Source organism: Spea bombifrons, chromosome 5 (genome assembly GCF_027358695.1).
Source record: "Spea bombifrons isolate aSpeBom1 chromosome 5, aSpeBom1.2.pri, whole genome shotgun sequence".
Lineage (NCBI taxonomy): Eukaryota > Metazoa > Chordata > Amphibia > Anura > Pelobatidae > Spea > Spea bombifrons.
In genome coordinates, this window is record NC_071091.1 from 69,842,474 (window position 1) to 69,986,652 (window position 144,179).

Here is a 144,179-nt window from a genome sequence, read left to right on the forward strand (position 1 = left end):
CATCTAACCTGTATTTGTAAGCTGTGTGAAAGGGCAGTGTATGTGTGTGTAAAGGCAGTGTACGTGTAGGTGTGTGTGTGTGTGTGTAAAGGAGTGTGTACGTGTATGTGTGTGTGTAAAGGCAGTGTACGTGTACGTGTGTGTGTAAAGGCAGTGTACGTGTACGTGTGTGTGTGTAAAGGCAGTGTAAGTGTACGTGTGTGTGTGTAAAGGCAGTGTACGTGTGTGTGTAAAGGCAGCGCTGCTGCTGTTGACTACTCTTCCAATGATACTCAGTCAGCATTATGGTAGACACCTGACTGGCTGAGAATCATAGGAATTGTAGTTCACAGCTAGCATCTGCAGCTTTACTGTTGACTGCAATGCCCATGATGCTTAGCTAGCATCATGGAAGCCGTACGTCTGGCTGAGCCTCATGTGAACTCTAGTTAACAGCAAATGATATGACAGGTGTTAGTTGTAAATTAAAACTCCCACGATGCTTGGTCTGGCTGAACATCATGGGAATTGTAACTCACAGCTAACATCTACTGTTAACTGTACTTCCCATGATGCTCAGCCAGCATCATGGTAGTAGTATGTCTGGCTGAGCCTCATGGGAATTCAATGTGTTGGTTATTTTTAATATGCGTGACTGTGCTGACAAAAATGAAGCGTGTTTTAAGTGGCGATGCAAGTGCAACATTGCAAAGTGCAGTTGCTCGTATTGGCGAGTTCAGCAAGAGCGATAACAAAAAAACTAAAAGAAAGAGTCCCTCTTTCACGTTTTGAAATGTTGGCAGGTACGACACAGGCACAAGTATTATGAGTGAAGAAAAAAAGTATAAAACATAAAATAATGTTTGAAATTTCCCTATATATATATATATCTATATCTATATCAGAGACCGATAAATGTGAAAACAGCCACAAGGTTATAAACCATACTTACAAACTGCGTTCCAATAGACGGGCTATCATACCAGAACTTCTTTCTGCAAAATAAACAACACAAGATACAAGGCATGAAAGAACTAATGGCACAAGCCAACGTAAGATGAAGGCCTCATGAAAGTATCAGTTCGACTACACGTCTGTCGACAGGTTTGATGTCCATTTGAGGGAACATAGATCACTGTTCTCCATTGGCAAATATGTTAGCAGACTCACACTGCCAGCTGAAATAAGTATATAAATTGCTGCTGAGGGTCTCATTTTTTAACAGACCCTTTAAGATTATGTGGGTAGTATGTTAGAATATTCCAGCAAGCATTTTAAGTCACTTAATTATGTATAATTATATATTATAATGTAGAATTATTATCAGATGTATTAGACTCATCTCAAGAAACATTTTGCCGAAGGTGTCTATATATCATGTATATAAAACAATATCCACAGTATGTATATTATATATAGAAAGATCCTCGCATAAATATAATTTCAAACAATATTCCGCTCGCATTCCACAAAAAGTGAAATCTTCCAATTAAGTACAAGTAAGTGCCGATGAAGGCTTTGTTTCAAAACGCTGGGAGACATCTGTTTAGGTGGCACATTGAGCTAGAAAATGTAAATTTGATAAATCGTTACGATGATGTCTACATATGATTAAATTTAATAAACTATTCTTTATAGTATAAAATAGTGTGCACTCTGGATATTTTATTCAATTTTCTGTAACGCTGTGCTTTAGAGATTGGGGTTATTCATAAACTTTTTACAGTTCTATATAGTAATAATACTTTATTGCATGGCAGTGTATAAATATCAAAAGCAGGGGGAGGACACCTGCGGTGGGATAGTCTCTAAACATGAAACCGGCGATCGATTGCTGTGCCTGTTTAACTCCTTGGGTACCTGAGGGCACGTAATGTATTCAGAGCATTAATGTAACAATGAAGCTGACACGCCCGGTAACACAACCCGTTCAACCAACTACAACACCATTACTTAAAGCTCACTTGGTTTTGGAGGCGAATTTATTCAGCATGTTCTTGGCAAGCGCTGCCGGAGAGAGGTGCAGGGATCGCCGCTGCATTACAGAGGGCATGTGAATCGGAGAGTCCGCAGGAAAACAGGAGGCCGAAATCAGCTTCCATACGCATCTTCTTCCCGTCCAGGCCCGATCCTCACCGGCTCTGAGGACCCTTAGAACGGCTGTAGCAGAAAGCGCCATGAAAAACCCAAACTCCACAGCTTGTCTGTAACTGTCGGAGAGTTCTGCGATCGGCATCCGCGCCTAGCCAGACATCAATAGTGGCAAGAGATGTAGGAGCAATGATAGCCAGTAGGGGTCACCCGTGTGCACACGTGTAGTAGTTGGGGGCGTCACTGATTGGCGGAGGTAACATGAAATGGAATGTGGCAGCCGGATCATACAGAGCAATATACGCGTCTTTTATGTGACTGGGGCGCATGCCTGGCCATGAGAGTAGTTCATACTAACTAAATATAAATGAGACTTTACATCTGTTTTCATAAATATGACATCATTTTTATACCCTACATAAGCTGTTGTTCTGTGTCCCATCACTCTCAGCCAATATTTCTAAAACTGCAAGTCAAACTTTTCTTTTATTAAAACGTTTTCCCTTTCATTTACACCGTGTAATCTGGGAAAGTGTTATATTGCGTTACATACATTTATTAACAAACTATAAACCCCCTCTTCACCTGGAATGGTTTCAGCAAGTTTACCATATGGTCAAGCCAGGGCCAGCCATTTGGCACACTAGGCAAATGATGGGTGGACTGCTTATCCGGTTTTGTGGCCATTGTCTCAATACCTGTGGCTGCACACTGGGTGAGGCTTCCGTGACACTATACTACACTATACTAACAATATTTTCATCAAAATAAGTGCTTAAAAGAGAAAGAAAGCTATATATGTCACAATTACCCCTTAGGTAAAGAAACCTTTTATCTGAGTGAAAGAAAGTGTGTTAGGCAAATATAACAGCTAGCCAGTTTGTTTTTGAGGACATAGAATGGCTAAAGCAAACCAGGTTCGAGTACCTACTCAGTTTCTGCACGTGGCCATCTCTATGGCTATGGGTGTTTTATGATGGCAAAGTTCCCCAAGATAGGGATATTTTGGGATTTTTCCTCGAGAAGATCAAATGAATGCACACAGGAACAGGATTACATAAAGTAAATAACAAACTAGCAACAATCAATTTTAGGTAATAAACAGTAAAACATTTATCAGATTTATCATAAATAATTTATCAGATTATCACATAATAATGGGGGGGGCATAGCTGTCAGTTCTACTGTCTCAGTTGAAAGAGCATCAATAAGTGATCTTTGCTTGAGTTAAAATATCCTAAGCAAAATTTGGGTGGGGTGCCTTAATATAGGCGACTGCCTTGCGTTCTTCTAGGAAAGTAGCATGCTCTAGATTTGTGAAATGTTAAGGCGTAGAAAAAATACGCCTTTCATATGTACAGTATTTTGTGTTACAGGTAAAAATTAGCCTAACGGCAAAGACAGCATACTAAATGTTGATATGACTCTAAATACAGACTAGATGTATAAACAGGGACCTATAGGCTATTTTACAGAACCAATAGTAGATTTGAAGAGCCAGTGGGGCAAATAATACACGTAATTAAGTTTATCTTGAAAACGAAAACAAGAATAGAGGTTCGCTTTAGCTGGGAATCCAACCAGCTCTACTTTTAGCCAATTGGATGTCAGTCTGTGGAAGAGCTTAAGAATGTAAAGGAAATGCAATGCTCCTAAGTGGGTCTATCCTCTATTTTTTGGTCTCTGTGATTTGGGAGCCTGAGTATTCCCTGTTGGATTTCCCCATGATTATGTGTTTCAATGGAAAGTATTGGCATATACATGGAACTCAGTCTCTGTGCTGCTATCTCCATCTGTATCCAGATACGGCCCCCTGCACATGTTGTTATATATCGTGGTATGTTTCACTATGTGACAGAGATTAGAGGGTGCGGTAAATGTGATTTGAGACACGTAGACTCGATCAGGCCTAAGGCAGCACAAACCCTAATTATATGATTGCAGTGGGTGTTGGGAGCTAATGAATCTTTATAGATCTTTCTCCATACACTCAAAAAAGGAAAATAGGAGCTCCATAGTTCAACTCGCCATGTTGAGAGCTGAGTGTAAACAGGTATTCCAGTGCTTTTCCTCAGACACAATCAAATATTCAACCCTCTCTCCTCCTTCAAATATCACTGATAGACTGGAACACTTTAGATATTTTATTTTTGTTTAGCACCATTCGAGTCTAATGTGCATTGTCCACACAGATACACGTGCGCACACACGCAGACCCTTGGACTTGGTTTCTAGAATGTGATTAAACAGCTCCATAATCATTTCATGCTGTCAGGCAGATGGAAAGTTGCACTCAGACCACACCTTTTTGTTTTACTACCCAGTATATGATACGTTACTTGCTATGTGAATAATGTGATGTGGCTGCAGTTCCACCTCAAGAGGTTATTCTTAACATGTTAAACCGGTTCTGCAACTCATTAATAGATCTTCGTCAAATACACCTAGCATTCTGTAGCAGAAGCCAGGCAAGGACAGAGGCAATGGTATGTACTTCTGCTCTTTATACATTGTTAGTGCTAATTGTAGAATACAATAAGCAAACTAACAGTTGTTTAGGCTAAAACCACTTGGTGTATTAAAGGTGGTATTAGAACCCCTAGATCCTGTCTTGCCATGTTAAGGTATTTCCATCACAAATGCATGAATTTATGCTATTGTCTTAAAAGAAACCCACTATTGTGGGTTATTGGGAGATATCTGATAGCAACCCCCCTACCTTGTTAAATTGCTTCCCAATGGACCTTCATTTATGTAAATATTAACGTCTTTGAATTTTAATGTTCCATTGGTTTATTCTCATCTGGATAATTTTTAGCACATGATGTAAAGTCATTAAATGGATTCATTAAATATTCTGACTGGATTAAAATACCAAGAAGCCAGGCAGAATTATGCTTTATTTTCATGTTAGTTTTTGATTCTGTTACATACCTCAGGTTTCCATTGTCTCATTCCAGAACAGAAGTGAGTATGATGTCATGAGCATACTTACACACTATATGTGGGTGAGCCAAGACATCACAAGGAATTCTGCCCCAAGAACCACCTCATCTACTATCCTTACCCACATAGTGACCAATTCAGATGAACAGGACATTTGTTGAGACAGCCAACAGTTGGGGCATACACAAAACGTCAGAACAGTTCTGAGAAACAGTAGACTACTTTAATTTCTTGCTTTCTTGCTCTAAAACAAGCTGTATTTCACAAGCTGAGACACCCTACTCACTAACTTCCATGCCATCAATGAGTGAGCACTGTTGGAATAGTGTACACATGGGTGTATTGACATGCAGCAACCATCACCATTGGTTTTACCTTAGGGAAAGTTAGCAAAATCCAAATGTAAATCTGTAACTACAAGTATAGTTTTTCAAGCAGACAGGGCCCTCTTTATATATAAAAGGGGTCTGAAGTTTATGCCCTCATCATGTTGGTGCAGTTTTGCTCCAGAGATAGTAAATATGGATTAACGAACACTTTGCCCTTTCTTTTGAATCAGAAATGGATGCCCTTCCATTTGCTTTGCTATCACACATTGGAGGATCCCGTGGACTCCCAGAACAATATGAAACAATTGTCAAGAAACACTTCCAAATAGTGTATCTCAAGGAGTTTCTCAACAATAAGAATAAGTATTCTCCAAAGATACAAGCCATCCTTTTGTGGTGGCATTTGCCTGTCGTTGACAAGGAACTCCTGGATTCTCTTCCAAACGTAAAAGTAATTGGGAGTTCTGGAGTAGGGGTTGATCATTTAGATCTATGGCTTATATCAAGCTACGGAATTAAAGTCACCAACACACCTCACGTGGGAAACGACGCGACAGCAGACATGGCAATGGCTCTTATGTTGGCATCAGCTAAACAGTTAATTGAAGGTACGTAAGGATAGAGTATGATAGTATATGGTGGACCCTATCACTGATAGATTTTAATCTACTCTATTTTATAGAGGATTATGGATTAGCTTGTAGCAGGAATAAGGTTAAAATTACATGCATGGTGCAAGATGATAAAAGCCATCTCCATTAGACTAAATGGAAAATAATAGACATTGTTTTATAGCCCACCAGGTTTCCTGTTCACCAGAAACCACAAATTCTAATTTGAATTGGACTGTTGATGATATCACAGAGGCCACACTGGGTATCATTGGAATGGGAGGTGTTGGTTACAGCATTGCTCTACGAGCTAAAGCTTTCAGAATGAGGATTCTGTATCACAACAGGACACGAAGGTGAGATGACTAGAATGACATCACAACCAGCATTGTAACTTACTATACAGACAACTGATTTATTATGACTGCAATGTAATCTACATTGGTTACCGTTCCAAATCACAACCCACTAGATTGCATTATTTTACAATATGATTTAATGTATTTAATGATAAGAAAAATTGAGGAAAGTATGTCATGGGTGAATTTATGATTCAGTGACACATTTACAGATAAACAGAACAAGAAGTAGATTATAAACTCATTTCAGCTAATAGTTATGTCTTGTCTACCCTTTGTACAGTGCTGTAGAATCTGATGGCACTATGTTAAATAATAAGTAATAATAACAAGAAATATAGAAACATTTTAAAATTAAATTCATATTAACTTGAGTGTTTGGTGCGTTAGGATGAAGCTTCAGTTTGTATGTAAAGTGATCCAAACTACCACTAGGACGTAATAAAAAGTCCCAGGAGTTTTGCACTGGCGGCAATATTCTCCACCTAGTGCAGGGGAAATCAGGCTGCCGGATGACACCTTGGAGTATCCCCTGTCAGAAGACGCAAGCATTGCTGGCTCCATGCTGAATGATGAAGTGTAACAAAGTCTTACCTAAATCTGAAAAATTCTGTTCGTTAATGTATTGATTCTACATAAACCATGGACTATACATAAAAAAATATATATTAAAAAAAGGGAAGGAAAATACCCTAAATATACATTTATAAACATTATCTATCCATCTATAGTACATCTATTATTTCAGTAAAACATAATTATTTAAATTGTATGGACTGTATGAGATGGCTTGTGCCCTCTCCTTCCAACCCAAGAGACAACTCTTGTAATGCAATTATTATATCCATGTCTCAGTCTTAGCTGGGCTCCTTCATATCTGTCTTGCTCCTTTACAATCCATAATCAGTGCTGCTGCAGATTTATATTCCTTACCTAGCTCTAAGGCCTCTTCACTTCAGGAATCAATTTAGCATCATGACTCTCTTCACAGCAGTTTCTCTACCTATGCCTCATTTTTCTACCTCTCATGCTCATATACATGGGCTGACCAATCTTTTGGAATGACCAACCCCTGTTTATCAGACTCTCAACTTCAAAATCATTTAGCTCCCCTCTACCCAGCCTCAATCCTGCTGTTCTACCATACTATCTCACCCTTCAGACAATCTTTTTGTGTGTCTAGCAATATAATTTATTTAAACCATTGTTAAACTGAAATACAGTTGTGTTGTCCACCTCAAACGTTTGCAACCACAACTCTTGCGCAATGTCCCTCTACGCCTTCTGGATTGTAAACTTCTTTGAGCGCCTTTTATTTTTAATTAGGGCTGCAACAACTAATCGATAAAATCGATAATAATCGATAATGAAATTCGTTGGCAACGAATTTCATTATCGATTAGTTGAATCGATTATTATCGATTATAAAATGAGGGTTTTTTCAGAGCAAACGCTCTGAAAAATCCCCCTCGTTATATAATCCGTTTAGTCTGACTCACCGTCTCACAGCAGCAGCTCCTACTTACTCCCCCTCCCTGTAATCACTGTGACAACTGGCCCCGCCCCTTCCTTCTCCAGGCCAGAACCACATGGCTGTGACACTCATCTAACTGTAAGTATACGTGTATATATATATATATATATATATATAGATATATATATATATATATATATAGATATATATAGATATATATAATATGTGTATGTGTGTATATATATCTATATAGATATATAGATATATATATATATATATATATATGTATATGTATATATTTGGGCTACTGAAAGTTAGGGGAGGTGGGGGTTAATTTAGGGGCAGTTATGGTTAGTGGGGTGTTTAGGGTTAATTTAGGGGCAGTTATGGTTAATTGGGTGTTTAGGGTTAATTTAGGGGCAGTTATGGTTAATGGTGTGTTTAGGGTTAATTTAGGGGATGCTGTGGTTGATGGGGTCTTTAGGGTTAATTTAGGGGATGCTGTGGTTAAGGGGGTGTTAAGGGTTAATTTAGGGGCAGTTATGGTTAATGGGGAGTTTAGGGTTAATTTAGGGGAATCTAAATCCTGGGGGCAGTGAAGTGACATATCTGGGGGTATAAGGCATATACAGTATATAAGGCATATGTGGGGAGGGCAGTGTGGCATGTCTGGGGAGGACGGAGTGGTGTATCAGGGTGTATAAGGCATATCTGGGGGTAGAGAAGTGGCATGTCTGGGAGGCAGGGTGGCATGTCTGGGGAGGATGAAGTGGGGTATCAGGGGATATAAGGCGTATCAGGCACAGTGGCAGATGTGGGAGGCAGCGTGGAGTGGCAGATGTGGGAGGCAGCGTGGAGTGGCAGATGTGGGAGGCAGCGTGGCAGATGTGGGAGGCATTGTGGAGTGGCAGATGTGGGAGGCAGCATGGTGTGGCATATGTGGGGAGGGCAGGGTGGCATGTCTGGGGAGGATGGAGTGGTGTTTCAGGGGGTATAAGGCGTATCAGGCACAGTGGCATGTGGGGGGTAGAGTGGAGTGGCAGATGTGGGAGGCAGCGTGGAGTGGCAGATGTGGGAGGCAGCGTGGTGTGGTATATGTGGGAGGCAGCGTGGAGTGCTGTGGTAGGCAGCATGGCATGTCTGGGAGGCAGCGTAGCAAGCCTGGGCTCAAATGTGCATATATTGGGGGGCTGGTTGGGAAATAAAGACAAGAAATTTATTATCAAAGTTTTTTTATTCTGCTGTTTGTATTTAACATCATTTGTTTAGTAAATTATTTTAAATAAATGAAAAATTTACATTCATTTTTTTATCCGATTAATCGATTAATCGAAAAAATAATCGGCCAACTAATCGATTATTAAAATAATCGTTAGTTGCAGCCCTATTTTTAATTCCAAATTGTTTTGTGATGCAGTAGTTGTAATGTCATTTTTACCCCTTATACAGCACTGTGGAACATTATGGCAGTGTATAAATCAATACAAATAATAAATGGAATATGCACATTAAATGCAGATTAAATGTGTATTCTAATAGACGCCCAGAAGAAGAAGCGGCGGTTGGTGCCATGTACTGCAGTAAAATGGCAGACTTGCTTCAGCAGGCTGATTTTGTGATGTTGGCTATGAAGCTCACACCAGAGACCGACAAACTAATCGGTAAAGAGGAGCTACAACTGATGAAGCCCACGGCCATTCTCATTAACATCAGCAGAGGTATGGAATTTTGTTTCAATTCAAGGAGGTTCCAATACACGCAACATGCATTTAGAAATATACTGTAGCCTACAAAAAACCAACTTACAGCTACAATGTAAAGCATACTCTTATACAATATGATCTATGTTATAACATCTAACATGTTGTGGTTACAGTAGATTCCATTTTATCCTCTAAAGGTATTGTGCAAAACAAATCTGAGACGCTCAACCAAGCTTAATAGCCTGTCCTACGGTGCATCCCTGCTTGGGAGCATCTAAAGCTTTAGCTCTCTTTACTTAGGTACTTTAAAGGTAAAATAAGTACCTTAAATATGTATGTGTGTGAATTTTGTATAAAACACTATTTATTACAGGCCAAGTTGTGGATCACAACGCTTTGGTGGAATCTCTTAGAAACAGAACCATCAAGGCTGCTGCTCTAGATGTCACGTATCCAGAACCTCTTCCGCGGTACGAATTCTGAAACCTACACATAAATTTTCTTCCTTTCCACGGAAGTTGCAAATTTGACCCTTAAGTGCCTTTTGATGTTTTTTCTCTTGACAGTTTTTAAGATATTAGTGATAATTATATGAAATTTTGCCCTAACTAGTAAAGACTTTTAGGATATTTGGTGTCTGCTGTTCATCTATTCATATAGACTGCATGTTAAAACCCTTAACAGAAGCTGCCCTTTTCTTGTCTAGAATGCTTAAATTAGCTTATGTGCTATTATAGAAAAAATGACTTTTTAAAGTTTAATCTGTTCAATACACAAGTATTTCACCGATAAAATAGCACCAACAATTTACACAGCCCTTCTTACCAACCTGAGGTAAAGCAGGCCCTACTCACAAGCTTACAATCTAGAGGAAATGTAGTAAGGTGCAAGGTATAGAGAAAGAGGGACAGATAGTGCCATAGATGTGAAAATGTATTAGCGGTAGATAATTTATGGAGGTTTTAACTGATAATATTGTATCCTCTGAAGAAATGGGTTTTGAGGTATTTCTTGAAAAGTAAAATGTTACACTCAGAAACAAAAAATCTTCATTGGTGGTGTATGTGGTTTACTCCTTTTAATATAAACGTTTTACTTATGATTTTAATAGAAATCATCCTTTGTTGACCATGAAGAATGTCATTGTGACACCCCATATCGGAAATTCCACTGAGAAAACAAGAAGAAAAGTTGCAGAAAAACTTGTATCGAATGCATCTGCTTTATTAAAGGGTTTGCCTATCACAGATATAGTGACAATGCCATAATTTTGGGTTTCTGCATTGCTTGTGTGACATTTAAAAAATGGCTCTACCGAATCGAACAAATATATCTGTAGTTATTAAATGAAACAGAATTCTTGCATTGACTATATTGAAATATTTTTAACAAATAAATATTTTATTGAATGTATTATATGTCTTAATATACAGAAACATTCGCCTTTGGCACAAAACAAGTGGAAGTATACAAAGGGTCACCAACACTTTAGTCAGTATGCTTACCTTAAAAATCACTAAACTAAGAATTCAAAGCAAACACTGTAAATATAACTATAATACTAGCAATATCCAATCAAATGAACTCAGAACTATTAACACCCATGCTTGTTATCAATATGTTTTATGCAATAGTTGATTATTAATACCGCTGCCAAGTAGCTCAGAAGTGTCTAATTTTTTGTCACCAGTCCAGTAGTTCACATACAGTTAGGTCTGGAAATATTTTGACACAGAGACAAGTCTTGTTATTTTGGCTGTTTACCAAAATAAATTGAAATCCCTCAGCTTTAATTTGAGGGTACTCACATCCAAATTTAAGGAAGGGTTTAGCTCTTTAATATGTAGCCCCCAAAAGCAATTGGACAATTGACTTAAACTCTGTTTCATGGACAGGTGTGGGCTATTCCTTCTTTATTTCTTTATCAATTAAGTAGGTAAAAAGAGCTGATTTCTAGGTGTGGCATTCGTATTTGGAAGCTGTTGCTGTGAACCCACAACATTCAAAGGAGCTTTCAATGCAAGTGAAACAAGCCATCCTTAGGCTGCAAAATAGAAAAAAAACATCAGAGATATACCAGGAACATCAGGAGTGGCCCAACCAACATTTTGGTACATTCTGAGAAAAAAAGAACACACTAGGGAGCTCTGTAACACAACAAGACCTGCATGTCCATGGAAGACAATATTGGTGGATGATCGTGTGATTCTTTCTGTAGTAAGGAAAAAACCCCTTCACAACATCCAGCCAAGAGAACAACACTCTTCAGGAGTTAGGGATATCCGTATCCAAGTCTACCATAAAGAGAAGATTTCATGAGGGCAAATACAGAGGGTTCACCACAAGGTGCAAACCATTCATTAGCCTCAAGAATAGAAAGTCCAGATTAGACTAGCCAGCACAGTTCTGGAACTGCATTCTTTGGACAGATAAAACCGAGATCAACCTGTACCAGAATGATAGGAAGAAAAAAGTGTGGAGAAGGCATGGAGAACGGCTTGTGATCTGAAGCACACCACATCACCTTTAAATCAAAGTGGAGGCAGTGTGGTGGCGTGTGCATGCACGGCTTCCAATAGCACTGAGTGTTTATTGATGATGTGACAGATATATTGTCTGCTCAGATTCAGCCTGATTCATCGAAGTTGGTTGGATGGCAGTTCACTTTACAGATGGACAATAAACCAAAACATACTGCGAATATTCTGCAATGGCCGAGTCAATCACCTGATCACAACCCGATCGAGCATGCGTTTCAGACGAAAGGCAGAAAGACCCACAAACAACTGAAGACACCCCCAGTAAAGGCCTGGCAAAGCACCACAAGAAGGAAACCAAACATTTGGTGATGTCCATGCGTTCCAGACTTCAAGCATTGCCTGCAAAGGATTCTCCACAAAGCACATTATATTTTTGATTGTGTTGATTTGAGGCCCTGAAATAAGGGGACTGTGTATGAAAATGGTTGCAATTTATAAACGTTTTCATGCAATATTTTTCTTCAATCCCTTGAATTAAAGCTGAAAGTCTGCACTTAAACTTTTTTTGTTTTATTTTAAAGCCATTTTTGTGACGTGCAGAGCCAAAATTATGAACATTGTGTCAGTTTCCAAATATTTTTAGACCTAACTGCATTTGAAAGAGATGATAAGTGGATGATACATAAAATTTTTATGCAATGTTAAGTGCAAATATCTAATGTTGAGATTTAACTTATAAGCTCAACTGCAACCCATCTAATACCATACAAGGAAAATCAAAGAAAATAGCTTACCCTTACAAAAACACCATCATGTAGGTTTCTGGTTCAATGATGTTCTTAACAGGTTTCAGGTAAGTTTGTTCTCCTGGATAGAAGACTGTTAAAGTGTTCTGCATTAAATAATAAAGTGGGGAGTCAAAGGTGGTCCTTTATTCATATTGTCCTATACAATACAACATAGCAATCTTCCGTTGTAAAAAGCTCAACTTGTAGTCCTTCCATGCTAGCACTGGAAGAGTTTAACCAGAATGAATATCTTTGTGAAATACTTGACTGATACTATGGACCATTTTTGTGAGCAGCCTTTGTACCTCTCAAACTTTGCTCAGAATGATGAATAAACATTTTGCTGGTGCAAATACTGGCCATAGAGGTCTGTCTTGTGAGCTCTGACCCGATGGTAACACACCACTTATAAAGCCCCCTCCCAAAATGCAGTCACCTCAAATCTGTGTCTGAGTTCCAGTCTTTAGAATCTCTGGTAACTGGGGAAACATGGCACTCTGTACCAGGGGAAAGAAGTAGTCCCAACAGACCCCTTGTACCCACCTCCATGAAAACAGAACCCCTTCCAAGGCCAGGGCCCATAGTCTGTAGGGAGGAGGCCGCCCCTAGGCCCCTCCAGGAGCCCAGGGCACGGTGAGACACAGACAAGGAAGGATCTGACAAATACAGATATTAACTGGAACATATGGGTTGTTTAATATTTTTGAACACTGGATTAAAAGAAAGTAAAGACATAGGTTTACATTCAGTGATAGTTTTACAGTAACAAATGAAGAACTGATTTATCCCAAATGTCTTCAGTAAATTAGCCATTACGTAGCATCTGAAGCTTTTCAATTACTGGGTAATGACCTCATTAGAAACCTGACGACCGGCAACAGCATCAAGCATACTTTGAACCATGGTCTCCATCATAATACGCCGGGTAGAGCGAGTAGCACTACCTATGTGAGGTGTTAAAATCACATTGCTCAGTTTAAGCAGCTGGTGGTCTCTATAAAGAAAAAGTAAAATGTTTAAAACGTTATTTAAACATTATAAACGTAGCATATATCTCCAGTACTCCTGTGACGTAACAGTACTAAGCTCTTACCTAGGTAATGGTTCTGGATATGTGACATCAAGTGCTGCAGCTCTGATGTCTCCATTTTGTAAGGCTTCAACCAAAGCCATCTGATCAACAACTAATCCTGTGAGCAGAAAAATGCATTATAAAATCAGCTGCTTCTCACACAATTATTTCCTTTTCAATTCTTACAATTTTAATTCTTACCTTAGAAAACCGGGCCTAACGCACCAAGTGATGCTTGCTGCAAAGGTAAAACCTAAATATTCATGGTCAATGGGAAAAGTCCTCTAAGAAGACAACCAATGATATGGGGAATTATACATCTTAACATTAAAGATTAAAGGTTTTACAGCTGTAAGAAATTGTGGCAAATAGGTTCACATAGATCCCACTACTGTGCAAATTCCCATTCCTAAGAAAGCTCGCGATCATGCTCAAACTTCCCTACTTTCTGCAAAATTTTTAACTAGGATTTACTAAAGGAGGCAGTGAAAGACAGACATCAGGGAACAAAATAAAATCTTTTTTTATACCCCCCCCAGAAATTTCAAAAAGACAGCTTCTATGGCAAACCACTACAAACCTCTGCTGATGTTTATAAGGGTTGCTGAAGGTTTCATTAGCTGAAGCTCTTTTTTTCCAATAAGTTTTTGTGTGTCCTGGGTTAAGGGGACAGCCAGCAAAACAAAATCCGGTTGCTGGAGCAAATCACCTAGACTTTTACAGTAGGAGGCACCCACTGCCCTCTCCTCTTCCAGCCTGTAACACAAAATAAATGCACCCAAATCTACCAAGAACATTGCTTCAGTCTTCTTTCTTGCCAGACTAGCCATTTGTTGGGGGTGAACTTCTTTTGTAACTACTATCTTAATACACAAGACATGCATGGGAACTCATTAGGAAATTGGAAATCCTTAGTTTTAAGAAGGCTATTTATGGCCTCCACGTAACATACCAGCTAGTTGCACAAACTTGTATAATTCACAAAATAAGTTCACAGTGGACATCCTCCAGAGCCGATTCATTTAAATCCATGATAGGAAACCTCTAATGCCTGGTAAAGGTGAAACTGAATCTCATGTTAGGCAAGAGTTTTTAAATGCCTTCATTTGTAATACAGTCCTAAAAAAACCCTATAGCATGCTGGAAATAATGCAAAACTACATGTGTGCTGGGGCCTATGAAAACACGCAAAATGCAGGTAAAGCAATTACATGTACTTCAGGCAATCTTCAGAGTAATAGGCCTAATGGCAAATCCAAGTCACTATGCAAGGATACTTGGTTTTCTTGTGTTTGTTTACTTGTGATCTACATACACTGGGGTTTGTTCACTAAAGAATGTGTTGACAAGGTTTTACTATACATTAAGAAGAACCAACCCCATTGAGCTTCTACTGCAGAAAGACCTTGGCTGGCACTGTGTATAATATAGTTATTGCAGTGAGATTTCACTAAAGCCCTCTTTACACATTGAATCATGCACTATTCAGGGCCGGCCCTTCATGCTGCAATCTCCCCTTTTAGTGAATAAATCACAATGCTAACATATATTTGGTAATTACTTTGCTTATCTATGTGATGAACCCAACAACCACTTTTGCTGTGGGAAAAGCAAATGTAAAATGATTTTCCCTAATGAATGATCATAGAAGATCATATCTTCTGTATATAAGTGAATATTTCTACAATATCTGAAATGTTTTTATATATGTTTTACCTCTGGTTCCTGTTGTGATAAAGAATTTTCATTTCAAAAGCTTTAGCCCTTTCGGCAATCTTATATCCAATCCGCCCCATTCCGATAATGCCAAGAGTGGCCCCTGTGACTTCCTCTGAAACCCAGTTAAGTGTGAAATGCTCGGTTTGTGGAGACACCGCAATCTGGTATCCTAAGCACATAAACAGTACAGTTAGTGCAGTTCAAAAAGTCTAGGACAATTTTCACTTTTTCTTTTAAATGACTGATGCGTAAAGGGCATCAGTTCCCTTTGTACAAAACCAGGGGTCCGATCAAACCCCTCCAGTGTCCTGCCGCACAATCTCCCCAACCAGCTTATTTACTCTATGGAGGCTATGCGGCTCAGCACAGGCTCCGTAGATTTCATTAAAAGGGGCTGCAAGGGGCTGTAAACCAGTACAAGCCCCTAAGCACTCTGAATACTGTTTAACATTATACTTTTCATTGTCACTGTAAAGAAAAGATATATTTTACATATGGGCCCAAGATATTTTTATCCTCAGAAGCACAAAATGTAAGGGTGCTTATCATAATGAAAACAATGCCACTAACGAACTCAAGCCGGTGGGTAACACATTAAGCAATGGACAGAACCCAACTACCTGTACATTGGAAATAACACCATGCATTATTTCTACTCACAAATAAAATAAATGACAAAATAATCTATTCTTTAGAATTTGATATTACCCTGTAGGACATTTCTGGCGGATGCAAGGAGCAGCATCATTGCTGTATCAGCAGTGGCATTACTAACAGCATCAGGCGTGTTGGCCAGCTTCACCCCTAAGCTAGAAATTAACTGTAGGTCTAAGTGGTCAACGCCTACTCCTGAATTTACAATAACTTTAAGCTTAGGGAGGCTTTTAAGAAGTTTGTAATCGATTTCAGGTTTGGCTCCCCAAACAAAGATACATAATATTTTTTCTGCCAATTCCTCCTTGTTCTCCTGGAATTCTTTCATAGTAATTAAGGAAAATCGCATCTTCAGAAAGTCCACATGTTCCTCCATAACACCACGATGTCCTCCAATCTCTTGTATCAGCACCCCGGGAAAGCTTTTAGTGGATGCCATTATATGCAGAGAACTAAATATTGAGAAAATAAAATGAGTGATAATAGAGAGGTGGTGATCTATGGCAGAAATATGGTGCATGGTTTGTTTTATCATTATAAACAATATAACAGCTCAACAGTCCTAAAGTGTTCGGCCAGTAGGACTAAAACAATACACTTGATTTGCTATTTAGTGTAAGCTGAAACATTTAGGAAAAAGAATGATTATGTAGAAGGAAGGAATTAAGTTATACAGTTCTTCTAGGTTTGCATCTTCACGGTAAATTATAAACAATGTTGTATGCTTACAAACTATGCAAAAAGGAACAATCAATGTTTGCAAAGCCTTTCCCTAACAGCAAGTGATTTTCAAGGTTAGATTTCACTTTATTGTGTGCAGATAGCCAGCACTTTTGTTTACGCTGCATAAATGAAATCACCACACATCTTCCTGTGAGAGCTCTGTTTTCATCAGGAGAGAGTTAGGTTAGCAGATTATATGCTTCACTTGAGCTTCAAAGTCCAGTTCCTCAGTAAATATTGGCTAATTCCTTAAACTCTAAACACACCTAACACTTTCATAATAAACTTACACTAATTTTTGATGTTGGTTAGTATAAAATGCTGAATCCAAAACACGCTAATATGACAGAACACTGTGGTTGTGACATCACACAATGAAGCACTACTGCCTCAGAATACATCTTGAGCTATAAAACACAGCATAACAGTTGAGTTTCATTCATCTGACCTGGCTTTGGTGAAACAACATTAACAATTAAACTTAATTATACTATGGATAGATATAATCCATGTATGCCACACCGACACCCAAACATACGCACGCATACCAGGTAGTGATGTCCGGATCATGAACGAATCGTTCATTTGATCCGATTCTTTTTAGTGATCCGGATGAATCGGTTCAGTAGACTGAACGATTCATTTGTAGCGGTTCAGTCTGTGAATCATGCAGCTGTAACCTGATCCTAGAGCTGTGAGTCATCTGCAGAGCACCCAGACACAGACTCTGGGGTCAGGTTACAGCTCATTAATTCACAGAGGAAGGATGACTCATAGAGTCAGAAAGTCGTTCAAAGATTCGAATGATCCGAAGATTCGAATGATTCAAATGATTCGAATCTTACAGGGATCCGGATCTTACAACGATCTGAATCTTACAGAGATTCGAATCATTCAGAGAATATTACTGATACCATACTTTTATAAATAAATACATTAATAATGTTCACACTGCCCCCAGGATTTAGATTCCCCTGAGTTTGCCCCCCTTTACCTATAACTGCACCTACAGTTAACTTTATTAAATTAACCCTCAGTCATCAGCATAAAATTAACCCTTATACCCCATCAACCATAACTGCCCCTGAAATTAACCGTAAAGATCCCATTAACCATAACGGCCCCTGAAATTAACCCTAAAGACCCCATTAACCATAACGGCCCCTGAAATTAACCCTAAATACTCCATTAACCATAACTGCCAAAGCCGGGTTTGTGTGTTGTTCTGTTGATCTATACCTGCAATGCTATGTTTCCATACATTATTTATGTATACCTGCAAATACAGGGTTTTTATGTCTTATTCACTTGATGTAAAAATATTTTTTTGTGTGTGGAGGGTGTGATTGCATGCTAAGAAGTGTGGAGCCGGGCCCAAGGAATTGCTTTCCTGTGGTCCAATTTTTTCAATATAAAATATATTGGCAACAGGGTCTGATATTTACATATATCGTCAGCAGGGGCTAATATATATATATTTTCAGCTGTTGCTAATATATATATATATATATATATATATATAGTAGAGTAGAGGTTGTAGCCGTATTAGTCCAGTGGTGTCAATATCAAATAACAGATCGAATAAGTATCTTGTGATAATACCTTTTTTATTGGACTAACAGAATTTTAGAATGACAAGCTTTCGGGAGCTCTTCTCCCTTTCTCAAGTCTAAAGCATATCTGAGCAAAACGACACATAGAATTAAATGTAGTGTGGCAGGAGAGGGGGGGGGTGCTTACTACCCAGATCTGATAAGGGAGGGTGAGATGTTGTAAAAGTATGTGTCCCTCCAGAGGGTCATAAATGTGCTGAGTAGGGAATTTGGAGGGGGGGTTTTAGCACTGCTGAAGATAAATTAAAAAAAAAAACAAAAAACAAAAAAACATAAGATGGTAGTGCTCACATATAGGGAATAGGAATGCAGTGATGAATATAAGAATGGGATGGGAATGTATATGTGTACACATGTTGTCATATATACAGGTACATATAGATGAACATGGTGCACTAAAAATACAGTACATATAGCAGGTGGGGGGGGGTTATGTAAAACCTGTGTAGTGGGACAGGAAACCCAAATCGACATTGAGTCCTCTATTCTTGCTGTTGAATAGTTGAATCATTCTGACTTCAAATGTTTGTCTTTCTTTGGTATTACTGAAGTCCCCTTTCAGTACTTTGATTTTTAGGTCCTTGACAGAATGGTCATTTTGCGTGAAATGGTGTCCCACAGGGGTGCAGTAGGAATTTTCCTTGTGGTGTTTAATGGAATGTCTGTGCATGTTCATTCTTCCATTTAATTGTTGGCTGGTTTCTCCAATGTAGCATCCTAGGTCGCATTTAGTGCATTGTATCATATACACTACATTGCTAGATGTGCAAGTATATGATCCTTTAATACTGTAGGTCTTGCTGTTGTGGGTGGCTATGTTGTCTGTGCATATGTGTTGGCACAGTTTGCAGCGGGGCCTTTTGCACGGTGTGGTCCCTTTTTCTTTATAATTCTGTCGATGGGTAGTTTCCGGTTAATTAATTTTTGTTGCAGGTTTGGGGGTTGTCTGAAGGCCAAAATGGGGGTTTCAGGGAAGATGTTTTTTAGTGTCTCATCTTCTGCTAGCATTGGCTGTAGGTCTTTGATGACTTTCCGGATTTCTTCAAGCGCTGGGTTATAGGTGACTACAAGTGGTACACGTGTAGAGATTCTTTTTTCTCTATATTGTAGCAGGTGTGTGCGTGGAACTTTGAGAGCAGAGTTGATTTGTTTGTTGATAGTTTTTGATTGGTAGCCTTTCTGTTTCATAGATTTGGAGAGGTTGTTTAGATGCAGGGTGCGGTCGTTGGGGTCAGAGCATATTCGATGGTACCTGGTTGCTTGGCTGTAGATGATGCCCCGCTTAGTATGGGAGGGGTGAAAGCTGGATTTGTGGAGATAGCTGCATCTGTCTGTGGGTTTTCTGTAAAGAGAGGTGTGGGTTGTTCCATTGTTACATCTTACTGTAGTGACCAGAAAGTTTACAGATTTTGTGGAGTACTCCATTTTTAGTTTAATTGACCGGTGAAATGAGTTAAAAGAGGCATGGAATTGTTGCAGTTTTTCCTCGCTTTCGGTCCAAATGATGAAGATGTCGTCGATGTATCTGTAATATTTGTGTGGTTTGGTGTCTTGTGTTTCAAGGAATCTCTGTTCTAGGTCAGCCATGAAAAGGTTGGCATATTGAGGTGCCATCTTCGTCCCCATAGCCGTCCCCATGATTTGTAGGTAGATTTCATTGTTGAAAGCAAAATAGTTATGTGTGAGGATGAATTTTATCAGTTCTGTGATGATTTGGGGGTTGTATTTTTGGTTGTCAGTGCCTGAGAGAAAATGTGAACAGGCTTTAATGCCATCGTTATGTGGAATGTTGCTGTACAGGGATTCCACATCCATGGTTACTAGGATGGTGTTAGCAGGGAGGTTGGTGATTTGATTGAGTTTGTTGAGGAAGTCAGTGGTGTCTTTTATGAAGCTGTTTGTGTTGATGACAAGAGGCTTAAGGGTGTTTTCGACCAGTCCTGAGATCTGTTCTGTGAGTGTGTCCATACCTGTAATTATAGGTCTGCCTGGATTACCTGCTTTGTGGATTTTGGGAAGCATGTAGAATGTACCCATGCAGGGGTTGGTTGGTATAAGTGATTCCAGTTCTGGCTGTAGCCCCTTAGGGAAGGATTTGATGAGCTCCTTGAGTTGTAAGGTGTATTCTTTGGTGGGGTCAGTGCACAATTTTTTGTAATATATGCCATCTGACAATTGTCTGTCTCCCTCTTTTATGTAGTCCTGGGTGTTCATAATCACTATTGCTCCTCCCTTATCTGCAGGTTTGATGGTGATAGAGGGATTATTTTTCAAGTTGCTGATGGCATTTTGTTCCTGCGCCGAGAGGTTGTGAAAAGTTTTTTTCTGTTTTTTTTTGGTCGCCGGAGAAGCAGTTCTAAGGCGGAAGCTTTCAATGTAACTGTCTAGTTTTGCATTTCGTCCTGGTGCTGGAGTGAAAAGGCTGTTCTTTTTCCTGTTGTAGTCCATTGTATTAGTGTTTTCTTTGTCGTGAAAAAACTCCTTAAGTCGCATCCTTCTAAAAAATTCTTCCAAATGAGAGTAGAGCTCAATGTGGTCGAGTTTTGTGGTAGGACAGAATGATAGTCCTTTAGAAAGAACTGAGACCTCTGAGTTTGATGGTTCATAGTCAGAAATGTTCACAATCCCTAAGTTTTCTTGTCCTTTCTCTTTTTCTGGCAGATGTTTGCGGTCCTGGTGAAGTCTGGCAAGTTTATTATTTTTCTTCTTAAGAAGGTCCTGTTGTTTTGTTTCACGAAAATATTCAACTTCATTTTCTAGTTGTCTGGCCAGATGTGTATTATTGTCCCATAGTTCTTGAAGTAGACATTGCTTCTCACGTTGTATCTTATGTTTCATGCTGTAGAGCTGGTGGATGAGATGGTTTCTTAGTCTTTCACTTGTTCGTTTGCATAGATTTTCAGCGAATGGTGAGTTGTATGTAGTAGCAAGTGGGTTTTTGATTTTTAGTCCTTTAGGAATCAGTTGTCTTTTCTTGCAGTTGGATAGAAAATATATGTCACTGTTGAGCTGTGTCTCTCTTTTTTTTTTTTTTTTTTGTAAATCAAAAGTTTATTGGTTTTTTGAGAACATTTTATACACAAAGTGAGAAGGGGAAACAAAAACAGAATGGGGAAGGGAAGGAAGACAAAAACAAAATCAAAATCAAATATGGACAGCGCATGACCACAGGAGCACATCACTACACCCTGACGCAGCAAGGCGAAACACAGTGACACATCCCAAGCAGTAGAAACATGACAGGAAACAGAGACCCCAACAAAGGAATCCCAGGACCCCAGCCTAATTACGGCAGCAGAAGTTCGGTGGAGGGGTCCATAAAGAACTGGGACCAGTAGAACCAGGTCCGTCTATGGCGCTCACCCTGTCTATCAGAACGGGCCACCAGCTCCTCCAAAGCGCGCACTCTTTCCACCCGTAGAATCCATTCCCTAAACGAGGGAGGGGTAACAGAAGCCCAATGTAAGGGAATCAAGGCTTTAGCCTCGTCTAGCAAGTGTCGGAGCACGGACTTCTTATACACCGTAACAGGCGTGGTGATATGATGGAGCAAATAACTGGCAGGATGAAAAGGGGGCGGAGAGTCAGTGAAACGCGGGAGGACAGCCTCGATAGCCTTCCAGAAAGGAACAATAAGGGGGCACTCCCACCAGATATGAAGGATCGACCCCACTGACAAGCCACACCTCCAGCACAGCTCCGAGTGGTCAGGGAACATGCTATGCAGGCGAGAGGGCATACGGTACCAGCGCGTAAGTAACTTATAGGAGAGCTCCTGAGACCTGGTACTAAGGAAGCAACCATGCGTTAAGGAGAAAATCTTCCCCCACTGCGCCGCTGAGAGGGACACCCCGAGATCCGATTCCCATTTCCCCACATAGGCCGGCAAATCCCCATCCCCCACACTCAAGAGCAGCTGATAAAGCAGGGAGATCCCATGAGAAGGAAGAACATCCCTCAAGTGCAGTGATTCAAAAGGCGTGGGGTCCCTGATAAGGTTGGGTTTCTGAGGGATAGACATAACATAAGCCCTGAGTTGCAAATATTGCAGAGTCTGCAGCGCAGTCGGTGCAGCGCCCCCAACAATGGCAGACAGGGAACGGAGTCGCGTCCCTTCCATATAGGACCCCAATGTCGATCGCCCGGAGCCGATACCAGAAACGAGCCTCCCGACACACCCGGGGGAAAATCAGGATTATACTTCAACGGCGTCTGCGGCGACGGATAGGTAAGTAACCGGGAGGTACGGGAAACAGAATGGAGAACCGCCAGAGTAGCCAAAAGGAAGGGGTGACCCCCCGTTTGCCTCCTAGCCACAGACGGCTCAAGCCACAAAAGCACCTGTATCGGCACCGAAGCAGCGTCGGCCTCCAGAGCCACCCACAACTTATGGGCAGGGCGGTAGGTCCACTCCAGGGAACGCAACAGATGGCAAGCAAAGTAATAATTGCGAACACAGGGAAGGCCCAGACCTCCCGCAGCTTTAGGTTTCTGCAACAAGGCCAGAGCCAACCTCGGAGCCCGCCCCGCCCAGATAAAGGAGAGAAACAACGCCCGCAAGGAGGAAAAGAAAGCACGCGGCAAAGCAATCGGTAAGGCTTGTAGCAAATACAGCACCCTGGGGAGGATATTCATTTTAAGAGCGTTCACCCTACCCACCCAGGAAACATACAGAGAACCCCAAGACCGAAGATCCTTCTGGATCGCATCAAGCAGAGGGGGAAAGTTAAATTTATAGAAGAGGGAGACATCATCCGCCAACCAGACCCCTAAGTGCCGCAATTTACTCACACACCACCGGAAAGGGAAGGAGGAAGCCAACGCCTCCACGTCAGGCGCAGGAAGGGAGATGTTCAAAATTTCAGATTTGGACAAGTTAATTTTCAAATTAGAAAGACAGCCGTACTCCCTGAACTCATCCATCAGCACAGGTAAGGACACACGCGGGTTCACAAGGGTAAATAACATATCATCCGCAAAAGCCACCACCTTATGATGCACGCCCCCTCCCACCACACCGGTAACGTCCGGATTAACTCGAACAGCCTCCAAAAGAGGCTCCAGGGAGAGGACAAAGAGCATAGGGGACAACGGGCAACCCTGCCTAGTGCCATTAGATATAGGGAACTGGTCCGAGAGGGCCCCATTAATACGCAGCCTAGCCGACGGGCAAGTATATAGCGCGGAAACCCAGCCCAGCATATGCGGGCCAAGGCCCACCGCCCCCAACACCTCAAGCATAAAAGTCCAATCAAGCCGATCGAAGGCCTTCTCGGCATCCGTAGATAACAAAATAGCCTTGGCGTCCAACCGCTTAATCAAGTGGATCAAGTTCACCGCCCTCAAGGTCCCATCCCTACACTCCCTGCCAGGCACAAACCCTGACTGGTCAGGATGTATCAAACCAGGGAGGAAGCGCCCAAGACGCACAGCGAGAACCTTGGTGAATAGCTTCAGATCCACATTGAGAAGGGAAATAGGTCTATAACTCCCACAAAGCTCCGGGTCCCGACCGTCTTTCGGGATCACAGAGATCGTAGCGGCCAGAGTGTGGGGGTGGAAGCCCGCACCGTCCAGAATGGAGTTAAACACAGCGACTAACCGGGGACCAAGAACATCAAAAAAAACCTTATAATAACTCAAAGACAAACCATCCGGGCCTGGGCACTTCCCCGGCTTAGAGGACTTGAGCGCGTAAGCCAATTCCTCACTGGAGATCGGGGCCTCCAGGAGCTCTGAGTCGGCAGGGGACAAACGGCGCGGCAAATAACGCGAGAGATACTGGCGAATAGCTAGTCTATGGCTCTCAAGCGCCTCAGGGGCGTCGTGCGTGGGGGAACGATTATACAGGGAGGAATAGAAAGCAACAAATTCCTTCGCTATAGCTGACGGGAGACCACCCGGGGAGCGAATCCTGGGTATATAGGACAGTTGCCTCCTCCGACGCAAGGCGCGAGCCAAGTACTTCCCAGGCTTATCTCCATGCTCGTAAAAGATGGCCTTATGCCTATCATAATGCCGCTGGAATTGACTATGAAGGATATCGGCGAGTTCCGCCCGAAGCACAAGCAAACGGTTAAAGTCGCTATCACGTAAAGAATCCTTATGAACTGTCTCCAAGGCCGCTATCTGCACAGTAAGATCACTAAGCTTCCGAGCATAGGCCCTCTTCCTCTCAGCACCCATCTGGACAAACCGGCCACGCACCACACATTTGTGAGCCTCCCAAACCATGGGAAGGGGCACATCCGGGGTGACATTGGTCAAAAAATAGTCGCGGAGAGCCGTGGCAATCGAGTCCCGTACCCCCTCATCGGACAGCAAAGACTCATTCAACCGAAGTCTGAGTAGGACGGGTCAACGGGGATGCAAGGGTCAGCGTCAGAGGGGCATGGTCCGACCATGTAATGGAACCATAGCTGGCCGCCTTCAAAAGGGACAAATGGTAGTGCGTGAGAAAAAGGCAATCAATACGGGAGTAACGTTTATGAGGGACGGAGTAAAAACTATAGTCTTTGTCCGTCGGGTGAAGGGCCCTCCAACAGTCGACTAACTGGTCAGCAGTGAGTAAAGCATGAATTCTCCGCAAAACCCCAGGGGGGGTCTGGGACGCACCCGTGGAGGAGTCCAGTTTAGGGTGGAGAGCCACATTGAGGCCGCCGCCAAAAAGCAATAAACCTTCCTGAAAGGTACGGAGCACCCGCAACGTCTTAGAGAGCCACGTATGTTGTTTCACATTAGGGACGTAAACATTAGCGAAGGTATAGGCCTGACCGGCCACCCGCCCCTTGACAAAAATAAATCTACCGCCCGGATCAGCCAGGTGCTCGACATCAGTGAGCGGAAAGTGTCTTGAAAACAAAATCGCCACCCCCTTCGACTTTGACTGAGGGTTATTACTGAGGAAGGACACAGGATAATCCCGTGACATCAAACTAGGGTGGGCCGAGCCCCGAAAATGAGTCTCCTGCACAAAGGCCACCGAGATACGGTGACGCTTCAAATCACGAAGCAGGGCCGACCGCTTCTCCGGCACATTAAGGCCCTTAACATTAAGGGACAGGACGGCGAGATCAGCTGGCCTATAAGCCATGACGGTGTCCACAGAAGACAAGGGGGGAAGGGGAGAAACACTAGGAAAGGGAGGCAAGGAAGAGGGAAGGGAGCAGGTACAAACCGACCCACAAACGAACAAACAAACAAACAAGAGGAAGGGAAAAGAAGGGAGAACAAAACCCTTCCTCCCAAAAAAGGTACCAAGGGCGTCAGCTGGAAAAGAAAACACTGTAGGTCCAAGAACAGTAGAACCACAGTGCACTACCAGCACGGCACGACGCCTACGGTCAGAGGCGAAGGAAAGGCCGAAAAAGAAGAAGCCGGACAAAATCAAACAAAACAAAAACAACAACAAACATGAGACCACTCTCCGGTCCCCGGCCTGTAAAGTAGCATGACACAGCAACCGCCCCGCCAGGATAAAGAAACGGGACCAAGCGTACCCACGAAGCAGAGAGAAGGGGACCACGCAGCACGCCGCCCCTCACCAGGACTGCTCAACAGAGGACCTCGATAGTGTAGCGCAAATAAAATAAAAACGATAAACAAACCCCCCCCCAAAAGTGCCGAACCCCCCCCCACAAAGAACCACTCTCACGCAGAAAAGGAAGTGTTGCCCGCAAGGAGAAAGGAGCGAACAGCCACGACTCGCAGCACCCCCCCACAGTAAACCGAGCAGAAGGCAAGTGACAGGCCTTCATCATCCGAGTGGTACATGAGCGCAACAAAAAAGAAAAAGGAAAACAAACCCCCCGCCATCCAACCCCCTCCCAAAAGAGCCGAACCCCCCAACCAATACTCGGAAATGCAAGCGAAAGTGTCGTCTAGAAGTAAAAAATAAGAAGTGAGCAAGCGCAGGACGCTTCACTCCCACTGAGACGGCTTATCAAAGGGCTAGAGGTAGCAGCAAATTATCAGCGCAAAAGAAAAACATAAAGGCAAAACATAACCCCCCCGACCCAACCCCCACCCAAAAGAGCCGAACCCCATCCCCTTTCGCAAGAAACCACACCCAGAGCCAGCATATGAACACTCAAGGCATAAGCCCAGGGCCCCAATCACTGACAGACATGAGAGCCTGACGGCAGCGGATGCAGCACTGAAAATAAACACTCTAAACCCCCCACCCCCCCCACGACCCGCACAAAAAGTTAAAGAAAACAAACATAACCCACAAAATATAAATAAAAATAAACTTGCGCGGCGATACGGTTATAAACTCTGTACAATGACAGAGGTGGCCAGGATCAGGATAGCGTCCCCAAATGCGGCAGGAGGGCCCAGGAAGACCCAGCCAGAGCCACCACACAGGTCCCGAGAAGGTGAGTCAGGGGCCCAAGGCCAACACGTACGTCCAACAGCGGAGAAACAGCAGGGACGCACCACCCGAAGTTCATTCCTCCGGGTCCGTAGCCTCCGGAAGCCGCAAAGGCAATCTGCCGCGACGGGCCGCGTGGCCCGGCGACCGCTCCCTCCGACGAGAAGCTCCTCCAGGACGAGCCGCACGATCCATCGGCATGGCGGGCAGGTTCCAATCCGGAATCTGAAGAGCAGGTAGGCGGAGGTCCCTTAAGAAAGCAGGCAGCTCCCGGTGACAGCGAAGCGAGAGAACAGATCCCCCCGATCGCACATTAAGGCTAAAGGGGTAGCCCCAATAATACGGGATTCCACGGCCTCGGAGCTCAGCTGTAAGGGGTCGCAGCACTCTCCGATTCTGCAGGGTGATATCGGACAGATCCTGGAAGAGGGTGATCGCAGTACCGTCGAAAGTCCAGGAGCCCACCTCTCTCGCACGTCGCATAAGCTGCTCCTTCAGCTGGTAGTCGGTCACGCAGCAAATAACATCTCGCGGGGGCGCCGACGAGGGACCCCGAGGTCTCAGAGCCCTGTGGGCTCGATCCAGGGAGAGCACAGTCTCAGGAGGCCGCCCCAAGAGGCTGTTGAACAAGCGGACCACCAGGCCCCGAACATCCTCAGGGGAGTCAGAAGCAACCTCCGGAAGGCCCCGGATCCTAATGTTGTGCCGTCGGCCTCTGTTATCGAGGTCCTCCAGACGCCTCCTGTAGTCAGCCAGGTAAGAGTCGTGGCGAGCGGAGGATAGCTACAGGGCAGATGTCCTCTGGGCCTGCTGAGCCGATTCAGACTCCCGGAGCGTGAGGCGACGGTCCACAGCATCCAAGTCCGCCCGAAGGCCTGCCACGGCATCGGTCACGATCTGTTTAAGCTCCGAAAGCAGCGTGCTGAAGTCCTCCCGCCACAGAGCAGAGGAAAAAAGCTGGCGAACCTCCGCGGAACAGGTAGGTGAACCCGGCACTCCGGAAACAGCTTCCTCTCGCCTGTCTCCAGAATCGCGGGAACTCGCGGGCGATGCAGCCTCGTGGTCTTCAGGCGCCTGTGAGGCCAGCGCCGCAGGGGTACGAAAGTACTCCCTAAGGGAAGCCACCGACGACCCGGCACCCTCCCCAGGTACCGACGGGGCAGAGGACTGCCGTCTATTACGCACCATGGTGGCTATTGTTGGCTAATAAAAGCTAATATCACCGGGGGACCGAAGGAGCTCAGGTCTCAAGCAGCCATCTTCTCCAACGGTCGGCCACGCCCCGTGTCTCTCTTTTAGTCGTTTTGTAGATTTGCTTTATTAAGCGGCTGTATGCGGTATCTTCCATAGTAGTAGAGTAGAGGTTGTAGCCGTATTAGTCCAGTGGTGTCAATATCAAATAACAGATGGAATAAGTATCTTGTGATAATACCTTTTTTATTGGACTAACAGAATTTTAGAATGACAAGCTTTCGGGAGCTCTTCTCCCTTTCTCAAGTCTAAAGCATATCTGAGCAAAACGACACATAGAATTTATGACCCTCTGGAGGGACACATACTTTTACAACATCTCACCCTCCCTTATCAGATCTGGGTAGTAAGCACCCCCCCCCCTCTCCTGCCACACTACATTTAATTCTATGTGTCGTTTTGCTCAGATATGCTTTAGACTTGAGAAAACAGGAGGAAAGTATAGTTAAAATGATACCATTTATTGGCTAACTGAGAGTTTGATTGCGAGCTTTCGAGACCAAGTTGTTAGGTCCCTTCCTCAGGCATTAATGAAGCTAACACAGACTAGAAGAGCTCCCGAAAGCTTGTCATTCTAAAATTCTGTTAGTCCAATAAAAAAGGTATTATCACAAGATACTTATTCCATCTGTTATTTGATATATACCGTATTTGCTCGATTATAAGACGACCCCCCAAAATCTGGATATTAACTTAGGAAAAAAAGAAAAAGCATGAATATAAGACGACCCCAAAGGAAAAAAGTTTTACCAGTAAATGTTAATTCATGTAAACTATTTTTTTAATAAAAGCTATGATTGAGAAAAATATTTTTTTTGTTTTTATTTCTTGTATTTTCCAACCTGTCCCCCAGGTACGCACATCTGCCCCCAGGCTTGCCACTCCAATATGGCACTGTGGCCCATGATATGCCTTTTAACCCTCTATATGCCACTGTGCCCCATGGTATGCCTTTTGACCCCCTCTGTGCCACTCTGCCTCCAGAAATGCCTTATACCCCTATATCCCATTCTGGCATTTAGGGGGTTAAAATGCATATTATGGGGCAGAGTGGCATATAGGGAAGGTATAAGGCATTTCAGGAGGCAGAGTGGCATTAAGGGAGTTAAAAGGCATTGTATAGAGCACTCTGCCTCCAGAAATGCCTTATACCCCTATATGCCACTCTGGCATTTAGGGGGTTAAAAGGCATATTATGGGGCAGAATGGCATATAGGGAGGTATAAGGCATTTCAGGAGGCAGAGTGCTCTATTAAATGCCCCCTTAACGCCACTCCAGAAATGCCCTATGCCCCCATTTAACACACACACACCCTATACCCCCATTTAACTAACACACACACACACACTCTCTCTCCCCCCCTCTCACCCCTCTCTCCCCCCTCAGCCCTCTCTTACCGGTGCTTTCAGCCGGGGCAGCGGGTTGACGTCGCCTTCCGCTGCAGCCGCAAGGAGGTGGAGTTGGCAGCGGGGGTTTGTATGCGTCCGTCGCGTATACTTTCCCCAGCTGTCAGAGATCAGAGTTCCCCGCACCGGTGCGGAACTCTGGTCTCTGACAGTCGGGGAAGGTCTACGCGAAGGACGCAGACAACCCCCGCTGCTAGCCACACCTCCTTCCGGCTGCAGCGGACGTTGTCTACGCGGATCGCGTGGACAACGCTGCCCCGGGGGGGGGGGTTTGAGACAGGAGGATCCAGGTCCCCTGCAGCAGTGCGGGGGATCTGGATCTTAGTCTCCTAATCAGACCTCTATTTGAGGTCTGATTAGAAGACGACCCCGATTAGAAGACGAGGGGTATTTTTCAGAGCATTTGCTCTGAAAAAAACCTCGTCTTATAATCGAGCAAATACGGTATATATATATATATATTGTCAGCAGGGGCTAATAGTAATATACCGTATTTGCTCGATTATAAGACGAGGTTTTTTCCAGAGCAAATGCTCTGAAAAATACCCCTCTCGTCTTATAATCGAGGTCGTATTCTAATCAGACCTCATTCTGCTGGGGCCGTGCTGCTTACCGGGCTTTGGTCGCGAGCAGCGTCTATGCTACTAGCAGCAGGAGAACAGGAAGCTAGCACAGTCCTCACATAACTCTACCTCCCCCCTCCTTCCTCTGGGGGCGGGGCCAGAGAAGTTGCTCGCACAGCTGGGCCCCTGCAGAAGTCTGCGAGTGGGAGATCTGCAGTTCAGGTAAGGGGGTCGGGGAGGGTTTTTGAGTATGTGTGATTAATGGAATGAATGAGTATTTAAATGTTTGTGAATGAGAGTGTGTGTGATAGCATGGATGTGTTAGGGGTGGTGGTGATGGTAGCATGACATAGGGAGGCTGTAATCACACTACTATCACCCCCAGGTTCCAGCATGTACTGGCTGCCTTGGCTTGATAGGAGTGTGATTGCTGTTATCATATATATATACCTCCAGAAATGCATTTTTAACCCCCCTATATGCCACTCAGCCCCATGATATGCCTTTTAACCCCCTATATGCCAGAGTGGCATATAGGGGTATAAGGCATATCATGGGGCAAAGGGGCATATAGGGGGTTAAAAGGCATATCATGGGGCACAGTGGCATATAGGAGGGTATAAGGCATTTCTGGAGGCAGAGTGGCATATAGAGGGTTAAAAGGCACATCATGGGGCAGAGTGGCAAATAGGGGGGTATAAGGCATTTCTGGGGGCAGAGTGGCAAGCCTGGGGGCAGATGTGCATAACGGGGGGGGGCAGGTTGGCAAATAAAAGGAAATAAAATATATATATTTTTGTCAATCATAGCTTTTATTAAATAAGAAAAAATAGTTTACATGAATTAATATTTACTAGTAAAACTTTTTTCCTATAGGGTAGTCTTATATTCAGGCTTTTTTGTTTTTTTCCTAAATTAATATTTTGATTTTGGGGGGGTCGTCTTATAATCAGGGTCGTCTTATAATCGAGCAAATACGGTATATCATCAGCAGGGGCTAATATATTGCAAAAACACAAGAAAAGAAAACACACACCACTAGTGTAAATGAATAAATAATACTTTCCCTAATTAGGCAGCAGCACCCAAATAAGCGTTCCTCCAACACTTAATAATCTATACAACTCTTCCAAATGGGGTGCATATCCACATAGGAGAAAAAATAGATTTTTGAAAAAAATAGTGTGACTCTGTATGCAAGTGAGGCTTAACAGTATTGCAAGTAAGTAGTGCACTCACATTTCCAAGGACATAAATGCGCTCATCATAAAATATTCTTTAATTCTTTGTAGCTAAAAAAATATAAAAACACAGCCGCAATGGCACAGTATCACTTGGTCATGTGGATAAAGTAAAATATTGCACTTACAACCAGTGGCGTCGCTACAGGGGGGCAATTGCCCCCCCTTGGTTAATCCTTGCCCCCCCTGTTGCCCCCCTGCCGAATTTGGAATAAAGTCGCAATGCGACTTTAAATCCCGTCTTTTTTTTTAATTTATTTTTTTTAATACGGAGGAGAGAGACGGTGCGGCCCGCGTAAGATCGGCAGCCAAGGCAACCGATCTTACGCGGGCCGCACCTCGAGCCCTGCTACTTACCTGTGGGAGGGTCTTCTGTACTGTATACAGGAAGCGGAAGCCAGCAGAGAATGCAGAGGGAGGCCGCGCCCCCTGCTGAAGTCTGTGAGCGGCGTCGAGGAGCTGCAGTGGAAGTAAGGGGGTGGGGAGGATGTTTGAATGAGTGGGGAGGGTGTTTGAATGAGTATGAGTGTAAGTGCTGGAACCTAGGCATGATGGGACTGTTATTGCTGTTAGCAATCACACTCCCATCATGCCAAGTCAGCCAGTACATGCTGAAACCTGGCTAGCTGCCCCTTGTGTATTGATGCTGCCAGCAGTATGGGGTCTGTACCAGCATGTAGTGGCTGACTTTGCATGATAGGATATACAGTCCCATCATGCCTAGGTTCCAGGATTTACTGGATGGATGTGTAAGTGCTGGAACCTAGGCATGATGGGACTTTGATTGCTGTTAGCAGTCACACTCCTATCATGCCAAGTCAGCCAGTACATGCTGAAACCTAGCTAGCTGCCCCCCTTGTGTATTGATGCTGCCAGCAGTGTGGGGTCTGCACATCACTTACAGCTACCTTGTACCAGCATGTAGTGGCTGACTTGGCATGATAGGAGTGTGATTGCTAACAGCAAGCACAGTCCCATCATGCCTAGGTTCCAGCATTTACTGGTTGGATGTGTAAGTGCTGGAACCTAGGTATGATGGGACTTTGATTGCTGTTAGCAGTCACACTCCTATCATGCCAAGTCAGCCAGTACAAGCTGAAACCTAGCTAGCTGCCCCCTTGTGTATTGATGCTGCCAGCAGTATGGGGTCTGTACCAGCATGTAGTGGCTGACTTTGCATGATAGGAGTGTGATTGCTAACAGCAATCACAGTCCCATCATGCCTAGGTTCCAGCATTTACTGGACGGATGTGTAAGTGCTGGAACCTAGGCATGATGGGACTTTGATTGCTGTTAGCAATCACACTCCTATCATGCCAAGTCAGCCAGTACAAGCTGAAACCTAGCTAGCTGCCCCCCTTGTGTATTGATGCTGCCAGCAGTATGGGGTCTACACATCACTTACAGCCACCCTGTACCATCATGTACTGGCTGACCTGGCATGATAGGAGTGTGATTACTAACAGCAATCACAGCAAGCACAGTCCCATCATGCCTAGGTACCAGCATTTACTGGTTGCCTAGGTATGATAGGAGTGTGATTGCTGTGTGGGCAGTGTGGACGCAACCTGTGATCTATGCCTGTAATTCTGGGGGTTTTAAATATACCTTTTAATGCTGTGTTTTTATATGAATTCCAATTGATCTATACCTGCAAAGCTGGGTTTCTGTGTTATTATGTAGAGCCATATCTATATATTTCCATACATTATTTATGTATACCTGCAAATACAGTGTTTGTATGTCTTATTCAGCTGATTAATACCTGCAATGCTGTTTCCATGTATTTATTTGATCTATACCTGCGATGCTACGTTTCATATATTATTATTGTATACCTGCAAATACAGGATTTGTATGTCTGATTCTGTTTATTTGATATATACCTTCAGTGCTGAGATCACAAGTGAATATCAGTTGATCTATACATGTAAAGCTTGGTTTGTGTGTTAATGTGTTGATCTATATCTGCTATCGGCAACTGGGGCTAATATTAATATATATGGGCAGCAGGGGCATCAATACACAAGGGGCAAAAACACTAAGGGGGGTATAAACGACAATGCAGTGTGAAAAATCCATCCTGATGTAGATGTCTGTGACATAGATTGTGTCCTGCTGTTTGTGTGTTTTTGGTTATCAGTGTAGCAGAGCCTGTCCTCCGGTGTGTGTGTATCGGTGTTGGTGTGGCAGAGCCTGTCCTGGTGTGTGTTTGGGTGTTGGTGTGGCAGAGCCTGTCCTGGTGTGTGTGTTTGGTTGTCAGTGTGGCAGAGCCTGTCCTAGGGTGTGTGTTTAGGTGCCGGTGTGACAGAGCCTGTCCTAGTGTGTGTGTGTGTGTTTGGTTGTCGGTGTGGCAGAGCCTGTCCTGATGTGTGTGTCTGGGTGTCGGTGTGACAGAGCCTGTGTTGGTGTGTGTGTTTGGTCATCTGTTTATATCCTTACAATAGGACATATTTAATTTATACTTATCCAGAGATAAAATGCCCTCCTGAAGTTGTAGTGACTTCAGGGGACAAAACGTTCAAGGCCCTGAAATCATTTAGTGGAAAAGTTATTTATTGTTATAATATTTATTTCAATGATTAGTCGCACTCAATTGTGGCTTCAGGCTTCCCATGTTGAATGACCAAGTATTATTTTAGCCCAATAACAAAAGTATAATTCCATAGCACATTACTTTTGGAAATTATGAATGCCCCCCCAGTTTGACTGTGGTATCTTGTGTGCCCCCCCTATATATTGTTTCTAGAGTCGCCACTGCTTACAACAGACGAAATGTGCAAGGTAATCAGCTTTTAACCCAGGCACAGGAAAGTCCACCGTCCAGCAGCAGGAACTTCCCAATATATCCCTCATGAGATGAATCAGAATTTTCTTTTGCAGCTTGCCCGAAGATCTAACATAGACCACCTTCCTTATGACTCAACAAATCATACTGGCAAACCACTGGACTTACACGATTACCTTGTACACGCTTTTGTACATTTCGTCTGTTGTAAGCGCAATATTTTACCTTATCCACATGACCAAGTGATACTGTGCCATTGCTGCTGTGTTTTTTATATTTTTTAGCTACAAAGAATTAAAGAATATTTTATGATGAGCGCATTTATGTCCTTGGAAATGTGAGTGCACTACTTACTTGCAATACTGTTAAGCCTCATTTGCATACAGAGTCGCACTATTTTTTCCCCCTATGTGGATGTGCACCCCATTTGAAAGAGTTGTATGGCTAATATATTGCAGCAGGGGGCAAATATTAATATATATATTGGCAGTAGGGTCTAATATTAAAGAGTGAAAACTAACTGCCAGTTCAGCTGTTGTTTTTTTTTTAAAATCATATTTCAATCACAGTCTTTACTTCAAAGAAATAAGTACATTATATATATATATATATATATATATATATATATATATATATATAGTGCATATGTAGCGTTTTATAATTGCCCCCCTACTTTGTCCTTGTCCCCCCCCATTTTCATAAATATAAAAGCTGGAGACGCCACTGGCCACCGAGCTGATGTTTTACTAGCAGGTCAATCAACATATTTCTAACAGCAACAGTCTGTGTACCTCGCTTTCCCTCCATTCTCCCTAAAGTCTGACGACTTTCCTTGTATCATTAATAGCATCCATTACTTTGATTTAAGGCCCTCAGGTGCATATAACACCAGGAGAGGCGCCAACAGCTGCAATTTTACAATCAACCAACATTGCAAAGGTAACAACTTTAAACCAATCCACACGCAGCCCTGTAACGCTAACTACTTACTGTATGTCACCCTCCACAAACCATAGAAATGAATGCTTTGTAGGGATAGAAAGCCGCCGGGCGGCCATCATTGATATTGGCAAAATGGATTTCTACATGCCGTGTTTTCTATTTCATAGATTGTAACTGCATCCTCGCCTATTTGTCGGAAGGGGCGCAGCGGACCACCGTTTTGTTATGGAAATACTTTTAGTTTGCTTTAGGTTAGTACAAGGAGGGCTTGCCCTCATCAATCATGGTGGAAGCTGAGCGTGCGTGCGTGCGTGCGTGCGCGAACTTTCCAGCAGTTTCTGTGTACGCTGTCCTAACGTTCTAAAACAGTGGGTTACGAGAGTGGCCGTGCGGCTGTTTGGATCGGTTTTTTGTTAAAGGGTAAGTGGGCGCTGAATAGGTGCCGCGGGGCAACGTTACGGGCAGAACACCAACAGGGTGTGCAAGCAACTAGGGACGTGGTCTCCGTTTATAGCTAACCGTATTCCCTCAGCTGTACAGAAACAGTGTACTCTTTGGAAAGGCTGCACACGGTCAGGGCTACGATTTACAATTCCTACAGATCTGATCTAAAAGGAAACAAAGTTTGCTTTAGATACAGCATGCGATCACCTACTAGGTGTGTTTACTATGCAGCACGCCTGATTTAAGAATATTCGGTTTGTAAGTGGGGAGGTAAAAATCTAATACAGTGTAAGCTCAAAGGAGCAGAGCCCCCCTTCTTTATGTTCTATGTGATCTGGTGAAGCTCCAAAAATCAGTTAATGTCAAATGATGATCATGTCAGATATTATGAATATATAGATATTATCTATACAGGTTTTAGCCTTTTGATGTTGAGACCTGTTGGAATTTTTGTTATATTTCTATTTCTTTTGTATTTTTGTTCGCATAAAGTGCTTTTTCTAACACAGCACCCAGTATTTAAATCACGCCTGGCTTTTGCTGTTTGTTTCTTATTTTGTAGGTTGAAAACACATCTGTCAAGATGTCTTATATGCTTCCTCATTTACACAATGGCTGGCAGGTCGACCAGGCCATTCTGTCCGAAGAAGACCGTGCTCTTGTTATTCGTTTTGGACACGACTGGGATCCAACTTGCATGAAGATGGATGAAGTTCTATACAGCATTGCTGAGAAGGTGACTACGGTGTATTAAATGTAATGTAGCATGTTTTACAAACGCTCGCCATACTAGACCAAGAAGACTGAGCTCTTAACAATATTAAGCACTGCTTTCCATACTTATTTTAAAGCAAGTAAGTACATTTAGGGATCTGTTTACTAATGGCCTTGGTGGCCCAAGAGTCGCTTTGAACTGATCCCACGGCCTTCTTTATCTATGACGGTAATAGAGGCCAAATATATCTAAAACCTATTTTTTTTTGTAGTTTTCTTGTTTATGATTTACTACATATTTGTATTTATTCTCCTAGGTGAAGAACTTTGCTGTTATTTATCTTGTGGATATCACAGAAGTGCCCGATTTCAACAAAATGTATGAGTTGTATGACCCGTGTACTGTGATGTTCTTCTTCAGGTATGTCTCTCCACATTCTGTAGTCTGCTTACACTAATGAGTAATATGATTTCACGTTTTCACAATACTGTAGAACAAGACTGTATAACTCATAGCCAATATGCCAGATCTATCCAACACAGTTACTTTTTTTATTTCTACCCCAATAAGTGAATATGCACAAACCCCCCCACCCCCAACTGCCTTATGTAATGTGCATTAATGCTGGTAGGGTGCAGGTTTGGTTAAAAACATGTGTACAAATAAGAAATAATGCATATATTAAGGTTGTGTAATACTATTGGGGATTATATGCTAAGTGCAATTCTAGTGCAGCAAAGAAATCTGGAACACTTCATTGCTATGCTGTGGTGATTGTGCAACTTCTTGCTTCTTTAGTTGAAGGTTCCTTTTATTTGGCCAACATAGAAAAAAAGATGGAATTTTACATAAGCTTTCTGGAACACCAAAGGTCTCTTCAGATGCTTTGCTTTAGAACTGTCTGTTAATCATTGTATGTCTGATATTACTAATCACGCGCAGTGTTACCCCAAATCTCACTGCTGCTGTACTACCAGTACTGCTGATTCGGGGCAAGTCAGTAAGACGCATTTCTTTTATTTACACATTTTGTGTTCCCGGAATTTTCAAACGCTGTACACGTATCACTATATATTCTTGTATATTTATTTCTCCCCTGCAGGAACAAACACATTATGATTGATTTAGGAACGGGTAATAACAACAAGATAAACTGGGCAATGGAAGACAAGCAGGAGATGATCGATATTGTAGAAACAGTTTACAGAGGTGCTCGAAAAGGCAGAGGTCTAGTGGTGTCTCCGAAAGACTACTCTACCAAGTACAGATACTGATACCTCTGCCTTTGAACAAAGACCTAGTACTTGAACTATAAACTCATCTTGACCTCATGGGTGGTATCATATTTAAATGTATGAACCTTGTTTTTTTTTTTTTTTTATGATACCTTCAAACAGGCCATATTATTATTAGCTTTACAAGCTTTCTATCTACTGTGACAAGGTTACATTTTGTTTTAAAATACTACATTTGTGTTAACATGTATGTTCAATAAATGTTTCTTTTTGATTATTATTATTATTATTATTATTATCTTTTATTTATATAGCGCCAACAGTTTACGCAGCGCTTAATACAATACATAAATTCAAGGGATATGACAAGACAAGAATTGACAGACTAAGACAAACCGATACATTTGGTGGAGAGAGCCCTGCTCGCAAGCTTACAATCTAGAGGGAAAATGGGGTGATAAACATAAGGCACAGAGAAAGGGTGAGAGGTAGTGTGGGGGTATCAATGACAAGGATGTTCTAGCAGCTAAGATCGTATGCTTCTCTGAAGAAGTGGGTTTTTAGATGTTTCTTGAATGTCGGGAGGGAGGGTGAATTCTGAAGGTTCCTTGGGAGCAGATTCCAGAGATATGGGGCAGCTCGAGTGAAATCTTGTAGACGGGAAAAGGAAGAGGTGATGAGTGAGGAGGAGAGCCTTAGCCCATGGGAGGAACGTAGGGATCGAGTAGGAGAGTATTTGCTAATGAGGTCAGAAATGTACGGAGGAGCAGTATTGTGGATGGCCTTATATGTCAGTACCAGGATCTTAAATTTAATTCTAAAGGTAATTGGGAGCCAGTGGAGGGATTCACAGAGGGGGGAAGCAGAAGAGGAGCGACGTGCAAGAAAGATGAGCCTAGCAGCGGCATTAAGGATAGACTGTAGTGGAGAGAGTCGAGACAGTGGAGCGCCAACCAGAAGAGTGTTGCAGTAGTCAAGACGGGAAATGATAAGTGAATGAACCAGAGTTTTTGTGGATTCTTGGGTGAGGAATGGGCGGATACGAGAGATGTTTTTTAGGTGCAGGCGGCAGGATCTGGCGAGGGACTGAATGTGAGGGATGAAGGAGAGGTTTGAGTCAAGGATGACCCCAAGGCATCGGGCCTGGTTAGTAGGAGAGATAGTTGTGTTGTTAATGGTGATAGAGAATTCAGGTAGTGGAGTGGAGATGGAGGGAGGGAAGATAATGAGTTCCGTTTTAGAAAGATTAAGTTTCAGGTAGTGTTGTGACATCCATGAAGAAATAGCAGACAAGCAGCTGGTGATCCGGGACATGAGAGATGGAGAGAGATCAGGAGAAGACAGGTAGATTTGGGTATCATCTGCATATAGATGATACTGGAGGCCAAATGAGTTGATTAGTTTGCCAAGAGAGGAAGTATAAAGAGAGAACAGCAGAGGACCAAGGACTGAACCTTGGGGGACACCAACCGAAAGAGGAAGGGGCGATGATGTGTTGCCTGAGAAGTTGACAGAGAAGGAACGGTTAGACAGATATGAGGAGATCCAGGAGAGAGCTGTATCTCGAATGCCCATAGAAGCAAGTGAGTCAAGAAGAAGGTGGTGATCAACAGTATCGAAAGCAGCAGAGAGATCCAGTAGAATTAGAATAGAGTAGTGACCTTTAGCTTTGGCAGAGAGCAAGTCATTGGAGACTTTTGTTAGAGCTGTTTCAGTAGAGTGAAGGGGTTTGAAACCAGACTGTAGAGGGTCAAGGAGGGAATTAGAGGAGAGGAAGTTAGTGAGGCGATTGTACACAATCCGTTCAAGCAACTTAGAGGTAAAAGGAAGCAGAGAGATAGGGCGGTAGTTAGTCAAACAGATGGGGTCTGAGGAAGGATTCTTTAGAATTGGTGTGATTAGCGCATGCTTGAAGGCAGATGGTACCGATCCAGATGATAGAGAAAGATTAAATAGGTGGGTAAGTGATGGACCAAGGGATGGACATAGAGACTTTGTGAGGTGTGAAGGGATGGGGTCAAGGGGACAGGTTGTTGGGTGAGAGGAAGAAAGAAGAGTGGCTATCTCTTCTTCGGTTGTAGGGGAAAAGGCAGTTAGTATAGTAGGAGTAGAGAGGGTGGTGGTGAGTGGTGTAGGAGGGAGTTGTAAGGAAGAGAGGTCTTTTCTAATAGTCTCGATCTTCTCTTTGAAGTAGGTAGCAAGATCTTGGGCAGTGAGAGAGGTTTGTGGTGTGGGTGTGGAGGGACAGAGAAGGGAGTTGAAAGTAGAAAAAAGGCGTCGTGGGTTGGAAGAAAGAGAGGATATGAGAGTGGAGAAGTAGAGCTGTTTGGCGAGAGAGAGGGCAGAGTTGTAGGTGTGAAGCATGAATTTATAATGAGTAAAGTCTTCGCTGGATTTTGATTTTCTGAAGTAGCGCTCAGCTGTGCGGCAGCACTTCTGAAGATACCGTGTGGTTTTGGTATGCCATGGTTGGCGTTTAAATTGTCGGGGGTAACTTGTAGTAATTGGCGCTATGGTGTCGAGGGATGAAGCAAGTGTGTTGTTGTAAAAAGAGGCTGCTGTGTCTGGGCAGGAAAGGGTTAACATGGAAGGTAAGAGAGGTTCGAGTGAGGCTGACAGTTGGGTAATGGTATTTTCTGGAAATGGCCTACAAGTATGAGGTGAGCGCTGTAAGTTTGTCTTGTTAGGGGTTAGCACTGGAGAAAAAGATAGGAGGTGGTGGTCAGACAGAGGGAAGGGGTAGATGGAGAAGTCTGAAAGGGAGCATGATCTGGAGAAAACCAGATCAAGTGAGTGTCCCTCGGTGTGCGTAGGGGAATTAGTCCATTGAGAGAGACCAGAGGAAGATGTCAGGGAGAGGAGTTTGGAGCTAGCAGAGTTGTTAGATATATCTAAAGGGATGTTAAAGTCACCCAGAATAAGACAGGGAATATTAGTAGAGAGGAAGAAAGGGAGCCAGGCAGAAAGGTGGTCAAAGAACTGCGAGGTTGGGCCTGGAGGGCGATATATGACAGCAATTTGAAGAGAGAGTGGAGAGAAAAGACGGATTGTGTGAGCTTCAGATAAGATGACTACTTTGGTTTCAAAAGTTAATTCATATATTTAGTATTTTTTTGTTGGCTATGTATACACTTTGTACGTATTGTCCATTTCATGTAGTTAGGTACTGGTTGATTTCACACTTTAGAAGATTTGCAAACAGACTATCCCTTTCAAAAGTAATTTACAAATGATAGTTTAATTTTCCTGACACCCACACTAAAGAATAATTCATATTAAAATACTCTGAGCATATAGGGAGGGGATCCCTGCACAATCCCCCCAAGTATTTGCAATATGGCTATCATGCATTAAAGTACATATGATGGCCACATGACGTACACATGACGTACACATGATGTACACATGAGGTATTTTGCCATATGACTATCATGCATTAAAGTACATATATGATGGCTTGCGTGTTCCTTTAGGTTAGGTTATGTTCTGCTAATCCTGGAGCCATATCGTCTAACATTTTGCTTCTGATGCCAAAAAAAACTTGGTGTTAAATCTGCGCAGTCAACTCTTAAGACCATACAAGAAAGAATTTCATGTTTTAAACCTGTTTGTGTTTGTCCCACAGATTACCTTCAATAAAAGTGCATTTCATATTAAACATGAAAATGAAATTATCACCAGCAGGTTAGGGAACAAATAATACAACTTACATTTCCTCTGTCATAACATTTTATTGGTTTTGTTTTTAAAAATAAATATTACAAAAAAAATGTTTTCATTGCATTTGGCAAATTTCGCCATGCAGTTCTGCATGGCTGGTTCTTCATCCAAGTCTTCATCCTTTAGTGCTGGAAAAAACCCAAAAGTATGTATCAGTTGGTTTCAAAGAAAATATGTTTAGTTCAATACCTGTCTGATGTTCATTCATGCCTAGTTGATCCGAAGTACAAGGAATACATGATCAGCAGCATTACTGAAATTCATAGCTGGTATGCATTTTGTCATGTATAAACATATCTATTGCAGGACACAAGTCTTACTCAGTGATGTGATCCTGTACCACTGGTAATGTGTAAGGGATGGTTTTGGGACCCTTTCAGGCGTATTATAATTGTGACATAAGTCCTTCTTGTTCTGTGTTTTAATCACCGACAGAATGTATTCTTATATTATCAAAATATAACTTTTTAATTTCGCAACTTCTAACTTATGTGGAGTCATCACATAGGTCCCACTGGTGGGTATTCTGCCCAAATTGAATAATCATTTTGCATAACCATGTGACACAAAAGCAGACGCTGATAAGTAATTGTAGGAACTGTGAAACCTTATTAAAAACGTTTTTTTAATGTAATTTTACCTTTCAAGAGTAATAAATAAAATGACAGATCTGCTAGAATGTTTACTTTAGTCTTTAACATGTTAATTTTGCTAATATGCATTAGAAGATTTAAGCTGAATATATTACACTCACCACCACATCATCAGGGTTTTCTATACCGGCTTGTGTCATCAGGTCAATAACATTCCTCTGAAGTTCATCGATCTTGGAGCCCATTTCATCCAGTAAGATATTAAAGAAAACCACATATTGCGTTCAAGCTAGTACATAGTACCGTGGCAAGTAAAATGAACTGCACTACCTGGGCGGGTAAAATACTGGCACATGCTAATGTCCTCTTTAGAGTTCTGTTCCTTACACGATACATGACTGATTACTGACACGGGTGCCATTCGTTTTTCTTGGTTGTACTTCAGTGGAGTTGCTCCTATACCCTGCCTAGGAAACATTTGTAGCAAACTTTCACCTTTAGCGATACGTTCACCAAGATTTAAGTGGTAAGAGGCGATGAACCTAAAAATGTAGACCCTTCGCATGTTATAGTTAATATGGAGATACTGCATTTTTTCAGCTTGTTGCCCTTTGGTGTGTCAAAATTAGTAGTACGTACAGGATCACTATCAAAAATTTTGGGGCCCAGTACAAAGATTGGGCCCCCTAACTCACACCCCATCCTCCTCACACGTTAGCAATGGGGCAGCAGACCTCAAATTCAAGAAAGGGGCCATTAGGCCCCAGTACCCACAAATGGGCCATCTGAGGTCATTTAGAGGGGTCTGTGATGGTCACCATGAGCACATTGGCCAATTGCGAACGGGTTGAGACTTGGAGGTCACCTTAACTGCTGTAAATGGAACAGTAAAAATATGAAATTGTTCAGAGAACTTTTATAGCAAGCGCTGGCAGAAATACGCAAAGCCCACTAATGGGCATCTAAAGACACTTTTCTTAAGTAATTTATCTATGCATTTCTTTAGTTATTTATTTGTGGAACACACAGATAATTTAAGCAAAAATATTGGATAAACCGGATATAATCAACATTTGGGTTAAGGGAGATGCAATAAAGCTTTTATCCATCTCTGTTGCCAAATTTGTAATTAAACTACTTTCCAGCAACTTGTCTCCTTTAGGGGCCCTCTCCAAATGATCAAAGAAAAATATTACTTTTCCCCCATGGGACTTTAAATCTCTTCTGTATATGCCATTAATTGAATGCTCTCATACACTACATTTTACAAATAGAAACCAAAATTAATAATCCACAAAACTATATGAATTACAACAAACTTAAAGGATATTGTTCTGTGTCAACTGGTCAGACAGCACTTGTAATTTGTCCTGTAGGTTCTTCATGAGACTTTCAGCCTGAAAGAAATTAAACCAGTTATACCAAGGCTATTACTGGACAAGTGTACAATACCAGTATGAGTGTACACCGACCTGGCACACACAGGGTTAACAGATCTTGTTTGTTTTAATTAAGAGGAGATTAAAGGGTGGAGACTGTAATAAATCTTATATATCGTCATCTGAAGGGTGTTGGTAACTTAGTAAAAATCAATTCAAAGTTTGGATTCTAGGAGAAATGATCTGTTTTTTCTTCTAGGTTCTAGATTCCAAAACAGGTAAATAGGTACATCCAGAACCCATGTTATAGAACACAGAGCGATTTAGGGAACACGTCATTAGGATGCCTGGATCTCACCTAATATACACGACGCCATTATTAAGACGTCGGTTCGGCTTTGCTTTACCCCTAGGTGTAATTTGAAGTCAATCCGAATTCACCCAGAATATTCTAGACCTCCTGGTGCTGTGAATGCTGTTTAAATCCCCCCGGTGATAACGTGGCGGGCAGTCAAATAAAGACACTTACAAAATCAGAGAGATCCTGCGGAGTCTTGGGGTCGTTGTCCGCCATGGTGCAGGAACAGAGGTGACTGTCACCGGAGCAATCGATGGCTTCCTTATGAGACGTTTTAAGAGAGGCAGCGTCTATAAACAAACTAAACAATAAGAACTCCAACCGACTTGGATACGTCTGAGCCAATCAGAGCCGGGCTAGCAGCATCCCTGCCTACCGTCCCCACGGGCAATTCGCTGTCACCAAGACACCGGCTACTGCTCGCTGTTAACGTGATGACGATTACAGGATAAAGTAACCGGTGTGTGCATTATGACATTAGATGATAAAGTGAGAAGGAGCCTCCTAATAAGTGTCTGGATGACATAGCGGGTCTGAATATTTAAGGTAATGCTACTTTTCATTTATATATTGTTTTTATACCTCCAGAAAGTTGAAAAGTTTTTCCTGAGACCCAGAAGTGTCATATTTTTGCGGGCTACAGCTAATCAGTACTACCCCAGCTGTTCCTTCCTTATCACCCCTGTTCAGGTACAATCCATATTAAAACCCTAGGGTGGGTAATTATACCTGAAAGGCTCCGACACGGCACAGCAGGGGTTACGTATAGAAAGTGATTCAGGGGCAATGTTTGAAAAACAAATGGCGTTATCACGATGGCAACGAATAGAATTGGACATTCCTTTGGTTACTATGGTAACAAGACCACTTTGTATATCCATAACGCCTCCGTGCCCTGCGAGTGGCAGTTATAAAATCTAAGCATTCTTTTTTGGGACTGGTGTATCCATTGATCTATTATCTTTTAGCAACAACATATTTTGGGTGTTTGATGCTGGATATATGGTTGAGGAAAGACTTGTCTTCTCATCTACTAATGATAATACTGACTAAAAATAATAAATAGGAAAATAAATAAAAACCAGACTAGTAAATGCAAATGTACTGTCCATTAAAAATCAATTATTTTTTATTAATATTTATTGTTTAAATTTGCAACATGGACCCATTAAATATTATCTTTAAAGTATTGCAACTGCTATGTGGATCTTGTTAATTAAATTGTGTATTAAATATACGTTTAATTTATATGTAAATTTAAGTTGGTAAAGTTGTGTTTTATTTAAGTGCCGTCAATAAAAATATGAAACAATTAAATAAAGCAGAAATAGCAGTCCATTAGCCTGTTGAATGTGCTTCTTAGGAGATGACTTAGTAAATGTCCTGTCCTGCTATTAAAGCACATCTCAGCAAAGCAGGAAAAACCAGCTCTGCAATAAGCCTGGGTACACCAGGGCCAACTTCTTAACTCCTAGGTATTCATATGGCGGCAGACGCCTGATGTACAAGAGCTTGATCGCCTTCTTAGCATAAATAGTGTCCCTGTTATGTCTTGGTAGTGAGGCATTCAGTGAGACCGAAAACCCACCCCTGTGATGTTCTGGAGAGTGGTCACAAGAGCCATTAAGAGAGATTTCGCTCACAAGATGGTGCCGTCTATTAAAAAATAATCACGTTTCCAAGAGGGTCTCTCCAGACCATCTTGAGAACTCTGGGCTCCCTGTGCACGTACTGCATTTGATTCAACCATGTAAGTCAACGGAGCCCAGTTTTCTAATCACAACGTGATAAAAGGCTGGTGATAGAATTAGTGCATGGAAAGTTAAATACCACCTTTTGAAATACCCTAGGGTTGTCTATTGTTTTTATTATGGTTTGATGGGGTAGGTTGAATTGGCTGGGTTCAAAGATGGGGGGTAATGCAGGATAACCAGATGGTAAAATTCTAAATAAAAAAAAAGCACCCCCCAAATGTGGCCTTTTAGCCCCCCAAACCCCCAGGTATACACTGTACCCAGAGAATGTTTACTGAACACATATTGGGGTGTTGTTTGGCAGTGACATATACCAGGAGCTATACAGTCATACCTGAATGACAATATGTGTGTGTGTGGGTGTGTGTGGGGGGGGACACACAAAAAAGTAAACTTCCACAAATATTGGCAAAGGCTGGTGGTAGAATTAATCAATGGAAAGTGTTAAAACACCACAACTCGAAATGCCCTGGGGTGTCTAGTTTAATCGGAGTAAATTGAATCGGCCGGCATCAAAGATGTCCCAAATATGGGGCATGGGGCAGAAGGACAAACGTCAAAACTAAGTTGAAAAACTGAGTTGTGCATGTCCCAAATTGTTTTGAAGTGACATGTACCAGGAGCTGTAAATTTATACCTGAACTAAAATTTGTTTGAAACCCCCCCCACAAAATAAATTACTACCACAATATTTGACAAAGGCCAGAAGTAGAATGGCATGGAAAGTGTTAAAATACCAATATTTGAAATACCTTGCGGGGTCTTGTTTTAAAAATATATATGGTTTGATCAGGGTAATTTGAATAGGCTAGCTTCAAAGATGTCCCAAATAGGACATGGGGACAGGATACCAAATTTAAAAATAAATTGTTTTGAAATAGCAAAACGCTACTTATTGCCCCATAACTTGCAAAGAAAAAAACATAACAGCATTGGGTACGTCAAACTCAGGACAAATAGTAGAATCTATATAGCAGTTTTTTTCATTAGCTTTTTTAGATGATTAAAATATTTGTTAAAGTTTTTTTTCCACCATATTTTATTGTTTTTATAGGAAAGTAGATATGACCAAAAACATGGCATTTGTACAAGCCTGGAAAAAAAACCAATGTATAACTTGTGCGGGTTCACTAAACGAGAGAGAAGAAAATTACAGCTAAACACAAGCACTGCAAGTGTTAAAACAGCTTCGGTCACAAGGGTACAAAAAAAAAAATCTGTGCGCCTAACCCCTTAACGACAAAGCCTGTACATGTACGGGCTTGCAGTACAATGTGATAACGACAAAGCCCAGCGTGTTTGCAGCGTCCACGGAAGCCTCACAAGTGAGGCTGACCATGGATCCAGGGAGGAAAGCCATCCCCACAAGAAAAATGGCCGCCGCACAGATCATCAAAGATCGCGGCGGCGCCCGGCTAAAACAGCTTAGGAAGCGACTGGAATCGCTTCCAAAGCACAAACGGTGTTGCTGACATGCCTCGATATCGAGACATGTAGCCACATAACCCCTCTACCCCGATAGCCTTGTGATTGCTCTGAAGAGCAACCACAAGTGCCATCATGTAAATAACGTTGCTACCATTCACAACAGGGGTCTATCCAGGTACTGCATTCAACCATGCAAGGTCGATGGAGCCCAGCTCACTAATCAGTGTGATTAAGAGGTTAAATTGAGTAAATTCTGTCCTGTTTCACGTGGCTGGATGCGGTACTTGCGCTGCCTCTGCTGCTGCTTTATCACCTTCTTTACCCTGCTGCTGCTTTATCACCCACTTTACCCTGCTGCTGCTTTATCACCCACTTTACCCTGCTGCTGCATGTGTCTAGTCTACTCTGTATCCATTGGTGTAATGCTGCTGTTACGGATGGTCCTGAAATGCAAAATTAAGCCTGGATCACTTCCTAAACCCTGAGATGGTGCTGATGGGAGTCCTGAACCTCACCCTTTAACCCCCCACCCCCCTTTAGTTTCTGAATGGAAAAAGACATGAGCGTTTCCTCTGAACGGATTGAAAAGAAAAGAAAACCGGTCAAGTTTCAGCACAAGTCTAGTCCTAACTCTCTCAACCAACGCTGGTAGGTATCTTCAGCATGAAGGGCAGAGCTTGACCCGCATAATGTATAACTGAATGGGTTAAGACTACTCATTCTCACTGATTTCACTATACACTACTAAGCAAGCTTATCCTGCAGCAGAAGCTCACCAGGGCTGGACCTTCATAATGTATAGTAAATTCTGCTATGAACGTGGCTGTATACGCAGCAGGGACCTCTCCCTGCTTCTCACTGTGACACAGATTTTTGAGTCATTTGTCCCAGGCTGTCATTTAAATATTATATACGCCAGCTGCTACTCCCCAAGACGAATCCTCATTGGACGGGACTCTACAACATCCGCAGCCACGTGTACCTTCCATTCATTCCTACAACCCTCCAGCACCTGCACATTCCACTTCCTCTGCGCGCTCACCCGGCGCTTGGAGTGACGTCACATAGTAGAGCCTCGCCCCTCCGCTTGCGGCTCCAATCAGACGGCATGTGTTAGACGATGGGGGTGTCGGCAGACAGAAGGTGCAGTGTTGTGACTCTCCGAGACGATCATCAGCGCCGACGTGAAATTGTATTTTGTATTCTTCCAGCACACGCACGCCAGGTGAGCCGTCTCATCCGTGATCCGATCGCTGGGGGGAAAGGGACCGAGTCCTGTGACTGCTGTGTCATTAGGCTGAGGGTGATAGGTGCGCAGTGTACGGGTCCGTGGCAGGGCTGGGGGTCATAACCCGGTCGCTTACTGATGTCATAGCCCGGGGATGCTGCTCCTAAGGCTTACCCTTCCAGCTCCGCGCCCCCGTGCTGAAGTTAACCCTTTCCTTGTGTTTCTGTAGCCCTGCCTTTCCTATGAGTTGGTGTCTAGAACAAATATATGTTGTAACAATTGACATAAACCTGTGTTTTTGCTTCGATGTCACAGGGACTTTTCAGTGCTGAATATTTATCATACAAAGTAGCAGTTGTGTGTATGTGTATATATATATATATATATATATATATATATATATATATATAATCTATTACCAATAAAAGATATATATTTTTTTAATTAAAATTGTTATCTAGCTCTTTTATTACGATAGTAAAACAAAAAATGACAAATGTTAAAATTGACATGAAGACACAAAAAAGTATGTGTTTAAGTAATCCTTACTATAAAGACAAATGTTGGATATGAGCAGTCTAACTTCCTTGCGATACACATCCTGTTGTACGTAACATGACGAAGCGCTCTCTTCATTGACGTGGCTAACCTCTGAGAGTATATATAAAGATGTAGAATAGAATATTGCAGGGTGCATGTCATTCACCGGATAAAAGACTCTGCCTGGATGGACGCCAACTAATTACTTTCTATGTATCTATTATTCAGCAGCCTATTAGCCCATCAGGGTAATCTCCTTGGCAGGAATCATTGAGAAAACAAGTTTTATATTATTTTATGCTGAAAATCATACTTGGTATTTATTACTAGGTGTTATATGGGCTACTGTCCCATACGCTTTGGTGACCCTTTTTAAAAGCATGGGGGCAGCAAATTCAATTACAGGTCTCGGGTTTACTCCCCCCCCCCAATCACACTGTGATTGATAAATTGATAACTGCAGGATTTTTTTGCAGATTGTTGATTACAAAGCATTATTCTGATTGTAAGAGTTCTTGTCTAAGTTGTGTGTTTATTAATGGGTGTTGTATCAGCCTCTATGATTAGAATAGTGCGATTGTTTTTCATTCATACACCCACAAGTAAAGTATCACTGATCAGCAATGACCTCGCATACAGCTACAGTTTGCATCATGGGGATATAAAGTGCTTTACCGTATAGCAGTGTTAATGGAGCTGGACAAGTGTTTTACAGTTTTTTAATTGAGATTTGATATGTTGCTGTTTACGTCACTTTGCAACTAGTGTTTGATCTTTATCCTTGAGTGTGTAGGAATACAGTGTCTGTTAAACAGACACATTCTGCTGCTTCAAATACTCTGATATGATTACTCAGGTTGTGAAATTGTTACCCGTCCCCAGAGCCACCAAAATGCAGAGTCCACCAAATATTTTTTTTATCACATGCTATAATTATTATATACGTATGCAGGCAAAGTATCTAAAAGTGGGTCTATCGAAACCGAGATTAGGTATAAAGTTGAGAGTTTCCGTATCCTGCTCCTTGCTATGCGGACTCGCCCTGTTTCCCGGGGCTTTGTGATTATGTGATAAGAAGGGTCATGCTTGGTGGGTCAGTAACCTTTCTGTGTTGACTTCACCAGCTTGGGCGAGAAAGCATTGACATTTTATTCATTCTTCTACGCATACTGTGTTTTATAGCATAGCTGTGTATCATTTAAAAAAATAAAATAATGAATGCCTTCCCCAGCGATTAACATTACTGCTCCAGTTCTTCCTGGCAAAAGTTCCAAGGGGTTTAGTAAGACCCCTCCATGCAGATGAATTGTTAACTTGCAAGCAGGGCTCTCTCCACCAAATCTATCGGTTTGTCTTAGTCTGCCAATTCTTGTCTTGTCAGACCCTTTGAATATATGTGTTGTAAGAAGCGGTGTGTAAATTGTTGGTGCTATATGAATAAAATATTATTACTATGGGTGGGTTATTTTTTTATCAAAAATAAATAAATATTATTACTATTAAAAATAAAGTGTTCTGATTGAAATCTATTTTTGCTGGTTATTGGTGGCTTCAAACATCTAAAATTAGTATCAAAAGAAGTGTTCTAGATTAATCAAGCTTTTTTTTTTTTCAGGATTACACAATAAAACATATCTCTCTTGAAACAATGTCACCAGTCAGCGGCATAAAAAGTATAGTTTGTTATCCTGGCTGGGAGTTTTGGTGTGATGTCTTTATGCACTCCTACTTCGGTTTCAAGTCCTTGCTTGTTTTATGTGCACACTTGCACTCTAATGACCCAGTTTCCATTCTTTGAATGGAGTTGGTCATCATCAGTAGGACTTCCTTGAGATCTGACAAACCTGTGTGGTCATTGAATGAAAGAGTGAGATATGGATCGTTACTTCTTCAAATACAGTATCAAGTAGATACCCAGTAACACAGCCCCAAAAAGCTGTCAGCTGACTGGAGCGTTCACAACCTCCTTACTCATGGGTTTTACATCAGTGCCAGATTATCTCTGTGTCCCTACTTGAGTGCCATATGTGGCCTTCTAGTAAAAGGGTTAATGCAGTCAGAAGATGTAAGCGTGCATGGAGGCATAAGCCTTTCCTGCACATAAGCCAAGCCAAAGCTATTATCCGCAATGAAATTTGCATTCAAAATGATCAAAACGGCTCAGCTACCTTGCTTGCCATTAGAGATATCCAGAAATCCTGTTGTGCATGCAGCATGGGTTGTCAAATCTGTGTTTTAGACAGCGGGGCTGTGACATAACTACCAATAAAGAAAGTGCATGTTCAACCAGCAGACCCCGCGTGTTCAGAAGTCCGAACAGTAATACTGTACTATGCTGTATTTTAATGTACTGGTAGGTAAATGTTTTGGTATTTTTGTCTAACTTATCAGTTCTGTTCTAGACATTAGTATAGACGTCAGGGGTTCCAAAAATGAATTGTCTGTTTCATAAATTCTACGTACAGTGGTCTGTCCACACAATAGTTATTCTGTAAAGTTGCTTTCCATTTCAGTCGTCATGTGCTCCTCTAGATGTAAAGTTCATGACTCTAATCTGATTTCTTGATTTGTTTTACTTACAGATTTTACCATGGAATGTCATATCCCGGTATCTCGTTGGCTGTGCTTGCAACCTCTGAAATAATGCTCACTGAATGTATATTGTAGAGAACCCTGGAGAGCTGGGTTCCGTTGTCCATAAAGGACAGTGACCTTCCAGCTGTGATGGAGGCAGAAGGTTTACAATGGTTTGTGGCCTCTTTATACCGGCTGGTGTCCTGGGGGGCATCTGCTGCCATGATCTTTGGAGGCATTGTGCCATATATCCCCCAGTACAGAGACATTAGAAGAACACAGAATGCAGAGGGGTTCTCCACTTACGTTTGCCTTATGCTGTTGGTAGCCAATATATTACGAATACTGTTTTGGTAAGTGACATAGAGGAAGCATGTATGAAATAAAACTCATTCTTTTTTCCTCTTAATTTTTATTTCTTGCTTTTTGATCCCCTTGTTTTTTTCCTGGGGCATTTATTCCTGGGGCATTTATTGGCTTATAAAAAAGGTGACTATTCAATAAATATGTATTTTGCAGCAGATGTGAACATTGCAACTCCCTGATATCACTATGCTTTATTAAGGGCAAATCCCAGCAGAGTAGAGTAGTTTAGCTGGCCCTGTATAACGCATAGTTCAATCAGCGAGATGTTCCCCCACATTACCTATGTATTACACAGGCCCAACTTGCAGGAAAAGCCTACAGGTTTTACCCATGATAATGCATAGTGATATTTGGGGCATTTAATTTTCCAGATGTGATACAAACTTCCTCTTATGGGCCTTGAAGCAGTCATTAAGACCTGTTTTTTTTTTCTTAGTCTATAATTTTTTGTTAATATGTCTGTATTTTCCTGCCAGGTTTGGGCGCCATTTTGAATCCCCCCTCCTATGGCAAAGCATAATTATGATTGTTACAATGCTGCTTATGTTGAAACTATGCACAGAGGTGCGTGTGGCTAATGATTTGAATACCAAACGTCGCTCCTTTACAGGTATGTGAAACTCTAATTGACTATAAAGATTTTACTATTTTACTGTTTACATTTTGAATGACGTGTCACGCATTTTTGCAGGTGATAAGAAATAGCCTTGTATAAAATCTTTGTTAGGTTGTTTTGTACTTCCGAGAGCATCTGAAACCAATGATTTAAATACTCTCTAACTGGTAACTCTTTTAAATCAAAGCTACACTATATGGACACAATTAATGCTAAAGAGGACATACCAAGACATTTTGGACAATGCTATGCTTCCAACTTTACAGTTTGGGGAAGGCCGTTTTCTATTCCAGTAGACTGTGCCCCACTGCACAAAGCAAGGTCCATAAAGACATGGGTTGGATACGTTTTGTATGGAAGTATTTGAGTGGCCCGTACAGAGCCCTGACCTCAACCCCATCGAACGCCTTTGGGATGGATTGGAACAGCGATTGTGAGCCAGGCCTTCTCATCCAACATAAGTGCCTGAACCTCACAAATGCTCTACTTGACTGGAACATCGGTAGTGAGTGAGTTCTTACCTCGGCGCCTAGTAATTGATGCAGTGCAGGGGTGTAGAAATGTTACTGGGTATAAGAAAAGGGCTAGATTAAATGACACGTTTCGGCAGAAAAAATTGTTAATGTTGCAGAAAGAAAGCAGAGAGCTTTGAAAGCAGAAGGAAATAATGAATAATACATGCTGTCTGCATTATGGATCGGAAAATATCTCTGTCTATCAATTATAAACAGTGTGGCTAGTGAGACTTGCCGGGTAACCTTGTGTGCTTTTATAACAGGGGGATAAAAACACACAATCTCTTTACACCCCATCCAGTTCAGCAGGAGTTCACTGACTTTTAGTGTTGAGTAGTATTTCTCAGCACATAGTTGTAGGTTTATTGGTGCAGCAAATTCAGTTTTGTTCGGCGTCATTGAACATGAAGGAATAGTATATTCAGATGAGATCTACTTGTCTGACGCTTGATATTTTCATGCTGCCACATATTTGTTCTTACAGGGGAAATAATAATGTCGGTGCGCTAAGATAGTCCCAGGCTCAAATATTACAAATGTGTAAAATAAGGCCTACTGAACAGGTGTGAGCATGCTGCAAATACAGCGTATTGGCTGTACAATGTATACAAAAAACAAAAACTGTCAGCTCGCATCTGTTCGGTAGGCCACATTTGTATTATTTGAGTATGTCCAAGGGGTTAATTGGGAGGAACTATAATTGCACCTCCCCCAACACATTAATAAGGTTTTGGTAGCAGTATAAACTGCTTTGTGTGCCCACTATGTAGGAGGTGAGAGTAGGTTCTCACCCTATTGAGAGTGTGCCTTGACGTGGCGGGTGAGCTTAATTATGCTTTGGCCAATTCATATAACCAAAACCTCTCATTTATATTATGTTTATATATTAGGGTGAGAAGTGCAGACTTTTTGTTTTTTTTGTTTTGTTTACATATTTGTTCTTAGGATGGGCTTAGAAAAATACTCGGCTGAGTAGCTTATCTCCCCAGCCCTGCAGTTGGCACAGCACCTACAGACCGAGATAACACAAGATAAAAGATGGACCATCCATTGCATTCTTTTTCTCATTTGTGCTTTTTGCATATTTTTTGGCTGCAGAATGTATCAAGATCTCCATAAAATACGATGTACTAATGGTATATATTGATTAGTGGTTGATAAGACCTGGTGAGCAATGTGCCGATATAGTAGCTGACAAAGGCAGGGCCCTCTTCTATGAATTTCTAGACCTGTTTTTTGATCATCTATGTTTTTAGTCAGATTTTGAAAATAGGCTATTCTATGGAGCCTATGAAATCACTTAAGTGCACCGTTTGTGGGATATTTTAATGGTAGTATAATAGTGTTGCTGGATTATAACCCTTTTTATAACCAAATAGAGAATTAGAAACGACATCTGGGATCTGACAAATAGACAACACTGCCAAGAAATAATTATTTAATGACATTTTGCTCCATTAATCTTATCAGGGAATACTTGGTTGTAACGTGTAGTCGTGTGACAGAAAAGGTGGGCATTTACAGAAGCATAGTCTTGCCCAGAAAGAATTATTAAAAGAATAAAATAAAAAATAATGATTAAATCCTGTGAAAAATGAAAGAGCTTCAGCTATACTGAATTTTTTTTTTATTTTTTTTTACACTAACTTCCAGGGGAAAGAATTCAGTTATTTGTTGTTTTTTGTTTTTATCATTAAAGACCAATAACACCGGATGTAAGGCATATAAATCCTCAAGGAACTGACCTTGATGTCTTCTACTATACAGTCACTGAATAGTTTAAATTATTGAAGAGCAAAGTAGCTCCCTGAGAACCACACAATATGATTTTTTTTTTTTATCTCCCAACCTTAGCACGACACATGCTCTTATGAGTAATGGCTACCAGTTCATGTTGTAATTGCAATCACTTTTCATTCTATTGAACAGTTGTCAGATTTTAAGGCACAGCGGTACCAGGGAAGGAATATGCTCACAGGAGTCTTAAAGCAGATCTGTAATACCGCTTATACCGCGGGGGGAGCTATTTTATTTTTCTGTTCTGGTGGCTTGCATAACTATTCCTCCCTATGAAAGGTATTAAGTGTTTCTGATTCATTTCTCGTTCCTTTCTTTTGGTGCAAACTGAGGTCTGGCAACCTTTTATAAAGACTGTAAGGTTAATGAAAATTCCAGAGTTGTCACCTTCCCAGCTTCCCTTAGGTCAAGACGATTAGTTTGATTGTAAAAACCGAAGCAATAGTTTTAGGAAACCTAAGGACCAAGGACGTACGTGGCATGTTTTAGGTTAAATTTGGAGTTGCAGCACAGAACGCTCTCAGGGTTGCTGAAAAACACAAAGTGTTTGAATTTCCTGAACAGAAGTTGTCATTCCCTTCCTGCATCATTAAAGGTGGCGCCATGGGCAGCATTGGTCAAAGTAGCGGAGAACTCAACCCCCATGTTCCATCATCATAAAAAAATGAAGATTTTTTTTAAAGACACATATTTAAAGGCACCCCAGTGATGTCACCAAGGCATCATCCCGAGTACCCTATAGTTTAATCCCTGGTGTCTATCTTAAAATAAAAATTGTACCCCACCCCGTAGAAATACAAAATTTTAAAAAAATAAACAAGTTTTTGTTAGGATTTATAATCATTTCACACTAAATCCCTACTTATCAGTGTGAAAAAAGAATTTGTGTTCAAAGATGACAACCCCCCCCCCACCAATATTGATCTGGTCCTGTGGATGTGAAATAGCCTGGGTACTTTTGAGGTTAAGAGATTTTTCTTGTTTTTTATTTTTGTAAATATAGTTAAAAGTGTTGTGTATTAATCAGCACTTTCTGGTGTTAGACCAGGGGTGTCTGGTTCAAGTTGTCTGTTAACCAGGAAACTAAAGTATTCTTTAACTACCCCCACACTGATAACAAACACTTATTAACAGTGACATTAGGTGGTCTCGTTATATAGCAATGTGTTGGTTCATATGTCAAAAAGTGAAGTCTGGGTAACTTCTCCTTCAAAAACACACCGTAACCATTTGACATTTTGCCTCACCAGATCACGACTGCCTTAATATGCCAGCTTCTATGCAAGTTTTTAGAGAGCTGGTGTGTAGATTTTTGTCCATGTTGCTCATAATTTTGAAACATTCCCTGGATTGTGCTGATTAAATTATGGCTTCTGGTAGCTATGGCATGGATGTGTCAAGGGGTTGGGGGTATATTGCTGAAGACTTAATGTTATTATCTCTCTGCTCTTTTACATCTTGTGTTTCATTCCTTTAATCTTTGCTTTTCCTGGTAGTGAATCAAACGCGTATCAAGCTTTTCTACACAATCCAAACCAGATTTTCATCATTTAATATTTAATGTGGATGCATGCACTGCACCTTTAATCACAATAGCTGCGATCCTATGGTGTCTCAAGCAGCCAATAACTCAAAAAATATCAGAAAGCAAATGTGTTGTGCATTCAATACACCTAAAGTGCATTTGCTCCAAACTTCAGACCTCGACACTCAAGAATAATAAAAAAAAAAAGTTATGGCATGTAAATAAAAAAAATAAATAAATAAATAAAAATCCATAAAACTATGCGGCATCTATTGCATTGTTTTTGTTATGAATTCACAAAGATGATCCAAGTAAAAAAAAAAAAAAAACATGAAAATATATTATTTATATATATATATATATATATATATATATATATATATATATAAATAATATATTTTCATGTTTTTTTTTTTTTTTTACTTGGATCATCTTTGTGAATCTCTGAATATAAATGTGCCATTTATTAATTAAAAGCACTTTAGGTGGATTGAGCACATAACTCAATTGTTCTGTTATACACTACCGTTCAAAGGTTTGGGGTCACTTAGCTGTTTTCATAGAAAACAACGGATTTTCTAGCTGTAACATAATTGCAAAAGGTCTTTCTATGATGAATTATCCTTTTAATCTTAAACTGTGATTAGTGAACACAACATGCCGTTGAAACACAGGAGTGATGGTTGCTGATAAAGGGCCTCTGTACGCCTATGAATATATTTCATTAAAAATCAGCCATTTCCAGCTACAATAGTCATTCCCGACATTAACAAAATCAATACTGTATTTCTGGACAATTTCATGTTATTTAAATGGACAAAATTTGCTTTTATTTCAAAAAATAAATTAAATAAAAAGTGACCCAATACTTTTGAACAATATTTTTAAATGATGTCTCTTTTAGAGTTTTTTCCAGATGGTAAATGTATTACTCAGTTATTTAAATAACGTTTAATTGTTCATAAAGCCCTGCCCTGTAGCAACTCCTCTTAAACAAATATCTTTTAGAATGCCATAGATGTCACAGCAGTCTTCACTAATTTAGCTATGGGAGCTTTTATTAAAAACACAAATAACATTTTGAAAATTGTATGTAATTTTAGGTCTTTTACAACATTATATCAACGCTCTCTGTTTTCTCTCCTCCCTTTTTTCCCTTTTGTTGTTCAATGTTGTTCAGATAGTAAGGATGAAGATCTCAAAACTCATCCCAAGAGATGCTTTCTGGGTATGTACGGGCTGCTCGTACTTTGCATGGGAATGTGTTTTTCTGCTTCGTGTGATTTCTTTTTTAAATGTATCTTTCACTCTACTTATACAGTATGTTTTAGTTGTTTGTGATATTATTAAATTAAAGATTTTACCCTTTAATTTAATGACCACAAATATATTAACGGCTGTGTTTGTAGATGTGTAGTTCCGGTATCATTAGTGCATGCAAATGCCCAGAAAACGTAAGACTTTCACTAATAAACTATAGGCTTTGTGTTACTTCTCGTGATGACATTTGCAAGTTGTATTTTACACAGGTACCATATGATTGCATATTTTGTATATATTTGTATGCTATCTCCTTTGGATCATAGGACTATCTGTCCAGACCCTACTCACTGTGGCTCACCTCTGCTATGAAGCTAATGTTTGATGTCCTTCTCGGCACAGAGTTAAGGGGTTGGTTGAGTGTCACAGGAGTTGTAGTTGGTACATATCCTTAAACAGAGAGAGATTTATAAGCAAGCACTTTGGTTCTTAACATGATCCTTCCTTTATGTTTAAAACTAATCTCATGAAAATATCATGCTAACGATGAAGGGAATTATATGGTTGTGCTAAAAGTTAACAGCAGTAGTTTTTTTTAGGATAGTAACAAGTGCATCAGTCTCCCTCAATGCTAAATGCCAGCCGTGAAAACACTTTCTAATGTGCTGTTCTGTAATTGTGCATTACTCTTCTGTTTCCACAAGGTGGAGCTATAGCTTCATGTAATGTACTTAAATAGTCTATAGGGCCCCTTTTAATTTTGACATGTTACTTTAAATAGTTAAACCATCACATTAAATTGCTAGTTCTGTATCTTTCCACTCCAACAAAGAGCTGGCCACATTTTATGACTGAACACCTGTTTACTCAGAGAGGTAAATACACTTTGTAGCTGCAGTGAGGAGGACTTTGCTTTGTATGCCTTCATACAAACACTTCTTGATTATTCCTTTCAGGCTCAAGTTAAAGCTCAGTGGTGCCAAGCAATAGTTTTTATGATTTAAATTGTAATAACCAGGGAAACCTGTCTTTTTCTTATATTTATAATGCCGTTTTTGTTGGCATGGTTTATCGTGTTTTAGGTAGCAAAACCAAAATATTATTAGCCTGACTATAATTATTGGCGTTTCTGGCTATCTTTATGGCTTGGGGTTTAGATGATAAGGTTATAGTTAGGAGGCACTGGATGTCTTTGCGTTACATTCACTAAGTCAGTGTGGGAGATATAATCCTTGGGATATGTCGTTGAACAGGTCCAAACGCATGGCACGAGTTTTAGGAATTTCCAAACCATGCTCCATTGTATCAATGCCTCTGTGGTAGAGTCGATAACATAGCGAGGTGTATTTAGTAATTTTATGGCAGGCTTAACAAATCTCAGGAGCAACGTAGCTCTTAGATCTGGCTCCTAAATTATTGTTTCACGTTATCTTCTGGCTCCTAAAAAAAAAAAAAAAAAAAAAAAAATCAAACTGGCTCCTAACTCCAACACAAATTTGTTCATCCGTCTTTTTCTTATTCTTCCAATATGCGTTGAAGTATTAATAGTGTGTATTTTAATTTTGGTTGGGTGAAGACTGATGTTGGAATTGGCTGTTAAAACCCATTTAGATATATTGATTGTCTCTAAAGATTGATAATAATAAGGTGTTGTTATAGGAAAGCTCCCGGTTGGCCAGTGCCTTGCTTAATTGATCATCGCACACCTAAGGGTATTAGCTTATGCAACAATATGACCGAGAGGGACTTACAATATATAATGAAGTGAGACTGCCTAAACCTCATGCAGCATGCCTCTTGGAGCACTAGAGGGCAGTGTGGCGACCCTATTTGGTAGTGACTTCTGATCAGCTTTGTCACACAGAATCGGTAAAATCAAGTAGCACATGCTCCATTATATGATCATATAGTGTAGTGTAATGTGTAGTACTCCCTTCCTCTGAACACCTTTGATAATGGGCCATCAGCGTTTGTACCTACTTACGCATAGGAGTACCTAGTTTCCCTTTTTGTACGTTTGTGTTACAATGAGATTTATTCACTAAAGTGGCAAGTTGGCAATAGAGAAGAGAGCAGGAGAGCTGTCATTTCCACTTAACAGTCTGTCTTTCAGGAGGAACCTTCCAGGGATGGTCCTCTGTACATAATATATTCAATGGCTTAAAAGCGCAACTTTTGAAAACTCTCCTGCCAATTCCCGCTTTAGTAAATAAGTCTCAATATCTGAATACTCTACCAAAAAGTTGACTTATATCCCATTCGCATAAAGTTATTTTGTCAGCACTTAACCGAAAATCTTAATTTGCCTGCAAAGATTGAGCTGAGCGGTCCCTTCATGTTACCATAATGTCCCCGTTGCAAATGCCTTACAGATGTCTTAGACTGAACACATCTTCTTGCATGTGATGTATTTACCTCCAGTCAGCTCCAGTGCTGACTCAACAAGCACTGCAGATTACAGCCTGTTGAGACCCCAGTATGCATGCACAAAAAGAGCTCCTATTGATTTCAGTGGGAGCGCTTTCCTGCCACTAATTGGCCGCCAATTAGTGGTGAGAATTGTTGGACCATGGAGGTGAAGAGAAGCTGCAGCTTTGTAGTGGCAGCGTCTCCTTAAGGTAAATACCTTTTTTTTTTTTTTTTTTTTTTTTTTTTTCCCTCTGTCTCAAGTACGTTAAAATGCATTCTTCTTTAGTGGGGCTCTCAGGGTTATTAAACTGCCCCCTTTATTTGGGAAAAAATCAACTAATCATAAATATTTATTTGTAACAAATCTGCCCTCGTGTCTTCTGTATCCTGTTTTGGAAATTGTCCTTGAAAACAACTTCAAGATTGCTTGTTCATTTTCTGCAGTCATTTGAATTCTTGGCAACATTTTTACATAGTTGATGTGGAAAAAGATGAGATGATTTAGATGAATGCCCATAAGAATAGTGTGTTTTAAAAGGTTAAAATCTTCAATCTTCAATTCATCAAACTGTCTGTGCACAGGGTGTGTCTTTAGGGTTATTGAAACAAAAACCCTATATATACCTACATGGCATTGCCCTGTTGTTGTCCAGTGGAGGTATTAACCTGTGAACCTCCTCCTGGGATATTAGGACATTTAGGTGGTCTTCTCGGACATTTATGAGTTTAGCAACATGGAGATTTCTATTTCTAAATTGGGGATAAATGTTTTCTGTGGCTGTCAGCCTCCATCCTCTATCTGTGAATATAAGTGTTATCCCGTGAAGGGGTGTGTTAGGTTTAGGAAGTCTAGCTAGGGGCCTCCCCAGCTTCTTGCCCCATGAAAAGAACTCATTCCTATTATTATCGTATAGTCTAGTCTGGGCTTTCTCCATTAGGAGTGATTTCAGGAGATCTTTAAGTACAGAAGGCATCCGCTTTCACCCCCCTATTTAGGTCACTACATTTGTTCCACCAAGTTTTATTTCGTTTGGCTGCAAACTAAAAAATTTGTCCGATCATTAGTGCTTTTGACATCTCCCAGAAAAGGAGGACCTATTCAGTGTGTTCAAGGTGTCATCTACATAGTTGGCCCACGACTGTTGTACATCTAGAGTCCAGCGCATTATTCAGCTCACCACCTATAATTAGGTGACGAGCAGACTGGTTATTACTTATGTCAAACATGTTCACAAGGAAATTGGTGTTTGGTTGATTGGGGCATATAGATTGACCAGCATGTAGCGCAAGCAGTAGATGGTATATTTCCAAAATGCCAGGCCTTTCCGGGTCCACTGGTGGTTCTCACAAATGGTTTGCTCTAAAAGTTTGTGTATGAGGATGGATCCGTGATTTTTCAACAGTGGATTATTTGCCTTTTTCCATTGAGTTTTCTCGAGGAAAACCAGGTGAAGATTTTTAATGCATACTTCGTTACCCTCTTTTAATTTTATTTTTTAATTTAATGGAGGATGACTTCTGTGTCTTGTGATCACAATTATTAATTGTCTATACAAATAAATTAGTGATATATGGGGACATTCTGTTCAAGCCATCCTGCATAAATCAAGTTTAGAATTAAAATGTAATGCATAGTGCTGACCCAATTGATTGCAGATATATAGATGACATAATCATCCTTTGTCTTTGTGTGCTAAGCTTGCTTACCTCCTAAGTGTCTTAGTTTTTGTAGGACAGCCATGACTTGTTGGGCACTGTTCTGCTAACCCGTTGCTGCCCTACTGTCTCTCCTTGACAGGCAGTGGGGACCATAGGCCAGTTAAGGAAATCCTCTGACTGACCCAGGGAGCTGTAAAATAAGAGATCTTTGCTATTGCAGAACTGAATCGGCATCATTGTATCTCCCACTTGGCGTCCTGGAGATGCACGAGAGCTGAGTGCCCCAGGTGGATCTCTGACTTTGGTGGGCAGGTGGCAACCCTTTGGTCCTGCATGGTCTGTAGCCACACACCCCAACACGAGTGTCCTGAAATGTTGGGGATATGGTGTAGATTTATTTATCCTACCCTTTTATAATGAGAATGCTACAGTTATACTGTTGAATTAAAAAAACATTCCAATCTTTCTGGTAATATTTTTAAAACCCTGTCACCCTGGGGAGAATGTTTGTATCTTCTAATCAAGAAGGGAACTTCAAATGTTACAAAATAATACCTGATATCGGACTAGTTGTACAGTACAAACACAAGCATATTTGTAATTTGTTTACAAGCCGATTGCAAGTGTTTGTACCGTACAACTGATTTGATGTTGCAATTAACATATTCCTTAAAGTTGCATATGATACAGATATCCGGTATATATTTCTTGTGGTTATATCTGGTTTATATATCAGCTTGTGGTTATGACGCAGTGCATCTGGCAGCTCTTCAGCTGTAATTTTTTTAAAGTGTTTTTCACCTTCATGTGTGGTCTAAATGTTTCTTAAGGACAGGCAGTGCAGAGTTTGCCATTTATATGAGTATTTCAGATGCCAGTAGCACTGAGGACTGTGTCTATTTACAGCCCTATATTATAACAGAGACAACATTACGGAACGACTGGCTCCAAGGTCTCTCAATGTTGTCAACATAGGCATTGATGTTAAATGAAGTAATAAAACGTAGGGATTAAAAGTGGTTGTATAAACCAAGCCTTCCATTGCTAAAGTGCAGGCTGGCTTTGGTTCAGTCATCTGGCCGCAGGGTCTGTAAGGGGTAGACTCCGACATACTAAAGATGACGTAGGTTCTGCAGTAGCTTACTAGTGTCTTGTCGGGTAGAACCTGCATAGCTTATAGCACATTGGGGTATAATTGACTAAAAGGAGAGTTGGTAGGAGAGTTTTTGGTTCCCACTCCATACCTTCACTATACATTATGAAGGTGACCTTCTTCTCCAAGAAGAGCTTGGCTGACCCTGTATAATGTATAGTGTTAATTCACTATTATTTAATTATTTCTGGAAAGGTTTGGGTATTGAGCAGTACATAAGTTTCCACTTCTGCCTTTAGATGTACAAGTGTGAAACTGGAGAAAGTAAGTTGAACAGCTTTAAGTTTGATGAATGCTTGAAACTTTCTGGAACTTTTGAGCGGAATGCTTTGGTTAATCTACCATTTACGAGCTTCATTGTTCTATTGTGGATGATGGTGCTCGCTAGTTGTGATTGGATGTATCATACTATTCGGTGGACTAAGCGAATGCTCAACATTAATAAAGATACCATACAATATTAGTGAATTGTATTCACCCGTGATTAATATGTATGGCCTTCTGAATGTATAGGTGTTTTCATTGCAGATTTTGATGTGAACTTCTTTTGGCACTGGAGCAGATTCGCAGACTATGTCCAATGTGTGCTGGCTTTCACCGGTGTCATTGGATACATCACTTATCTCTCCCTGGACTCTGTACTCTATGTAGAGACCCTGGGATTCCTAGCCGTGTTCACAGAGGCCATGCTTGGAGTTCCTCAGCTTTACAGGAATCACCAGAACAACTCCACAGAGGGAATGAGGTGAGTGTTTTTGAGTTAACATTTTATATTTTTTCACTTTTTTTGTAAAACTATTGTACAGCTCTGCAGAATATATATATAAATAAATGGAATTAGATAGTTAAGCCCAACTCATGTACTTAAACGTGGAATGCTTACGTGAACCAGATGGCTGTTTCCTTACATCAAATGTTTTATTCCATTTAGCTTTATATGCTTTTATCTAAATGTTCTACTATCCTTATTTTTTTATTGAAGACCCCACTCTTACTTAACTGTACTACCTACTCTAATGGTTGTATTTTTTCTTCTTACATGCTCCTTTGTCCAAGCGGACATGTCTGTTGTGATGCTACCTAGAAAAAGGCTTTTTTGTGTGTTTGGAATTGTAATAGAAGCGACAAGTCCAGGCTATAATTAAAGACTTGTGTGTTCACATTACTAGGGTGCCTTATCGGTTATAGCTAGCAGACCTTTATTACTAACTCTGAAGTTTGTTCCTACTTTTTAGTTAGCCTGTTTTATGATTTGTGTCCTAGCTGTTTCACATTTGTAATGCTCAAACACATTGTTCTGTCCGTGTGAAATAAGACTGACTGATAACAAGAGACACTGTACAGGAATAAATCATTTTATGTCAAATGATGTAATCTGTTGACTTTTCCAGTAATAGGTTTTCCTTTCGCACACATTTAGGACAAAACAACATCCAACATTAATTACAACAACAAAAAAGCTAATGTCAGATGTTGATGGAAAAAAACCATAACACTCCAATAGTCATAACACTCTTTGTAATACTGCTTTTTTTCTGGGTGAGCCTTCTTTTTCTCCCTCCTCCATTTATTAAGTGCCAACACATTACACAAAATGTGTCCAAAAGCATCATTTATTTATCTCCCTTCTCCTCACCCTGTTCTTATAAAGACTACCTAAACCAATCAAATACAGTCAGCAACATAGCATGAAGTCACTGATTACATTCAGGCGTGAGACATTATGATGTGACAAATGCGCATGCATCTGCAACCCCCACTCCCCAGTAAATAAAAATAAATACAAAAGTAGATGTCAATAGTTTGCACTTTAACAAAAGTAGCAAGTGAAGAAAAATATGAATCAAATTAATATTTGATGTGACTGCCCTTTTGCCTTCAAAACACCATCAATTCTTCTAGGTACACTTGCACACAGTTTTTTAAGGAAGTCGGCAGGTAGGCTGTTCCAAACATCTCGGAGGACTAACTACAGTTCTGCGGATTTAGGCTGCCTCAGTTGCTTCTCTCTCTTCATACACTCACTGACATACTTGATGATGTTGAGATCAGGGTTCTGTGGGGCCATACCATCACTTCCAGGACTCCTTGTTCTTATTATTTACGCTGAAGCAGTGGCGGAACTACCGGGGTCGCAGGGGTCGCGACTGCGACGGGGCCCTGGAGTTCTGCCAGTCAGGGGGGCCCAAGGGGTGCCGAGCGGTTGCTGAAAACGACTGCTCGGCAACTCTTGGGTCCCCTTGACTGACAGAAATCCAGGATGCCTCTGCTCCCCGCCTCTGCTGCCGCTGCCGCCGTCACCGCCGTCGCCGCCTGCCTCAGTGCTGCCCGGAGTGCAGTGTTGGGAGCGTGAGGCGTTTGTCTCGGGTGCCGGCGCTTCAAGCTGAGCGGTTGCTGAAAACGACCGCTCGGCAACTCTTGGGCCCCCTTGACTGACAGAAATCCAGGATGCCCCTGCTCCCCGCCGCTGCTGCCGCCGCCTGCCTCAGCGATGCCCGGAGTGCAGTGTTGGGAGCGTGAGGCGTTTGTCTCGGGTGTCGGCGCTCAGCAGTGAAGCGCCGGCACCCGAGACAAACGCCTCACGCTCCCAACACAGGAGTTGACGGTAAGTGACCTACAAAGGGGGGGGTAGGGAGGGAGAGGGTAGATCGTGAGAAGGGGGGGTAGGGAGGGAGAGGGTAGATCGTGAGAAAGGGGGGTAGGGAGGGAGAGGGTAGATCGTGAGAAGGGGGGTAGGGAGGGAGAGGGTAGATCGTGAGAAGGGGGGGAGGGAAGGAGAGGGTAGATCGTGAGAAGAGGGGTAGGGAGGGAGAGGGTAGATCGTGAGAAAGGGGGGGTAGGGAGGGTAGATCGTGAGAAAGGGGGGGTAGGGAGGGAGAGGGTAGATTGTGAGAAGGGGGGTAGGGAGGGAGAGGGGAGATTGTGAGAAGGGGGTAGGGAGGGAGAGGGGAGATAGTGAGAAAGGGATAGATGGGGGTGGGGGGCTTAACAGATTCTCGCACCGGGGCCCTGAGGTTTCTAGTTACGCCCCTGCGCTGAAGATAGTTCTTAATGTCTCACTGATGTTATTACATGATGGATAAGTGTTTGCCTGTATTTCTCAGGATTGGGGGAACCATTTATTCTGAGTCCCCACCTCCATTTGCAGAAATGCAGCCCCAAACTTGCAAGGAACCTCTACCATGCTGCACTGTTGCCTTCGAACACTCATTCTTGGACCACTCTCCAACCCTACGGCGAACAAACTGCTTTCTGCTACAGCTACATATCTAAAATGTTTACTGCTGCTATTATTATGCACCTCAGTTCCTGTGTTTTCGAGAACAGTTAAGTCACTTGTGAGGTTAGAATCTAGTAGAAGGTTGAAGGCAAATGAGTTGGAAGGAGAGGGGCATTGAGATCTTGAAGGTGGGTAGAACAGATGTTTTTTTTTTATCCGCTTCTGAATAGGTGGGTTTTTAGTGATAGCTTAAAGTTAGAATACACAGGACATCAAATCAACAGTTGCCACCAAGCTTGTAATAATTAGAATATGTAGAATATGGAGGATGTAGGAGAGTCTTTCAGAATAGTTTACCCTATAGCAAACGGTTTAAAGGATTGACTCTGGTGTCATATCTCTGAAATAACTGCGAGGACTTACAAAGTCATGTTCAAAGTGAAGCGAATGTGAACTAATGCTTAGTTAAAAGTCCACAGAGCTTCTTATCTTATTTTTGTTTTAATTACAACTCTGATTTGAATAGGAGGTAGGACAAACACAAAAGAGACGCACTCTGCGGGGAAAGTTAATCCTTAGTGCGACCTTCACTCTTTAAAGTCACCTGTGTTTTCTCTGAAAACATTAATTAGCTGGTAGGCAGAGTAGTGAAGGACAATTGTAATTAATAGCGATTAGCATATTTTTATTCAAACAGCTTTTTTTTGCCTCACCTTGAACAAGTTCACCCATGCCTTTAAGAGAAAGGGAAAAAAAAAAAGATGCTGTCACGAAAATACATACTGTACAAAGTCGGTGCCTGATGATCATCTTCTGACAATTTAAATAACTTATAATTAGATAATTTTGTTAATAACCTTTACTTACTGGCTGTCGCTTTTTATAGCCAGTTTTTTTAAAATCATATTTCGAACATTGTGTTTCTGGCATATAAAGTGGCATATTTTAAGTTTTTTTTATTTTTTTTTGTTAAAACACAACACAAGACAAAACAAGTTAAAGTTTAAAATTCACTTGGAATAACAGCATTCAAACCACCTATGCAGTAATGTATTTAATTCAAGATGGCTACTTGTGATATATTGGGACTACGCCAGCAAATAGTGCTAGTAAATAGGTTTACTCTCTCTATGTACATATGAAATGCTCTCTCAAAAAAGCTTTTATTGTAATTGTTACCCTCCACATCTCTACAGTATGCAGAAAGGACCACTATACTGCTAATATTAGGGATTGCCTTTTCACCAACTTTAGTTCCGTGTGTGTGTGTGTGTGTGTGTGTGTGTGTGTATATATAGATATATATATATAATATATAAAATCTTTTCTTGTGCTTTTTTTTCAGAGGAGCCATGACTACTTATGCATTATCCTTCCTGTAAATAATGGTTTGTGACTTGCAGGTTATGACTTATGGTAGCTGTCAAATCATTCGCTGTATTAATATTGATTAACCAGCAATGCTGGTCTGTAGGAGATTGTAGCATAATGAAATGTTCTGCCCCTTTTGTCTATTCCGTTTTTGGCCCTTAAATCATATTTAATGTAAAAATCTAAGTGCCTAAAACCGACTTATTATCCCAGCGGTAGAAGGATTGGATGTTGAGGAAAAGCATTTGGATGGAAGAAAGAAAGCATTTTCAGGGAGGCTTAAAGGGGATCACTTTTTTTTTTTTTAACCAAATAACCATTCTATACACTAAAAACAATTGTGTACAATAGCAACCAGGGTCTAGTGTCGCACAAACCAAAAACTGTAAATTCCAGTGAAAGTGACAAGTAGAAATTTATAGAAGTACTTCCGCTTTAAATATTGAGTCCTGAATTTTCAATTATTCCGTATAGTCGCATGAAATAATCCCCCCCCCCCAAAACAGCAAAAAACAGCATCTATCATCCTATCAGTGCAAGAAAATGTCCTTACATTACATCTAAGCTTTTAGTTTTTATACTGTGACAAACATTTCCTATACATTTTCCTATTGTATTCTGGTCAAGAGCAGTGTGTGTGTGTGTGTGTGTGTATATCACCACTCTTGACTGTACAAGGATTAAACTAGGTGGGATGAGGAGCAAACTATAGTCTACACATAATCTATGATACTGCTCCTGGAGTTGTGATAATTATTGTATTTTATTTATAGAGTGACAGCATATTCTTTTACAATAACATTGAAATATATAACATTGAAACAATATATACTTTATAACATTTATCTGATCTTGCAGAGATTGAGGGTGATCAAGACAGAACTTCCAAGACGGAAGCCTGTATCTGGACTTGCTCCCCCCTTGTTCTGCGTGTGTATGTGATCAGTCATATAAATACATAAAAAGTAATATTTTTCAAAAACAAAGAAAAATGAACATATTAATCACCCTGGTGAAGACCACCTATCACTTTTGTTTTTTTATAGAGCGCAAACAAATCATGCTGATTATATCGAAATATGGTTTCCCACTGAGAAAACAGTTAAGGTGTCATTTTTCTTTAAGAAGCATTCTGTAGTATCGAACAACATCCTTCACAATGCATTATTTAACAGATTCCTTTTGCCTATTTTACACTCATCTTCCTAACAGGGAACAATTGCTCTTTATAACCGCAGCATTAAGGTAACTTTTGGTGCCATTAGTTTAAAATAATGTTTTTTTTAATTATGTTATAAGGTTTGCCGCCTACCTAACCTGAGGACAGTTTTATAGGATTTATCAGAGCGATCACGCCATATTAAAGTCTAGGCTAATTGCTATTTCGCTTTGTTAAAGCATTGAAAGGACTTTCTTTCCTCCTCTATTCCGGTCCTGATGATGATATTGGATATATTCCAATATGCTTAGCTCACCTATATTTATTTGGTTTCCATATATTACTCTTCTCCCACCGTGGCTGAACTGCTATACATGCCTGACTGTAGCTTAACACATAAATATCACAATGATAGAAGGTATAAAACTGAATAACTCCTCAGTTTTAGGATGAATTAATGATTTTATTTCGGATACAATTATTGTACACAATGCAGTATATTTTCTCCCACGTTATTGAACGGATTATAAATTATGTAATCCAATAAAGCATAAAGTGGACTACAAGGTTAATATAGTGATATGCACATTCACGCACATTCATGTTGCGTTTTGGATTAGTTCTTAACGGGTAAATAAGATTTTCTACACTGAAAAATCTGAAATCTACACTATAAAATTAGATTTAGACTTTTTAATCTGAATTAAAATTGCATAGTTCTCTAAAACATGAAGGTTAGTTGGTAAGTGTCAATGCTTAGAACACTATCTCGTTTTGTAGACGGATGAGGGAATACTATAGCAGTACAATTTCTTCTTTTTTAATGCAATATAGCCATCTATGGAAGCTTTGTTAAATACGGGTCATATTTTAAACGCCAAAAATATGCCCATCATATAGCGCTACTGTTTAGATCTCGAGAGGTCCTGCTGCAAAATATCTCTCAAATATGCCTGTTCCTCACACAAAAGAATACTAAAACACGAATTCGTTAATTTGTAATATCCCATCTGAATTATTGCAACTCCATGGTGACTGGCCTTCCTCTGTCCCACCTCCCTAGTATATTCTTATACTTTTCTTACTCAATCGTTTTCCCCCTACTGTCAGTCGCTCCACTGGCACTGTATCCACCAGAATATATCTTCCCTATATCTCTGCTCTTGTCTCCAAATACTTTTCCTTTAGCCATCCTCTTCAAACAACCCAACACTTCCCTTATGAAAAAATTACTGCTGTTTTTCTGAAGTAATACTGCAGTTTTTTGGACATGAAAAAACTGCAATACTGCACTTTTACTGCAGTATTACCGCACATTCACTGCAGTTTTACTGCATTTGTACTTCACTGTACTGCAGTTTTACTGCAGTTATTTTTGTACGGAAGTACAAATGCAATAAAGCTGCAGTACATTGAATTACAACTGCAGGTTTGCAATATAAAAAAAAGTGCCGTAAATGTGCAGTAAAACTGCAGTACAGTGAAGTACAAATGCAGTAAATGTGCGGTAATACTGCAGTAAAAGTGCAGTATTGCAGTTTTTTTTATGTCCAAAAAACTGCAGTATTACTTCAGAAAAACTGCAGTAATTTTTTGTAAGGGTTGTGTCTCTTCTAAGCCATAATCATTTCTTCCCACTCCTGTCTCCAGGATTTTACCCATTGCTGTTCACCTATTTGGAGAAGTATACAGTCTGTCCTCCTCATACATACAACCTGCTTTATGTTCACCTTCAAGAGTTCACTGAATCTCCACATGACATTCGTTAAATCAAATCATCCTTACCCAAGCAATGCTTCACTTTCTGTCTCATCCCACCTCAACCTCCTAATAGATTGCATGATTTAAAGGGCAGAGCCGCTTTTTCCAACTATACCAGAACTTCCTATTGGAATCTACTGGTGCTTTGTGGATAGAATTTAATGTAATGGTAAAGCAGAACGACATTTCCATATCCAATTACTATTAATAGGAGAAAAGGCAGATGGTCCAAAAGGCCTTCTTCCACTGACAGGAGAAACATTGGTATCTGCCTACATATCTCCTGTATTGCAATGGGATTGTTTGTAGAATTGGGTAAGAGAAGATGAGAGTGCGAGGTGCTGCCCCACCTCTGAACCTGAGGAATGATTTTTAAAGGCAGTATGAGAGTAGGTGCTTTTTATATTTCTATAAAATCATATATATTGATGTGTGTATGTGTATTTATACACACATTCTGCATATACAATTATGTCATTTATTTTTCTGGATGCCGGTTATAGTAACTGTCGCATACGGTACTTGTTTTATTTGTGTGCTTACAAGAATAGCAGAATGTCCTTAGTGGTCATATATATTTTGACAACTCTAGATAATCTACATACTTTAACCTAAATGCAGGCATATTCTTTAAAGGGATTAGCCATGCTTAACCTTAATTTATACAGTTTTCCATAGAATCAATGTAAAGGATTTATTAAAACAAAAAAAAAACACTACAACAGATAAATCGTATATATTTTCAAAGAAGAAACTTGATTATTGAGCTTCAAATATCTATATTAACATGTGATTAGATCTTTCAGCACAAAATCCTCTTGTATTTTTCCTTCTTTTGGCTATCTGGTTCCAACCACTGCAATGTAATATGGTGACTAAAGCACTTAAGAACCATTATGTCTAGAAATAAAGAAATCCTACATTTCGAATGAACCCTGTGCTCTGCTCCATTCAATGCATTTTTATCATGCCGAGAATGTTTCACAATACATTTTCCGTGTCTAAAGTAGGGTAACAAATCCTTCCAAGCAGCATGTTTTGTAAATTGGCTTGGAAAATTCTGCTCAAGGGAAGCCAGAGAACCCACAATAGCCACTTGGATAATGGAATTGTCCTCTTAAACAGAAATAAACTTGACATATTTTAAAATATGCACAGTAGACAAAGAAGTTTTTGTTGAGATGAAAAGTGCACTGACACAAACTTTGGAAGTAGGATATTGGAACACAAAAAAAACTTTGCCGAGAAATATTTTGAGTCAGATTTCATTAAGAAGTGTGAATAGATAATTTCATCATTCCAGGCAAAAAAAAAAATGATTTAAAAAAAAAAAAAACAGTTTCTGTTCTAGTGCAAAGATTTGTCTTATTGCAAATAATAAAATATAATTGGTCATTCCATTGGTTGGTATGGTTATAAGGCCACTTTCAATATCACTCTTTACACATTGGCATTGCATTTTCATTCAGTGTCATTTATATTCCATATGTTAATATGATGATCTCAGAATAAAGGCCATTGACTGACATATATTTGATACATTCTGTGTTACTTAACTAAATTCTTTAATTCTTGAGGTCGGTGGCAGGGCCTGCGTTATTTAATCAATTTCCTGTTTTACGGTTATCTTCTTTTTGCTTACAAAGCTTGCCTGAATCAATCAGCATAGGAGAGAGAGAATGTAAAGCGGATAAAAAAAATCTATTAATGCAACAACATGGGTTTATTTAGTCTGTAGAAGCATAACATGTTGGGTTGAATCATGTTGTGTTTTTTTTTGTTTTTTTTTCATTTTTATTAAATACTCCGTGCCTATGCTATGTGCCTATTTTATAAGTGGTGTAGCTATTATTAGACTTCTTTTTTTTAAATCAAACAGAAAAGTGACCAAGCCAATACAGAGTGCTCTGTGCCAGGGCTAATACTGGTTTTGCAAAAAAGAACAAGAGAAAAGATTATTATATAATCCTTTCCCTCTAAGTGTCCTAATATAGCCATCGGGATATGAATTACGCTTTTGTTCTCCGTGCAGAGATATTTACAAATGACAAATACTACAAAGACAAATGGCAACGTTGATCACGGAAATGATTTATGGACAAAAGGAAGCGCAATATAATTCCTCTCTATGGAATTGAATTGCAGAATCTTAAGTTAATTGCAGAAGTATAAAAAAAAAATATGTATATAAAACAAGATATAAAATCTCTCAGCCTTCACCCTGTTTCTGAAGAAAAGGAAATCACAAATTCTGCTGTTATATTTCTAATCTACAGAATAAGGTAATCCAAAAAGTAAAAATAGCTGGTAGATAGGTGTCGCAGCAAACCACATTGTGAACACCATGACCCCTGTTCTCTACCTAAAATATACGTAGCCATATGGCCAGATGATAAATCGGATACAATTCTGGTTAGGGAAGTTTAGATATGGAGAAGTCTTCACAAGTTGGGGTTTAATCAATAAATGGAGAGTTTGCCGGGCGGTTGTAGTTTCAACGCTCTTACTTTACACTTCATTCTTTATTCACTAAAGGGAGAGTTGACAGGAAATTTTGCAGGCGAGTTGTGTTTCAGCTCCTTATTTCACTATACATTATGAAGGACCAGCCCCAGTGAGCTTCTCCTGCAAGATGAGCTTGGCTAGCCTGTATAATGTATAGTTCAATTGGTAAGATTCTCCATATCCTTTAAAGTTATGCCTTATAACGGGCTAGCTTAGCTGGAGGAACTACCAATTGTGTTTGAAAAGAAACCCATGGCGCTTTGAAGCAAATAAAACCCATTAAGTTAATACTTGCTAGTGAGGGGTCACAGTGAGCTCCTCCCTCTGGAGGGGTAAAGTTGATTCCCAAACACATTTGAGTTTATGTAACTTCTGCAATGGGCATGGGTGCCGGGTCAGATGGGAGTCCATGTGCATGGGCAAGATCAGTCTTGGGACTGTGAATTAAGACTGTTCTGTCCCTGGTGGGGCCTGACAGTATTTGCTTTATAACAGGCTAATCAAATGATCCCATAGAAACTTCTACAGCATGTATGGGATAAAGTATTTAAATCTTTGATTCCCTGCATGATGCATTTTCTGTAAGTATGCCTGGTTGAAAGAGCCTTCTGGTTACCCAAGCATACATGGAAAGGAAACGTTACATAAGGGTGACCTCTAAAACTTACTTTTTCAGTTTTTTTGGTTGATGAAGTTTGGTAGAGGCTTCAAGATGAAAATCAATGACGCCCAGCTGGTTTCCAACAAAGAAAAACAAGAATAGGGGATATCCGAAAAGCCGTATAGATTTCTAAGAAGTTATGTTTGTGTTCTGTTATCGAGCATGTGGAAGAATATTTGATCGGATGGCAATGAGCTGTTTTGATGAAATGAGAGGAGCACGCCACTTGGCATCAGATTTTTGACAGTGTGCTCAGGAAGTCTGATAAAATATGTTGCCTGATCAGTGGTGATACACAGATAAAAGAAAAAGCGAACCACCTTGTAAATAATGTGCGTAACGATTCCCAAAGGAAGACTCTGAAAGCTGAGTAAATAAAATATATCAATATATTCATGCAGTTCAAGATTTTCTTTTAAATTATTGCTTCTTGTGACTTAAAAGAAACTATAGCAAAAAAGTTTTCTAGTTGTGTGAAATCTAATTTTACAAACCAACATATAACTTTTCTTTGGTTTTGTAATGGCCTCGTAGTCTCAAATATGGAAAGCTGTAAGAAAACGCTGGACTATTTTGAATATATTCTATTTGCTTTTATTTTGTATAATTTGTAGTTCACCGATTAAAATTATTACTTTGCAGACCTCTGTGTGAGTTTGGAGAGATAACTGTGACAGCACTACATCATATTTAAAACTTTACTTAGAAAACTTTTGGATGTCCATATCCTGCGCCCAAAACATATTTCCAGAAGGCCAATACAATGTGTGTGTGTGTGTGTGTATATATATATATATATATATATATATATATATATATATATATATGCAAAGTATGTGTCCCTTTCCCTGCATGCTGGATAACATTCAGAGGCGTTATAAATAAAAAGAACTGACGTTCTACTTCTGTTTTCATTTGCTAGCACTCTATATCACAACCAGAATAACAAACAGAAGGCTTTATTACATTGAATAAAATAAAGAAACAGAATTATTACATACTAAATCATAAGACACAGTTTTTATATATGTAAGCATGCATTATACAAGGGACACTGAGTGCTTCTTACAGGAGAAGCTCCCCAGTATTGCTCTTTCATAATATATGTTGAGATGAGTTCAGTAAATCTAAATCATAATACTTAACGCTACAGAAATCTGAAAAGGCCATGTTGAAGGATAGATTATTGCCTTTTTCAGAAACATTGGTGGTGTGTGTGTGTGTAAAAATATTGTTGGTCTTCTCTTGTTTCCTCTTTTCCATTTTCTTGTCCGGACTATTGACTTGAGTCATATTGCTTGTAAATGAGAAAACGGGGTAATTATGCCACTATACTCTATAAAGTTGCATTTCTAAACTGTCACCCTTTCTTTGAAACTATTTACTATATGATTCATCTCTTTCATACTTTGGAATCTGCTACAACATCCTAGTTATCCCTGGGCTGAATGCTCACAGGTGGCATCTGGTCAATCTTCTCCATGCTGTCCTTTTTACCCTTAGCTGTATTGCTATACTATATCTCCTTTATGGATCTTGTAGAGTACTTTTTAAATATCTTTTATGATTGATGTTGTGAGACATAAAATTGTGCTGTATTAAAGGGCACCAGCAGGACATTGAACATCGTTTCTCTTGTCAGCATGAACAAATTGCCCTACTAGACAAAAAAAAATAGCAATCACATGAAGATTTTCTAAACAATGCCAGAGTTTTCCTGCTGTCAAAGAAATGTATTGCCCAAGCAATCAACGTGTTCCTGATATAGGACAAGAGGCACAGAATGGTTGTGTATTTTGAAGTAATCGCAGATGTGATTGGTTTTATGTTAGCCGTGGAACGCTAATTTTTATCTCCAGTCTGTTAAGGAGAAATCAAACAATTATTTAATGGACCCACAACTTAGCTGCTTTTTAACAATGGCTTAATAAAAAAGCTAAAAAGAAAAAGAAACTAGCCTTACCTGATAGCACCCATATGCTGGCCAACAGGCAAGTGCTCTCACATCTTTTGCTGATGTATTTACATTAGGAAAAATGGCAGACTAAATGGGCCAAATGGTTCTTATCTGCCATCACGTTATATGAAAATATGCATCCTACGTGAACACCTATTTAGTTGTGCACATATCCTTTTGAGCTACTTTGCACCTTTTATTGTTATTGATGCAGTTTGAACATCTTGTGACAATGCTATACTTTAGTATATTTGTTTCTGAACTACCAGTCTCTCCTTGTCCAATCTTTGAGTTTCATCTCTGTGCTTTGGGCACTCGTGTACCAGACCCCAGCTTATTTTTAGACCTTCAATTCACCTTAGATTTCAGGGTCTTAATTGTGAGAATCATGCAATTATTTTTAATCCTGCCTGCAGGGTAATGTTAAGTGCTCTGTGTGTACGATGTCAGGTTCGGCTACATTTACAACTCATTTTAGCGAAAGGAGAGTGAGCAGCTGTGTCAGATCCCTTTGCTATCGGTATCTCAGAAGCCTGTGTTCAGGGAATATCACATGGACGTGCTCTCAGTGCATGGATGCTGCTTCTGAATAGGTAGAGCCATGTGCAAGCAAGTTGGTCAAATGATGTCTAATAGATGTGTTTTGAGTGTGCTATTGACACAGTTTGTTTGAATGAGAGTGGTATGTGTGTTTTTAATGTATGTCTATGTGACTAAGAGTTCTGTCTGATCTGTGCAGTATGTCTCATTTGATTGAGAGTACTGTGTATGGTTGAGTGTGGTATGTTTGTATGAGTGTAGCAAAGAGTGGCGTGTGAGACTTAATGTGATGCATGAGATATGTGTTTGAGTGCAGGTCGTTTGGTTCAGAATACTGAGAGTGGTGTGTGAGTGTATGTTGGTGTGGCTGAGTAGTCTTGGGTGCTTCAAGTTTGTGTCAGCTTGGCTGAGAGTAGTGTTTTCTGGCTGTGGCCTTGGTCTTTTTCCATCTGCTCTACCTTCAGCTAATTAGTAGAAATTATAAAGCATCGCAAATATGATGCGATTTCTGACACCTTCTATACATTGACTGTTTGTGTTTTAATGTACATTCTCTTTATTGGGTTGTCTAGCTTTTATTGCCCCCCCCACCTTATTTACTTAATAATACACCGTAACTGTAAGCTACATACACATGGAAATGGCATTTATCTGGCCATATTGGTTATATTATTAGACAATAGAACTTCCCCAATTCACTCAAATTAATTTGAAAATAAATAAATAGAAACTTACAGCAGTATTTAATTCCTTAGAAATGAGTTACAATATCTTAATCTATATGTAATACATTCTTACGTAGGTCACATTGGATTGACAGGAGGCCCCTGTGTCGGATCGCTTAAAAGAAACGGCTTATAATTAGGACCCATCTACTGATATTTAATTAGTAAACAAAATTAAAAAAAACAATTTTTGGCCTTTGAAAGGAATTACACTCTTGATGCATACCTATGTGCAAATGAAAATGTTAGGATTGCAGACGTTCTTTTTAATATGTATTTATGGAAAGTTCATATTGTTTCAGTTTTGTTCATGCATTGAGGAATGCTGGCTCTTTTTTGGATTCCATGTACATTACCATGCACTTAGAATATAACAATGTGCAAGGTGAAATGTAATTCCATATTTCCAGAAAAGGTTGACTTACAGTGTATGTTTATATGGTTTCTCTTTTGTTTTTCTCTTTTCCCCAGCATCAAAATGGTGTTGATGTGGACGAGTGGAGATACATTCAAGACTGTTTACTTTGTTCTGAACCAAGCTCCTATCCAGTTCACCATCTGTGGCCTGCTGCAGGTAGTAGTAGACATAACTATACTACTCCAGGTTTATCTGTACAGCGGCTACCATCAGAAACCCATCCTGCACCCCACACATGCCGGCAGTGCCAAAGTTCTCTGACCAAATGGATATCTACTACCTACGACGTGCTTCCTGGTGTTACACTTGCACATGCTTCTGCGCCAACAGTATACATATCTGCTCCAAAAATTATCGTCAAGAGGCTTGTTCAGTGCACATCCCGAACAGAGGATACTTTTTGTTATATTATGTTTTTGTTCCTTCGTTTTGATAAGTTACTGATAGACCCTCTCTACTTACTGCATTTTCATGATTGTACACAACTTTAGGAATAAAGTGGATCTGTCATTATATTGTATGTAAACATACAGTATGTGTTAAGTTACATTGCAGTATGGGTATAGGGGATTGTAGGTATAAGTTACAAGCCATAGCTTTTTATGATAACTGTGATTAATCTTTATTGTTAAATTGTGCTCAATCACCACCAGGATGTCAAACAACGGTTAAATGAGCCCAGGTCACACCGTAACTGTCTTTAGGGTCTATTCACTCAATGGAGAGTTGGCCGAGGAGGTTGGAAGAGGAGTTTGTGGTTGAGTTCTCTATACAATATGATGGTCAAACCTCAGTGAGCTTCTGCTGCAGGGAGAGCTTGGATGACCCTGTATGATGTGTAGATTTTTTTTCTGAGTCTTCCCACCCGCTACATTATTCAGGGCCAGTTCAGCCTTTCTAGCTGAAGGAACCTGCCAATGTTTACTGTTTATAATAAATAGTGAACCACGACTCTCCTGCAGACTCTCTCGACCACAAACCCTGTGTTAGAACACAGCCATCTTAGTGACATAATGCATATATATATGTGTCTATTGTATGTGTGCACTCTATTCAGTCACTATACCTTTTGTCTGCCGATTTAAAGACTTCAGAAAAGAACGGAGCTCTTCTCCAGTACAGGCTGTTTACTGTATTATGCATTGTTTTTAAGAATCGCAATGCTCCCTTCAGAGTTTATAATGACTGATTTTAACCTTTTTTCAAAATTAGGGAAGTCAGCCATTTCTTTTAGTATTTTTTTCTTTTTTTGTTTAATGGTCTAAAAGTTCAGTGTCTTGCAAACTAAATACCATGTGAATTGTTGTTTTACTTTGTAATTCTTCCTGAGGTTTTGTTCATCTTCTAATTTGGTTTGTTAGGCCACCCCATATTTACTATTAAGACAAATTTGTATCTAGTGCAAGTGATTTACTGCTGCAAATGGCTTACATTGCATTCTCTTGCACGTTCTGTAAAGATGCTATTAGTTACCGTTTCTCAATACAAGCTGTTACAATCAGTGTGTGGCACGTAATTATAGAATATAGCAAGTTTGGGAAACAGCACCACTTCTGCTAATGTGAGACGGGTGTTTGTGAGATATTTAAAACAATTGTTCTTCAAATTGTACTCATTGCTTGTTTTTTTTGCCATAAGCACACATGGCTGATGTATCTGCGTACGTCTATATATTGGGTTGCATATATGTTACAGATAGAACTGTTTAAGAGGCAGTAACACTTCAGCTTCTGTCCACCCATTGAAGACTACATTTAGAAAAGTTAAAAAAAAAACAGAACAATTTTCTTTAATTGTTGGCAGACAGAAGGCTGCCATTACTGTATTGGGCAGAGGCGGGGGGGTTAATCAGCATGAAACTTGTTTGCATGTTGTCCTTTGCTACCTATTCAAAAATATTTTGTTTAATGTACCAAAGGGCCTTTGTATGCAGAACCATAGACGGGACATTAGATCATATTAAATCACTGAGTTGTATATAGTTGAAGCTTGGGGGTTTCCAGGCATGTGGGGGTTGCCCCTTTTGGACAGCTCAACACTAATATCTTGTTGCCTGTTTGTGTATGGCTTTCTTTATACAAATAATAATCTTTTTTGGAATCATATGATTAGTGTATGAACATATTTTAATGGCATTATTGCTGACTTTCTAGTAATTGTTAGGCTCACTGAATCTGAACAGATGTGTATAAAAATACTATTCTCACAGTATCCAAGAAATAAAGCCCTCATTTAATTTATACTATGTTTTACTTAGGATTTTTATAGAAGGACTAGAAATGCAACTTTGAATTCCCATCAACAAAAGCTGCTTATTTAAGATGTGTGGTAACCTTGGTCCTTTATATGTGGCGGACTGGCTATATTTTAAGAGGCTCAGGCAAGTCAGTCAGAGAATTGATAAATTTGATTGACTCAGTAGCACAGGCACATGCAATCTGGTAGCCACTCTAATCCAGGGTCCTTATGGTTCAGAGGACCAGGAGGCTTAATGGTATTAATTAATGCTGCATTGGTCTTCAGATTTCTTAATAGACCTTTGTAAGATGAACATCATTAATAAAATTGCACCATCATTGATGTAATGGTCACAGATAAGATTTTTGACAGCCAACATCGCACCGTTTACATGAATAATCCAAAGAAATGTAAGAAAATATTAGCTATGGTGGCTTAATTTAAACAAAAACTGATTCTGGGATACACCGGCCAAAAGCCTTGGATAAACAGATGTCATGACTTAGCCACCAAAGTATCTGCTTAAGTTGAACAAGAAGAAGCTTCAACATTGTACTCTGCACCAGCCAGCGCAGCGTGTAATTCGCCGACACTCCCTGTGACGGGTAGAGCGTTTTGTGAGGTAAAAGTAATGTGTTTTAAATCTGTAGTGAACCCCTTACTTTTTATAGTCGGCAGAATTAATATGGAAGCCGAGAAAAATGGAAGGAGAGAAGGTGGCAGCGCTGCTGGCCTACACGCTGCTTTATTGGGTTTCTAACCTTTTTTTTATGAAGTATAAATTTGCTTTTAATAAAGTGTTATGTCTTTCTTCGCCCTCGCTGGCGAACATATGAGAATCAGGAAATTTGTGATAGTGTTATTACAGTTCAGATATAGTGCCATGACATTCAGCCGTTACATTCGTATAGGTCAGTCTTGTTTATACTTTATCTCTCAATTCTGTTTTGAGCAAACATTAAAAAACCTCTGATGGGTTGTAGGTTTATTTCTGTCCGTAAGCATGTGTAGATTTGTTTTATGTGTTCGATTATAAGTAACATTCCAAAAACTTTCTGGTTCCTTATGTAACACAGAGCTAAATACTCTTCTGAGGAATACTCATTTTGATTATTTTTTGTTTTGCCTAAAGTGTTTAGATGACGTGTATTTATCTTGTGATGGTGTACGAGGAAGGTTTATTTTTTTTATAAAAGTAATATAAGACCACTTTTGGATTGTTATTTTGAAGCTATGGCTCACAATGTGCTCTGGGTATTGTTCAAGTTTTTAATGTGGAAAATATTCAGCAGAATAGCCTTGGGGTCAGTTGACCTCATAAAAGTTGCGTATTCTCCTTTGAAGGTTTGAGCGTTACTTCTGTATATGTGTGTTAGGGCTTGACAAAAACCCACGGAGAACTTTTTTTTTTTTTTTAAAGAATTGTACACTTGAGGGCGTATACTTAAAAATCCTTTTTATTATTGAAGACTGTACACCTATTGGGACAGTAAAGAAATACATGATAAAATTAAGATTTAATTAAGCTACTTCGGGTGTATTCATTTTTCCGTTTTTTTTTTTTTTTAATATGGTGATGTAGTTGTTGTTTTGCAAGGTAATCAGAAAATATTGAGCAAGGTCCAATAATCTTTATGACCTTTTGCGGGGCATTTTAGTTGGAAAATTGCGGGGGTTGAATTCTATTGAACAGAGTTCTGACCTTTTATGTATTTTGGTGGTTTGTACCTATGTAAAGAATGTTCCAATCCGGGGAGCTTATACGGGAAACAAGGAAATCTGAAGAAGGTTGTCAAAGAATGTAGACCTAGGGACTTGGATTTGAGAGAAGCTGAAGGATATAAAAATATATTGAAATTAGTTTACAGGCAGTCTTTACTCTTAGTTCAGGTTAGTTTCTTGAAAAAGTTTCCAGCCAAGCTGGTAAGTGGATTTAAGGACTGGCTGTATAAAGATGGCTAAAGTACGTGTGTATTGGGCATGTAAAAGCAAGTGTGTGTGATGGGTAAAATAGTAAAGGGTTCAGAATAGTTCCTGATGGCTCCAGTATTAATATCCAGTCACTAGTAGGAATTTGTTTTATTTAGTAGGAAAATCAGTATTTCATAAATATCCTGGGTGTTCCATCCTGGGTGTTTTGTTCTAAAACATTCCAAACAATTTATAAAACAAGATTAGTTCAATGTTGCTTAATATTTAGCTTTAATCACGAAACAATTTGTATTGTTAAGAGTGTTCAAGCTGTAGAATATTGAATGATACATCATTTTATTCTCTAGCCAAAATGACTTTCCAAACAGTTGAAAATGATGAAATGTTATGTTGTAATATTAAAGTTGCTTCCGTGTCTCACACTCATCATTCCTTTATCTTGTAATACATTCACTGCGTTCTGTTCTCACTAGGGTTCATTCCCTAAAGAGCGAATTTACAAGAGAACTGCAAGTTCCATCTCATGGACTACACTTTACATTGTGAAGGGCCAACCCCAATGAGCTCCTGCTCCTAGAACAGGTTTGGTACCTCTGTATAAAGCATATTTAAATCACTGAGATTTCTTGAAAGTCACCTCGCAGATTGAACTATGCACTATGCAGGGCCATCTCAGCCCTTGCAGGGAAATTAGCCAGGGTTTTCCCTTTATAGTGCGCGGTGAAACCACTGTCCTGCAAACACCACTGATTTATCAAATAAACACTTATAGGTTGATGCAATCAGAAATCTTTGCTGTCAAAGTAATCAGTTGACCATCTTGTGTGTTTATTTAAAAATGTCTATTTTTAGGCATTAAAGGTACTGTTCCATCTAATGAAAAAGAGCACGGTTTATTATGTTAAGCAAATGAACGCTAGTAGATCTATCATTTCTTCTAAAGGTTTAATCACAGCTGAGAAACTATTAAGAAGCATTTTCTGTTTGTGTGGCAACAACCTATCAGTGTCTGTTTTTATGTCACGTGACAATTAAGTGTTTCCAGCAAATATAATATATGAGGCCAATCCTACTCAAATAATTATTTCAGGGAAGGGTTTGGATATTGCTCAGTACTGGGAGAAACATCTAGTGCTCTATTTAGTTACAGCTGAGTAGGTGAAACGGCACCTTTACATTGGCACATTGAACATCAAATAATCTATCATATCTACTTCTGACCTGTGATTGTCTTATGCTGCTAGGCAAAGATTCCTCATTGTTTGCATTTCAGGTAACCAGTGCTGTACTAATTAAAAAAAAAAAAATACATGTTTAATATAATTCCAGTCCTAATGGAACCCAAGTGTATCTTGTGGAAGGCTAGACGCTTGGTCTATGGGCAATTGTACTGTACTTTAAGGATACTAAAATTAGAAACCTACAGCCAAAGGATTTATTATACTGACTTGCATTTTAGTTATTTTAAAGCTTTTAAGACTGTAATACCATGTTTGGCAACTATCCATGTAAATGTTTTCCCCCAAAACAAATGTACAAATTTATGCTGCCAAAACACATCAGAAATAAAACCTTTTGTTATTAAATTCATTTGTGTTTCTCATATTTGGACCGGCTCCATTTTTAAAGATAAGTGTTTTGTTTTTCCGACTTAATTTATAAATGACTTCAACATTCTGTATCGTTTTTTGTTTTTTTTAAAAAACACACTTTATGAAATGGAAAAAATACTGGGATATGTTTATTTCACATGAATTGTATGCATAAAAGAAGGTTTGTAGTAAATTTGCTGAAAATGCATCATTCTAATGTAGAGATGTAAATCCATTCCGCTATTCAATACCTTGTGTGATGGTGTTAATTTGACGACCTGGGAAACTGTTGTTGTCTCAGCTATTGCCATACCTAATTTAAGTCATTTAAAAGTGTCTATAGCTTGTGCTTTTTCTTTGCCAAACAGTGTAATTGTTCTAAAAATATTTAGTGTGAAAGTTCACCTTCTGGAAGCTGAGATCTGCGTCTTAGAACACAAAGACAAATTCCTGCTTGGTTCCTGCAAGCCAACAGAAGAAGGAAACCACTAGTATATCAGGATTTCCAGTTTGGTAATGACCACAGTTACATTACGTATCCGCAAATACTTATGTTCGGTCTACAATTAAGAACAATATTTCATGACATGCATAACATTTCGGAACCTAATGCTAAATAAACTCAGCATTTTATTCTTCAGCTACAAATTCTGCTTATTGATTATTTACATAAAAACAGTGCCAAGCCTGCCTAGCTAAAATCACTATATAACTTCATTGGGAACATAACATTTCGTGTTGTATAGCTCTTTTATGTAGACAATGTAATATATGTTTAAAAAGCCTGGAGAGATATTCTATTGGCTCTTTTTTTATCGTAGAGTTTTGGCCAAAAGGTCTTTGTCTGGAAATTATGTAAATGAAGGTGTAGTACATTTATTTTTTTTATTTAGCCTACATGATATTTATATAGCCGCACGTAAACTGTGCATTTAACTTGTGGGAAATCTGTTTGTATTTCTCTTTACGCATAAAAATTCACAGCATGTGAAATATAAACTGAATAAAGCTGGTACCAGAAAAAAATGAGTCAGTTGTATGCATGTTTTATGAAAATCAAATATTTATGAGATTCCATTGTTAATCCTGTAATATGTTTCTGCCTGTTGAAATTAAAATTGAACAGATTGGAATGTTCTACATTGGAACATCGTAATTCTCAGACACTTTTTACTTTTTATATACACACCCTGGTAGTGGTCACAGTTAATGGTGTTTAATCTTAAAGGGCAAATGCAAAGAAAGGGATGCTTATTCTACAGTCTCCTCTCCACATTTGGGAGAACCTCAAATGCTGCATGCGGATTTGTACTAGTAATCAATGCAGTAGAAGATCTTTGACCTTAATCGGTAGAGAAGAAAACCAGTATATGCTTTTAACTTAACTTACTCTATGGTAATTTTGAGCTAATTTGTAGTAATAATAAAATCAGTCTATCTGTTGTAAAACTCACAATGCATTGTACACTAATTTAAATCACATCCTATGTGGATGTTAAGAAAAAAAATGTTACAAAGGTTATAAAAGCTTTTATTTGAGAAGTCAATCATGAACCATGAAGAAGTGGTCTTCTATGTGATATTGGGATCCAGTGCCTCTTCCTTACTCGCACCTGCCATAAAACATTATTATTCTTACTAAATTTAAATTGGATTTGATGTTTGAAATAAAGCTACTAAGGGGTGCTGCTTTATAACATCATGACTATAATAGATTGCTTGCCACTAGCTTAAAACCCAAAACACATATAGGGGACATTAACGTTATATTTATCAAGGCAAAACCGGAGCAGTTCTACTGCAATGACTGGGGCAATGGGAAAATATTAAAAACAATCTCTATTAATTGTTCCAAGTTTAGCATCATGTACCAGAATTGCTCCATTTTTGTTCTGACATGGTCCCTGCATACTTGAGTATCAATACACAGGAGCTTTTATGACATGAGAACTTTTTTTTTTTATTTTAGATAATCCCACATCATCTCTTCAATGCACATTTTTATCTGCATTCTGCTTCCAACCAGATTTATTGACTTGCCAAAGGTTATTACAGAGAACCGCAGAGAACTGTTCACACGTTGGCCAACATCTCATTCATTTGAGTAGAAATTGATATATAAATCAAATTGTCTGGTGGAAGATTAAAAGAAACATAACCGTGAAAATGTGATTTGTAGTTGATTTATTTGTCTCTAAATGCGATGTTTTCTATTTCTTCTGCATATCTTGCGCTCAAAACAGACAACCACAGCTAGTTTAATATGGAATACAATATATCTTTTTAGGGAAAGTTGTGCTCGCAGTATCATTTTTGCAGTGCCAACCATTTGCTGTAAGAGTTAATATATAATATATTTGCGTCATTACAATTAGTCATGTGAAAAAAGTACACCCTTTAAATTCTGTGGTTTTACAGATCAGGACATGACTATCATCTGTTCCTTAGCATGTCTAACAATAAGATAAATACAACCTCCATTAAGAGGGATCGTGCAGTGTTAACTCTTTCAATAACGCAATTGTGTATGACACGATTGCGGCATTGCAGAGGTTCACGTTTGTCTCCACAGTCCCCACAAGCTTTTGGGGACTAAATATCAGTCAATGCTCTGCTCATTATGGCAGCCACTGAATAACCCTGCCCTAGAAAGTGAGAGGGATCATATAAGGTAATAAAAAAACACAAAATATTAATAAAAAATTAATACATAATTACCTGATCACTTTTCAATGACAGTTTAGGTCACCGTTTCACATACTCAGAATAGAATGGGTTTGTTTAAAATGCAAAGTTTAGGACAGACTAGTGCTAAAATGGTTCAATAAAAAGTGTTAAAATGCCCCTAGTAAAATACTTTGGGATTTCAACTTTCAATAAATAAAAAAAAGTTTTTCTTTTTCTGTCTGCTATTGGGGCACAACCCACAGCATACAGCATTTAAAAAAAATCTTTATTAGAATCAGTGATGAGCATCATTCATGTTTAACCCTGTAAGTGCCAAAATAAATAAAAATACCAGGCATATCCGCTGTTATATATATAGTTTTTATAGGTGAAACTGAAAGTTCAGCTTTTTATTCCCTATTTTTCCCCCATATTTTTAGATAATTTTCATGCTAAATTATACTTGTCCTGAAAAAAAACAATGTATATTTTGTGGGGATGCACCAAATGTGTTAGTGGAAAATCACAGTTAAATAATGACATAGCAAAAACACAAAAACTGCTCTGGTCGTTTAGGGCAAACATGGTTTAAAAAAATTTAAATAAAAACATATTCTGAAGGAGTTAAATTGTTTGGAAATTCCTTTATAACCCTTCCCAGATGGATGGGCAGCAACAATGGCTTCTCTAAGACCATTGCGTATGTCTTTCCTCCTTGGCATTGTATTAACACACACCTGAATGCTCCAGACCAGCAAACTACTAAAACTGTTGGCTTTTATAGAGTTGCTCACACTTGGTTAATCAAGGGCATTTTAATTCCTATTAATTCAGATTTTTTGGCATTGTCCGGGAAGAGAAATTTTATCCTGAAAACACCTTCAGTAAGAATATGACCACAAAGTTCCTGTAGTACTCTTCATAATTACCTTATGTTATCCATGATTCAGATCATGCTGCCATGTTAAATGATGGACCAAGCTTCTTCTGGAGTATTCAGGATTGAATGACATAGAGCAGTCCCTGAGAACTGAGAAATTCAAGGCCATGCTGTGAAGTGGCAGTACTGGAATATGATTTGTTTTGTTAGGATTCTTCAGTAGGTATACCTTGGACCTTTTACAGACCATGTTTTGTCTCTCCAATATATATCACACTAAGATGTCACACTAAGATGGCAGATAATGTTTATTCAATATAATAGGCAGGTGGTTAATAAACATTTTGCTCTTTATTTTCAGCTTTAATTTGGAATGTTAGCCAAGCCAGGCATTTGCCTACGGTACCAAGCACCTGAGGGGTACTGAAACTAAATTGTTATTCTTCATGCAGCAGTATGTACATGGGAGATTTATTTAATTGGGTGCCACTTCTGTTTGGATATGGGTGAGATAAACTTATATATAATTTATGTAATGCAACACGGCAGGTGCTGAGGATGTAATATGCATAGAATGCTCACTATAATGGCCTGTTTCCATGCAAAGGAATTATTTATCTGTGTCTACGTTAACTTAAAACAATTCAAACTTTCCCATGATCTGATGGCAGTATATGTGGATTTGTGGGATCATCCATAACACCCTACTGTGTCACACCTGCAACCCTCAGCGGTTCTTTGTCCTTCTCATTGATTTTACAGGCTGTCACTCATGTATGATTATAATTATCTTCATAATTCAGGATTCATCCTTCCAGATAGCTTGAACTGCCAAGGCTAAGTTCAGATTTATTCCTGGCTCATGAAGTATGCTCTCTTGTCCTTGGTCACACAAGGATTAATTCATCATTTCCTGTCTTCTTTCTTTTTTATATATGTATAGGAAGTGATATATATAGTATATATATAATATATATTAAGCAGACATTACCTCAAAGTTTACAGTAATATCTCACACAAATGATTGGTTTTTATATTTTCTTTACATTTAATAAGTTACACAGCTTGTTTATTGAAAATACCTGGCTCTTCCTGGCCCATGAATGATGGGCATTATTTTGCGGCATTTATATATAAAGAGCATTTTTATTACTGCTTTTCTGCTCATTTGCCCACTAACTCTACAACGGTGCTCTGCTCAGGCTGACTGCCTATCCTTCAACTAACGTTCCCGCGCAGGCAAAGCGCGCAGAGTCTATCATATGCAGTCGATGATATCAGACGCAGGGTGAAAAAGAGCTTGGAAGGTATATATATATATATAAAGAATACCAACAGTGTTTCAGTTGAGAAGCACATAGGGAGGCAGAATATTATGCAGAAATGTTGAATTGAATAAGAAATTACATTTTGTCTTGTCAATACCTATGATCTATTTATTTTTATACCTTAAATTTTCATCAGCACAAATTGGATCTAAAATTGAAACAATAACATTTTTGCCACTTATACATAAAATTATTTTTACATTATTAATTTACCTTCACTTATTTTTTTTTTATATGAAAGGATCTGTGCGTATAAAGTTTGATTTTGGATTTTCTTTAATTGTATAATTATATGTGATATTTTAATACTCATAAATATGAAAATCTCTCTCTATATATAATCTACAATTATATATATATATTATATTTGACACTATTTGAAATTAAATAACATGCACAATTAAACTACTTGTTTTATACGTACTTAAGAATACGTTTCACCTTGTATTAAAAAGGCCATATGGCAGTATATAAATAAAAAGGTATTTTTTGTGTGTCTTTTTTTTGTATAAATATGTTGTGAATCCTCTCTAGAATTTGCTTGAAAATGCTAGAAATATCAATATGTTCTCCTGGGTAACCTTTTTTAATAACTAAAGCCACAGTGTCCCAAAGAAAAAATTGAGAAAATTGAATAATCTACGACTATGTTTTGAAAGCTTTTTGGCTGCAGGCAAACCAGTACTTTTAAAACGCATTCCTTGTGCTCCTCCAGGCGCTGCCTCTTTCCAGATAAGAGTACACAGTGAATGAATTGCCATACCTATGTTTGTCTGTTCTACTTACCCTTCTGGAAAATGGCAAATTTCCTATTATGGCAGAATCCCATGATATATCCAAATCCCATTGGCACTTAATCTTCAGAGGATATGGCTGTACCAAGGAATTTAGCTTACATTCAGTGTGCCAAGTACAGAAATCACCTAAGACATCTTCAAGCGTTATAGCTTGCTCTTCTAACACGTTAAATATTCTTCAGAAGTTCCTAAGCTCTAGAAATATATCTAGTTTGATATCAAGGCCTCCCAAATTGATCCTCTTCCTAATTAAGATTCAGTGAAGGTTTTAAGCTGTAACCGTGTTCAGCTGTTCTATGCACAATGTTTTATGAGTAGATGGAGAGATGTAATAACAGTTATTTTTTAAGTTGTATATGGGAACTGTGGCACTAAAACATGAGTGTTCCTCTAAAAATGTCCCATCAGTGAGAAAGGGACCAAATAATGCTAGAAATATTTCACCTCATTAATGTTCTTGTCTACACTGAAGCTGTCACTTGTCGCTGCTCCTTTCCGTTTCGGCAAGAACTTCCAAGTGCAAGAGCTTTATATCCATGCAGTTCAGGTAGCATGCAAAAGAAAGTCAGAATGTGAGGGACAAAGCAACAGACCTGAAAATGATAAGTTCAAAGTTCAAAGTATGTGAAATTCTCTAATATGTCAGGCATTCACAAAACAAAACCCAACAGATTTATTTATAAAGATAGAATAACTATAAGAGCTTTGCTGTGTGTGTATGTATATATATATATAGCTATATATTTATATAGAATATATAGCATTTTTTATTCCTTGACAGAAGAATTGAAAATGTGCACAAGCAAAGAAACAGGAAAATCAAATCCAAGAGACAAGAGTCTCCCCTGCTGTTTTATAGAAAAGATTGTCCATCTGTGTGTATGTGAGACTTAACCTCCTTACTTGCTTTACAGTTTGCGTAAGATAGAAGAGATCCTGATAAGGAAAGGCTGACATATTCTGTGAAATGACTTAATAGAAATGACATTTTTATAGGACCAAATATAAACTATTACCGGGTTCAAACTAAGGTAAATTGTTATATCCTCCCCAAACTGTCCATTTTTGGTGTTTACATGATATGCGTCTTATTAGAAGTGAGCATGGTTTGTCTTTAGAAGGAAACACAGTTGTTATTGAGTTATGAGATATTAACCAAATATTTGCTTTTCTAGAAATGGAAGTCAGTTCGGCTCCTCACATGGTGATTCACTTTTATAAATTCTAATCTCCCTTTAATTAGACTGCAAGGGAACGGAACATTATAAAGATTAAGCGAATATGATACAGGGAAAGGTTGTAACCAGAAATGTCCATGCTAGATAACTCTTGTGTCTTTTACGGCCAAGTGATAATTAATCTGTAAAAATATTTTCAGCTGTAATCCAATTTTATACGCTATCTAGACTATATCATGGGTGATGGAATACATACTAGACGGTGTGAAATAGCAGTGTTATTTGGTTTCACCAAAGATATCTTCGGTTGTTTAAAGGTGCTGTACCACCAATCCTGTTGACAGGAACATTCATCGTCCTATAACACAAAAGCTGTCATTGATTGGTTGTTGCCACAGAATCTATTACATGTTTTAGTGTTGCTTTTATGTGATTAAACTTTCAAAAGGAAATCGCAAAATAACACATCGGCTAAAGTTTATTTGCTGAACATACTAGAAATTATTAATGTTTTGTTTAAGTGGATTTGTTCATCTTAGCACGTGATGCACCTGTCTTCTTATATATCCCTGTAATCTTACATATACTCGACCCAACACTGAGCTATACATGAAAGAATAACTACCAAGGATCACTTTTAAGTATGTGTAGTTTAAAAGTATTTACTTTAGTCTTTACAAAGCACAAACTGATGCATCTATGAAACAAAGTGTCACTTGTATTCAATACATTACCTTTGGGCTTCAAAAATGTATTGACCTATAATGCAGGAACTATTCCCTCTGCTTCTTCAAAACACCATATTTAGGTACTGCTTTGGGATATTCCAAACTCAACTCATCCTACAGGTCAGAATCAGACACTAAGATATATATTTTAAAATGCTATGTCTTTGTTGCCATCTGCCTAAGGGTCTATATCCTCATTGTATTACGCTATAATTAAGTAAACATGTACCAAGGTGCGCTAGAGATATAAAAAGTTAAAACATGGCCACATGAAAATCTATTCAAATAATGCAATAGTCAGTAACGCGAACTGGCACCAAAGCTAGATGAAATGCGGTTCAATGTGCTACATAGTTAATTTTATTAAGAATAATGTTAAAATGATTGTATTTTTATCATTCTAAATAGATACAATAGTTTACAGATTAATTTAATAGAATCATCCATTTTCAATATGTATCAGCTAAACTTCAATTTCATGTGATAGGGGCCTCACAATGCATTCAATAACTGTTAACAATATTTTAGATAAGAAATAGTTTGAGGACCCAAAGTGCAGATGTAAACATTTTACAGGGCCTTGAAAAGAAGTCATCATGTTTGTATATATATATATATATATATATATATATATATATATATATATATATATAAACATTGTTCTTCGTTATACGTGACTGATCTTCAGCAACTGCACAGTTTCCACATGGGCCCAGGTTGTATTACATGTGCTCAATGACATTGCAATTTATTAATAATGGTGATGTACATTGCCATGGAATCAATTATTTTCAATTTACCTTATATTACAAGATGTTTTAATGGAAAAAAATGCTTTCCCTGTGCCTTTTTTTGTACTTTCAATGTTAATGACTCAACAATTTATCCAGGGAAATAAATAATTAAAATAGATTTGTTCCAGTGACATGAAAGTGGCCACTAATGAATGACATAAATCAAGCAAATGCTGTGAATACCGAGTTATTTTTGTACTCTAGGGCAAGTACATCATCTATCTCATGGCTGAAAAAGTGTGTTGTACCTACTACAGGCCACCCTCAAATACTTGTTTCACCTGTAAGGTAAAGGGACACTATAATGTCCATGGCACCATGACAGCCTCATCAAAAAGAATGCATGTTAAAGTTTGTTATGAGTAATATGCATGCTTTAAGAATTAAAAATAAATAAATCAAAGTTGGGTGGAAGCTACAGCTCCTCTTCTCGTCTGAATGCTGATTCTGCATTTGCAAGGGGAACCCCATGATAATTTAAAGGGCCCTCTCAGCTATCATATGTATTTAAGTGCATATGCTAACTGGAATGGTAAAGGTAAAGCAAGAGTAAATTGGTGACCTAAAGTTGGTGTAATATAAGGCGAAAAAAGACCCCCATCTCTTTACAGCAAGAAGCACTACATCTCCATGCAGCTAAGGACTCCTTTTTTTGAGTTGGGTTTTCCAGTTGTGTAGAAGGTGAACCTTGCAGTGCTTCTTGCATAAAAACAGTAAAGGGTTGTCTTCTGCTCCCTCACCATCATAATATTCAACAAATTATGGGTGGCACCCCTACAAATTAGGCTGACCACATGTACCGGATTGCCCGCAATGGGACTTTAAGTCCCGGGCAGCCTCAATTGAAAAGGCGTCTTTTTTTTTTTGACACAGAGGGGAGAGAGGGGCGCCGAGTGGTTGCTGATGAAGTTTTCAGCAACCGCTCGGCGCCCCTCAGTCTCTTCCGCGAAGCCTCTAGCTCTGTCGTAGTGCCAGCATGTCATGCTGAGCGCCGGAATATGACGTCATGCACCATGCTGTGCCTTCACCTCCAGAAATCCCATTTCTTGAACATTGTAAGTAAGTTTGAAAGTGGAAAAAAATCTAACCAAAAGAAACCAATTTCCCCACTTTACTTTTATGCATTTCAGTGAAAATGTACAGTATTTGAAGAACATCTCTGCCACATGTGAAAATATAAACCAGCCTCCAAATGTCCCACATACAAATATAATTATCTTAAATTAAGTCTGGCTCCTTCAAAAATCAACATCCAATATATATAACAAAAATGGATCCAGCTGGATCATATATAGTTTATTTATAGTAAATATTTATTTTTTATCCTTTGTCATTTTAAAATGATATACTATGCTGCAACAAAATCAGTCCTCATTATAGATTGTTGATGCAACTAACCATCCCTTAATGGGACAAACTGGCGTACGTACAAGTAGCTCTAAGCAATTAGGAAAACTATACCCACCCCTGTTTTTTGAAGCTCAACATACAACCAAGTGTTAAAGAGCAAGTAAGTTAACAGGACATTTTGAGTTTAACAAGCAAATTGAACACAATCTTTGAGATATGACCCCTCACCATAGAAATTGTCTGGGTTTAAAGGTGCAGTTCCTTCTACTCCTTCTATATTTAACATTTTTGTGAATAAATGTAGAAGTACAAACATTATTCATACAGCTCAATTACAAACCCTTTCCAAAACAATTCTTTCATTGTGTAATTATTGCCGATATCACTAACTTTTCATGTGACACAAAAGCAGATGCTAGAGTGTTACTATAGGAACTTCTGAAAAGTTTGGTGTTTTTTGTGATGATGCCTTCAGAGGAATCTGCTGGGCTTCTTTCCTTAACATCTTAGAGAGCTCAATTAATGTTTTGCTATTTTATTTGGAACAAAACTTTTAAAATGGCTATTATTTTCTGATAGTTGCAGTTCCGACATCAGAGAGTAAAAAATTGAATACTCAAGTCCCTGGGATCCATTCACCTAATCACTGTTGAGTCAGCATTACTACGATTCCATTGCAGTGCTTTGCTCTCTGTCCCCCAGTCTATATAACTGTCTACTTGCTCTCTGCTGCTGCTCCTTTAACTCTGTGTATGAGCGGGAAAAAGTATGAAAGATAGACGTAACCGGAAAGGCCATTAGCAAGATGCCACTTAATATGCTGCTCAATGCGACCACCTGTCCTGGGATGCTTCGAGGAACCATGTCTCCATAGCCAACAGTGGTCATGGAAATAACTGCCCACCAATAACTCCCAGGGATGCTCGTAAACTCCTGCTTGGCTCCAAGTTCGTTCTCTGCTAGATAAACAAGAGGTGAAAACAGTGCCATTGCAACGCATAAAAACAAAAGCAGGAGTCCAAACTCTCTAGTGCATCTTCGGACAGTGAGGCCTAACGTTTGGAGACCTAGGGAATGTCTAGCAAGTCTCATGACATACAAAATGCGCAAAGCTCGCAGTACACGAAGTACCAACCCTACTTTCTCCAGGTATTTGTTTCCAGCCACTCCTGTCTTTTTCCCTCCGGAAATGGCATCCACTATAAGAGTGATGTAGTAAGGCAAGATGGCCATCATGTCTATTATGTTCAGCGGAGTTCTCATGAATACACATTTACTTGGGGCCTGGATGAAGCGCAAAATGAACTCCAGGGAAAACCATGCCACACACACTGTCTCCAATACGAAGATGTCATGGCACTTCTGGGAACATTCACCCTGAAATATATAACAAAAAACACATGTTAAATGTTAAGTCCTCCTGCTCCAGTAAACAAAAGGGGACAATAACTTAATGGGGAGCAATAATCATGCAGATCCAGAGAAGAGCAAGTTAAGATGTATGCCCTCATTATACACATATGAGGTGGCTTTTTAATACATATATTGTTCATTTTAAATGATAAATTATCTGTAAAATGTAAGATTTGCATTCCCTCAGGAGATAAAGTACCTCTTTGGGATCCGAATACCTTTCACGATTTCCTGCTTAACAAGGAGCTCCCTGCCTCATTGGTGAACCTCTAACTACACCCCCTAAAACAAAGGTGTCCCCCTGGCCATTTGGAGAGCTGGAGGTCCTGGATTTGGGAAAGTAGCAGATCGTGTTTGAAAAGCGCCTTGAACCCCAAAGCATTGTGCATGTTCCAGGTATGACTGAATTCATGGAATTAGTCAATCCCTACTTTATTAGATCTCTGCTAAATACATTTACTTCCTGATCTGGTAAGCAAAGGTTTCAAATGGTGTGTGTTTTGTTTCTGAAATCATAACATTAAGCTAACCCATGTATTTTTAATGTTCGTTTTAAAGATCATATACCATAGAAGCATGATATAAAGACTTTTTTATTATCTTAAATTCAGGAACGTTTTACGCCTATCCCACGTATGTTTACATTCCCCCCTGTATTAACCTCTACCAATTTTCCTGGGGGTGCTGTTGTGCTAGAGGCTACTCTAATTTTACATGTTAAAAGAATATCAGCTTTTGAAAACTCTTGACTGAAATGATCACATATCATACATGCAGAAAGTAAACAATTCTTTATTTTAATACACAAAATGTAAAGCATACAGCAGCTATGGGACTGCATGTTACTAGCAGGCTAGCAACCACTTAAATAACATCTATGTCAGATAGGCTGAATGTTATTATTATTAAAAATGTACAATGTGAAAAAAACATTGCTTATTGGTTATTATACTGTATATGCATTATATAAATATACTCTGTTAATATAAAGGGTTTTATGGATGACAGGTCCAACTTATCATGACAATCACCCTGTAGTTGCATTGCTAGGTTACCTAGGTGTATATAATAATAATAATAATTGATCATAACACTGTTGGTGTGGATGTGAATTTTCCAACGTGATTACACATGCAGAAGTTGTCAAAAATAGGTACATTAACAGGTTCGACCATTATAACGGTTACATTTCAGCTCAGAAATTTATTCTGATGCCTGCAATTCCAGACCCAGCTAGGCCCAAAATCTACCGTAGTAAAAACTGTCAGATCATGTAATCAGTTTGGGACGTATATACAAAATTAATTTTAACAGATGTTATCAGGCCTATAAAAAAATACAAATCAACACTCTATGATAAGTCTCAAACTAAAATAAGAATCTTGTCATTTTAATTTCTTGAAAAACTATTCGTAATTTGCTAATTGCAATCTAGATCTAATGAGCCTCCAGGAGAGCACTAAGTAAAAAAGACTTCTGCGTTGAGTATACAGGAACATGGATCATAAATGTTACTACTGAGATGCCATTTTAAATGTATGTAGTATTATGAATGTTACTAATGAGATACTAATGTCCATGGTATTACGAATGGTACTACTGCGATACTGTATTAAATGTCTATGGTACCATGAATGTAGGAGGCATGTTACAATCGGTTCTGGACGTCATTCAGTGTGAATGACTGCATGCCTTTCCTTAAAGTATTCAGCTCAATGCTTGGTTAGAGGTAATTGTTGAATAGCATTTTCCTGGATTTGTGGGCTCACAGCTGATGAAATGAAGACTTATAAATGTTGGCATATGACAGGCATATGCAAAACTGCTCTGAAATCAGCAAAACTGCTGGGAATTAGTGAAGCAGAGAATGACACATGTCAGATGCGATTGCGCCAAGGGATTCGGTAAATCAGTACAAAAATACTACCGGTAAATCACAAAAATGTGTGTATCTAGAGTGGAACTAGCTGAGTAATTTGTCATCCTGCCTTGGCTTGATTAGAGAGGTTCTTCACAGTCTGAGAGCTGCAAACAAGATATGTGTGGGTGGTATCTGTCAGAGATTCCACCCAGAGTCAACACTGTTTTCTCCAATTACAATTCACCTATATGCTTATACCGTACTATATTCTATATATATGTGCATGAACCTCAGAAAACCTGCGACTCAGTAACTGTCCATATAACGTACAAACTAAATTATGATTTTGATGAAGGTTGTGGTTTTGGAAAATTTTGAGATTTCTTTTGTAATTTCCTCTTTCTGTTTTATTCGGTTTTATGCGTAAAATACATAAAAGCAGTAAAACTATTCAGTCAATAATAAAACCTAACAAACAAGCTTGGAAATTAATTGCAGGCTAGCTATTTTTACATTTTTCTAGTTTGCTTGGAGTTTAGTTGTTTTGGTGCAGACTTCCAATTTCATGTGGGAGAAGCAAAAATAGGATTATTACCATTAATTTCTGTCTAACATGCAGCACCTTCCTCTAGGAGGTTAAATATACTTGGCAGGAAATTTGAAACTAGTTTTCAGCGATCCCTTAACAAGCCACGGCTCAAGGAGATCCCTGCATCAACAATACTAGGCTTCAAGCAGCAATAGTTTTAAATTCGGTCCTGTATGTAAAAATATAGTGTGCCAAAGCAGGCATGAAAAATCTAAATTTAGGCTATTTTGAATATATAAAAAAAGTTTCAACTTACAACTTATATAAAGGAAAAAGAGGTAATTCTACCAAAGCTACTTGGGTAAAACCTATGCTTCAGTTTTGATAGATCATATTGCATTGCTGCCGTAAAACAAGTTGTGTTCAGTGTCCCATTGACCAAAAGTACAACCCATAAGCTAAACAAAGCAATTTGCATGGTCAATTATGAAATTGCATTTTCTGCTATATGGTTTCCAAAGATTATGCATTATGCTTTTGGTAAAGAAGTGATAGTGAGTCAGGACAGCCTCATCTTACTGTTACCGCTGCATTGTAGCCATTAAATTAGAATGCTCTTTCATCTGTGGAATTTTAAGGTTGCTGTAATTGTATAGCTGTTAACCTGTATAAATTGATGAAGCTGTACCAAGCACAAAAAAAGTCTTGGAGAAAATAGAGAAAATGCAAGCAGTATTTGTAACGTATGGTAATATTACTCGCATTTATGCTTTGTCTAATAAAAACCTTGAAGCATAAAAATATTCAACAAAAAATTAATAATTAGCAGTATTTCTTCCTACTGGATTGTCATGTAAAGATTTTTTTCCTCCCACAAAATAAACAGTGTACCATTTTACCCTAAATCTATGGATCTGCACTGAAAAGGGGGTGGGGGTGAGGTTTAGCTCTTTAGGGTTAAAAAAAAATGAGCAACTGTACAAAGACTGCTGATCACTCTGTAGTAGGGTGACCAATCAGGTAAAATTTTTTTTGACAATGGTCGGTTTTATTTTTTTGTACCTGCGGTGCTCGTGCTTAGCTAAAATTTTCTTCTCTCTCAGTTACTGAACCCACACAAGTTATATATTGTTTTTTTTCAGGACAAGAAGGGCTTTCTTTAGATATCATTATTTTGATCATATAATTCACTATAAAAAACATATAAGATATGGTGAAAAATCGTTGATCACCTCCTAAGTACTTTTTTGAGCCATCGGGCGCCACCATAATTGAAAGGCATATAGCCTTTCAATATAGTGAACAGACATGCTTCTCGACCAATTACATTCACAGAAGTGTCCTCTATTGGCTGCTGCTTGTCTGCCTGGGTCTCCATGTTACCACCAATCGTAGTATTACCGTATTGGCCGAATATAGGCCGCACTTTTTTCCCCCACTTTAAGACTTTAAAGTGGGGGTGCGGCCTATATTCGGGGTCTAGCGCCCGACGCCCGATACGCTCAGGCAGCCTCCCCTGCCAGCACTTCCCACGGGGGGGAGTACCGGCACGGGAGGTTGTCTAAGCGCAACGCACGGACGTTCACCGGCAGCGGCGATGCGCCGTTGCCGGTGAACGTCCGCACGATGCATTTTAACCCCCCCCGACTTACCAGGGCAGACTCCCGGGTGTCTTGCAGGGCCGGCGGAAGACACCTACGCAATACGCGTATACAACTTCCGGTGTCGGCACTTCCGCTGAGTGCCGGTACCGGGAGTTGTATACACGATGTGCATAGATGTCCCCCTCTGGCCCGGTAAGACACCCGGGAGTCTACTCTGGTAAGTCGGGGGGGGGGGGACAGAGTGGCAGCATATCGAGGGGGAGGACAGAGTGGCAGCATATCTCGGGGGGGGGGGGAACAGAGTGGCAGCGTATCTCGGGGGGGGGGCAGAGTGGCAGCATATCTCGGGGGGGAGGACAGAGTGGCAGCATATCTCGGGGGGGGAGGACAGAGTGGCAGCATATCTCGGGGGGGCAGAGTGGCAGCATGTTTTTTGGTGCTTTTTTAAAGAAAAAAACTTTTTCTTTAAAAAAGCACCAAACTTTTAGGGTGCGGCCTATATACGGGGGCGGCCTATATCCGAGCCAATACGGTAATTCCTCTATCCTTAAAGGGTTTAAGAGATATATGTACTAGTCTGTACTTCACTTTTCTCCTGCTCCCTGCTGGACTACATGAACAGAGAGCTACAGCACCAAGTTACTATGTCATCATCCAACATCTTTAGTGCAGGAAGTTAGAGAAGGAAGTCATAGGCTTTTATTTTTCTCCACTAGTAAGGAAAGGGGTAGTGTTGCACACTTAGGTACAGGTGTACCTTTTGTGACTCCTTACAGTACTGGTCACCATTCATTATTAAAACATTTTAAACTAAAAAAGAGGACAGTAACTAAAAACAATAATATCATTCAGGGGCGTACCTAGAGTATTTGGCACCTGGGGCGGATCCAGTATGTGGCACCCCCCCCACTTTAAAACTGCATAGCTTCTATCGTTATATACTGGCGCAGAACCTGAAGGTGGTACAGCATTACTGTTATTATTATATACTGAGGCAGACATTGACGGTGGTACAGCATAACACCTATCACTATATACTAAGGCAGACATTAACGGTGGTACAGCATAACACCTATCACTATATACTGAGGCAGACAATGACGGTGGTACAGCATAACACCTATCACTATATACAGAGGCAGACAATGACGGTGGTACAGCATAACACCTATCACTATATACTGAGGCAGACATTGACGGTGGTACAGCATAACACCTGTCACTATATACTGAGGCAGACATTGACAGTGGTACAGCATAGCACCTATCACTATATACTGAGGCAGACAATGACGGTGGTACAGCATAACACCTATCACTATATACAGAGGCAGACATTGACGGTGGTACAGCGTAATCCCTATCACTATACATTGAGCCAGACATTGACAATAGTGCAGCATATCTCTTATCACTATATACTAAGCCAAACATTGATGTGGTGTAGGCCTACCACTTCATTGTCTGGCTTAGTAGTAGGGCTGCACCGAAACAAATTCTGGACTAAAACCGAAAATGCAGCATTTACCTGGCCGATACCGAATATGACCTCCTCACCATAAAAAAAAAAATCTCACACTTTTATTTAAAGTTAGTAACACACCAAAATAGGACAAAAATTAAATAACAATATTAATATATATATATATATATATATATATATGATTGTTAACAGCAATCACACTCCTATCATGCCCAGGCATACCCAGATTCCTGCATGTACTAGCTGACTTGGCATGATAGGAGTATGATTGCTAACATTTAATGCATTCTCACAAACTCATTAATTTTATCCTTCATTCAGACAATTCATCCATTCTCTCACTCATTCTCACAATGCACCCACACATTCATTTATTCTCTCACTCATTCTCACTGTTTATTTATTCCAATATACTTTCTACCCCCCTCCCTTCTCACTCTCTACCCCCTCCCTTCTCACTCTCTACCCCCTCCCTTCTCACTCTATACCCTCCTCCCCTTCCCTTCTCACTCTCTACCCCCTCCCCCCTCCTACCTTTCCTCCTCTTCGATCTTCTTCTTCTGTCTTCTTCTGGTTCAGAGGGCATGTACGGCAGTGGGCGCCGAGCCGGCTTGCTTGAGAGATTTTAAGCCGGTTAAAGGGAGATCCTTGATCTCCCCAACCGAGCTCTGGAGTGGTGGCCGGTGCCGGCAAGTTGGCACCCCCCTGATGAGCGGCACCCGGTGCGGACCGCCCCCCGCTAGGTACGCCACTTAATCACTATATCGGCTGGGCTGGACATGTTTTTGTCAGGTTACTAGCACCAACGTTTATACCAGTTTTTACCTCATTCATGCCTTATTTTCAATTACAGAAAGTGTTTTACTGAGAAACAGGTGGATACTACACATTTGTATATGATATGATGCCCAATGGATAGGCATAGGGGGCATACATTTACATGCCACAGGTGCCTTCTCCAGGGTTGATTTAGCCGTGTCAATGGCATATTAACCTGTAGAACAGGCTAACTTACCTCAACATCAAAGTGGATGGGCCAAATGGTTCTGCAGAGTGTTTCCCACGGAACCATTTTGCAGGATATGAGGAGATTGTGGAAACTGATTAAATACAAATCATCAGATATGTAAAACAAATTACATGGTCGCTCTTTTTCTAAGTAATAGATAGGGAATTATATGAAATGAAAACATTTATACTAAACATTGCTGCGAATAGTAAACTTATTTTATTGTCACTGTAGGCCTTATAAGAACTTTCTCATAATTGTTTCCTATATTAGATTTACTCTTTATGCTATAAAAATGCATCATATAGGAAGGAAATTATGTCAATGTGAAAAAGATATTTTCCATAAATGTCCCTTTTTTAGTAAGACATCTTGATAAACTATGGTAGGCCTAAGTGAGATATTTCCATTTGCTAGTCTGAATTTTCTGCCTGCTATGCTGCCCATATAAGCCGGAAAGGGCCGACATTCCCAATCATATAATTTTAAAACTGATTTCACGTGGTGTTTTCTTTAAAGAATAGCCTTTATCCAATTGCCATTTGCATGCCTTATACACAGTACCATAGATGATATAATTCAATGAATATTTAAACCTTTGCCACTTTCGTTTCTAACATAGATCATTTCGATCTGCCATGTGGATTTATAAATAGCACTTTCGCTTTACAAATTGAAGATGGTTGCTTAAAACCACTGAAGAAGATAAACCAAAGGCTGTATTTACATTCCCCGAGACATTAATGCAGTCCAATTAGCCTTTATTAATCCATAGCTGTCATAATGTTTGACCTAGCTTCTTTGAGTATTACGGTGCACGCTGCAATATTTACAATAGGCACTTAGGGGAGCAAATAACATTATGATACCGCGGTGGCTCTAAAATCAGAAAGAGAATCCCTCGAGCATAATAACAAGGCCAGCTAATAATGTCTATCTCTGGATGAGAAGGAGACGGTAATATCTTTCTGTAATTTTAAAACAAACTCAAATAATGAAACCTGGGAAACCATAGTGAAGGTACACAGGATAAAGATAACAATATGCTTTTTAATGACTCACTTACTGTATAGCTTATATTAGAGGGAGAGAAAGATATTTATAATGGGTGATTATAACACATTATGGAAGAAGTGAGGCAAAAATAAACATCTCTTTTTGATACAGGTGTACATATGTAAAGCATGTCCATCACTTTCCCAAAAAAAGGGAAAGGGAGTGATGAGGAAGGAGGAGCGGACTCCGAAACGTAATATTCTACATGAGATATTATTTATTAAGGCTGTTATTTTTAATGATATCATTGTTATTAGTATTATTACAAACACATTTATACTTTCGTTATTTATGTCTCATTTTTTAATTTTTCTATTATGTCATAGCTGGAAGCCGCAGTATTTTAAATGCTACAATTTAATGATAGAACCGCTATATGTTGGAAGATGTCTACTGCCTATAATACTTTATAACGAACACCTTGGTATCCCTTATGCACTATTGTATTTTCTGTATGCATTTGTGTGGATTTATTCTTTGCTTTGACACTTTCTTTTTAACTATCATTTTTATTAGGCTGCCCAATTTTATGTTTGTACTTGCCAGATCCCTGCCAGATGTTGTCTTGTGATTAATTTAGGGTTTCTCTGTACCTATATCTGTTCCTCTTTAAAATGCAGCGTGGGGAATACGTCCTCAATTTATAAGGGAAATGCTTTTAAACCAAGCAGTAAACGTTATACCCCTATGAAATACTTTGTATTTTATAGTTTGTGGGGTTCTTTAACTTCTGAATTTAGGGCCCAGATCTAGGAGCACTAGACTAGCAATATTTATTCACTAAAGCGAGATCTTGTTTTTTATTTGGCAACCAGTTTCATTTTCTGAAATTAAATGTTAAAATGTTATACTTATGCAACCTTACACATAAGAACCAACATTACATCTTGTTTCCAAAAATGAATCTGATTAAACTCTGCTAATGTACTATAGTTTTGTACTAATAGCTCTTGATGTTATACATGCATAAATCAGCTGATAAATGAAAAGATACTTCTATTAACCTAATGAATCTATATTTAATGTCTGCTACAAAGATACTCACATTGACACTTCTTCAAAGGGGCATTACTTACATGTAAAATGCATATTCAAGTATATTTTTGCATGTATTCTTTTGTTACTGTTAGTTAGAAAATGATGCATCTTTCCCACTTCCTTGTCACCCTGGTTGACTCTGTTAAAAGAAGGAAGCATACTTAAATATGCTTCCTACACATGTACTGAAGCATCCCCCTGGTATCAATAGATGAGCTTCCACTGAAATTGATCGGAGATACACAAGCTCATTATGTTCTTCACACATGTGATCAGCTGCTGTTCATGAGTGGAACTCCTGTTGGTAGCAATTTAAAGCTCTAGTATAATTACACATGTTCCCTGCTTTCACTAGAGGCAGCCAAGGCAGAAGTAATATGAGAAAGAAGTCTCATTTTCTAAATCCACTAAGAAAAGCACTGATTTGCAAACAGAAAAATGCATGAAAAAATGTTGTTCATTGTTCTATTTTGTTTAGTAATTACACTAACTTTTCTCTTATGAATTGTAATTGTTGCGCCATTAAAGAACCCTTTAAAATACAGAAGAGAAAACATACAAACATATTTATATTTATAGGTTATTTTGCTTATAAAATTAGAATTGACAGAGGAAATCAATATTTCACAGGCTTAAACCATACAGTGTATGCAGTTGTATTCCGTTTGGTGTTGAATCTCAATAACCTGTAATTGCCTCTCACTATATCTTAAAGTCATAAAAGGCTATACAAGAAATGAACAGAAAAAATACATGAAAATGCGGCTACACAACGATGTTTGGACCTTGACTCTCAGAATCAACCAGGTGAGATCCAGCTCTTTTTCTTTTTCCAGTCTTACGTTCTTGATCAGGTTTAAACAATTATAATAGCTATGAGAATTTAAGGCAACTTAAATTACCATAACTTGGCATGAAAGCTCTAATAGCATCTGCTTCTTACCAACATTTCTAATATAGAGATCAAGAACATGTATACAATAAAACATTAGTCACCAACAATTAATCATGGATTACCTAAGGAAGTGAGAGAATATGATAGCTTGACCATGGGATACAGGTTGTTGTATCACGACAGATGTAGACAAACATACCCAGGTAAAGTAACAGAATCTATCATAGATACAGCTAAGTAATACTCGCTGCAGCAGATTTAGTTAATGTAGGAAATAAGAAGAGGAACATAAGGTTCAGTTTTATCAGGCAGACACTAAATAAAACATTTCATTGATAAATTGGTTTTCTAATTTGTGCATTTATCTAGTTTCCTTTCACTTAGTTTTCCCAGAACGCTCCCCTAGCACCAGGTAAAGAATAATCTCTGTTGAAATAGCAGAAAATCTATACCCCTGGCAAGTAATACCACTCATTCTTATAACTAGTGATGCAGAACCGATGTAATTGCAATTGGTGTTGACTGCCATACTCATGATCCTTAGCCGGTGGCTAGTATGTGATAATGCTAGTGAAAAAGCTTTTTTTTTTTTTTTTTAAAGCCGAGTAAGTGGGATTTATGCTTATTAATAGGTGCAAATAGAGTATTTGGCATACCATGATGTAGCATTGTAGCATAAAACAATAACAGTGATCTGATGTTTGCAATGTGCTGAGGCACAAGCATTATGATCAAAATTGTATGGAAAAGGACATAGAGATTCAGCATTTTTAGTGGACAATTGATATGCTATTTAAGTAAACAATATGCCATGAGCCAACTACATTAACCCCTTAAGGACCGGGCTCATTTTTCGTTTTCTACCCTGTGGGACCGAGGCTGTTTTGACACTTTTGTGGTGCTTGTGTTCAGGTGTAATTTTCTCCTCACCCATTTAGTGTACCCACATAAGTTATATATTGCTTTTTTCCGGACAAGATGGGCTTTCTTCAGATACCATTATTTTGATCGTATCATCTTATTTACTATAAAAAAAATAAAAAAAACATGGTGAAAAATTGAAAAAAAAACATTTTATGACTTTTATTTGAAAAATCTTTTACTCACCTAAAAAAGCAAGTAAAAAAACTAGCTAAATAGATTCTACTACTTGTCCTGAGTTTAGAGATAACCAATGTTTTTATGTTTTTTTGCTGTTTTTTGTACGTTATAGGGCAATAAGTACAAGCAGCGTTTTATGATTTCCAAATCTTTTTTAACAAATCTGGTCATTCTGCCTCCATCTCCTCTTTGGAACATCTTTGAAGCCGGTTAACTCAATTTAACCCATTCAAACCATATATTTTTGAAAACTAGACACCCCAGGGTATTCCAAATGCTGTTATTTTAACCCTTTCCATGCACCAATTATACAACTACACTTTGTCAAACTTTGTAATAGTAATTTTTTTTATTTTTTTTTCCACACAAATTGTATTTTAGTTATAGATATACAGGTTCTGGTATATGTCACTATCAAACAACACCCCAATGTGTGTTCAGGAACATCTCCTGAGTACAGCGATACCCCACATGCATGGGTTTGTCAGATTGTTTGGCTGGTAAAAGGCTACTTTTGGGGCATGCGTAATTCAGGTGGTCATTTGGTCATTCTGCCTCCATCTCCTCTTTGGAATATCTTTGAAGCCGGTTAACTCAATTTAACCCATTCAAACCATATATTTTGGAAAACTAGACGCCCCAGGGTATTCCGAATGCTGTTATTTTAACCCTTTCCATGCACCAATTATAGAACTACACTTTGTCAAACTTTGTAATAGTAATTTTTTTCACACAAATTGTACTTTAGTTATAGATATACAGGTTCTGGTATATGTCACTGTCAAACAACCCCCCAATATGTGTTCAGGAACATCTCCTGAGTGCAGTGATACCCGACATGCATGGGTTTGTCGGGTTGTTTCAGATTTAAAATGCCACATTTGGGAAGTGCGCTTTTTTTCTCCATTTTGGTCAGTCTGTACCTATGCCCTATCTGTGAGCTAGGCCACTCCAATTTACCCCATCAGCCATTTTTTTTATATATTAGACACCCCTTGGGTATTTGAAGTGCTTTTATTTTAACTCTTTGAGATTTTTGAGAAATTTTAGCACTTGCTCAAAATAATAAACTTTATTTTTTTATTTTTTTTTATTTTTTTAATACTTTTTTTATATTTTTTTTTTACACATTTTGCTGGTACTGGATGGTTCATCTAGTGACATCACTGCATAATTATTTTTAAATGTTAGCACATTTTTTTTTCCATTTTTTTTTTTTTTTTAATATTTTACTAATCACATAGTGATTAGAAAGCTGGGCTCCATTGACTTGCATGGTTGAATGCAGTACCTGTATTCAACCAGCAAGTGGAGCCAGTTCTCTAGAGGGTCTGGAGACCATCTAGCAAACTTTTTCTTGTTTGTTTTTTTTACAGAGCGGCGGCCATCTTACTTGATGGCGAAGATCACCGGCAGCTGCGGCTGTGACCGCTCTCCGGAGCGGTCACAGCCCACCTAAAGGTAAGTGTTTGGTGTCGCTGGATGCCTCCTGATCGAAGCATTCCAGCGACACCATTTAAGTTTTTAAAACGGGCGTCCGCCGCCATACAATGTATGGCGGCTGTTGACGCCCCGGGGAGGGGCCAGACATGGCCCCCGATGCCGATCTCGGCCTTGCTGAATGCCTCGACATCGAGGCATTGCAGCAAGGCCGTTTAAGCGAAGAAAGTGATCCTTGATCACTTTCTAAGCTTATTTAACTTTTTGACGGTTCAGGACCGTCAAAGGTCATTTAGTGACCTTCTTGTCATGACGGTCCTGAACTGGCAAAGGTCGCGAAGGGGTTAAAGGTCTAAAAACGCTACTCAGCACATTGCTTATTGTATTCATAATGTAAATGTTTATTATACATGTTTTTTTTTTAAATACAGGTTTATCAAGCCTATTTTGGAAAAACAATTATCAGGTGCACTAGCTTGGTTACCATAGTGACTGATTCACATTTAGCTCCAGAACTGATTTAGTTATACCTTGGCAAATATGGCTTATAGTATCCACTGCCTGGAGCATGTATTTTGGCAAAATCTATACTGGATTTCGAGTTTTTCGTGGCAAAGGCTTTCTTTGCACCGCATCTCCATGGGGACAGACATTGTTGGTCAACCCATGTTATCTCTCATCTCAGCTATGGTTCCTATGGTTGCAGCCACTCACTTTTGTATAGGTTTTGTGAATAAAGTGTTTTGTTTATGCATTCACACACATTCCTGTTGATAATTAATCTTTCATGACATCACTGTAGATGTTTTCACATATTTGCAGCTGCACTTCGCACCTTTGAATAGAAGAACACCGCAGTTTTTCTCTATGTGAAGGTCACTGTGTGCACTGGGATGCTCATAATTGGTACATCTTCCATTTGATTTTCATAACAAGCAAGTGTCCCCTTTAATATTCCCTTTTTGAGAAACACGTGTGCACAGATACACATTAAAATAATGTTTAATTATAGACAGGACTCATTACACAATAACCAGATGAGTCTTTCTGAAAGCTCATCGTAGGACAACAGCTCAGTGACAGTATGGTTGTAAGAAAGGCCCAAAGGAATGGAAAACTTCTAACATTGAAAAGAAGTGTCAAAGGACACATTTATTTATCTAGAACTACCAGTGTACGTAGGATTCCCACATAAACCCTGCTCTCCTAAACACAGAGCTATCACCATAGTAACCAAACTTCTGATTCTTGGAATAATCTGTTATTACCCTTTTTTAAGTCATATATACCGTATTTAATACATGTCAGAAATTACTTAATCAGCATATAGCCACCCCATGTTTTTCTGTCACATATACAATGCAAATAAATAAGAAAACCGGAGGACTTTCATTTTCAAACGAACCTCTTACAGGTGTAATTTATTATTATTATTAATATTATCTTTTATTTATATATCGCCAGCAATTTACACAGCGATTATTACAATACATGTCAAGGAGTATGACAAGACCAGAACTGACAGACTAAGACAAACCGATACATTAGGTGGAGAGAGCCCTGCTCGCAAGCTTATTTAACCATATAGTGCTGATGAACCACTCAATGTAATCTATCTAGAAATATTTTTTATAGAAATATTTAACTTCAAACTGCTCTTAATAATTAGGACTTGTGTATATATTTTGTTTTATGTTTTGTTTATATTTTGCTTATAGAGGGAAGCATTTGTTTGTACAACGTTAACTCAATTGTGCAATTCTGTGATTAAAAAATAACATAACACATGGCAAGGAAAATATGACGTATTGCTTGATTTCTATTCATTATATAGCATTAGTTGCAAAATGTATGCAAAGTCTGATGTGGTTTGTGTGTGTGGAACAGAAGATGATTCTGGACCAGCAGGGAAGGGAATCCTATTATTAGGATTATATTGCAGTTGGAGAGTTTCTATGTTAATGCGGGAGGCAGAAGAACATGGCAAGCATGTAAATCATTAGACATATTATTAAATTAACAAAGGAAATCAGCGTCTCCTTCCTTTAGTTTTCCATTAAGTATGCATATCCTTTTTTTGTAACCTGTTGTTCTGGAAAACAACTTTTAGACATAAAATTACATATCTTTACAAAATGCTTCATGTGACGATGGTACATTGAAAACATACAATTTGAAGAAAGATGCAGCCTATCTAGGCTTTCCATTTCTCCTATCAATGTTTCCTTTCTAAGGACATACCACTGAATATAATAATACCGATACCCATCGGCTCTCCAATAACTGGCTTAGCATGATAGAAGTCAATGTTCTCCTGTTGACATGCTAGTAACTGCTGCAAAACATAGCAACATCATTTTGTTTCTAAATGTCTAAGGAGTATTACAACTAACTAAGCTTTGAGACACAATGTGACCCTGTTGATAAATAAACCATATGGGAAATTGCAGCTTTAAGTCCAAATGATTTCCCCAGGCAAGTGATTTTACACTGAAAATGTGCTAAATAATGCACAACCTTTATTTCAATACTTGTTAGATAGAATAATCACACATGAAATTAGCATCCACTGTCACCTAAACAAATTGTGATCATTTTATATATATATACAGGATGTTGCAGAATCTTGTAATACCTGTTTTATTGAACTAACGAGCTTTCGGGAGTCCTCCCTTTATCAAGTCAAAAGCATTTCTGACCAAGCAAGTGAAAAACACAGTTTAAAACTGACCAGTACATGTTCTCATACAGGGGTTAAAACAACAAGGTAGAGAATTTGCAGACAAAAAATTTAAGAGGGTCCTAAATAGAAAATAGAGGCATAGACTGCACAGATAAGGCTAGAGGGGGGGGGCAGCAGGGGTGAGCATGTAGACAAAAAAAGGCACAGGTTACAGGAAGCTTTGATAATGTGCTAAGAAGCTCAAATCCACATTAAGTCCTCTGTTTTTACAATCATAAAAATGTATCATTTTGGCTTCAAATGTCTTTCTTGGGTGTTTTTGAAATGACCTCTCAGTGTTTTGATTTTAAGGTCATGTACGGAGTGACCTGTTTGGGTAAAGTGGTGCCCAACTGGAGTGCAATAGTTTTCTTCATCATGGTGGTTGATGGAGCATCTGTGCAGATTCATCCTTTCATTCAGTCGCTGGCAGGTTTCACCGATGTAACACCCTATTGTACATTTGGTGCATTGAATCATGTATACAACAAGTGCATGAGTATGATCCTTTGATGTTGTATGCCTTGTTGTTGTTGCTGGTACAGATGTGTTGGCAGAGGTTGCATTTAGCTTTGTTGTATGGTTTGCTTCCATTATCTGTGTGTGTTGTTTCAGTATGTAGTTTCCTACTAACCATCTTTTGCTTAAGATTAGCTGGTTGTCTGAAGGACTAGATGGGGGGTTCAGGGAAAATTTCTTTTAACACCTCATCCTCTGCTAGCATCCTTGATAATTTTGCTTATTTCTTCTAGGGCATGCTAATAGTTTTTTTGTAAGTTAACAAAATGCAAGCACAGAAGAAATTTCTAATTAAATCACTATTTGCTGTGACCATTTCCTGGCTCTCAAACAAAGGTAGGTTGTGAAAGTGTAAATAAGTATGCTAGCGTTTGAAAGTCTAAGGCTGTATACTGTACAGTGGTGGTCAGTGGGCTTGTGTTAGTGTATGTTGTTGGAAAGTATGTGCATGTCTATAAGAGTGTGGTATTAGTGTGTGTATATGGTGTTGTGTGTGTTAATGGATGGTATTAGCACAATGGATGGTATTGTGACATTAAGAAGACATGGAACACTAAATGATTGCCTATATCAACTGCCATACGGTGGCACAGATCTTTCTATAATTCTCTTTTACATTGGTTTACCCTGTCAAAATAAAAAATCCATTAGGAGGGTAGACTTGCAGCATCACCTTGTTAGACTCACTCTCTGTCATCTCTTTCTCTCAGGCACCAGGTGAAACCTTTACAGATGCATGCGGCCCGATAAACCATGCATAGTAACCACTACCTTAAAGATCCACCTTCAAAGGGAGACTACCTCCAGAACATTAATAAACGAATTGGACTATGTAATCACCTCACCCTATCACTCAAGACCCTGCCACATCGCTGTGACATAAAGCTGCGCCTATCTGTGGGAAAGGGGGTGAGCAGGAACCTTCTGTGTCACAATCTGCAAGTCAGAAAGGACCTGCAGATTGTGACCCCTGATTTGCAATCTGTTCCCAGATAACACTTCTGTTCCCTTCCTGCCAAACCCACATTTCATACCATTAATCCACGCAATCCCATCAGTGCTTCTTTGGCTAGCATGGTGCCCCTGCCAAATGACCTGGCGGCTTCCTATGTTACTGTGGGTTTTCTACCCGCAAAGCCAAACACGAAATGTTAAGCCCATGGTAAAATTCCATTCATCTCAAGCTGCATGCAATCATATATTGTGCCAAATGCTTACAAATCAATGGAAGAAAATAATTACCAAACTATCTGGCAATGAAAGGATTAAAAAAAAAGATATCTAGTGTCGAGAGCTTGTTGTATTTCTTATTTTCACATAGTTTAATTATTAAGATCCCCAGTGCTTCTTTCCTCTGCTTTTCTGTGGTTGTAAGGCCTGCAGCTTCTTGAGGACTTCAGTTGAAGTCTTTGTGCGCTGTGGTTATATCCAGATAAAAGCACTTGTCTTGCTAGATGAGCCGTAAAAGTTTATACGATGCATCTTTTTTCCTGTCACCAAGTTTTATAGCTAATTATATAACTCACATGAAAACTATGATTCTGTTTTTTTTTTTGTAAAAACTGGAAGTGAATGTCTTTTCTAATATAAACTTTTCAGTTAAGTTTTGGTCTGAAACCCTAGAGCCTGAATTCTCTCTAGATTCTTTCATGTGCTGAATTAGCAATGTATGCCTGGAACCAGTCCAGAGATTAACTGCAGAGTGTCACATCAACCGGGGAGAACAGCGCTAAGAAAGATACATTAGAATGGATCAAACCTCTCGGTACAGCAGGAGCACGAAAGATAAAACAGCTGGGTTCCTAAAAAGTTATCTGAACCGGCTATACAGCTGTCTTGTTTGCTATCTAAAATATGATCCAGGATTTGAACAAAAATTGAGAAAACACTGTACCTAGATACAGGACAAAATTACCTGATGATTTATGTGGGACGAAGCCCAAGGTTGGACAACTACAGTGCGTGTCCGACACCAATCAACTGGGTTGGTCTAACATAATGTCATATCCTGGCCCACTACTTCAGAAGATACCTGTAGTGAAAATGGGCCACTTACAAAGGATATCACTGACTTCCCCAAATGGACCATTGAGCAGTGGCCCACCAGAGAGCCCAATAGGACAATGCAGAAAATATGCCCCCCCCACTCCTCAACCTGTCAGCATAAGAATAAAGAGCTGCAATTAGTCCTTTAAACAATATAATTTGCCTCTCTGTTATTGATGTTATTATTTTGTCACACAGCTTAAAACACATGTTCAGAATTGATATTACTGTGTTTGGGAAGAAATGTCATCTAAAATGTGATTTAGAAAATTGCAAATGTACGTATAAAACCTAATGATAGCTAGAATGCCTAGATATTTTTTTCAGGTAAGGCTTCACTTTAGTAAGGTAATGGAACATGACAAATTTTAATATTTTCCATCGATGTGCTTACCTGGGAGAAACCGAATTTAACGGTAAGAGGTGACATTATCCTCATGAAAACAAATTGGTCTTTTTTCTACTAAGGTTTATTTAATTATATAACTTACGAAAACGTATTCTTGTTTGTGTTTTTGTGTAAAGTGCTTTAAAAAAAAAGGTTACGTCATTTAGTATTTACAATATGGACGAAATGTATATCTGAACATTTATAAATCAATCAACGACGTTAAATGAGAGGACTTTGTCCCGACAATTAGCAGAATGATGTTTGCACTCAATATAGAGACCTCATTGCACCATACTGATGTACTCAAACCTCAGATGGTAAAGCACTAAAAGGCTACGTGTAAACGCATTATCTGTTTCACATCTCTCTTAGTTTGATGTTTACCGTGTATTTTACGGTACTTATCAGAACAGTAAATGCAGATGAGCTTAAAACCGAAGATTTCATAGACAGAATGTGCCTGTTTGCTTTACTGAGCACATAAATGTCTTTTATAACTTCTTTCCATCCTCACTCTTGGTGGTTAGCATTTTCCCGACTTAATTATGCAATTTACACATTATGGACAGGACAATGCACACATTCTGTGAACGAAGAATATTGCCATATTGTGTGGAAATTACAATACTTTGTTCGGAATGCAGCAGCCTTTTCTGCAGAAGTAATACCAATGGGACAAATAAATGCATGGTACTCCAACAGATTGTCTGTTAAAATATTCAATGGCCTTGGGAATGAAATGCATGGACTATATGACTTTAACAAAATCTTACGAAAAGATTTTCAAGCATAATGTAAATGCTTTATTGCAGATGTAAGCTGGGATTTAATATAGCTTTGTATCAAAGCTATGCAATGTCATCAACACATAGGAGAATCCCCAGAGAGAAAAAAACATCTATGAGATCCCTTCTTGGAAATCTTTACGAAGTTATATAAACAAAACACTGCTTGGTGCATTCATACTGGAATTAACAAGATGTTTCTTAAGACGGTGAAAATTCTGTATCACAGTAAGATGATGTGAATTCATCTTGTGAATCTGGCCTTAAACCCTAAAGGGTGAATGCATATGGGGGATTCTACAGAATACCCTCCATGTCCATTGTCCAGTGCTGCCGAATATGATGACGATAATAATAATAACAATCTAGAGGGTGCACTTAATGTTTTGTTAAACAGCACCTATAAACCTAATTTCAAAATCAACTGGATTAGAGATATTCACCAAGGGCAATCAAATTTTGCTATACATAATAAAAACTTCAAAACTGAATACATGAACACCCAAAAAGTTAAACCCATTTTGAATACATACTTCGAAACCGAACGATAATAAAACAGAATATTAACTAAATATATGAGTTACACTTAAGATATAAACACAACTGCTTCATTAAATCCCAAAGGGGAGTCTAATTTGAGATTAAGATATCTGTATCTGATATTCTGTGCACATCACCCCCTATGGGGCAGTCTGCAGACATTTCAGAAATGCATGAATTTTTACGTTCCGAGGTCTGCAATTATAAGTGTTCTCAGAGCGTTCCTTTAATTATGTTGGACTTTTATTTGTTTTGATATAATCAGTAATGTACAAAGTGTATCATTTCCTTCATGGGTTTGACTATGGCAAGTTTACCATCCTGATCATAAAGCTAAACTCTTATACGCTGTATATATCTTATGCAACATTGTTTAGATTAAAATAACAGTTCTGACTGTTTATTAAATAGCACCACAGAGACATGTTATATAAGGAAGTTGTGTTTGGGCTGTCAAAATGGACAGCGTTTGCAAGAGAGTAACAGCTTTATCTCAATGAATTCACTATACATTATGAAGGACCAGCCTTAGTGGGCTTCAATTGATGGAAGGGTTTGGCTGGCCCTGTATAATGTATGGTTAAATCGGTGAGAATTCTTCAGTGTCCTTGCCTAGTGAATTTTATATGATACAGGGCCAGCTGGGCCCTTCTTGCCGGAGAGACGGTATTAGTCCTTCATAATGAATAGTGAAATGAGGGATTGGAAACCACAACAAGTGTTGTACCATCTCTCTCTCTATTTATGGTGAGAAATTTTCAATATACCATGGTACTGGCCTCTTGTTGATAATAGATTCAGAGCAGACAGTACATCATGGATAATTTGATTGCAAAGTGCCTTTCTGTAATTTAATATGAAGGGAATAAGCTCCATAAATAGATGCATGCCATTAATGAAAGAAATTCCCTTACCTGTACTGACCCCAGCTCAGATCATATCGCATTTATTAAGAACATACACTGGAATAAGGATGTATCAATTTCATCATTTTTATAACACACGGTTTCTCCACTGAACCAACACAATGAAGACTTTTAACCTTAAAGATGTTTGAATTGGAGGGGGGCGATGCATGGTTCCATTCATCTCCTCGTGCCCATGTCAGTTACATCTTTACAGCATGCTAAAAGTGGGCACAGACACCAGTTATATATAATACTCCATGACATCCTTCACTTGGTACTTAGGTGTTCCCTCACAGCGCCATGTTTAATGTGGAGCAAACAGGGCAGCGGCTCTGAGCCTAGACTTACTTTAGGGACTCATGGAGGTTGCCCCATGGCTCCTTCAACAACCTGTAGAGTATGAAGATAGAGGTCAGCAAAGTGTAATAAGTCTAGCAGCTACCAAAACAGACCTTTTTTAATATTACTTATTAATTTGAGGTCTGTGAGCCACCTGGAGAAGATGTGCCTTCACAGGCCTCTAACTGCATAAACATGACACCACCCGGGTTTCTGGACCAGATGCAACTAGGCTGGGGTAGTTCAAATGAGGGTTGTGTCTTGCACAATGTACAAAGCGTGTGAAGATTCCAGACCTAAAACAGCAATTATCCATTATTGTGATACTATAAATGTTGCTGTTAACATATCGGCAGTGGTTTGTTTTATGATATTTGCTCTAAGGGGGGGGTAGATTTGGTGGAAGGAGCATTCTCCTAGGGTGCTATTATTGAAAGGTAAGTTATATCTTATAAATATATTATAAAATATAGATATACATCCATGGATGGGCATACTGATACTGATGAGGACACATAAATTATATATTGGACAATAAGAAACAGCAGGGTTTTCCACAGAGGTTATTCTAAACACAATTCTTACACTAATTAGTTTTTTAAGAAAATATCATCATGCTCATTAACCAAATTGGGAATCACAAATGAAGCCAATGAATACCCCCAGGCAAATTTTATAAAATAGGCTATAGGAAGATTCACATATTTAAATCTTCATCTCCTAAGGAATGTTTTAAAAACCTTGTTTTGCTAAAAAACAATCCTGTCCTTCTGTAAAAAAAATGTAGTATTTGGTCTGCATGTTTGTTAGCAAAACAGCCAAAACTGTTTTTGATATGGTTACTTTGTGATTTTTCTCTTCTGGGGGGGGGGGGGCGTGCTATTTGGATATATACAATATACTTGAATGCTTAATCTGAAAGAGGATACTGGGAGATTAAGAGTTAGAGTCAGGGTTAGAGTGAATTGCAGATAAATGTCTTTATGTGTCTCAGATCACTGAAAACAATGTAACACAAATGTGTTGTATTTTTTTTTTATTTACACACACAAAGCAGTAGTTAAGAACTTCTCCCAGAAACATAGAATTAAACAGCAGATTAGAACCTTTCAATCCATATAGTCTCCTGTTTTTCCTCTGTTATTATCACAACCAGTCTGATTACACCATAGATGGATTTAGTGGTATCAGTTTGTATGGTGATACACTAAAAAAGCTTCAGTTTACTTACTTTACCCCTTTTGCTGAAGACCTTTTAATAAATAAATAGGATCCTTGACTTACAAAGGTAAAAGTGTGTGTATATATATATATATATATATATATATATATATATTCAGTAGATTGCTAGAGAAGACCTTTAGGAAAATTGATTACATAGGATAAGACCAGCTGTTTGAGTAGTCTGGAAGCATATGGCAACTGAGCATTGATCCAGTTAATGCATGTTTATACAATGACTGAAATGAAGATGGGATCAAATGTAAAAGAGAATTAAAGAAATAGGTCAGGTCCTGACTTGGTGGTCTTTTAGGATGCACAGCTGGAGAGTATAGAATACTTAATTTCCTGTTTGATCATCCGATCACATTAAATGGCTTATCATTACATCAACAACATCAGGGATTTGTTTCCTCCACCAAATAGATGTTGTGGATCAAGGAATAGAATGCCTTGGTGGTATTTCTATGTATATTTGTAGTATTGACTTTTACTTTTTCCTCTTCGCTTTCATTTTGGTGGTTACCTTAACATTTATATGAATGTATTAAAAGAAAAAATAGTTATTGGCAAATGGTTGGATATAGTTTTTTCTCATTAATATTTCCTTAAATTAAGGCTTCCTCTAAACATTTCTGTATCGCTGTCAATAACTATTACATTATTATTACAAATCAACTATTCCACTATTGTGGAATATTTGATTTGGAATAAATAAGTTATAGGGTCTAGTAGAACAATGGGTAGCACATTAAAGGATAAGGCATAAGAATATTTAACAAATCATGTTATTGAAACACCTTCCGGCATGAATTTCAAAGTATTTTCTGGGGGTAAGGGGCATAATTAGTAACAGTATCATGGTCATGCGCCATGGTATCTCAACATGACATCTGGGTATGGCAGCCCAGACAACCATGAAAATAATATCAAAGAAGATCAAGGGAGGTAAGGATTTAAGAATGGCCTTTTGTATGCCTGTGAGTGTCTAGTGGAAAACTTTGTGGACGGGGGAATCTGGAAGGCAAATATCATATCTATGAATATAATGTGTCATCAGATTAGATACTGTCCAATTAGAATGCTAGACAATGGAATACAATTCCCATCCTCTTATAGAGGGATCTCCATGACATGCAAAAGGGAGGCTTCAGTTCTACACCTTACGCCTCAGAGGTCCACAGAGTAGATCATGTTATACTACACATGGTAATGTGTTATATTATTATTCATTTCCACTTCAATAGTTTTAGTGATGATCTACGACGAAGAGCTGTTCAAATTTGCTACCTCAACGATAGACAATATAACACTTATTGGAGGATTCCTTGAAGCATAGAAGACACGGTATGGCATTAGATATGGAGACCAATGCTACAAAATATTATGAGCATAAACAAAAGTTTGTGTTGCATTGTTCCGTTAACTGAAACAGTCTCATCTGTTAGCATCAGTATCATATAAATGAAAATGTGCAGAGAAGAACTCTAAAGCTGAACACGGAATGTCAGAATATATCTTTCTGACATAATTCTACATTCATCTATTCTTTAAATATCCTTTTTTTGCACTTGAGAAAAAATATAAAGCAGAACAGTTACCGAAAACTAGCCTAGTTAGGGAAGGCAAATTTCATGGTTCTAGGTTCAGAAGTATAAAAGTGTCATGGAATTCTGCAATAGTATGTGTTCTAGGTGTAAACCAGGAGACTAAGACAGACCGAGGGCCCATGGGTCCTTGGGGGCCCCTCAACACAGCTTGTAGAGATGCCCCAAGTTTTTGTGTTATGTCACTGGCCTGGATTTTAGTTACATGTTAGCGGGAGGACAAGGAAAACCAATAAATGGAAAATACTGACTACACTGGACCTTATGGTTACTGCATACCGACAATGTGGTGGAATGCTTCTAAAAGAGAAAAGGCAATTCCCAGTGTTTTATAAAGGAAATGTTGCCATGCATGTCATTAACATACATGTATTCACACAGATTCTCCAGATAGGATTCTACATACAAGTTGAAAAATTACAAAACAGCAGGAATTGTGCTAAGCACTTTATCTGAATTGTCTATCACAAACCAAATTTAAAAATAGAAAAGTAACTGCATTCAAGGTTCATATTGATCAGGTGAGAGAAAATGCACCTCTGCATGGAAGCCACTGAGGTCGCCATGTTCTGATGATGTCACAATTGTTTTGTAATTATTATGTGCTCACTAAAAACATAACTATTAACTTAAGTAGAGTAATTGTGATCAGCAGATATACACAAGGAATTAGTATGTGTTAGTACACGAGGAGAAAAATAGAAAAAGAAGAACCAATTGTTTTACAATTTTACCTGCTATAAATTGTACACAGCTAGTGCAAAGGAGAAATAAAATCCTAAAATATATTTCTATATCTGTCCTGAGTTTGGATATACATAGGAATTTAATTTGTTTTGACAGCTATACTGCACATATTAAAAGTGCACATTTTGTTTTCAAATTGTAATGTTTTCAAACTGCTACATAAAACTAATATAACTGATTTAAAGTAACATAATATGTTTATTGAAAGTAGGTAATCCAGTGTATTCCACTATAGTCATTTTGGCATAATTTGTGCATCCATTTCCTCACCAACCTCATCCAAAATCATCAAAAAATCTGCTTTCTTATAAATATGTGTGTAAGGTGGTACCTTCTATGGAATGGGAATTCAATATGAAGATACCTCACTAGGGGGAAGCAGGGTCTAGGACCAAGCTTCTGACATTAACCTAATAAGTGCAGCAAGTGTTCATCATATTTTAATGTCTTCACCATAAATGTTAACACTTCACATCACGTCACAAATGCATCATAATGAACCTTCTGCCACTACTGTATATGTTGGTATGGGAGGGTGAGCCAGCTGCAGTTCATCATGAGCTGAGCCTGGGCCAAACCATGAACTTGAGCATGAACTGACCCAAACTTAGTCTCTGTATCCAGGTCCTCATGAGCTATGAATTAACTCCATGAAGGTGTAAACATAGAAATATGGAATTTAATGGCAAATAAGAACCCTTTCTAATCTAATCTGTCCATTTTTCCTACTGTAAAGACTCAAACTTTCTGGTATTCAACATACTGCAGTTCAGTAAACTACTGTTTTGATTAAGCTACAGTTGATGTTGTTCAAATGTCACTTTCTTCCAGAAAATAAATATATTAATATTAGTCAAAAATATTACACATTAAAGGTCCAGCAGTAGCAGCAGGTGCTTTTCTTATTGAGTGATATAGATATTAACCTTGGTAAGTAGAAAGGTTTTTCGCTTCACTGAGAAAGTCCTAACCTTTGCTGAATGGCCATCAACTCTATACTTTAAAGGCCAGACTGATAATATCAGATTGTGACCTGCAGTCTGCACCACATCATTTTATATTATATCGACATTATGTTATCTAATTATAAAATAACATATTCCGTGTACTTATAGTCGTAAAGAAAGACACAAAAAGGCTAAATCTATCATCAATAATGCTTGTTTCCATTATTTGATAAATGTATTAACAACAACTTTTGTGAACATGGCCAGATGGAACACCCTTTATAAATCTTTCAGCATTTCACTGTTAAATTAAGGAAATATTATGTAATAAGCAGTCTCCTCTGTGCAGCCTAATATTTGATGAGCTGAGATTCAGTCAATTATAAAGCAAAGGACAGCCTAATTGGCAATATTTTTCTTGTGTCCTTTTCATTCCTACCAAACCTTTGGCCTTTCTTGAGAGTCAGATAACATATTGTAAAATTAAGCATATGCAATCAATGAGGCTTTTACCGACACGACAAAACATTTACTTATATCCCACCGTTTATAGTTGTATTATTCCAAAGTGTCAACTTAGCAAAAGGATGATTAATTAGTGGTCAAGTAGCCAAAAATGCCCTTGGGATAACAGCACCTGATTAACGAAGAAGCATTGTCACAGCTCTACTACTGCTGACACCTTAAGACTGATACACATGTTTATATGTTTTAGATGCCTTCCTTTGTAAAAGTGGAAAATATGTCATTAGGACATAGTCTGTGTGTCTATGGTGAATATGATGGGGACATGCTTGGGGCTTCTCTCTACTTCTCTAAATATGAGGCAGGGATGAGCACGGCTATGATCAGGGACACTTTTAAACTACCGCTACATTCTCTAAGGTACTACAGATGAAGCACCATATGAACGCTTACCCGATCCTCCTCTTCTCTCAAGTCAGGCATGGTACTGACACAGAGGCTGACTGCTGTTATAGCCACAAATGAGACCGACAAGCAGGCAAAAATCTTCCCAGGGATTCCTGAGTGAGGGTTCTCTACCATGTCCCTGAGATGTTTCATACACTGGGCCAACCGGCCACTGTCCTGCAAGGCACTTTGCGAATTCTCCTTTGACATGTCAAATTCACCTTCGTACATTTTGGCTTCAGCTAGTTCTTCTTCCTTTTGTTGCAGTTTTCTCAGACAGCACCATTCCAATTGTTCTTCTTCTATACCCCAATATACAAGCTCTTCCTGAAAGGACAAAGCACACATCTCCCGAAGTATCCTCAGCTTCCCAGCTGCCAAGAAAGTCATAATAGTCCTGAAGGCACATGGATTCCGATCAAAGAAGAACTCATTGCAGTTTATGTCATAATCATCACAGACATCCATTATTTCATCATAGTTATTGCAAGCTTTAAGTTTTCCAAGACGTGTCAAAGGACAATCTTCCAAGGTAGTCCATGGAATCCTATACTTGATACCACCTACATTAATAATTACATGCCGCACTCTGTCCTCCACCTGCCCTCTGTAACGTCTCTCCTCACCTGGATGAAGGAGCTTAGCTGTTTTGTAGAACACTCCTTTCCTGGTCCGCACTTCACATAAGTTCTCCAGGTTTTTGAATCTGAATGCTGTGAAGTCAGACTCTGCTTTACCTGCCAGTAATGCCATTTCCTGATACATTGGGTGTCTTCATTGATATAACCACTGCATTCGGAAAAAACAGCTGTACCTGAATGCTGCTGTAGAACTGAAAGAAAAAAGATTCACATGGTTATAAACCCATACCATTTATTGTGATTTATTAAGCGACCTTGGCTAAAACACATGCTACCCTTATTTAAATTACATATTGTAACATTTTTAACCAAAATTAAAACACTCAATTTGTGTCAAGACATGTACCTGTTACACATATGTAATTTGTTGCGTATTGCAGAAAAGTTTGTGCTCAATAAGTATTCTGGCTAGCTCTGGTGAAAAATCCAACAATATTTTATATATTTAGTCATTTTAAGGTAAGGAATTTTTTAATATACTATATTTGCTTTGCGTAAAAAAGACAGTTCCCTGACAGGCAGAGGACAAGAAAAAAATCCTTATATATATAGGTTTGACAATAAGGAGAATGCAAATAAAGGGCTAATTTGGTTTTAGGTTATTATTACAAAAAATTATATATATATTATCAAAAAGGGTTGTTGAATAACAACAAAACATAACAGTAATCAGGTCCTTGCTTTAGAAAATGACTAGGCTCCTCATCTCTTTTGCCTCGCTTGGGAGCTGTCCTAGACACTGGGCATGATTGTAGCCTGTAACTGTTGTCAATGTGATACAACAACATCAACAATAAAATAATATAGCTATTATGTTTTCTTGTATATTAGTGATTTCCACAAAAAATATACGGTATGTACTGTCAAATATTTGAAATTGTTGTATTCGGAAATGGAATACCAGCCTTTAAAAATAGTTGACATGGTGTGACATGCTAGAGCACACTCTCTTTTCCAAGTTATACTCTAGAAACAATGGGTCCAATGAAGACCATTCCATTAGTTGCTATAAGTACCTTTTATATGTTGTTTAGTTGATATTGCCACATATAGGGCATAAGCTCATACAAAAATATTATTAAAAATAGATATATAAAATGCGTGATTTATTTTACTTAAGTAATTTGTAGTCTTTATCAATGTCATTTTCACACATATAACATGGAATTAGAAGGGTAAAATTTCCTTTTAAACGACTTGAGAAAGCTTGCATAATGGATTTCTGTTCTACTTCCCTTCGTCAAAGTACGTTATATTTAAGCTTTCTATACCCTGTATACATGTAATAGGACGTTTTAAATGTACCCTATAAAGTAATTACTCTTTTCTTCATGCATGACCCCCACAGCACAATTCAATTTCACACTGTAAATGCAACGGCGGCTATGTTCTATATTCTTGATTTCATGGTTGTTAATGTACCTCCTACTAGGAGTCAGCGTTCACTATATTATTTCTATAGCTTTATATAGAAAACTAAAATGAATTTCAATTACCATTCCAGCAGACTGCAACTGTGCAATGATGCAAGTTTTTTTTTTTGTAATGTCATGCTTTATATTGAAATATTTCGACAGAATAAAACCCCCCACACACCTACATGTCAAATACTGGAACAGAAACGTACAATCTGGGTATTTTCTTGTAAGTTTGTCAAGTTTTTGTACTTTCCTAAGATACGCATATGGTTGCTGTATGTCTAAATCCATACTTACCAACGCACCAGGTCCAGATGCAGAGTACATACAGTCGATCAAGGATGAGAAGTCATTTTTGTCACAAATGAAACCACACTTGGACAGAAAACTAAATTTGTTCTCCAAAAATTAAATGAAAAATATGTCCCCATCTTTTTTGTCTAGTGTATACCCCCTCACCTTTTGTTTTTGGAAGTCCAACTTTTGTGTGTTCTGTTTTATCACAGTACAGCGCTGCATGAAGCTGCACTATATAAATTGATCAATAAAAATAATGCACACATCTATTTATTATGATGTCTATTTTAATATCTGATGTAAAAAAAAATATTGCGCAGATACAGAAAGATAGGTACTGTATTGGCTGAATCTCCAAGTGAATGCATGTATTGATGACAATTCACTTTTATGAAATCCCTTACTCAGCACAATGTTTACAATTCTTTTCTTAAATGGAATATCTCTTCCATGACCTTTGTTTTAACCCTTCTTGTAATACCATATTTACTGTGTCTGGGTTTTTCCGGAACTAGATCATTTTGCAAATAGCAAAACTACAATATTTTTGGTTGTGTTCTAGATATTACCAGTAGTAAAACTGTATACGCAAATTAAATAAACCCAACAAAAACACTCATATGAAATAGCTAGCATTGCAAATATGTTCCGAAAACCTGAATTTGGCATAGGTGTGTTGTGTATAGAGTCTAGGATTTTTCCATACATTTTTTTGGTAGGCAAGAAAGTCCTTTGTAATTGGTAGAAAAAAAATCACCAATGGTTCACTAAAGCGTATTACACAGTTATATGGAGAAAATAAGGAATGGCTTAGTAGTGCAACACAAACCACAAGCTAATCAATCCGAGAAAATTACATTCATAGGCACTTAAGCTATAGATAAACCCCAGCTTCTCAAACGCAGGGGGATCCTAATTGATGATAAAGAAGTAGTTAACTCAAATGTTTATTGCACAGAAAAAAGGAAGGATTAAGAACTAGGTGATATATTGGTCAATAGTTGCTATTTAAAACAGTATGCATTAACTCATTTATTCATTAATATATCACCAAAACAACTCAGTAATTTGCTAACTACACGTGTAAGACGTGTATTATATATTTAAGAAAAAAAAACAAAACATTTTTTTCTTAATCCTGACATTTTGAACCAAGCTAGGCTATTTTATCTACCAAGCTCAAAGACATGTATATTCTCTTACATGACAAAGTAATCTCTGATAGCTTCTCGTTTAGATTCCCTATACTAACTTCTTTATTTCATGATTACTTGATTATTCCTCCGGATTATGTTAATGCTCCCCTTTGTAATAGTGATTTATTGTTTCAAGCATCCTTGGTAAAGGTAAGCGAGGGGAAAGGAACTTTTACACTAAATATCTCCAAAACAATTATACTGGTTGACAACAAAAACACAAGCCATAGCTAGTTTTACTATGCAAATATAGTTATTTTAAAAGTTGTAATGGCTACACTTCCTCTATTTCTGCATCATGTATTTCAAAACGCCCAAATCATTGTTGCTTTTAGTATCTATTTAGAAAGTAAAATATAAAGGAAAGAAACACAAATATGGAGCGGTGAGTTTAACATTATTTTTGCATTAAAAAAATGCTTATTGATTTCTGTCTTTTTTGATTTGACAGATAAAGAACTAGTTTTTTTTACTGACAAGTATGACCCATTTCTTAAAATGAAATCAATGATTCTCCATTTGACACGACTGGCCCCATTTACTAAAAGGAAATCAGCCAATAAACACATTACCACATTCAGAAATAGATGCATGGTCAATATGGGTACTAAAATATCAATCATTTCCTTAAAGCTGGAAATTATTTTGGAAAATGCTTTTATACATTTAAAGTACAATGAGAATATATGGTCAACTGGAAAGGGGGCAAGAGAGGGCACTTGTCCACCACCCTGGAAATTCAAAGGGGCTCTCTGGAACAGTAGCAGGGAAGGGGAAAACAGTAGGCTGTTTAGAATAGGTTAACTAGACATAGAGAGCAGAAAAAACACCTAGTAGTCAGGGGAGGACAGCAAAACTGCTTTTAATTCTGTACACTCCCTGCTGTCAGAATGGTTTAGTCTTCTCCCCTTCACTCTGGCAGCAGCTCCTTCACAGACACAGAGTCCCAGCCTGGGCAGACACAGTTTGCATGCTGCAGGCACAAGGTAGTTTATTTCAAACATGTATTGCAGCTAGTTAATACTCCAGGTGTTGAGACTACATTTCCCATGATTCTCAGCCAGACTGGTATGTTAAGTGTCATGGGTAAGTGAGCACTCAACAGGTGGAGTGCCCAATCTTAGCTTTAATAGCATTATGGAGTGGTACTGCAGTTGCTGTGGAATGCATATCTCATGATTCTCAGCCATCCATTTGGTTGGCTAAACATCGCGAGAATGGCCTTTTTTACTATCCTGTTTTATTGTAACACCTCAAAATGTTTGCTGTGTATCACAGAACTACACTACACAACATTATCCTTTCTTGACTGCAACTCCCATGATGTTAAGCAAGCAACATTACTATTTGATTATAATGGGAATAGTAGCTAGATTGAAGTTAACCAGGGAAAGGCAGCTCTTTACCCAGAGACTCTGGATGAAACACGGGATGTTGCCAGTTAAGGGTACATAATTAAAGATAAAGAAGAACATTTTATAATTAACCCAAACCCAGAAACAGACTGGGGGTTAAATCTGGTTCTGCCAGTTCGGACCTGTCTTTGGCTATGAAATTCCATAGAATTTACCATTCACCAGTTTTTCTGTAGGCTATTGGTGTCACTCATAGGTGTATTTTATGCAATTTTCATTCTTCTGCTTCGCCCTATCAGTCATGCTGAACTACGCTGAACACAAGTAATGACTAGAAGGTAATTATCTGAAAGGCTTTCAGATTTCTCCATATTTGTGTAAAAATTAACCCATTACCAAACTACGTTTTTACCTAATATATTGGTTGCAGAACATTGTAGTCCTTTATTTCACTTTCTCAATCTCTTGATGTCATTGTTGTTATCATGAATTACCCACGCAATACAGAAATTAAATCAGTATACGGGAATGCGGAATTCTCGGTTCTCATGATGGTCTTGATTTTCCACATAGTGTTAAGTTTTATGAACAGTGGATAAGAATCACCATGCCTCGATACATCTGGATAGAGAAAGCAGTTTTAATCTCTAAAGCAGACACAGATTGATTTCATGTGGCCAATTTGCTTCTTTGTACACTTTGCCAAATATGAGTCAAACAAGTTCAAGAAAAATCTGTTATCAGAAATATGAACCATGGTGACTGAGCTTCAAATGGAAATAGAAAAAATGATAAAGCACGATATCCTTATTTTCATTTGGCCTTCACTCTACAATTTGTCAAACGGTATGCAGTAACTTTGAAGGGACTTGTATTTATTTCACAATATATATCTATATATATATATATATATATATATATATCTATATATAGATATATATATATATCCGATTGCCGTGTGATGTAAAGTAATAGCAATGGCAGTGCGCTGCTCTGTGATTTGGTAAAGCCATGTAGAATGTTACAGATTTTAGAAACTCTGGCCATATTTAGTACAATATACAGGATAAAGTATCCCCTGCTGTATATAATGAGAATATCACAATTCATCAAAAAACATGCAGATCATCAAATTTGAAAGTGGCTTGCAATATCTTAATTACTTTCTCAAGGTGGTCATTTATTGCTTTAATGTCTCGATTAGATACTGCGGGTGGTAATTTATACAACAGAGATTGGCAACCATGTGTAACAAGTTCTACTGTTTGTATTTAAGTAAAAGTTTTTTGGATTTTAGAGCTCATGTATATACCGTATTGGCCCGAATATAGGCCATCCCCCCACACTTTAAGTCTTTAAAGTGGGGGTGCGGCGTATAATCGGGTTTCACGCAGGGATGTGCAATTCGTATCGCCTGACGCCCGGGACATCTGGCTCCGGGCATCCTCCTCTTCGGCAGCCGATGGACGTCTGCGCGATGTGGGTAGACAATCTCTGCTGCAGGCACTTCCGCCGGAGCTTCAATAACAGAGCACGGCGTGACATAACCTTCCGGTGCTCCACCACAGAAGCCCCGGCGGACGTGCCGGCAGCAGAGAGTGTCTGCGCCCATCGCGCAGACGTCCACCAGCTGGCCCCTTTAGACAACAGGGAGTCTGGGAGTGCATTGGTAAGTCTGGAGGGGGTGGCATATCAGGGGGCAGAGTGGCATATCAGGGGGCAGAGTGGCATATCAGAGGGGCAGAGTGGCATATCTGGGGGGCAGAGGGGCACATCTATAAGTAAGGTGCATTATGAATTAAGGGGGGACCTTAAAATGGCTATTGGATTTCTGTTTGTATATAACATATGCTGACTAACTGCATAATAGATACCAAAAATGTTAAAATACATGTGTTCGTGTTTATTAGGTAAAATACTGTTTAACCATTCCACCAATGTGTATTTTTAATTTTAAAATACATTTTTCTTTAAAATAGCACCAAACTTTAAGGGTTCAGCCTATAATCGGGTACGGCCTATAATCGAGCCAATACGGTATTTTTTTTTATCAAACCATATATTCATACTACTGTATTTTACACAATATCATCTGCAAAGCACAACATACTGTTTTAACAATTGCTGTGAATATATTATAAATATATATATATAAAATATATATTTTGTCTTAAATATTGTACATTTAAACAACTGTTCTCTTCTTTAGTCAGTTATATAAGGTTAAAAACAAAGGCTGTTTATGTTCATGCAACAGCAAATTTGCTACTCTTATATACTCTTAGACACTTTTAGACTCTTATATACCCTTAGACACTCAAACTAACATAACCAGACACACATACAGACATCACAATTACAAACAAATCTACTTGTTTACAGGAAAAGATAAAATAATTCCTGGCCTTTGTTCTGCTTATTTCAATGGTATCAGGTATGGCCCCTCTCTGTCCTCTTCCATTAGCTGGATCATTTTCTTAGTACCCTGTTTAGTTCCAAACACCTGTCGTGCTTGTTTACGTTTTCAGGTCCAGTTGGTATGACACTATACACTGATGTTGTCAATAGGTGTTGCCTCCAGCCCCCTAGTACCTGTACCACTCACAGGGCCTGTCATATGGTCATCCAAAAGGGGGATGGGTGTCCGATATCGGGTCCACTGTTAGGCTCCTGTTACAAAGTACAGTGCCTGGTACAGATATAATGGCATGTTTAATAGAGGAATGAGATATATGATAACTCAAAATGGATATAAGAAAATAGGGCTATTTGAGGGGAAAAAATTAAATATTTTATTTCTAAATTTAAATGACTCAGGGAAGTTCCTGGTGCAATAAACAAATCCAAGTGCAATGAAAGAAATCTTATGAGTTATCCGTGAATTTCCACAACATAACGTAGCAACCTGTTTTGGACCGTTGGTGTGAAAATTTATTGTATTTAATGGAACATTACAAGAGAATTACAAATTACATGTCTCAGCTACAGCAAGCTATATTATTGAAGTGCCTGCAAAAAAGGTCTATAATAAGGCATAATTCAGTATATGATTTATATTTTTCTATCAGCATACGTGATCTGTGCATTTTGCTACTTTGATGTGAATACCAGCTGTATATGCAATCGCTACAGAAGGGGACATACATGCCAAATCCAGTGACAGTCTTAAAGGTCTCCCGTAAGAAATTTATGTGGTTATTATTTATAACCAAACATTGCCATTTCAAGCACTATTTATAACTGCTAATCTAGTGTATGAGTGGGATGAATCATGAAACAGCTGCTCCAAACAGCATTACATTTTACGAAATTCTGGATACTTAAAAAGCAGTTTCTAATGGTCATGAGTTTATTTTATAGGAAAATGGCAATTGTGTCTCTGTGTGAATGAAACTGGTAAAGCTTGAATTACAGACCTCATATATATATATATATATATATATATATATAAAATATTAAACATATATAATAAAATATTTTGTGGATTGAAACTAAGGTTCAATTGTTCAAGAAGGACATGCAGCACTACATATGGCGTAAAAAGGGCGCTGCATACTAACATGAAACCATCATCCCAATGGTAAAGTATGGTGGAAGAAGCATCATGATTTAGGGCTGCTTTGCTGCCTCAGGGCCTGGATAGCATGTCATCATTGAGGGGACAATGACTTCTCAAGTTTATCAAGGTATCATAAAGGTTAATGTCAGGGTGGCTGTTTGCCAGCTGATGCTCAGTAGATGCTGAGTTATTTAGCAGGAAAATTACCCTAAACATCAAAGTATTACAGAACGGTTTGAGGGAAAAAAAATCCACCTTTTGGAGTCCAGACCTTAACCCATTAGAATAACCCAAAGAAAGCCGTTCCCCCCAGATATCTTAGGAATGATGCAATTCTGTAATGAAGAATGGTCTAAAATTCCTCTTGAACATTGTCCAGGTCTGACCTGCAGATACCGGAAGCGCTTTTTTGAGGTTACTACTGCCAAAAAAGGTTCAACCAGTTACTAAATTGAAGTTTCCACTTACTTTTTTCCACCAGCACCGTGAATGTTTAATGGGTGTTGTGAGGCTGTTAACCCCAGGGAGATGATTAGCATGGCATTTGGGTACAGGTGCTATGCAGATCATACATATGGGTCCCTGGGGTGGAGCAATTGGAGAACAGGGGGGGCAATGCTCCGTTCCCCCATTCAGTGGAAAATCCATGCCGGCTTTTCCAAGAAGTTAGAGGTCTGCAGGATCTGGTCCAGGATTACTATGGGACCTGCATCAGGCACAGGTGCTGGGCATTAAAACCCCCTGGAGCCTGATACTCAGAGAAACTGTTGGGGGAAGAGGAAGTTTCCCTGAGCTTCCAGAGCAAGGAGAGGCCCTGAAGAAGATCATACCCGAGCCAATTGAGGCATCACCTACCTGGACCTTTTGTGTGCTGTCTTGCTTAGCTGGGTTTGGCTGGGAGGTCAAGTTAGTGGGTTATTAGGATGGTCAGTCTGGGCCAGCATAGTGTAGTTAAAGAGGTTTTTGTTTTGGGGTGTTGCGTTTGAACAGTTAAAATAAAGCACTGTTTTGCTGCAAGTTGGTGTTCCTGAGCCTGATTGCCCTAGAGGACCATGCTTAAGACCCCTAACTGTGACATTTTATGGCCCTCATGCTACAGGGCTTGTCACAGTGTGTTCAATAAGGACATGAAAGATTATAATTATTTGTGTGTTATCTTAAGCACATTGTGTTTGTCTATACTTTTGACTTTGATGTAAATCAGATCCTTATTTTATGAACAATTCATGTAGGAAATAAGGTAAATCCAAAGGGTTCACTTGCCTTTTATTGTATTGCCACTGTGTATATATGTATATATACATATATATATATATATATATTGTGACAAACCCTATAGCATGAGGGCCACACATGTCACGTTTTAGGGGTCCTAAGCACAGTCCTCTAGGGCAATTAGAGTCAGGAACAGCAGCTTTGAACAAAATAGCGCTTTATTTTTAATCGCTCAAACCCCAAAACCAAATCATAAAAACAAAACCTAGCTCCCAATTGGAGCCCTCTCTAACTAAACTACGCTGGTCGAGACTGACCAGCCTTATCACCTACTACCTCAACCTCCCAGCCAGACCCAGCTACGCCAGGCTCTGGAAATCCTCCCCCAGACAGCACACAAAATGTCCAGGCAGGTATTGCCTCACTCGGCTCAGGGATGGTCTTGTACGGGGCTTCTCCTTGCCCTGGGAGCGCAGGGAAACTTCCTCTTCCCCCAGCAGTCTCCCTGAGTATCAGGCTCCAGGGGTTTTTAATGCCCAGCTCCTGGGCCTGACGCCGGCCTCATAGAAATCCCGGACCGGATCCTGCAGATTTCTTGCCTCCTGGAAAACCCGGCATGGAGTTTCCACAGAATGGGGGAATGGAGCATAGGCCCACCCTGCTCTCCAATTGCTCCACCCCAGGGACCCATATGTATAATCTGCATAGCAGCTGTACTCAGATGCCATGCTAATCATCTCCCTGGGGTTCACACTGTCACAATATATATATAACTTTAATTGTAATTCCACAGTGGGCGCAACAGTGTTCTCAGAAGCCTGTACAGAAACAGAATGGTGGTTAAACAAATGAACAAAGGCTTTACACTTGTCGTGCCTTGAGCTGGCAGTTACTCATAAGCCTTGCACAGACTTCTGAGTACACTGTTGTATCCACTGTGGAATTACAATTAAAAAAAAGTTTTATTCTTTTTTTCAGTAAACACGAAAGCTCCTTTGAGAGTGCTCTATCAGCTTTCCAGCAAGCCAGCAAGGTGAGCCTGAAGTTTGCTAGTCTATCTTCCCACCAGCAGTGGTAGCCCAGTGGATTTTGCATACCCAAGCCTCCAGCCTTAAATTAGCTAAGAGTATGCAGGGAGTGAATGTGGCCAAAAGCTGGTCCCCTGCTTGGAGAAAGAGGACCACTAACCTGTAGGCCCACAGAAGCAGTGGTGAAATCTCAAGAATTCCCAGGCATGGTTATCAGTTCCCAAAATCTTCATTCATGCGGCGCTTTTCAATAGGAACAAACCATCTTTAAGATACAAAGAGCTTAGAATATTTGTCGGGAACAAGTGCTCTACAGCACAATAGTGACAAAAAGGTATATAGAAAATGTATTTATAAATTCATTTGTGTAAACCACATTATTCTTTTTTTTTTTTTAAATACCTTATTCAAGTACATAAATCACAAGGTCACATATAAAGTAGTGATAAAGCACCACCCCCCAAGCTATGACTCTAACCACACCACCTAAAACAAATGTGTTTCTCTTTCACCATTGTAAATTTTGGAAGGTATGTACAATCTTATGGCACATCTACTATTATATGCTTTCTTATTATCATATACATTGACATTGCTTTTTGCATTACTTTTTGTGTATAATTTTTTTGGGTGTAATTTATTTCCATATTGTAGAATCGCCATCCTACCTGAGGGTCAAATTACAAACATAGATCTTAGTGATAAACAATGTTTATTTGTTGAAACATGTTAATTAAAGAGATTCTAAATTTCTGGTAGAATTCTGACCAATTCTGCAGAATCCATGTGATGGCTGGATTGTCCTTCTAAGGAAGGCTGTATAGCCCCATATTTTCTAAGAGTTTATATGCACTGGAAAACACAATAGACTTACTAGTTACTGTCGGTTTTTCTTAAATATGGTTAGGAAAATAGCAAGTGAACAATAAATATAAACTACCGTTCAAATGTTTTAGATCACTCAGAAATGTCTTTGTTTTTGGGAAAAAAAAAACAAACTTGGTCCATTACAACATCAAATGGATCAGCAATACAGTGCAGATGTTAATGTTGTAAAAAATTTTTAGCTATAAAAGGCTGATTTATAGTGGTATATCTTCAAAGGTGTACAGAAGCCCTTTATCATAAACTATCACTCCTGTGTCCCAATGGCACATTGTGTTCGCTAATCCAAGTTCACGTTTAAAAGGCTACAGGGCTGGCACTACCTATAAGCAGAGTAGGCGCCAGCCTAGAGCACAGATCTACGTGGGGGCGCCTCCTCTTCGGTGGACTGGACGGACGTTGGTAGTGGATATTATGTTTTGTAGGTTTAAAAACTACGATTTCTTTATTGATTATTATACGTACAATCTGCCTGGATAATTGTAGAAATAAGATTTAGCTGGAACAGTGAGATGTTCTCTAAAAGTCTGGTTCCAACTGTTGCAGTAAAAAAACCCCATATAATTTGTCCATAAGAAAAAAGAAGACCAGGCCTATTTTTTAAACAGAAGATTAAAAAAACACATTAGATCCTCCAATTCCACCTTTTACTGTTTTATTTAACTTTTACTGTCACTTTCACCTTGATTCACAGACTATTTCCATATCTTAACACTTCCCACTTGTTTTAAAGATTATCTAATTCCATTTGCAAATTAAGAGATGGTAATTAAAATCAACTAAAAGCGAATAATGGATTTACCTAAGAGAAGAGCCAAAATCCATCATAAAAATGTGTTTCTATTCCACCAAAACATTCCTTCTTTATGCCTAATTTAACTTCTGTGCCATCACCATTTTCAGTTCAACAGTATAATAAAATGAGAATGAATGCCAGTCTGTGAAATGACTGGCCATCCTGAGCAAGTGAACAATTCCCTTTGTCAAATATTGTTTCACGAATTGTATCTCTAGCTCAATGATTAGAACGTCTCATTACATTAGCATAGTTAAATACAACCGTTTAAGTCCTTTGTCATACATTTACATTTTCTATGAGGGTTAAAACAAAGTAAACACCATAAGGCTTCTACATAATCACCGGTCTCTGTCGAAACAGTAATTAGATTATTTTCTGCGGTTTTAGTTAAAATATTCATAGAAACGATAATTTAAGGGAACCATAAAATATATGTAGTAGACTTGTGCATTTGTTTTCGTTGACAAAAATGTATTTGAATTCGTTACGAGTCGTTTTGGAGCTCCTTGATGATGTAAAGTGGGAGGGACTCTGTGTAGGAGGGTACATATACATAACTGATAGGTAGAAGTAGCCAAAACAAAACAGGGAGTGGTCTCATTCATTGTTATGGGTGTGATTGACAGGTCCAATAACCTGTGGGAGTTTTTCCTTGTTTTTTTTCACTCTGGCCAATCAGCACTTAGAAGAGGAGGGGGCAAGCATTAGATATATAAGTGTGCTGATGCCATTTTAACTTGTCAGTAGCAGCAGTTAGAGACTGGTGAGAGTTGAATTGTGAGACAGTGACAGTTACTTTAGCAGAGGTTGAGATTGATGCTCTGAGATTATGTTTTGAGATATTGTATCCACTACTCAGCAGTGGTATTTGTTCATTCCTGCAGCTCACTTGGAGGGAAGGTATTTATAACACAACAATGACAGTCAAGACTAAGGAGACCTAAACTTCTTTAAAGGCTCTCCAACCCTCGAACACAGTACCATTGATATATTCCAGAAATACATTAGAATGTACTGCAACATTACACAAGAGATTTCCACACATATTCCAATCATAATATTAAACCAAGTTTACAATAATACAAATGACCATTGTATTCTCAGACAAAGACCATAATACATGGTTTCATATATCAAGTAATGATCAAAGATTAAGCTTAGCTAGATGTCTAGTTGGAAAGGGTCCAACTATTTTGGTTCTACTGTACATCAGCACCAAGAAACCTTAGATATGTGCTCTCACAAGGCATCAGGATATCATGTCATCTCAAGCAGCCCAATGGGGTACAGATACAAAGGGGTGGGCTGGATGAGACAAGGGTTGCAGCCCTCTCCTGTGCTAAGAAAGGTAGATAGACAGATGGGACCTCTTGAATATCCGGAAGGGAAGGTGGTGAAAAGAAGAAAGAGGAAACAAAACACATAATGAAAATGTCAGGCTAGCAAAAGATGGAAAGATCTGAAGAGTAATAGGAGGAGATTGAAAAGGGAGATTAATATAGAAGAGTAGAAGACAGGATGAAAAGAAAATGAGGTTGTGGCAGATGGACAGGAAAGGTAAAAAAAAATGCACTATTGAGAGGGAAGTAAGGCGAAATTAGAGGGTGCGAGACAGAAGGAATAAAGTAGGAAAGAGCTAAGGATATATGTATAGGTCATCAAAATATACTGTGTAAATGTACTGGTCCCCTATAGCCTAGATAATATAGAATATTTCGTATACATAGAGTATATATTGGCCTCCAGAGGCAGATCCTGGTAGACTACTGTTTTATGGAGATTTGTGGAATATAGTACATAATGTATACAATAAACACATATGTAATCCACCAGTGTCCACCCCCAGAAGGCCAAGCTATACTTCAGAAAGTGCATGTTCTAACGCAGCACAAAATAATAAAGAAGTTAATTTATGGTAGTAATAATAATGCCTTTCCCTTGGTGGCAGTGGTAATGTGATTTGTACTGTAAACATAGATTAAAGGTTAAAAACTACAGAATTCAACACAACACATAACTGCAAATGAAGTAAATAAACTTATATCCTGTACTCAATACTGCATTAGGCTTAAGCAGATGACATTGAGTAAGTTGGACCCCAGTCTACCATCTTTTAAACAATATGGTTAGATGGGATTTGTGGTTGCTTTAGGTACTTCCAAAGCATTCCCCAACAGTAGCGTACCTAGCGGGGGGCGGGGCGGTCCGCACCGGGTGCCGCTCATCAGGGGGGTGCCAATTTGCCGGCACCCGGCACCCCTCCAGAGACGGACAGTAATGTCGCCGCTGGAGGAGCAGGCTCGCAAGTATGTATGTGTGTGGATTAGTGTATGTGTGTGGATTGGTGTATGTGTGTGGATTGGTGTATGTGTGTGGATTGGTATGTGTGTGGATTAGTATATGTGTGGATTGGTATGTGTGGATTGGTATGTGTGGATTGGTATGTGTGTGGATTGGTATGTGTGTGGATTAGTATATGTGTGTGGATTGGTATGTGTGTGGATTGGTATATGTGTGGATTGGTATGTGTTTGTGGATTGGTATGCGTGTGGATTGGTATGTGTGGATTGGTAAGTGTGGATTGGTAAGTGTGTGAGAGTGATGGGTGTTATGCTGTACCATTTCCAGTGTATTTTTCATTATATAATTATGCTCTAAAGTACATCATAACTCCCGTCACTCTATACTGTTCCATACAGTGGCAGAGCTGGGAGACAGAGGCCTTGAACCCCCACCGCAGGACTCCTGAAAGGTAAGTGAACTTCAAAGAGGGAGAGGGTAGATAGTTAGGAGGGGTAGATAGGGAGAAGGGAGTGAGAAGGGGTAGATAGGGCAGAAGGGAGCGAGAAGGGGTAGATAGGGCAATCATACTCCTATCATGCCAAGTCTGCGAGTGCTTCCTGGAATCTGGGTATGCCTGGGCATGATAGGAATGTGATTGCTGTTAATTATATATATATATATATATATATATATATTGTTATTTAATTGTTTTGTCCTATTTTGGTGTGTTACTTACTTTAAATAAAAGTGTTAGATTTTTTATGGTGTGTGTGGGGGGTCATATTCAGTTTCGGCCAGGTAGTTTTAAACTGTGTGTGTGGGGGGGTGCCACATACAGGATCCGCCCCGGGTGCCAAATACTCTAGGTACGCCCCTGTTCCCCAATGCTTGTTATCAACAGCTTTGGCCTCTCTGCAGAAAACAGCTATGTTGGAAAGTACACCTAACATATTCACTAAACCAGGAGGTACATACTACATTTTAAATCGCTGATTTATTTTTGCATCATGAAGAGCCCACCCCATGAGTTTCCCCTGCAAGAAGAATTTTGTCCTACATAATGGATAGTTTACTTGCTGAGATGACTTTTAGCAGCTCTCATCACACTATGCTTAAGGTAGGGTCAGCTCAGTGCTTCTTGCAGGAAGGTCTGTCCTTTGTAATTCACATCAAAGTCAGAGATTTGAGATGCTCTACTCAATTGAAAACACCTGGTTCGGTGCTGCATTTCAAACTTCATTGTTCCCTCTTCAGGAATACCTCCTGATAATTGTCCTGACAACTTTTGATCAGTGACGGAACTACCGGGGTTGCAGGGGTCGCGACTGTGACCGGGCCCTGGAGTCAGGGGGCCCAAGGGGTGCCCAGCGGTCATTTTCAGCAACCGCTGGACGCCCTTCTGTCTCCTCTGCCGCCGCCTGCCTCGTCACTGCCCTGACTAGTTTTTGGTAGCGTGAGGCGTCTGTCTCAGGTGCTGGCGCTTCACGCTGAGTGCCGGCATATGACATCATATGCCGGCGCTCAGCAGTGAAGCCGTACGCACTGCGTTCCCACCACAGGACTGCGCGGTAAGTGACCTACAAAGGGGGGTAGGGAGAGGGTAGATAGTGAGAAGGGGGGTAGGGAGAGGGTAGATAGTGAGAAAGGGGTAGAGAGAGGGTAGATTTTTTTTAGTACTGTTTAGTTTTTAAGTACTTAAGTGTTTTATTATTCCTGTAATAAAAATATTGTTAATTGGTACTAGCCAGAAAAAGAAGTCACTAGTCAGGAAGGGATAGGGGGGAAAAAAATCAGATTTTGGTTCTACTGTATTCTGAATATTGTATACAGGTAAACATGCACAGTGGTTGCTATGAATGAAAGGTGCGCCTGATGCAAAGTGGTAGAATTAGAATAGCCATAGAAACAAATAGAATATCCCAGGTGATTTCTCTACAAGAAGAGCTCTTTATATATATAAAGTCCATGTTGTGTGTTAAAATTCCAAGATATAACCCACTTAGGACTGATTTTAAGATCACAAAAATAAAGAAAAGATGCTCAGAATCAAACTCCCAAGATGCATGAAATGCAGCAGGAACACAGTGTATTATGTTTGATTTGTTGGAATGACCTTTAAATATGACACAGTATTAACAATTATACATTCTTGTTGCACAGATGATGGATACTAGTAACAACATTAATATTACTATGTCCGCTGTTAAAAGAACAGGTTAATGTCCCACATAGCCTCACCAATGAAGAATGCATTGAACTAAGCACTTTTAAGTACTTTAATATGCATTATTTACCTGCAGTGGACATTTTCGTTGCACTGGACTAGCCTTGTGGATGGCATTCGACTGATGTAAGTTAAAACTTGAGACATTCTCTGTTCTCAGTTGAACTATTCTCGTGCCTAGTAATCTTTGTACGCATTACCTCCCATACAGCCTCACCAAAAAAGAATGCACTAACAAAATATTTTTGAAGTACTTTAATATGCATTCTTCGCTTGTAAGGAAAAAATCCTGACACTTACATTTAGAAAATGCTGCAGGGCATTGCCCTCTCTGTAATCTGCTTTTTTGCATCAGTCTCGGCTGCCAATCACATGCAGTAAAGAGCTTTTATTGAAATCACTTTCTAAGCATGCATGTGTGTGGAGGTCTCGTTAGATCCCTTGAAATCCTGCATGAGCCAGTGCATGCAGCTACCTGGCATTGAGTATCGGTGCATACACGTTACTGTGCAGGGGATGCGTTCCGTTGAACCTGTCTCCTGCAATGAACACAGCTAGGGGGTGAACAGCACAAATGCATATAAAGGATTCTTATCAATTGCTCTGGGCAATTGCAAGGGAAAAATAAATTGTTAACTTAAAAGATGGCATTCAGCTATAACAGGCATTAAACGTCAGATGATGGCAGGAGCTTTCTTTAAAAGTAACAATTATCCTGTTAAGAGTAACCATACTACAAATGTGTCAACAATATTCAAATTCTACGTTACAATGCAGTTTTAGCATCTATGTCAACAGATCAACACTACTACGCTGTTGATTCAAAAATAAGACAAATGCACTAATATAGCTGTTCTTTACTGACCCTGACACTCTTTTTAAGGAAGAAAGCATTTTAACGTACTCTCAGTGTACTTTGAAATGCATTCTTCCAAAACAAAGTGCACTTACCTGAGGCAGAAGCTGCAGCCCTGCTGCCCTCCTCTGTGGTGTGCTGATTCTTGCCACTAACTGGCTGCTTTAAGCACATTCCATGCATATACACTGAAGGTAAGTTAATCATATACACTTATATGTGTTCAGCTGGATATACATTAAAGTGTCACTGTAACTATCATCAGTTTCCTTTTATTACCAAAAAATGGTTTACCTGCCTCTATATCTTGACTTCATCACTTAAATGTGTAAATTTAGTTCCTTACAATATTCTGTATTGGTGAACACAGAGGTCTGAGCTGGATGTTGGCAAAGTGATAAATGTATTTATTTCAGTAAAGGGTGGAGGAACTGGTGGCTATATAATAATTGTCAAGTTACCCTGGAAATAATTTAAAATAAGTTAAACATTTATTTTGATTCCTGTTTTCACTACATGCTGTTCCTATAGCCACAGATGTGTTAAAAAACTAGAAAAGTGGCTTCTTAGGAGTTACAACAGCAAAGTTACGAGTTTAGTATCAACAAAGTATGTAACAAAAACATCACTAAACACGTTATACTGTTTAAGAACATGTTACAGTCACATAAATGGAAACAACATGAGCAAAACTGTTGTGTCAAAATATACATTTTTGAGACAAAAATAATGATTTGTGAACAAATAGCCCAGCGTACGACATCTTTGTCCGATAAACACCCTGCCTGTGCCATCTTGGTCCCCAGGGCTTAATCACTCTGCTTGTGCCATCTTTGATATATATACAAACACTTTTACAGTCCCTCACTAATTCACACTTTCATTCACATAATTCATTCACACAATAATTCTCTCACTCTTTCACACAAATTATTTACACATATTCATTAATACATTCTCACAAATTAATTGATTCTCTCACTCATTCAGACAATTCATCCACATTAATTCATTCATTCTCTTACTCATTCACACAATTCATCCACACGTTAATTCATACTCTCACTCATTCACACAATTCATACACACATTAATTCATACTCTCACTCATTCACACAATTCATACACACATTCATTCTCTCATTCACACTCAACCACAACGAAATTCCTTGTCAAAAGCGAATGGACCAAAAATGAAACAATAAATTTGTCGTAATAATTTCTGGTCCATTTGGTCCAAGTCTCTTACTTACATAAAGAACTGTAAAATGTAGGATTTGGAAAGTGACAGGTTCTCTAACATCACAGAAAAAACACAAAGTTTGAAGAGCTAGACAGAAATGTGCTTTGCAGTACTAAAATCATTTTGTTGTGCTGAGGTTAAAAAAGTAAAGTATTTGCAATTTTAGTCATCAGTTCCACAAGTCAGGGTTACGAACAGCTTCTGCCCATAATATTTAGTCAATAGATGTGTCAGGAGCATGAAAAAGTTACACAAATTTCTCCTGGCAGCTTAGAAAGCCAGTACCTTCTGAAAGGCTCCCAAAGGACAGATATTCTGAGCTTATTCTGCTGACTTAAGCCTCCTCTATAGTCCTGAGAGAAAACAAACTATTCTTTTTTCTTCCTTGTAATGTTTTCATCAACAGTACCAAGGTTTACTTCTTGAAGTCAAGTCACATCTGAAATAAGGTCTTAGAAGGTCCTGTTAATTCATATATTATAACATTTATAATTTAGGGTAGGCCAAGAAAACACACTGCAGCCAGAAAACATGACATGTTTCATTTTAAGAAAATAGAAATCTAAGCTAACCTAACATGAAATCAAACATTGCAAATAACCTAACTGTCACTCAAAGATTCCCTGAAGGGAAGCTCTTACTAATTCTCTCTTAAATAAAATTATGTCATCACCAGTACCTTAGCACTTTATGGTGAACTCCCACCATATTTTGTTATAATATTTTTGATTAAACAATAGGGATACCTAATACACACTTAATAATTAATATTTTTTTCCCCAAACTCCTCTAACTTGTAAATTTTATCACTTGGCTTTATGTTTCACATGAATACTTAACTACTAAGTCCTTGCAACCTGGAAACCTTCTGGAGATTACAACACTACATCAATCACAGGTAAAGTAGTGTGCAAAGTTATCACGTAAATATCAATGCCACTACAGCATCCAATGTCTTTACACAAGCCACATATTGAAAAAGTTGAAAAAAGTGGATTTAATTTTGATGATAATTGGCTTCAGATTTGGGGCATCTGAATTCAGCCCTGGCGTTTACCACTATTTGAAGTCCAAAGTCCAGATGGTAAAAGTGACATTTAGCTGTAGCAAACACTGTATTTACTGCGCGTTATTCACTCTGGGAAGAGTAGGGAATATGGACACCCATGCAAAACTACACTAAAAACTGCTTGCAGTGACATCCTCTTTCAATCATCCAATCAGGGGAGAGCACATCACCGCAAGCACCACCATTTTGATGGATATTCCTGCTGGGTTATGTTCACTGAGATGCGGACAAAGATAGAAGAAAGCAAATTGAAGATAGAAGAGGGAAGAGAAGGGAGAAGAAAGAAGAATACGTTTCGGAAGCAGAAGTGGTCGGCAGAAGTGGAAGTGGTTATCAGAGGTAGGGAAACCTTTAGCGAGCATGAGAAATACAGTAAATGAGAATGAGGGTGTGAGAGAGTAAGAGTAAATGGGGGCTCAGGGCAACAAATTTAATTCCCAAATTAAAAATGCCCTCGAATTTTCGGCTGAACTGAATAGGCAGCCAACAAAATTCGTTGCCTGAAAACTAATGGGTCAAAATGAACCCAAAAATTCCTCAGAATTGTTTTTGGCCCCTATGCAAAAGTTTAGTGTTCAAACACACTGCATATTTGAACAACATTAGTGCAATGGTCCTATTTTAAAAAACAACAGCATCATTTCTTTTCATATACATGATGTACCTACAGCCCATCTAGTGCCCAGTGGGTGTGGGGGTTAAGTAGGGGGATTTAAAAAAGCATTAAGGCATATGGTTATCAAGACCAAGGCCCTAATTTGGTTTGAGGTTTTTACATCAAGAAAAAATGTAAAGACTTTGATGGGCCGTATCGTTCTTATCTGCTCCCATTTTCTATGTTTCTATTTTACATATTTTAAACATTTTACATTTGTGTATCATATCAAAATTAGGAAACTGCAGGTTTATGCAAGTACCTTAAAATCTTTTGTTGCAAATACCGTATTTGCTCGATTATAAGACGACTCCCCAAAATCTGAATATTGATTTAGGGAAAAAAAGAAAAAGCCTGAATATAAGACGACCCTATAAGAAAAATGTTTTACCGGTAAATGTTAATTCATGTAAACTATTTTTTTAATAAAAGCTATGATTGAGAAAAATATTTTGTTTTTATTTCCTTTTATCTTCCAACCTGCCCCCCCCGTTATGCACATCTGCCCCCAGGCTTGCCACTCTGCCCCAGAAATGCCTTATACCCCCTATATGCCACTGTGACCCATGATATGCCTTTTAACCCTCTATGTGCCACTCTGCCTCCAGAAATGCCTTATACCCCTATATGCCACTCTGGCATTTAGGGGGTTAAAGGCATATTATGGGGCAGAGTGGTATATAGGGAGGTATAAGGCATTTCAGGAGGCAGAGTGGCGTATAGAGGGTTAAAAGGCATTTCTGGAGGCAGAGTGGCATTTCATAGAGCACTCTGCCTACAGAAATGCCTTATGCCCTCCATTTAACACTCCGCCACCCCCCCCTAACTTACCGGTGCTTCTGACTCCCCGGTGTGTTGTCTGGGCAGCGTGTAGACGTCTACGTGATTCGCGTAGGCAACTTCCGCTGCAGCCAGAAGGAGGTGCCGTTAGCAGTGGGGATTGTCCATCGAGCAGACCTTCCCTGGCTGTCAGAGAGAATTCCCCTCATCAGTGATACGCCGTTGCGGGGAACTCTGATCTCCGACAGCCGGGGAAGTTCCACGCGATGGACGCAGACAACCCCCGCTGCTAACCGCACCTCCCCGGCTACACACCGGGGACTCAGAAGCACCGGTAAGTTGGGGGGTTATTAGACAGGAGGGTCCAGGTCTCCTGCAGCGCTGCGGGGAATCTGGATCGTAGTCTCATAGTTAGACCCTATTTGAGGTCTGATTATAAGATATCCCTGATTATAAGACGAGTGGTATTTTTCAGAGCATTTGCTCGATCGTCTTATAATCGAGCAATCGAGGTATCTTAAAATTATTCATTATTGATGTGTGTGAAAATATTCATACTGGTAGTTCTTAAGCTGTATTCATTTTTGTTCAGTGACAGAACCTTTTCTGTATTATATATATATATATATATATATATATATATATATATATATATAACATTTATCTTTTAATACTCCAGTAATTCAAAGCTCTATTAAAACATAATATAGGAGAGATTCATAGAGAAATATTTCCAAGCAGAGATTACTTTTGAAATGACAAAAGTCAGGACAACCGAATATAAAGTATAAATACATTTTCTGTATTAACTTTCTTTTTATTATAAACCCCAGAGGTCTATCTACTTAAAATACATTGACTATAAAGATATACAGTTTTGAAAAAGAATATTATTCTGGCATCAGTATAATAAGACATAAGTGCAGTAGCAGTTAACAAAATAGAAGAAGCTTAAAGACTTAAATTTCTCTGCTTTCATTCGTAATTTCTTTTTTCATTTAAATGCAAAAATTCTGTGGCATTTGTAGATGGGTACTTTAATCCTTATCAATGTATAGCAAGAAATATCCCCCTTATTCATTACCATACAGAACAAATATCCTTGTAGCAGCCTTGTGTCCTACTTGCAGCTACTCTGATGTGCAATTAGTACAAAAGGGGAAGTATCACAATCTACTCCAACAGGGCCGCCATCAGACATTTTGGGGCCCCTTACAGAACTAATGGTCTTGCTCCATCCTAGCTCCATATAACCCCCTCCCCATATGACCCCTCCTCACCAGATGGTGGTGAGGAGGAGGGTTTTCTCTCCTGACACGCCAGTTGCAAAGATGGCACAGACCATCTGGGGGCACTGACAAGTTGCTTGTGGACAAAGATAACACAGGTAGGCTGTTTGGGGGCACTGACAAGCTGTTTAGGAAAAAAGATGACATACAAGCTGCGCGTGGGCAAAGATAACAGTTATACTGTTTGTGACAAATTGAGCACAGGCAATACTTATTAATATACTGGGCTGCTGCTGCCAAGCCAGGCCCCTTACAACTGTACTAGTTGTATTCCCCTGATAACAGCCCTGTATTCCTTTCTACATGGTTTATTGATTTTTTCCCCATATTTATTCTTCCAGTGTACACCAGCAATTGTCACAGACCCTTGTGTATTTTTACAGAGACTTTGCTTATGTCACTGTCATAGCATTCTGTACCACCCCTGCCCCATAAACAGCCTGCCTGTGCCACCTCTGCCCCTAAACAGCCTGCCTGTGCCATCTCTGCCCCTGCCATCTCTGTCCCAGAAACAGCCAGCCTGTACCACCACTGTCCCTTAAAAAGCCTGCCTGTGCCACCTCTGTCCCTTAAACAGCCTGCTTGTGCCACACCTGCTCCCTAAACAGCCTGCCTGTCTCACCTCTGCCACTTAAACAGCCTGCTTGTGCCACAAGTGCCCCTTAAACAGCATGCCTGTGTCATAGGGGCTGAAATGGGACAGGCAAGCTGTTAAGGGGGCAGAGATGGCACAGGCAGTTTGTTAAGGGGAATAAGTGGCACAGGCAGGCTGTTTAGGGGCAGAGGTGGTATAGTGTGTGAGCTTCTCAGTGGTAAGCTGCAGGCCTGCGTTAGGCAGCCATTAGGCTGCATAGACATCAATGTGGCCCCAGTGCTGCTCGACCGACCCCCAGACTGGCCAGAGCACCAGGAAATCTCCCAGTCCAGCCCTGATACTGTGTGCTTAAAATCACTAAGTACAGTGTATACTGTATTTGCTACAGTTTAGGATACTTGATTCCTATATTTTAATTCTCCAGACAGAATATGTGTGAAAGCATGCTATACCTTTTTACACTTTCACATTTTCTTTGTACATTATTGATTATACTGTATACTTCATTTCAGATGTACTCTGTATAGACATATGTGATATATTCTTAGGAAAACCTTTGTCAAACAGTTCTTTTGAAGCATCCCAACTATATATATAAACCCAGAACATGTTGCATGAAAATCTATACCTATTCATTTGTTGTCACCTGCTGATACAAGCGTAATAAGAAGAATCCTTCCATCCCCCTGGTGACCGGTACCTTAGTAAGTGCTGCCTTTACCCTGACAACGTGACATGTAATTATAAATGAATGCTAATAACTATCTTCTTAAACTGTAAGGATACTAAATAAACCTATGGCTTCTCATGGGGAATAATGGTAGCTTAAATGAAAATGTGTTCTCAGAACTTGGATGGATGTTTATTTCATGCCAACTGATTTATCTTATTATGTCTCTGCTGCTAAAATAACTGGCAAATGTAAAGTATCATGAACTATGGGTCACAGAAAAGAGAGATATGGAGGAAAATTACAAAGTACTTTAATAATAACTTTAATAAAACTTTTGTTAGAGGATTCCAAGTACTGTACATTATAAAGAGCATTACAAGTACTATACATTATACCTGCAAATTCTTCCAATTTCATGTCAACAACCTAGACTTGGGGCTGTCAGTTTTTAGTATCTCTTCCATGATTTTTAAAACGGCACGTTTCCATGTACCTGCCATATATGCTCATGCCAATGTGCTTATTATGGCTTGTTTGGAATGAACTTTCAGCAGTTTTTGGCATATCTTTAGTTCCATTTACCAATCTGTCTCTCTGACTGTTCTATAAGGTTTTCTGTCTATATCACTACGTGGCTAGTAACATTATGTTATATATATTTTTTATATTTATTTACATTTTCTGATGTACTAGCCTTCAATAGTTTTCTTTTCCTACTGGTTTTCTCGTTAGCATTTGGAAGATAATTTTGCCATACTTTTATTGACAGAAAAAAACAGTAAATATTTAATAATGAGAACTCATATTTAGTCTGTTATGTTTAAATGTAA

At 39.1% G+C, this 144,179-nt stretch overlaps 7 protein-coding genes across 10 annotated transcripts in view; 3 read left to right on the forward strand and 4 right to left on the reverse strand.

Annotated features, from left to right (window-relative positions):
• RBFA (ribosome binding factor A) overlaps positions 1-2,215 on the reverse strand; it is a 5,374-nt gene extending 3,159 nt beyond the window's left edge. Inside the window, exons 1-2 of the mRNA XM_053467104.1 lie at positions 1,944-2,215; positions 932-974 (exon numbers count right to left, since the gene is read on the reverse strand). Coding sequence (XP_053323079.1) covers positions 932-974; positions 1,944-2,215 — 315 coding nt within the window. The remainder of the gene's footprint in view (positions 1-931; positions 975-1,943) is intronic.
• Positions 2,216-4,435: 2,220 nt separating this feature from the next.
• Positions 4,436-10,862, forward strand: LOC128497175 (glyoxylate reductase/hydroxypyruvate reductase-like). The gene is made up of 6 exons (XM_053467107.1): positions 4,436-4,556; positions 5,576-5,953; positions 6,141-6,312; positions 9,329-9,507; positions 9,866-9,962; positions 10,604-10,862. Exons 2-6 carry the CDS (start codon positions 5,578-5,580, stop codon positions 10,758-10,760), a joined length of 981 nt encoding a protein of 326 aa, XP_053323082.1. The 5' UTR covers positions 4,436-4,556; positions 5,576-5,577; the 3' UTR covers positions 10,761-10,862.
• A 2,570-nt stretch (positions 10,863-13,432) lies between these two features.
• Positions 13,433-35,204, reverse strand: LOC128497174 (glyoxylate/hydroxypyruvate reductase B-like). Of its 2 annotated transcripts, none has more exons than XM_053467106.1 (6): positions 35,156-35,204; positions 16,260-16,657; positions 15,549-15,720; positions 14,413-14,588; positions 13,854-13,950; positions 13,433-13,754 (listed from the first exon to the last, which is right to left on the reverse strand). In XM_053467106.1, the coding sequence occupies exons 2-6, from the start codon at positions 16,642-16,644 to the stop codon at positions 13,598-13,600; spliced, it is 987 nt and encodes a 328-aa protein (XP_053323081.1). In that variant the 5' UTR covers positions 16,645-16,657; positions 35,156-35,204; the 3' UTR covers positions 13,433-13,597. The 2 variants fall into 2 exon arrangements, with proteins under 2 accessions (XP_053323081.1, XP_053323080.1); XM_053467105.1 differs by lacking the exon at positions 35,156-35,204 and adding an exon at positions 17,071-17,191.
• Positions 35,205-35,416: 212 nt separating this feature from the next.
• Positions 35,417-37,776, forward strand: TXNL4A (thioredoxin like 4A). Its single transcript, XM_053467113.1, has 4 exons — positions 35,417-35,527; positions 36,114-36,287; positions 36,583-36,686; positions 37,369-37,776. The coding sequence occupies exons 2-4, from the start codon at positions 36,135-36,137 to the stop codon at positions 37,538-37,540; spliced, it is 429 nt and encodes a 142-aa protein (XP_053323088.1). The 5' UTR covers positions 35,417-35,527; positions 36,114-36,134; the 3' UTR covers positions 37,541-37,776.
• A 3,436-nt stretch (positions 37,777-41,212) lies between these two features.
• On the reverse strand, positions 41,213-47,787 carry HSBP1L1 (heat shock factor binding protein 1 like 1). Its single transcript, XM_053467115.1, has 5 exons — positions 47,716-47,787; positions 43,723-43,841; positions 43,145-43,211; positions 41,976-42,067; positions 41,213-41,349 (listed from the first exon to the last, which is right to left on the reverse strand). Exons 1-5 carry the CDS (start codon positions 47,720-47,722, stop codon positions 41,344-41,346), a joined length of 291 nt encoding a protein of 96 aa, XP_053323090.1. The 5' UTR covers positions 47,723-47,787; the 3' UTR covers positions 41,213-41,343.
• Positions 47,788-47,838: 51 nt separating this feature from the next.
• Positions 47,839-77,218, forward strand: SLC66A2 (solute carrier family 66 member 2). Of its 3 annotated transcripts, XM_053467109.1 has the most exons (6): positions 47,841-47,958; positions 51,084-51,428; positions 51,918-52,051; positions 57,075-57,122; positions 62,904-63,120; positions 76,746-77,218. In XM_053467109.1, exons 2-6 carry the CDS (start codon positions 51,226-51,228, stop codon positions 76,951-76,953), a joined length of 810 nt encoding a protein of 269 aa, XP_053323084.1. In that variant the 5' UTR covers positions 47,841-47,958; positions 51,084-51,225; the 3' UTR covers positions 76,954-77,218. The 3 variants fall into 3 exon arrangements, with proteins under 3 accessions (XP_053323086.1, XP_053323084.1, XP_053323085.1); XM_053467110.1 differs by lacking the exon at positions 57,075-57,122 and having other exon boundaries at positions 47,843-47,958; XM_053467111.1 differs by lacking the exons at positions 57,075-57,122; positions 62,904-63,120 and having other exon boundaries at positions 47,839-47,958; positions 76,746-76,893.
• Positions 77,219-92,747: 15,529 nt separating this feature from the next.
• Positions 92,748-120,113, reverse strand: KCNG2 (potassium voltage-gated channel modifier subfamily G member 2). Its single transcript, XM_053468236.1, has 2 exons — positions 119,296-120,113; positions 92,748-93,553 (listed from the first exon to the last, which is right to left on the reverse strand). The coding sequence occupies exons 1-2, from the start codon at positions 120,052-120,054 to the stop codon at positions 92,840-92,842; spliced, it is 1,473 nt and encodes a 490-aa protein (XP_053324211.1). The 5' UTR covers positions 120,055-120,113; the 3' UTR covers positions 92,748-92,839.
• Between the last annotated feature and the right edge of the window lie 24,066 nt (positions 120,114-144,179).

What these genes read in the sequence shown, in the direction of transcription:
- KCNG2 (XM_053468236.1), bottom strand. Translation starts at nt 120,054, where the DNA reads ATGTATCAGGAAATGGCATTACTGGCAGGTAAAGCAGAGTCTGACTTC. An exon ending in TGAGAGAAGAGGAGGATCGG is followed by an intron (nt 93,554 to 119,295) that starts GTAAGCGTTCAT and finishes TATATATTTCAG; the next exon opens with GGTGAATGTTCCCAGAAGTG.
- TXNL4A (XM_053467113.1), top strand. Translation starts at nt 36,135, where the DNA reads ATGTCTTATATGCTTCCTCATTTACACAATGGCTGGCAGGTCGACCAG. An exon ending in TATACAGCATTGCTGAGAAG is followed by an intron (nt 36,288 to 36,582) that starts GTGACTACGGTG and finishes TTATTCTCCTAG; the next exon opens with GTGAAGAACTTTGCTGTTAT. An exon ending in ACTGTGATGTTCTTCTTCAG is followed by an intron (nt 36,687 to 37,368) that starts GTATGTCTCTCC and finishes TCTCCCCTGCAG; the next exon opens with GAACAAACACATTATGATTG.
- SLC66A2 (XM_053467109.1), top strand. Translation starts at nt 51,226, where the DNA reads ATGGAGGCAGAAGGTTTACAATGGTTTGTGGCCTCTTTATACCGGCTG. An exon ending in ATATTACGAATACTGTTTTG is followed by an intron (nt 51,429 to 51,917) that starts GTAAGTGACATA and finishes TTTTCCTGCCAG; the next exon opens with GTTTGGGCGCCATTTTGAAT. An exon ending in AACTCCACAGAGGGAATGAG is followed by an intron (nt 63,121 to 76,745) that starts GTGAGTGTTTTT and finishes TCTTTTCCCCAG; the next exon opens with CATCAAAATGGTGTTGATGT.
- LOC128497175 (XM_053467107.1), top strand. Translation starts at nt 5,578, where the DNA reads ATGGATGCCCTTCCATTTGCTTTGCTATCACACATTGGAGGATCCCGT. An exon ending in AGCTAAACAGTTAATTGAAG is followed by an intron (nt 5,954 to 6,140) that starts GTACGTAAGGAT and finishes ATTGTTTTATAG; the next exon opens with CCCACCAGGTTTCCTGTTCA. An exon ending in TATCACAACAGGACACGAAG is followed by an intron (nt 6,313 to 9,328) that starts GTGAGATGACTA and finishes GTATTCTAATAG; the next exon opens with ACGCCCAGAAGAAGAAGCGG.
- LOC128497174 (XM_053467106.1), bottom strand. Translation starts at nt 16,644, where the DNA reads ATGGCATCCACTAAAAGCTTTCCCGGGGTGCTGATACAAGAGATTGGA. An exon ending in CGCCAGAAATGTCCTACAGG is followed by an intron (nt 15,721 to 16,259) that starts GTAATATCAAAT and finishes TTATGTGCTTAG; the next exon opens with GATACCAGATTGCGGTGTCT. An exon ending in TATCCAGAACCATTACCTAG is followed by an intron (nt 13,755 to 13,853) that starts GTAAGAGCTTAG and finishes TTTTCTTTATAG; the next exon opens with AGACCACCAGCTGCTTAAAC.
- HSBP1L1 (XM_053467115.1), bottom strand. An exon ending in CGCAGGATCTCTCTGATTTT is followed by an intron (nt 43,212 to 43,722) that starts GTAAGTGTCTTT and finishes AATTTCTTTCAG; the next exon opens with GCTGAAAGTCTCATGAAGAA. An exon ending in TGACCAGTTGACACAGAACA is followed by an intron (nt 42,068 to 43,144) that starts ATATCCTTTAAG and finishes TTAATATCTTAC; the next exon opens with TGGATGAAATGGGCTCCAAG.